The following is a 144179-nucleotide window of genomic DNA, read 5'->3' on the forward strand; positions in this document are numbered from 1 at the left end:
TGTGCTCTTTCTCTGCGGCGGGTGGTGTATGGGTGCTCATGCACACAGCCTGTATGGCTCTTTGTTCATGCAACTTGTTTGAAGACTGGGTCTTTCACTGGGCGGCAGGATGTAGAGCTCTGGACCCTTGGCAACACAGCCGCTCCATCTGAGCCTGGCCGAAACAAGATGGCTTTGTATGAGCACGATCACCATCCTGCCCCTCCCTTCCTTCCCCTAACCCCTACCTATAGGGCCGTAGCCTGAAGCACTGCGCACCAGGTGCTCCCCCTCGTTAGCCTCACAGCAGCTACATGTCCTGCTGCTTTCAGGGAGCAGAAGTTACCTCAGAGCAACCTGACCTTCACTGGGACCAACCCAGTCTTTAATCAAGAGTGCTCTGACATCAGCCGGGAGCCAGCGAGAGGCAGGCCAGCTGACAGGGAGCAGCATGTGATACCACAAGTTAGACGTGCCTTATATAATAAGTCTTTTCCCTTTTGTGAAAGAGTACTAAAAAGGCAGTTCAAAGCTCAACAGACAATCATTGTTTGCTTGTTGAATGCCTCATTTTGTTGGTCATAAATGAGGCCAGCCTCAGGGCATTCTGACACATGTCCTGATCTCTATCTGAACCCACAAACGAATACAAAAAAAATCTGATTTTAGGTCCACGCACTGCCTCTGAATTACTGACTCATATGAGATTAATAAAAAACAGAGTTTTGTAAGACGGGAACATTCTCAGCCATTTTGTGAGATTTTCCTGGCTATGTGGCTTTCACACCCCCACCCCCCTTGTGTAATTTTTTAAAGAGAGAGCTGAGTCCTCTCCATAACATGAACACATGCTGTGCTCCGCCAACTGCCTCAGGCTCACAAGAGACAGGCACTGGACGGTCTTTTACCCCCCTCCTCCTCTTCCACCCCCCACATCAACCTGTCATCTACCCCTCCACCCTCGCTACATGTCCCACTCATCCTCTTCGATCCTCCTCCTTCTCCGGCCGTGCCTTGCCGTCAGTCGGCTGTTATTGAGCAGGCATTTCACAGACACTCCCACTGAGACCAGTGACCTCATCAGCGGGCAGGAAGTCAGAGGGTTCAAGTTCCTCCTGTGAGAGTAATCCCACACATCTCTGCACATTTGATTCAAGAGAGGGGAGAGCGCCGAGGGGCCATGGGGGTGTGGAGTCCCCATACTTACTGGCTTCTCACTCCCAGACCACACCACATCATCATTGTCGTCACATGACCACTCTGGAAGGAGAACAATATCAGTGGAAAAGTAGCAAGATCCAGGTGTCTCTACTTCCCCAGCTCGAAACGGCTGCAACGTGGCAGTGGAACAATGTGGAGGAAGAGATCAGATTAGAAAAGAAAGGAGCAAAGAGGAAGGAGCTTTGAACAAATGACGAAAGACGTTTGTATATTTAACCATTAATGGACAAAGATGTGGCGTGTACATGTCCAATAATAGACAAAGACTGCTCTGTCCCTCCTTACATCAGGGAATAATCATTAATTTGAAACGTCAGGGACACGCAAACTGATTGGTGGCTTTTTCCCTGAAGTGGGTCAATGACCTCGACTGTTTGTCAGTCCCTTCCTGCCAAAGTTCTGTTGCCTCAACAAATGACAGTGGGAATATAAACCAACTCTGATGCGACTCGTGGCTCGACACACCCACCTGGTATGAAGGATAGCGTGTTATTTCTTTGTGATTATATTGCAAGATTTAAGTAGCCTACGTTTCAATGTTGATACAGGGAAAGCCACAGATGAACTGTAACTAAGTACATCTAGTCCCAAGTACTGTACTTAAAGGGTAATTTCACCAATTTAAGGTCGTTGGGAGAACTACTGCAAATGTGAAAAAAGCAGTATAAAGCCTTTTGCAGCTCCAGAGAAAGCTGCATATAATCTGTTAAATTACAGTGATGTCACTCAGTAGCTAAGTTGCATTGTGGGTAATGTAGGCACCAGGATTTGAAAAGGAAGAAGAATGCATGAAAAAATGCAATATATCTTGTTCTGCTGTATTGATTTTGATCATTAGATTTTAACTTGTCCATAATGAGTCAAACAAAACCTGGCGCCTACATTACCCACAATGCATTATTATCCATCTGAGACAATTTATCAGATTCAAGTGTTCATCTCTCTGGATTTGAACATTGCTGGAAAAATGTGGGTACCCAGTTCAACAGAATATATAAGAAAGGTCTAGTTGTATTTACATATTATGACTTTAAGTACTTTTATTGCCAGAAAAATGAATGAATTATTATTATCAGATACTGTAAGACTTTTCGTATTGCTGACTTTCACTTTTACCAAAGTAACATCTTAACATAATAGCTTTACTTTCACTCTCAAGTAGGAAATTTAGGTACTTTTTACAAAAGTGCAAAACAACTCTTTTATTACAATAGGCCTATGACATATGAAGAAATACCCACTCCAAACACTGTAATGTTAGCTGCTGGATGTTTTGTTAAGAGAGTTTTTTGGGCTACAATATTGATCCATTTCCATTTCCATCCATCAAAACTGTGGCATGTTTACTGCAGATCAATAATTCACCAATTAAATGTATCCCGGAGCTATATCATGCAAACACAGAGGCCTACAAGAGCACGCTCTCCAAAAGCTCAAGCAGATTATTAGTCCACACATCATATGTGGCCGAGCACTCAATGTTGTAAACAACACTTTCTTTTTTTTTCACTTTTTGTGCACACCTCCCACTCTTTCTGGGAGCCAAAAGTGAGTGAGTTGCAACACGTTTGTTACCGGCAGGTCTCGTTTTGAGCTGAGTCTGCAGATTTTCACTTCAGCTCCAAAGGGCTGAGTCTGGGCTTGGCCACTCCTGGCATGCACGGCACAAAGACGTGAGCACTGCCAGAAAAGCCCATAGCAGTTCCACAGAGCAAGAGAAATGCAGAAAACCCAGGGGGAGCACACAAGACCAGGCAGAAATCAAATTGAGGGTGTGTGTGTGTGTGTGTGTGTCTGTGTGTGTGTGTCTGTGTGTACAGGGAGGGGGGGTTAATGTGAAATGACTTTGAGCTGGGCAACAGCTCAGCTCATCACAGATCTTTGCCGAAGGGAACATTGACGGGTTTGTGCCCAGATGTGTGGGAGGGAGACAGAGCTGAACAGTCATATCCAGTGTTTGTGAATTTGTTCCAACTCTTCAGACACGGTCCATTCTCCACCATAAATCTGCCGTACTTCCAGTCACTTGGCGTCACTTACTCGCTCACAGATTCTAGCACGCACAAATAATGAGCTTTTATGGCTTTGAAAGCTGTATTCATTTGCACACGCACTTCCGCACGCCAGCATTGGACAGCTAAAAAAAAAGAAAGGAGTAACAGAAGGAAGCGTTAACATGTATTTTTTATCTCGTTCAGGAAAAAGAATGCACTGATAAAGTGATGCAATTTAAACAGCACCACATGTCTGTGAGGCCCGCTGTCACCAGGCTGTATCACAATCAGTCCTCTCTGCAGCAGACGCGTAGTCAATGTGGAGGCTCTATGTGTTTTTAAGAGCCTTTTCTCCCCTCCGTCTGACTCAGGGCCAATATTCATACTTTAGTGAAACAGAACATTCAGATAGAGACAGCAGTGAGACTGGGAGGACATTCACTGATAAACTCTGAACCCTCACAATGAAAACATTCAGACTTTGTAGCCAGGGATGAGCGGCTCTTAGCACGCAGCCGATCGCCACAGTGCTCCAACTCTGGACCACAGGTTAGGAAGCAGTCTAGCCGCCAGAGTAAAACGTTAGCATTGTAGATTTCTTCATATGTATTCGACAATACATGTCATATCATGCTTCAGTTACATGTGTATGTGCTGACTTGCATGTTCGGAGAGGGGTGGTGACATGACAGCGATGTGAGACCACTGTTGGTGTTTCAAAATTTGTAAGTACGAAACTCCTGGATATTTTTAACGAGACATCTGGACATTTTCCAGCTGTGTAAGTGGTAAGACAAGAAGTCGAGACAACTTGCAGCCAAAAAAGAAGAATTTTTAACGAGAAGTCTGGGTAATTTCCAGAGACAAAACCAGATAAGCCAAAACATGATCTTTTCCTAACTTTAGCCAAGTGTATTTTGTGGCTAAACCTGACCAGACCATAAGCACATTGTTGTCACAAGATAAAATTGAAAACGTAGCCGAAAGAATTGAAAGTTGCAACGTACAGTATCCATGGTTTGCAGAAACAAACACTGTCAACATCTCTTCTGGCATCAGTGTTGTTGGCTGTCACTTGCGGGGAAAATGTACCTTACTGTCATATGAAACTGGGTCAAAAGAAATATTTCTTGGATCAGTAAACAGGTCAGCAGTATCGACATGAGTCAATGGAAAGCTTTGCGTGCACATGTCTGATATATAGATGGAGGATAAGAGTGGAGTGGGAGAGAGGAGGAGTGATAGAGAAAGCATGTGAAAGTGAGAGAAAGTGTGTCTGTGGAGATAAGTGCGGGTCGCTGGAGTCCGGCTGCTCCAGGGTCAAGAAGGTCAGTGCTGATGGAGAGACAAGGAACGTCATGAACCATTGCTGTGTGGGAAAACTCGGTAGAGGAACGGGGAATATTTTCAGGTCTGTTTGGGATAATTGAAGTGCGTCCTTCAGCTGGAGTGTGTGTCGGCGGAGCTTTGGTCATACAGAGGGCGGGAGAAGAAGAGGAGGGAAGGAGAAAGAGGGGATTTGGTCCTTGAGCAGGTCTGGTTCCCATTAGACCGGAGGCCCGGGGTCGGTTTGTTTGTACAGGCAGAGCGTCCCAAAGGAGAACAGAGGCAGCCTGATGTTGCTCCTCCCAACCCGGCCGCCATGGAGGGAGTATCAGCTGCAGTGCTTCACTTTCTTGCCCCTCCTGTCCTCGTCCTCTTTCTGCATCCCTCCATTCCACCCACCCTTATGGAACAAAGTCCAAACGGGTCTTCTAAACTGTTTACGGATGTTCTCTGTTTATGTGCTATTCATGAGAGCCGTGCTGAGAGTTCCTGTCAGTGCCCTCGGCCCTACTGTCCTAGAAACCGAGCCATGTGATTGACATGTCATTTATATGTGAACCTAACCCTGTGTATTCATCAGCTCGCCTTGTCTAATGGGCAAGCAGAGACAGGTCTATCACTCACATGGGTTGGGCTACAGCCCTGTAGTCGCACGCTCTTTTTTAGGCATAAACACAGGCCAATCAATAAAAAAAACCCTTTCCACTTGTACTGTAGAACAATGCTTGTGTAACACTTTTTTTTTTTCCATTAGAGTGTGTTGTGTCATGGAACATTTTCCCAGCATAAATTTTGCAGGTCTGTCCTCATCAGTTATTTGTATAATCCTCCAGTAACATGGGCTTCCCTCCAGCAGCCCCCCAGCAGGAGGATTTGGTCAAGTTTTTTGTTGTTTGCCGCTGTACTAGCTATAAAAACACCGTCAGTCAGACTTGACTGGCACCGTTGTTGTGGATTGCAGGCAATAAACGCCTAACGACACCATGACCACATGCAGAAACACTAACAGGTAAATAAAGCAGGGAGACTGATTGAAGCAGCATGACTTTGACGCCACTGTGGTGTGACAGACGGGGCCATAAAGATCAGAGTGCACAGTGAGTGAGTCAAAGTGAGAACTACAGAGGTTGTGATAAAATGGAGAGGAAGTTCTCATCCGCCTCTCTGTGCTGCATTAAAACAGTCAGAGGAGCGGGGTGTAGCTGGAGGGGGTCAGGGAAAGGGAAGGGGATGATGTTTCTCCCTCGGTGCTCTGCAGGGAGCGGCTGGGGAGTGCAACTGTGATTTATGGAAGCCAGGACTTCGCTGTAACTTTTTTCCTGGAATTCGGGGCTGCTCTGAGGGGGTGGAGGGTCGGCTGAGGAAGGGGTTAGGGGGCAAGAGTGGTCTGAGGCCAGGATAAGAGCAATATTTCACAGGGGCCGTTAAATCAATTCACCTCTAGAAGGAGCCGAACTGGAGAGCTAATGAACGATCTGTCTTTTCCTTCTGCAAGTTTCTTTGACTTTAAGCCTCCAGGTCCCCTGAGGTTAAAGGGCTGTTTCTCCATGTTGGAGACCTACAATTTTGCAGTGTTATTGGAACTTGTTGAGGTAAATGGTGCGAATCATTAGGTAAGAGCATTCACAAGAAGTACAAAGTTGGAGAAGAAGAAAGCTGGAGCTGGAGGAGCTATTCAAAACAGTCATCAAAGTCCCACAGTTAGTACAGGGGGACCCTCTTGCTCTTTTTTCACAGGGAGCAGTGTGAATTTATTTGAGCAGCATCAACGAGAAATGAGATAATCATCATTTAAAAGGTGACACCTTTACTGGCTAAATATTTAGAACCGCAAAATGAAACCCTACTTTAGTATTTTTAAGGGATTACAAATAACTGAAAGAAATGATTACAAAAAGATACACTCATGCGCTGAATTAGTATTCCAGAAATATGACCGACACTGATTTTGTGTGTGTTTGTGTGGCTACAACATCAGAAAGCAATCTTGGGTCTGGATTAGCGACATCATTCAAGTTCAGTAAAAACTGTGGTCCTGTTTCAGCTTCACTAAAAGGAAGAATGTCTAATTCAATCTGTTTTAGTTTAGTGAGATTACTGCCAGTCATAGAAGAATTCGTGTGAGCTGTTAATTAAAGCCACATTTCTCTTTTTGTTATCCAGCAGCGATATTCGTCAGTTTTATGGAGCATTCTCTGTGGCAGCTGCCTTGGTGCCAAATTCTGCATTTTACCGTCAAACACTTGAACATGGACACTCAAGTCTTTCCCATCATCCACCCCAACTGCCTGAAGGAAGGACTCTTTATGTGTTTTTTCACAGCAGACACAACCCCATCAAACCTGCAGTGTGATGATGATGCTGCAGTCTCTGAATACCACTGTGATACTACTGAAGTTAGCATGCTAACCAGCTAGCTCTGGCCTGCACTGTCTCGTAATACCATTTTTTACCTCAAAAGGAAATAATCTGATAGTATAGCTCAGGCCTCCAGATTTGGGCGCTGATTTAAGTCGACCTTCTTGCTTCTCGCCCTCTTCAGGCCTCTCCTAAACCCACCAAGTCATGGTTGTATCTGCTGTAAACCCCCTTGACACTGTATCCCTGCCGTCAAACTGGCTCTACATCGCTCTTGGAGGATGTGCTCAGTCGTACACCAACACTCCACTGATGTTCCAAGTGCCCAGACTAAACAGAGTCAGCTAACAGGACCCATGGATGTAATGAGAACTGGATACCGAGCACTGTTCATTTCTATAAAAGTTGTTGGGTGGAGCATGACACCAACACAGTTCAGCTTTCCCAGGTACAAAATAACCTGAATCTTCCGCATTTTGGGGCCCATAAAACGTCGACCAAGCCGGCTAACTTTCGGTGTAGCGCCCGGCTAATTTGAATTGGATAAATGATTTCATCATGAAGCTCTTCCTGACTTTCCAAAGGTTATCAGACCGAATGAATCAAATCATGATTATGATGGGGTAGTGATGCTCAAAAAATGTATCCTTCTTTCACAATGTAAGGTTATTTGAAAAAGTATTCTGGGCCAGTGTCTTACTGTCTGCTCCAACAGACATTTAACCCAGGGCTAGAAGAAGTGCAGTGTGAATCGTATAGCCCTGGTTAACCCTGGGTTAACAATCTGTGTGTGAGAAGTTATCTCAAGGTCAGCTCTAAGCCTCGGGCTAAGATAGCCCTAGGTTAAGAATATGCTGCTCGAAAAGAGTCAGCAGCAGTTAGAGGTTACTCTGGTAATATGCTGCCCCCTACTTGTTTGGAGTATCTATTTGACAGCTGGCCAGTTCAAAGTCAACTTAATTGTCAATTCTGCGATTTGTACAGAGGAAATGCCTTTCCCTCAGACCCACAGTGTGAAAAGAAAAGATAAAAAATAAATGTAAAAATATGAAGTGTAAAGAAGGTAAGGCACAGGCAAGAACTTAAATATATATACATCAAAGAATAAATATATGTACATGATGAGTATGAGTTCAAGTATTGAACAGCAGCAGGATGTTCCTTTTTCGTAAAAAAAAAAGTAAAGTGCTGTTGCGTGCCAGCGTGTGTGTGTTTACAGTTTTTACATATTGCACCTTTCAGCTGTCATGGCATGACTCACAGATCTCCAAGCGGTACCAGCCCAGCTGGCAAGCAGCAGCATGAGCTAACAGTCATCATCACATGAAAACCTCACTCACAGATGTGTTGTATCCAGGGCTGACAGATCCACTGACGTTAGCGCTCCTTAAAATGTGTTCAGTGAGAAATCTAATAGAGGGCGGCGCGCTTTAGTCATCATGGCTCATCATGGACTTCAGCAGGGAAAAAGTGACGGCTGGATGTCATTACCAAGCAGTGATTATTTAGTGATGGGATATTGTGGGATGGGGTGCCAGTTCTTGAGCAAGTCTGTGGAATCTGGAGCTGCAGTTAATTATCTTTTTAAGTATTGTTTATATTGTGCCACCACAGTGGTGCTTTTAATCTGTGTGAAAGTATTTGGATTCCTTCTTCATGCTATCTGGTAACTTTCTTTTAATTGCAGAAGTTATTACAGATTTTGCTGTGGGTGTAAAGTAATTTTGCACTTGATTGGATGTGACCAGTGAGGTCATCATGCAATTAGAGTACAGCTGTATCAATATCACCAATTTTCTAGGCCAGAGTTTTCCGTCTCCACCTTCTACCCTGATCCCCCCTTACTGAAAGCATTTGGAGAGTTGCACTTTTGAAACCAACTTTACTTTGTGACATGCCCTTTCAAATTAAACCCACCAACACAGTGCAAACAACTGTCATCAGAAATAATGTGACATGTCAAGATGTGAGAAATGAATGCCAGAAATGTTGTGTATTGCATTGTATAGTTTGTCTTACCAGTTTCTATTTGGAGATTAAAACCCTGAACCTTTACGGTAATGTTCAAACCTGACTTTTAATTTGATTGTGCGGTGCTGTAACATGGGATTACCAATAGCTAAATAAAGCTCAAGGTCTCCTGGCAACAATTACATGCATTATATAAATGTATACCTGTTTGCGAACCTTTTATGTAATATTGTTTCTGCAAATAACCTGTAATACTGATTGGTTCAATGATGCATAAACAACGTTTATTTCCTGCGTGTTCATTGACTAAATTAATGTCACATGCTTGATTTCTCATAACAGAGAAGTGATGCTTCTCAGTTTGACTGTAATCTTCTACATACAGGTGTCAGAGGTCATGGAAAACAGAACATCCAGGGAAAAAGGGAAGAAATCATCTCCCATGACATGCAATGTATTCACAATAAAAATTCAACCGAGTCAAAACAACAACTCACGCATGTAATGACACATTTGATATGGAACTTTTCTTCTTGCCGCTAAGACAGCAGATGCTAACTTGTGTTAAAGTCACGGCTGTTCCCGCTTTGTGGAGCCGGATTTAGTCTGCACGACCTTGGTGGAGTGAGGTCTGAGCGACTGGAGGTGTTCCAGCTGCAGTCAATAACAAACACTGGGGAGGGAAGTGAGATGATGATGGGAAGAATGTGTGCAGTGAGCTGATCAAAGCATCACCTCCCGGGTGGCGTGTGGAGCTTGACCACAGGGGAGGCAACAGTGTGCAGCCAATAAACCTCGGAGGGTTTCAGTCTGGTTCAAAGGTGACTTCAAATGACACAATAAAACACACTATAAAACACAATCAAAACATGATTGCACTTATTCTTATTAATGATTTACATAAATAACCTACCCCATCAACCTGTTAGAGAGAAAATCATCTCATAAAGCATGCATTATGCTATTAATAAGTTGTTTTCTAGGACCATTTGATTTTATTATCCCTGATATTACCCGGAGGAGTCGTACGTGTAAAGGCAAATGTCCGTATCAGTTGGCCTGGACATTAAATAGACTTTACCCTGCCAAGTCTGCATAATTGCCGATTGAGCTCATGTGGGATAGAGCAGAATTCACAAAAAGCTTGTGGGCGACGTTGATGACGTTGCATGGGGCGTAGTTGTTTCGTAGTCTTTTCTGCTTGCCTGTATATTGCTTTCCATTCTTTACTTGATCTTGTGGATAGGTTCAAATACATTTAGTATTGAAATCAATGCAAAAACAGTCATGCGACTGACACAGACGATATCCTGTTATGTATTGAATGTGTGAAAGAGCAACTTCAGACAATGTCAGCTTCCTTCTTTAAAGATATAATATGTAACATTTCTGCATTAAAATGTCCCAGAACAGCTCGACCTTTGTCTATATATTTGGTTGAGTTGTGTTGGAAAAGTTTCTAACAGTGTTCAAACCCACAGAAAAATGTGTTCACGGTAATGACGCGTTTCCTTTGGTCGCCAGTCGCTTTAACCCGTTCTCGAACATTTTGAGTCACGTAGACAGATTTTCATTGGCAATGGTGGTTGTTTAACAATGACGACAACATCTAGCAGGGTCCCACACTACTTACAGAAAATTACAATCTGTGCGTTTAAGTCTTTCTGTGTCAGTGATACTGGCAACAAATAAAACAAAAATGTGCAAATTTGTCATGGTCCTTGCAGAAAATTTGGTCTCCTATTCCATGTCCATGATTGTCTGGGCCACATCCAGGCCGGGTCTGGGTCATGCTCAGTGTGTGTGTGTGTGTGTGTGTGTTTGTGTGTGTGTTTGTCTGTGTGTGAACTTTAAAGATAGAAGTGCTTCAGGCTGTATCAGGACAGTGTGACATTTAATCCCCCACTGCCCTCCTGCTATCCCTCCTTACACTCTTTTTCTTTTCTTGTATACATTTTACCACTTTGACGACATAACTTGGTTCAGTGAACAATGACATTTAACTGATGGCAAGGAGAGGAGTGCAGGTCATGAGAGGTGCTGATACGAACCGCTGGATTAACGTAATGGCCTGGCCCTGATCCTTCTTATCTGATGACCCCCAACATTGACCCCGGCAATCAAGTGCCAGGAAACAGACGATAAGTCCTGCTCCGGGAGAGAAATGTGCACCTTTTGACGAATGTGTTTGCACAAACACTCTATTGTAAACACACTTTTACAAACAAATACTGAGCGTTCAGCCTCAAGCAAAAGAAGACAGGGATCAATGCGCTGAGTCTGGCCCCCTGTTTCAGTAGAACAACATGCAAGCTTCTCCAGGCAAGATTCCAATAGGTGCACGCTTGACCTGGTTACTGAAAGCTTATTTTACCCTCTATTGACCAACCTCACTTCACTTCCTTCCCTCCTCTGCTTACACGCATCCATCTATTTTCTATTTCCTTTTCCAGCTCCCTTACCATACCGCTCCATCGGCTCCTTCTTCCCCTTTTGCCCGTAAAATCTTCAGAAATGTTCTGCATGAGTGCACAAATAAAGGACAGGCTTGGGTTTTTTTTTCCTGTTGTGCTGAGTGATTGCGGTGCGACATCTGTGCTCCAAGTCTCACACTCTTACCTCGACAAGCACGTAGCACGCTTTGAAGCTTCACAGCCCTGAGGCAAGAGAATGAGCACAGATGTTGTATGACTATCACAGATGTGACAACACAGCAAAGCATATCTGTGGCAGTGTGAAGCACACAGCAATGTAAACTAAGAAAACATGACTGATTCTTGGTAATGAGTTACGTTTCTGTTCCTGGTCTTGAACTGCATGAACACTCACACACAGATGCACACACACACACACACACACATACACATGCACATGCAAATCTATGACTAACCTTTTGAACTTGCTTTCTGGTCAAAGAATTAGAAAGAAATGTCAGGGTTGGGTTTCTTTGCCAGTGCACGAGGAGCCACTGATGGCTGCCATATGGTTTCAGGTCAAAACAACAGATTTTTAGCCGTGCCCTTTGTGATGCCTTTAAAGATTAAATGACAAGGATCTGATCTGCTGCTCCGCTAAACGCTAAACTGAAACCTTCATCCTGGTTTTGCTCCTCAGAAAAGACACCTCTCCAGCCACAAAATGACTGTTTGACCACAGTGCTGACAGGAGTTGCATCACTTCTCCTATGACTTCTCCAGCTGAAAACATGCACTCTCAGTTATAATGTTAATGGAAAAGACTCTAATAATGGGTGTGAGGATTTTAATGTGTTTTTTTAAGGGTACTTCAGCAAGGCTCTATAAACACCGTACTAATCTGCAGGAAGCCACAAAAATCATGACTCCCCCCCCCAACCCCCTCACTTTACTATCCACTAACACTCTCCTCCTCAGTGGACCAGAGGACAGTGAACACAACAGACACCCAATACTAATACTCAAGCATGGTAACCAGTACACAGGCAGTTGCAGAAGTGGACCATGGGAACAGTCTCTATTCAAGCCTGACTGTAAAAATAAGGGAACTCTATACTCCTGTGAGACTTGCCTCAGCAGGGGGGTGGACATAAACAATTGTAAAAGCACCAGAGAGACAAATATATACATAAATGTTAATGACAGGATAAAATGCAACACAGAAAGACCAATGAAAAACAATGGAAGTTAAATCACAAATCATAACATACGAACAAATATGTTGAATCCATCACTTGACACACGGGGTCTACAGTTCCTTTGCGTGAGTATACAGTATAAAGTGACCTGAAGGCGAACAGTGATTCAGACTTTATCCCTGCATAGAAAACAGATCAAATGTAAAAAGAATTTGAGTTCTTTTGTCCAGGAAGAAAAAAAGCAGCTAGATGCTCTGGAGATAAGCGGTAAGCCAACACTGCAGGTCTCGCAGGAGTGAATGCAGGGTGGACGGATTTCTTCTAAACCTGTGAACAGCAGGGACATGTGGCACAGCCAGCACTTAAGCCCACTGTTTGGAGCACAGAGAGAGATAAGCCACCCTGACTCCAGGCAACACTTGTGCTGTTTGTGGTTGAGAGGGGAAATAAAACCTCTGCGGCCAAACGGACTGTCTGTGTCAATTAACTGTACGCACAGTGCCCTAGATTACACATTTTAAGATTCACAATTCAGCAATTTTCATAACAGGTCCTGTTTTTTAAATAAAGAAGCAGTTTGCCACTACTGATTCACCCTTTCATGCATGGTTACTGCAGTAGACAGATATCTGGGGGCCATTTTAAACCATTTAAGCTGGAGTACAATGTCCTAATGACCAGAAGAACCTTGTCCACAATTGCACATTATCTTGATTTTTATTTGTTTGTCATTTTGAGATATGGCATTATGAATTCAAAATGGTGGCGGGGAGATGAGTTACACCAAGTCCCTCTGGAATAACCATTAAATCCTTTTATTCACAGAAATCCAAGCAGGTAAAAACAATATTTTTCAACTAAATTAGGTGTTAGAAATACTTGCCAACATTTCTCTTCGGCCATGTCTGCTTGGGGAACATGCAAAGAGCAGGATTCTTTAGGGAAAGCTACCAATTCCAGTGCTCTTTGTGATGACTTATACTACTGAACAGGCCAAGTAATGAAAAACGCTTGAAGAAAAGAAAGAGACAAAGAAAGCTGCCTCAAAAAATAGAAAGGAGTCGTGCAAGTGTGGTGATGTAGAAAGGAGGGAGGAGATTGCTTACTGCAAAGTACAAGAAAAATAATATAAAATCTGGTTAAAAGTATTTCTGACATCTCTTATTTAGTTGATATTTTTTGTTTTTACCTGTCTAGTTTTCTGAGAACAAAAAGGTTCCAGATATTGCAGAATCACTTTTGTTTTATCATTGATGCATGGCGTCCACTGCAGTGAACATTTATGTAACTCCTTCGAATTAACATATATTGAAAAATGATTTTTCACTTGTTTCAGAGTAAAAGCAAACATTAGGAAATGTCACATTGTTATTTGATAATTTGTGCATGTGTAGATTCAGGAGAGGCCACAAACCCATGACACAGGAAGCAAAAATAGTTTGCCGTCTAGTTTAATTTAAAATGCAAAGAAGATCTGTCGCCATCGTGCATGTGATCACGTTGCACAGAAAAGTGGCGACCACGGCTTCTCAGATGCAAACTGAGCACATTTCCTTCTCCTTTGATGTGAGCTGCAATCCTCTGAGAGTCATGTCATCCGTCTCACATCAGCGCTGACTGACTTTAACAACTCTAATGCACATGACCTGAAGAACGTTTACAGCACTAAAAATACACATCTCGGCTAACATCTGTTTGGAAAAAGAGGAAGGTTTTCACAGACTTTTTTCATGCCTGGGAGGCTTTTTTCTTTAGATAGGGAAGTGAAGGGGCATCTTTCCCATTACAACTCGCTTTCTATGTGCATTTTCTGTTTGACATCAAAACAGTTGTTATCTTGAGATGTGTTTTGTCTGGATAGATAAGTACACATAAGAAACACGCCAGTGACTCATTACATGAAAACAATGAGCACACAATGATTCGTTGGCCCTCTTCTATAGTCACATATTACATATTGACAGCTGCATTGGCTTGTAACTTTTTGTATAGAAATGCACACAATATGGAAAGTCCCTGTGTCACACAACACAGAGCCTGAGAACAGTTCAAGTTATTGTTAATGACATCCCCTGTGTACTCTGCATCTAAAAGTAGGAACTAGAATATTCAGCCACTTTGCCTTTTTTGGGTCTTGAGATCATCTACAGAGATGACTGATACAACAATACGGTGTCTTATTTGTGTAGGTCTGATGCACTGTCTACTTTCTGTCGCTGCACTGTCTACTTTCTGTCGCTGTACTCATCTCAGTCTCTGATTTCAACTGCTTACTGTTCCACTTCTGGTGGGTTCAAACTTGGGTCGGGTGACCACAGCCACTGAGAATGCTTCTAGTTTTGTCTTCTGTGATGTGTGAACGAGATGATAATACCTTTGAGGGAAAAGTTAAACTCCTGAAACTTCGGTTCTTCTTCTTGCCGAGAATTAGATGAGAAGATTGACGCCACTGTCATGTTTGTATAAATATGATGTCACCTGCAGCCTGGCGGTAACGGTAACAAAATCCACCAACCAGAACATCAATAACTCGTGTTTTTGTTTAAAAAGAATAATTCACCGCTCTACGTGGTGACTATTTCTGGGTAAGGAGCAGTCGCAGGTGATACAGTTGAGTATCGTTCATATCAAAACCACTTCCTGTACGATACCTGAAATCCTATACCGATGCCCAACAGTACCTTTTTTCATTACTTTCCTCTTTCTGTTATAAAAACAAATGTAATTTCAGTTGAAAAAAATAAATCAAAACAGTGAGTGTTGGTTAATGCTACTAAAAATATTAAGTTAAAAAGTAACAACAACATCTTATTCATCTAGTGAATTAATTAGATGTGTAAAAGTTAGCTGCGGCTGACTTGGCTGATGTGGTTCTCAGGCTATCAAGCATACTACACCCTATAGCTTTTGGACGTATTTTGTGTTTGACCTGGTATATATAGCTATAGAAGCGAGTGTTTTGCCAGTGTAAAATTTTGTTTGTGTGTAACCAAACTTTCCACCGCATTGCCCTGAATAAACTGCAGGGCTGATGTAATCTCACTCTCTCTCTTTCTCTCTATGCTCTAATTTACCCTCTTACGAAGATACACTTTCAGGTACCAAAATGTGGAACAGATTGATTTCACGTGAAAAGGTACCTGGCAATGCCGATGTAATTCAATTGGTGCCCTTAAAAGTACTGAGTTTGGCACCGAACTGTACCAGGCAGGGTGAAGTTAGGAAGAAATGGTTATACCCTAAAAATGGCTGATTTGATTTTACACTTCAGTTTTTGCACAAAATAAAAAAGGGAGATATAAAGTGTTAAATAGCAAGCTGGCAGATGGATAGTTTCAGTGTTGTGAGTCAGGATAACTGTGTCTGTTCATAGTCTTTGTGCTGAACCAGTGGTTCTCAAACTGGGGGGGTGGACCCCCTGGGGGGGGGCACAGATCCAATGCAGGGCCCCCCTGCAGTGGGGTGGTGGATGACCAGCGAAAAAAATGTGGAGTGAAACTAAGTTAAATGGATGTGACACAACATCGCTGTTGCTATCATGCTGACCTTTATTTCATTAAAATTCAACTTTGATCCTTTTTAACAGTCACATCCTCCATCATTGTTAATGATTGATAGAAATTGTGGGATGGGGGACGTAAACATTTTTCTGTTTCTGAAGGGGGGTTTGCCCAATAAAGCTGGTTGTCAGACATGAGGGAGGTATTTATTATCTAACTCTCCGCAAGACAGCAAATTAGCATATTTCCCCAAATGTCTATTTATTGCTTTAACATCGTTCCTTATGATTGGAGAGACGTTCTTCTACAGTGTCATTTTAAGGCCCGTCCGTGAGATAAAATTGCAAATCACTCAACTCAATAATAAAGCCCAACCTTCTGTTCAAGTTGTGACAACACAGCAGTGGCTCATGAAACAATACGATCCCAGAGAGTTTATTTTGAGGTGCACATCCACCACCACATGTAGTAATCTTCCTTCGAAGGGGGGGGGGTGCAGGCGGTTGCTAATAACAGCTGCCAGATGTGCAGCGTCCCCTGAGCCCATGCGCATTCTCACAGACAATGGAATGCTTGTGAGGAGCCCCAACAGGAAGTGAGGTCAGGGCTCTTGCCCCCTCCCCTAAAAGCTTAGTGAGAGACACAGCAGTGGGGCAGCTTCGGTGGAGCAGCTCCTGAAAGAGTCCCATCATTAACCCACTGACAGTGAGAAGTCAGTTCGTAAAGCTTGTCTACTACACATCCATTTCACACTGATCATTCAGCCTGCCAGCACTTTAGCTGAGAACACAGAAGGTGAAACACAAAGACGAGCAGTTAAACCGTTAAAACTGTCTCCATCTCCTGAGATTGCAGGTTAAAAGATTTTGACAACACGAATAGAAGTATTGCAAAGTTGACAAATTTGTTTTCACAACTTGTTCTTCTCTTTTTCTTTAGAGTGAGCACTTTCCACATACCAGCTGCTGCTGCTGCTGCGGGGGCGGCAGGGATGAGTGCGGTAAGAGTGGTTGCACAATCTTGATCCTTTCTCCACCAGTGAAGCATCAGCAGACACGACATGAGTCAAAGTTGTTGAAACTGTTTGATGGAGACCAGACGCACCTTAGACTCATTGAGGAACTGCTAATGTATAAGGATGTTTCATTTCCCCCCCATAGGTAGACTTATGATGAGCAGTCAGGTGTTTTCCCTGTCTAGTGGGCTCTGATGTCATTCATACGATTAAGACCACACGCATACCACTGGAGGGGTGCCACCTGCTTCCTGAAACTTTGGTCATTTCATCAGGAAATACGTATTCGTGTCAAACTCTGAATCATCGCTGCTCAACCGTTTTGTTTTGTCACATGTGACGCATGTCGCACTGAATGTCAGAAAACATGATTTTGGAACATTTCAGCAGCCTTCATGGAGCACCCACAATTCCTGAAAGGTCCAGTTTGTAAGACAGGTGATTGTTGAGTCTCTTTCCCAACACTTTGGTATGGTGGCCAGCCCAACCTACCAAATTTATTTTTCCTCCTATCTGTATTGCATTATATTATTATGAAAGCTTAATTTCTTGGCTGTAAAATTACCTGAATCTTCCGCGTACCTTCCGTATTGTACAGCCCGTAGAGTGACTTTTACAGGTCGAGCAGTTACCTTCCAGTTTAGCCCTCCGCTAACTTGAAATGGAATAAAAGAAATGTAATGGTGCAGCTATTCTAGACTGTCCACATGTTATCAGACCTAAAATCTATAATTTTGAGTTGTCAACCTCTAAAACATGTATCCAACGTTTTACAGCCGCCTCTTTCACAATGTAATCTGTGAAAAAGTGTTAAATGCGTCACGTGACGTTGTAATGACATGGTTTGGCCACTATGTTAAATCGCCTTCCAAGCCCAGCGCACTTCCTGGGAGCTTTGGATCACCGCACAGAAAGAAGCTTACATCCACACATGGACGATGAGCTTGTACTGGAAACAGCACAGGTGGTAAACATTGGTTGAGCTCTAATTTTGGCTAGCTTAGGCCGCTTGATTGTCGTAGATGTAGGCTACACTTCCTCCTGTGCGGTGAGACAGTCAGAAAATACTTCCTACATGCAACTGCTCACAATAAATAGCTGGATCATCTTGAGAGACTGTGTCATGATCTGGATGAAGAAACACTGCTGTTGAGTCTTTCGAAAGCATTTCTTCGGCGCTTTGGGAACCACAAGCCGAGAGCCGTCTAGTTCCATTTTATTTGAGAGAAGGCAGACATCTCTACGGCTGAAATCTCATATCAAAACACTGTCCCTTTAAGCAAATCCAAATTTCTTTCAGAAGCTGGAGAGCTCTGAGATGCTTTTAGAGATAACCAATTAATACTCTAACACCATTACAGCTCCTTCTTCTTATCACAGACACATGACATCATAGCCACTTGGGATGACTCCTGCTTTCAGGGTAATGACTGCAAAGACATTATTACCTCCTTTGGGGTTGGCAAGAGACTCTTTCACTGGAAGTAGCACCTGCAACACTGTGTGTCTGTCTAGGCACAGCCCAGGTGACTAACAAGTCCTGACTTAGCTTCACCTCACCCTCCCTATTACACCTTTAGAGTCCCGAGGGAGAAAATAAAAGAAAAAAACTAGCAATGAGTCATCAGAGGCAACAAATAAAGCAGTTTAGTTTAGAGCAGGTCAGATGGTTATGTTTACTTTTCACTAGAGAATGTATTAATTTAAAACACAGAGCTGTAGATATGCATTTGCAGCTGGCCACTGCTCTCAAGGGAAACTGAGCCAGGACAGGATGAGTTTAAGTGTGGACTCCTGCTTCATGCTGGGATCTGCTAGGAGAGAGGAAGTGAAGAGGTGGAACATCTGGACTTCATTTGTGTGCTGAGCGCGTAAAGGGTCCAGAAATAGTCTTAAAAAGTATTTTCCATATTAATTGCTGCTTCTTTTGCTATTTCGATACTGAGCCTCCAGACTCTTTATGGGCATATGACGTTTCCATACACTCTCTCTCTCTCTCTCTCTCTCTCTCGTGTGTGTGGGTGTGTGTTTGTGTGTGTGTGTGTGTTTGACGCGTATTGTGCGCGCGCCTCCCTGACGCTCCACAGCCCCGTGGAGCTGTTGTTTTCAGAGAGCAGGAGGACAATCAGACGGTCCGCTGGATCAGAGCGACAAAAGAGAAAGTGCGGTCGCTGTTTTGTTTTTAGTAAAAAGTCTTCATCGCTCCTCATTTTATTGGAAATCTCCGCGCTTTCTGGTGATCGTTGTTCAGTTTCCGCGGTGGCGCACAGACCGGTATGGATCTACCAGTGACCAGACAAGACACGCCGTCTAGTCCTCCGCCAAAGTTTTGATTGTCATCGCTGCCTCTCGACCCCCGGAGCACAGGGAAGAGCTGAACTTTTAACGCAGCCCTTTGTGGGGGACTGGTGGCCACATGTGAGGACATTCTGGAGACAAATATTTGTCGGAGCGTCTTCTCGCTGCTCTCCACTCAATCTCTCATGGGGTAAGCAGTGGCACCTTCTCAAAATACTGTGTAGTCTGACAGTCTGCATGTGCTGCAGCAACCTAACAAAAGAGCCTGATGTTTCTCTCCTCTACTGTAGGCTACAGTGCTGCACCCATACAGTTTTAACATTATTAGTTCACTTCTTGAGTTTTAAAAATGAAAAAAAAAAAAAAAAAAAAAAACTTCCACGCGTAAACTCTTCTCTTCATTACGTCAGCGATCACTCATTCGTGTTAATGATGAACTGAAAGTCTCCACTGACGATAAACTGTTGTAACATGTTGACTCATGACAGCAGTGACACCACCTCTGTACTTTTGCTCCACCAGCAAGAACTCCGTTGCAGCCCGCAGCCTCGGTGAATATTTGGAGACCGTGTGACAGCTGCGTTTGTTAAACACCGTGTGTGTTTAATGAATAACATAGTGTGGTGTTAGATATTAACACGCAGGGCTTCAGCTGTCGATCATACAGGGGGGGCTGGGGGGGGTCAGTGCAGTGTCCTGCATCATACTGTCTGTATATCTGTTGTTGGAGGCTGAGATGAGCTGCGTGCACCCCGGGCGCGTCCTCTCAGGGGCCTCCACACACACATTAACACACACACACAGCTCCTCGGAGCCGTTGCGCGGCCTGCTGTGCCCCCCGCCTCCTTCCTCTCCCGCTCTGACCCCTCCGATGTTGTTGAGGCTTGTTCATCCGTCACTCTAAAGAAGGCATTGTATTGAAAGGATGTATTAATAAGACAAAAGCCCCCATTATCCCCATATACTGGAGTTAATCTCATGGGGTTGGTGATGTGATCCCCAGAGGAAGCAGCACAGAGCTTTAACGAGCAAAGTCTTAACAGAGTACAGTATGTTGTTGTCACACATGAAAATGAGTGGAGGTTGCATTATAGACACGTGGATTTTAAGTGTAAACTGGTGGTTTTGGATTTGCTATCTTTCCCTATCACTAATACAAGGCTGTATTGACCAAACAGCGGTGTTGTTTCTTTGTGTTTAAAAGAGTAAAGCCTGCAGAGGGTGATACATGGGTGTCAGCAGTCAAGTCTTGAGGCATCCTGTTGTGGGAGAATCCTCAAATCTCCGTGAGATAAGATGATAAGGTGGAGGAACTAATGTTTATTGCCCAGATAAAAGCCCCCATCCATCATCCTCCATCCTGTGGTTGGTCTGCTTCAGTCTGCACGGTGTTGTGCTCATTAGCAGGCTGTCTGACACTGCAGATGCTTATTTCAGCACTGTCTCAGGCCCCAGCTGAGGTTTCAGGGCGAGAAACCTCAGCTCGAATGCACGCGTATGCTACAAAGCCTGTTGTTGAATTAAGCAAACGTCTTACTGTGATAACATCAGGAGTAGGGGGTAAAGAGGAAGCACGCTCAGCAGCATTAGAGGACTATCAAGTGTTGAAGGCCCTGTCAGCAGGTTCATTGACGCTGGTGTTGTGCGAGAGCAGCTTGGTTTGTTTGGACTCAGGTCTCAGGTTCTTCTCCCAGCATGCCTTGGACTGGCTGAAGACGCGGGCATGATACAGCCGGCCGGCCGTCTGCGTTTGGCCCATGTGGCCACATGGCTCAGTGCACCAGAACAACACCTGCAACCCCACCAGCCTGCTGCCAGGCTTCTTCACACCCTTCACCATCCTTGGCCTGGGTGAGAATAACCCCAGGGTGCTGTGAACAACTTATTGGCCAGACACTTCACAGCTCCAGGCGCATGCAGCCTTCCACAGCACACATGGTATTAGTCTCACCAGTCTGTATGGAGGGACTTTAAAATCTTTTATGTTCGAGCGCAGGCAGACTGGCTCAGTCCAGCAGCCCATGACATCATGAGTTCAGGATCTGTATGTTGCTGACCCAGCTCACTGTGCTCCCTGCTTTCCTCCACAAGACGACTGCTGTAATTGGACCCTTCTCAATGGGGACTGCCGGGGATAGCGTGAGAAATGAAGACAAATAGATGAGCTGAATAAATAAATAGATGTATAAGTGCATGGCTGGATAAATAAATTAATGGTAATTCAGCGGTGGGAACTGGATTTGCGGGACTTTTTTTAATGGAGCAGGTCACTAGGGGGTTGAAGGAGGGGATGGGCGGTGGGTGGGTGTTGTCGGTCCCTGACGTACGCTCGGGTTTCAGCTCAGGCCTGAGAGCGCTCTGTTTTTAGGAAACAGCGAGAAGGTTTTCCTTTGGGAGAGTGACTTCTCTTTTGTTGTCTACACTCATCACTTTATTCAGCCAGATTGGGCGGGTAACAACAATGAAAGATCAGAGGAGCGACCTGCCAGAGGCACCCTGGCTTCTACCTGGTTAAATAAAACCAGTCAGAGTTCAAGACGTAACTTTCAAAAGAGAATAGGAACCGCGATAGATCATAGGAGACAGTGCATGTGCTTACACATTGCTTGTCTCTGTGATATTAATAGTGTTCTGCAGACAGTGCGCTGGGTTCCACAGGCTCCGAGTTCTAGCTGGTACTCCTTATGTGCCTGAAAAACACTTTCCTTGGGTGTGGCAGCTGGAGCAAAATAAACGCCTTCTGTTCGCAGGCTGCCGAAGCGCAAGTCACAACACACAGCTGACAGCATGTAGCTTTATGATTCACAGCCAAGAGCTGGGAGTGTCTGAGATCTGAGAAATGAATATGGCGTCCACTGCTTTTTTACCTATTTTACAAACAGAACTGAGAGTATGATGTCAGTTAGGATTGTGTTTGCTCTTTGTTGGCAGGTAGAAGAATGCACACGCACACTTACTCGCTCCATCCGTCTCTCCTTTTCTAAACAACCTCTCCGAGTTGCGAGAAGATGCTGTCAGTGCTGTTCTGATTATTAAATAAACATTTACATAAGCTGATATTTGCTGGAGAAAAAATGGCTATTTTAGGAAGTCGTTTTAACCAACGAAAGACTCCGTTAGCTTTAAAGTCTCCTGTTACATTCCTTTTCCACTTGAGGGACTAAGACAAACTATAAGACCCCCCATGACCAGGCGCTGATGCTTGTAGCAGCATGCCAGGATTTCCTGATGCTTTCAGTGGTTGGGATAAGTCTGTTCTTCTTCTGTCACGTTTCAAGCTTGGACCAGCCCTCGTTTCACAACGCTGCCAGTTGGAAATAATGCAGCAAATGGTTTTTAGTGCGCTGACAGGCATTTTTTTATGCCTTAGCATTGCTCCGCTGACAGGAACATCACACATCTTTCAGAGACAATGACAAGTAGATTGAATGCAAGGTTTCTGGTTACTGCTGTGGCTTTGGATGAGATCAGCAGCACTTTGCATGCTCCTTTTATACAGTGTGATTTATGAACTGGAGGGGAACAGCCTCACACTGTCAGTTGTAGCTTAATCAGTGTGGTCATGTCGTGGTTTCCTGATTTCTGGTCATTCTCAGAGCTCACTCTTGAGCGATCTTAGGACAGGTACACATGAAGATGCTGTGGTTTTGGAGACCTCCTCCTCCTCCTCCTCTCTCTTCTTCCCTCTTGGAAGCCTTTGTTATCCAGTCAGCTTTGTTTGTGCAGCTGGAAAACTCCACAGGATTACTTCACGCCAACCCCACCTCCCCAGATCCAGAAGTATGCTGGAGACAGTTTTCTTGGATTTTGAATTGCCTCCATGCAGCCAGTTGAGAGTCTGTCGAAGCCGTTCATTTTGTTTGGAACTGAATGTTAACTTTGTCTCTCCTCCTAATGAGCCCTTTCTGACTTTAAAAATACGGCAAAATAGCCAACTGTGACGGTCTGTTTTGTTAGAAAGAGCTATTAAGATTGTTTATCCTGTAAAGGCCTCAGCTTCAGTCTTTCCAGGCTGTAAGACATGCAGGAATTAACCTCCAGCCAAACACAAGCTGGGTCATGACAGAGGCCAGACTGCTCCATTGCAGTGGACAGATTGTGTGGAAGTGGATTCTGTTTACTTCAAATTAAAGTGACAACCGCTCAAATATCTCCATCTCAGATGAGCCTCGCCTTGGTCGAAGTCAAGTAGCTGTTGTCTTATATCTTCTGAAAAGCTGACCCACAGAAACACTCACTTTCCGACCTGTTTGTTACAAAATATCCTTTGGCAAGTCACTCTACTCAAACCTTGCTTAAGACTCACTGAAGCAGCATAAAAAGAGAAGTTGTTTAAAGTGGGGCCTTTTCTTTTTTAAAAATTGTCATGTTGCCAGGAGGTAAAACAGACATAGTATCCGTCCAAAACGTAAAACACCCTTGGGTCTCTTTACATGCACACATTCATTTCTCTTTTAAAAGCAGGTTGTAACTGTACTGGCCCTGCACATATTTTTCACAGTTAAAAATACAGTTTCCTCATGCCAGAAAGGAGTGGAGAGGAGTTTTTCAAGAAATAAATTTGCTCTCCAAAGCAAGAAATACTCAAATTGTATAAAATACCGAGAAAGAACTGTAGACTGTGTGGACACAACAATGTTCCCTCTCCAGGCAACCATGTTTTTCTCCAACAACAGTGTGTGTTTAATGGATCTGTGTTTGCCAGAGGAGTCTGGAGTTGTTTTCCTATGCAGGACCATGAGGAGAGATGGAGGGCCTCCATCAATTCATCATCTTATCAGTGGCCAGAAGAAATCAGGGCGGCTTTGTGCCCCTGTGTGTCAGCCTGTGTAGATACTATCGTTTTCCACTGTGCAGTGCTTTGCTTTGTCGCCAGCACCTCGCCTTCTCTCCTCCACTGTGTCTTTGATTTTGACTGTCTGTGATGATGTTCACACTACCAACCTACACAACTGCGTGGATATAGTATGTTGTAATGTCTCGTGTTCACTGGCATGCCATGCACCAAATAATCACAAGCTCTCTCACGGCAACTTCACACTTTCCCAACGACGCAACAGAACCTGAGAAGGGGTGGAGTTCAAGTTCTAGCAACAGAGTAGAATAGGAGCAGGCAGCCAGGACAAAAGAGACCTAAAAGAGGGTTCAAAGCCATTCATTAGGGGAGACCTCATTGTAAAGACAAGAACATGGGAAGGTGTGAGAGGTGCAGAGTGGTTGAAACTTGAATCAAGCATTCAGACCTGAGGTTTCTGATAAAGGCAAGCCAGATCTGATCTAACTTCCTTAGCAGAGCAAAGCAGCCAGCATGCACGTGTCCTGTGTCTGCATTAACAACACCATGTCACCATGTGGTTAACACTAGCCTTCTGATACACAAACAAACCTGACATATTTATAGGGTAGCAATTTTAACACGTTTACCGCTGTTCTCCGTTTGCACATGCATGTTGTAGAAACAATGGAAAGTAATATCGATACTATTATTCATTAGCAAATCAACATGAAACATCTCACATTTCAGCACTGACGGAAGGATTTAAGTTGCATACACAGTTCTGAGAAAGTAGTTTCTGGGTGCAGAGTTTCCTGAATTGAGAGCTGATTGCACAGTATGTGCAGTAATGAAGTCTTTAATAGGGGACTATAAGAACATGTCTGCCCCAGATGTGTGCTAAATAAATCCTTCTTGATGTGCATTTAATCACCTCTTTGTGGCCTTGTCTTTTGATGTCTGCGGTGAAGTTTAAAATATACGAGGGGAGGAGGGGGCGTTAGAGTGAGAATGTTGGCTCTCCAAATCGGGGAGCAGCATGAAAGGAAAATATGCAAAATAGTATGATATTTAAAAAAATGAATAAATTGGAAGATAGTGACTTAAGTTGACAGGAATGGTTCGAGGGTGAAGGTATTACGGTAATTGCCTCTGAGGCGCCACCCTTGGAGATCCCCCACCCCCCATTGGGGCAGACTGGGGGGGGTAGGGTGTCTGCCGGTCATGCGGGTTATGGCTCCTGAGGCTCTATGATGCCCTTCTTTACACAGCTCTTTGTCTCCAGCTCCTCTCACTGCCACTCTAAGAGCCACAGCACATGAACAGCTGCTATAAATAAAGCTTGCAAAGTGGCAGAGATGAACTAACTGAGGAGAGGAACAGAAAACAAGACAAGTCACTGTGAAACACAGAGAGAAAAAAAACAAAGCTTTTTGTTCCTGACTGAACTGTGTTGACAGACCGGACCCCTCAGAAGAGGCTGTACCCAAACTGTCAAACTGTTTGACGAGCGAAAGGGCAATCCCTAATTAAATGATGAAACCCCATGTATTGAGGACACACACTCCCCTTATATCTAGCAGCTTATAGAGCGTTTTAATGAAGCATGATTACGTTAGCATAATAACGGACAAAGAGAGAAGTTGGTTTGTTTTTGGAGCTAAAATTAAACCTCAAACATGGAGTGAAAATCAAGAGGGAACCGTTTAATCTGTTGATAAAAAGGAACTGTTTTGTTCTTTCATCATGCAGGTATCGTGACACCGATGCAAATTAGTGATGAATGTTTCTGTATTTCTTTTATTCACGAACAAGGATGTGATTTGTGTACGTCTGCGACGCTGTTTGGCAAGTTACAGACATTTCGTTGCCAGGTTTTCTTCTGTTTTTTTCTTGTTCCTCTCTAAGATAGAAACTGTGAGATATTGCAGACCTCCATCTCATATCTCTGTCTGCTCTGCTCTCGACCGTGCAAGAGACAGTGCGGCACTGAAACACTCTCTGCTTTCTTGTTTGCTTGCTTACTTCCCCTTAATTCCCCTTGTTTTCGTTTGACTGGTGATTTTATGGGCCGCTGGCGTTTCAGAACAACAGATCCTGTCAACTCATTTGCGTGTAGTTGTCTTTCATCAGCTCAGCCAACACTTTTTTCTCTACAAGACTGCAGCGTATGTGTCAGAGTTTCAGTTTTACTACCTTGATCGCCGTGTTTAAGAAATATCTGTAAACATCTGTAAATATCTAGTCAAATAAATAAGAAAAAACACGATGATGATGATTTCATGTTTAGCTCTCTTAGCTTCTATGTTGACTGTTGATTTGCTAAAGAGACCTTTCACAATCTACTGAAGTGGGGTGTGAATATGGAGTAGTAGGTGGAGTCCTAGGATCTTGAAGTAAATCCGTTTCTATTTTGGGTAACAGAACTGTTGCTTTGTACAACAGTAGGAAGCAGGGCTGCACAGTTAATTGAGATATTATTGGAATCGCAATGTGGTGAGTAAAGAAGTTTTAAGTGTTTGATAAAGGTATGATTTCTGGCAAACAGCATTATAATGAGGTACTGTAGTGTTGAAGAGCTTTATACATATTATTTTATGTTTAGTATAGACCCAAATGAAAGTCACATCATCATGATTTAAATAGTTTGTTCAGTGCTAATGGAAATTGTGATGCAATGATCACTCCCACTCATGGTATATCATATCACAATCACAATAACTGTCACAATGATTTTTTTTTCATATCCTGCAGGCCTAGTAGAAAGCTGAGGTTGCTGATGCTTTGGGGCTTACTTTGACCTTATCTTCATGTCAGCTGCGCACCTTCATCGTCACTGTTTTGAGCATCAGTTTTATCAGCGAGCTTGTCTGCTGCGTGTCTTGTAACAGAGATAACGCGACGGCTTAAGATAAGCTCAGGCAGTCATAACTGTTGTGCGTTTATTTTGACCTTATAGGAGAGACTCTGCTAAATAAGTCACTGTGCATGACTATTTAGTCTGTGCCGCGATGAAGGTCGTTTGAACAGTAGCAACATGGATCCTCTTCATTCCAGTTACAGTGATACTGGAAACATTAACGCTTTTTCCTGGCAATTGACTGTGAAAAATCAATAGTGTTGCGGAGCTGATGTGAAAAGATTTTACTCACCCTGGGGCTCAGTGATGGATAGAGCAGCAGACTGAAGCTGCAGCCACCTGCCAGTATCAGATACGGTCGTTCCCTGTGTTTTCTGTGGTTGCACAGCATGACTGCATGGAGCTGCTTAATGCAATAAAAGCCTGCCTTAACGGGCCCATGTGTGCAGTGACTTGTGACGGCTTAAAGGAGCACTGAGCAGTCACTGTAAAGATGTATAATACGTCAGCACTGATAAAGTTTAAGCAATGGAAAAACGTAGAACAAGACTGGGTGTTTTTTCAGTAGGCAATCTTTCGGTTTAGTCATTTCCTTAGAGTTGAAGATCCTGTGGTAGCAGTGGTGAAACTTTGTGGTGGTAATAGTTGTGTTTTCTCCTGTGTCTGACATGTCAACACTTGACTGGGGAAATCTTCTGACTGTACTGTTGTACTTGGGACATGGAATTTTCCTCAGAGGAACCACAGCTCTGCTGTGCCTACTGTTTTTTCTTTTAGGTCACATTCACACCTTTTATATTACGTATGCTGAAATACCCCCAAACCTGTGTTTGTGATTACATCCTGTTTAAGCTCAGAGGTTTTACCTTGAAACATAATTTTTGCGGTTCAGCTCCTTCCGTGCGACACACACACCTCCTAGTGTGACACACACACAGCTGATAATTCCCTGAAATGCTTTTATATCTCTCTCATATGAGTGCTGGTTATTATAGTTGCACCACCGTAAGACTGTCCTTTGGTTTGTAGGTCAGTCAGAGCAGCAGAAGGGAGAAGAAAGCTGTAGACCAATTCCACTTACAGTTATAGCAAGGCACTCTTAGGGCCCTGACACACCCAATGTCTGGGCCGTTGGCTCTAGTTTTTGCAGTGTGTTCTGTACTGTTGTTACTAGTTGGCTCTTTCGGTGGCTTTTCAGTCGACTGAATAAGTGGAATCGGCGGCGAGCCCATCAGGTAAGGTAAAGCCCTTGAGCCTGTCTTCCGTAATTTTTTCGCCAGTGCCATCTGCAACTTTTTATTAGACATATTCTCAATTAGAAATGGCTATATTCAAGAGAATGGTGTGGAGACTTATGTCCTCTCACGCAGGCGCAAAATGTATGAGCTAGTTGGCTGTAGTGTTTGTGGTGTGTTGAATTGCAGCTAAGAGACAAAGGCAAGGTAAGGCAACCCAACAGTCAGCTTTCATTGTGGTGTAGTTCTTTGTTCTTGATTTGCTGTGTCTGGACCCCGAGAGATAGGCTACACACTAACATCAGCATTAAAGGCTGTGTAACTGAACAGGAAACAACAAATCACAGCAGCAGATCCTCTCCATGTATCCATGATGGATTACCTTGTGACGGTTCTTAAAAATGAGAGGAGATTAAGTCTGTACCAGAAGAAAAGGCTGCTGTTGCGCCAAGAGCCCAGGAAGTCATTAAATCTCCTTAAAATGGAAAATATACATGATTCACTTTTTCATATCGTTGTCCTAACAAAGACGACATTTCAGAGGCAAATGCTGCTGGCTTTTTAGAGCAGATTCTGTAGGGAAACACTTGACCAAGCTGTGAAAAAAGTGGCTTTATTGGTGCCATGTTGTCACTACAACGGCCTGTGAACCAAAGTGTGAAAAGCAGATGGAGAAAGATGTGTTACCGGATGTTTCAGACCATGCACTGCTCAACAGTGAAATGTGCCGAGTAATTCTTTGAGGTAAACATACAGTTTACACGACTAGATGCAAACAAGATAGCCTGCAAATGTAAACTGTCCAAACACGGGGCTAGTTGCCGCTCTTATCTAGGCTGAAGTGTTTATGGGAGATTGTACATGTGAGTGAAAGTGTGCGCGCAAATGTGGGCATGCATGCTGTGCCACAGTTAGGTGCTCTGTTTTTGTTTGGAGCTCTTTCCCCTGGAGAAAGTGGAGGCAGGTTTAAATGGGGTGTTACAGGTAGCAGGTGGTGTAATGGGGCGGCGTTGCCTTGGTTTTTGGTGAGCAGATGCTCTGCTAATTGGGGCTTATCAGGTTTTTCAAGGAAAAACACCTGAGGCTTTTGTGCTGCCATCAGTCCCATGATGGAGAGGGGGAACTCTGCCTCTTGTTAGGATTAGGAGACAACAAGAATCAGCTTTCAAGAACAACCATCATCGTTTGGATGCTAGAAAAAAAATGCATGCTCAAGTCTGAAGCTGTTTGCAACTGTGGTTCCATGGTTTTCATATGTGTGTGTGATGGTGTGAAAAGTAGGCATTGGTGTTAAAGTTGTATATACACGTTAAACCACAAGTGAATCTCTTCATCATTTCTCAAATGATGTGAAACAGTTTTATAGTTGATGCAGCTCAGATGAGTTTTTTGATAGGATATCCTGTATCAGGTGTCTGCCTCTTGTTTGACTTCCTTTGTCTCTTAAGCATTCGTTTCTACTCTCCTGTCCTCATTTGTTTCTTTCATCACCTTTTCTAACCGTTGTCTGCGCTTCGCTGTGAAATCCAGACAGGATATTATGTTATTTGTCTTTCTGTAAGCTCTCTATACCATCGCCTACATCAGCCTGAGGGACTTTGACATTCGTTTATTAAACCATGGAAACTTCCATCGTCTGTCATCATGAAATCCCCCAATAAAAGCATTTTTAATACATGTATTTCCAAAATCTAAATACTTAATGTATAAGCATTACTTTTAGAACAAATTAATACAACTATAGTGTATGCATATAATGTTAAAATCATTATGGAAAAACTTGTCTTAAATTATTTCAACTCAGACCAATTTAAGTTGTTCTTGAATATGTTGTCCCAAAGTGAAGCTTTTTAAATTACCCTTAGACCTACTTTTAACAACAAATAATGCTACTAAAATTTTGACATATTATATTTATATTAGTGTATACTGATATGCACAAAAATTACTATTTAAATATACTTTTGAGCAATAGTTGAAAACGATTTGTCCTGCCTCTGGTTGCATCATTAAAATTCTTAAGGTTTTGTACATGTTTAAGAATTGTTTTAAAATACTAATTAGTTCTTAGAGTACTACGTATACATTAAGTATTTTATAAACACTTTACTAGTAATATTGTACATGATATTACTTTCTACTTACACTCTCCTGTTGATATACCAAAGGAAAGTTTATTATGTTTGTGCCGCTGTTGCTATCCCATTGTGTTAGTAAGGAAAGGACTCATCAGGCCACATGGCGTAACAACATTTTTGACAATGTGTTGTGTCTGTTGTGGAAGAGTGACAGTGATGTCTGGGTCGAACACAGGGCACAGCTTTGACGACGGGTCGGTGGGGAGGGAGGCGTTGCACAGCAGGAAGCCTGGACTCCTGTCGACCAATCACCGTGGAAACATCTGAATGGCACACGGCAGGTAGAGGGGGCAGGGCTGCGGCGAGACAGTGCTGTCGGAAAACCAGCACGTCAGGTTTCCCACACACAGTGAAATCCCTTGATGACAGACGCCAAGGACTGCAGGTGACAGGAGGACCTTGAGCTGTGTACACAACACATGAGAGAACTATCCAGGGAAAACCTGGCAGAGCTGAGCGACAAGCAAAGATGAAGCCAAGCAAAAGCAGCATTTTCTCTTAGCAGACAGGAGAGGTACAGAGTTGGACTATGTCTGCTTACTTCTCCAATAATAAAATCATTATAGGCTGCAGTAATGCAACGTAATGTAATTACAATGGTGCAGCTGGCACATGTGCTCAGCCTCAAGCTTCCTATTGGAGTCTATTAATGGAGCTAAAAGGGATGAGGAGGAGACGAGCCATCCTGATATGGTGGTTCTGATAAGAGTGCTCAACTGTAAATAAATTTCTGCTATGATACAGTTGCAGCAGCCAAATGGACGTGTGCTGTCCTCTTTATTGAGGCTGAAGGGCAATGCTCTCTACACTGAAGGAGACTATTGTTCTTTGTTCCTGCTCAAGGAAACAGCGTGCTGGTTATTACAGGCAACCAATAGCGGCTGTGTGTCGAAGCTGCACTGCTACACTACTTTGTCTGTCACAATTGGCCATGTGTGTTAGATTTCATGCAGGGTAAATGTCTGTGTGGTGCAACACGTCACATTGGATGAATCTGTGTGTGTGGACGTCACAGTGATGTCTCAGATTCCTGCCTTTGTGTCCAGATGCCGTTCCACATGCATGCTCTCTCTTCTGGCTTTGTCTCGTTCCCTCTCCATCTTTCAGTCTCTCAGGTTTTGAGTCCAAGCCTGGCAGAACAGAGAGGAGGTTCAGCCCCAGTTTCCACTTGAGAGCTGCTGCAGCCGTTCAGGCTTGTAGGGCAGACAGGCAGTGGAAGCATCAGTGTTCAATTACCTCTGGAGCTGGTCTGCAGAGGGATCCTGTTACTTTTGACAGGTTTAAGACACCAGCTCCACCTCTAATTAGATTTCCAGAGCCTCCAACTTTCCTTTGTTTTGTGCCCTTTAGCTGGAGTCCGTTTATTTTGTTTGGTTTGTTTATAGGTTTCTCCTTGAAAAGACTTCTCTGAGTAACTTGAAGCCACATTATTGGTTCAGAGTTTTGGTTAATTGGTTTGGGTGCGTCATTATAAAACTTAACACCATATTAGGTCAAAGGTTTTCCACACTGGTTTCATACTTCTAAGCTTTTTTATGTATTCAGTCATTGATACGTCAGACAATAACAACATATGTCCATAAAGCACCATCAAACATGATGTCATTGTGTGTGTAGCCTCAGAATAACACACTCAATGTGGAAAAACTTTAGTTTAATTACTACTTAAATATATAATATGCAGCATTTCTGTTGTCTAAAAACTACCTGACCTTTGTTGTATATTTTATTGAGTTATGCTCTTACATTGTCCTAAATGTTGCCAACAATGTTCAAACCCTTAGAAATCTGTGATTTTATTCAATGAATGACTGAAGACAGCAACTCCCATGATCCCAAGCTACTTATGTCTTTTGTTTTGATTTAGTGACTGCTAGCAACAGAAATTACACACTTGGCCATTAAAATTGCAACATGTCATATTCAAAGGGTTTATGATTTGTTTTTGATGCAAAACAATCAAGCCTTAGTGAGCGTTTTCTCATGTCATCAGTGTAGCTGCCCCTTTTCTTCCCCAGTATCTATTTGATTTGCTGTTGACATTTGTGAGCTGGTTGAAAGGGGGCAGGTCAGGATGAAGAAGTCAGGCTGAAGCTATTCTGAAGTTTCAAGAGGTAGCTCACTGGAGTGGAATGGTTCGCTCCCCACAACAATGCCGTGTGTTGACAGCCGAGTGCTCGGACAGGGTTAGTGGAATGTCCCCATCAGACAGTGAGAGCAGCCCTTTGTCTGCGCACCAGCACTCTGCCTCACAAACTATTTATTCTTCTACCTGAAGATGATTCCTGCACAGGTTCACCATCCAAAACAAGGAAAGACCCTTATAAAAATGTCCTACTGGATTATTACTTTCCATTCCTTTTAGGCCGCAACAAGCTGCAACTGTTGCCTGCGTGGGTGTTTAGTTTGGGATGTGACAAATGGACACAGAGAGTGCACTGTGTTCACTCACTACAAGGCCATTGCATTTGTGCCATGTGATTGATGCAAACTTTTGAATCTGTTTATCTGTTAGATCACCTCAAGGACATTTGATAATAAGGGGCATCCATTTTAAAGACTCAAAAAACTCAACTCTTTGACTTCGGGTCATAACAATAGTTTTATTTTCAGTCAATTTAAAAAATGTTTCCACTGTACAGAGAAAGAGGTTGTCGCCCAAATACTATGTTTTTGCTCAAGGACTTAAAGGAACAGTTCACCCCAAAAATCAAAAAGACATGTTTTCCCTTTTACCTGTGGAGCTTATTATCCACCTAGATTGTTTTGGTGCGAACACTGAGTTTTCCAGATTTCTACCTTCTCACGAATATAATGAACCAGGATGGCACTTTCGTCCATGAGTAGATGCATATTTCCTTCTGCGTGGTGTACAAAGAAACTACATACATGAAACTGCTCATAACTCTGTCTGTGTATTATCTCAAGTAACCCGGTCATTCCTTCTAGATAAACACATTGCTATTGAGTTCTTCAATTGTATTTGTTTGCCACTTTGAGCACCACTACTGCCATCTCATTCCATTATATTAGAGAGAAGGCAGACATCTCTATGGCTGATATCTTCAAAACTTGGCCACTCACACCAAAACAATCTACATGGATAAAAAGCACGACAAATAACAGGAAAAATGTGTTTTTGATTTTGAGGCTAACTGCCCCTTTAAATTTGAAAATGTATGTTTGCCTTGTCACAGTTTATTTAATTAACACAATAAGTAACCCAGTTCTTCTCTTCCTTTCTGTGTGTCTGCAGGTGACCCACATTAAACTCCTCAGACGTGACTGTGGGACAGGCAGTCTCCCTCCCAGCCTGGCCCCTCTTCCTGTCCTTTCCTTAAAGGCAATGATTATCAGCTGAGACTCCACTGTGTGAATGAATCTGTGCCGTAAAGCCGCTGTGCTCTGCCACCCTGTCACCATGAAGAGCAGGTATTCCCAGTACTACAATAAGAGCCTGATCCACTCCTACTATGCCTTTGCTAAGAACATGACCACCCAGGATCTGGATAAATATATAGAGAAAAAAAAAATCACTCAGCTCACCACTCTCAACATCGTCATCGTGGTGCTCTGCACCATCATCATCCTGGAGAATCTGCTGGTCCTGATTGCTGTCTGCCGCAACAAGAAGTTCCACTCTGCCATGTTTTTCTTTATTGGCAACCTGGCATTCTCGGACTTGCTGGCAGGCTCGGCTTACATAGCCAACATTTTTCTATCAGGGTCAAGGACCTTTGACCTGATGCCTATACAGTGGTTCATCCGGGAGGGTACAGCTTTCATTGCTCTGGCAGCTTCAGTCTTTAGCTTGCTGGCGATAGCTATGGAACGCTATCTAGCTATCACCAAGGTCAAGGTGTATGGCTCCACCAAAACGTGCCGCATGTTTCTTTTGATAGGAGCTTGTTGGGTCACCGCCATCCTGCTCGGAGGACTTCCGATCATCGGCTGGAACTGCATCAACGACCTCAATGAATGTTCAGCTGTTTTGCCTCTCTATGCAAAGAAGTACATCCTCTTTGTTGTGACCATTTTGGGCATCATACTGCTCTCTATTGTCATCCTCTATGTGAAAATCTATTTGATTGTACGCCACAGCCACCAGGAAGCGACCAACACAGCAGCCTATGCCCTTTTGAAAACTGTCACGATCGTACTGGGTGTTTTCATCATGTGCTGGCTGCCAGCTTTTACCATCCTCCTCCTAGATTCATTCTGCGGGATACAATTCTGCCCTATCCTCTACAATGCAGACATATTTTTTGGCTTTGCCACTCTGAACTCAGCGCTTAACCCAGTAATTTACACACTGCGCAGCAAGGACATGAGAAAGGAGTTTCTGCGTGTGTTGTGCTGCTGGGGGGTGCTGCAAAGCGGGCGGCCTTCTGAGCGTTGTCTGGTCCCTCTAAAGAGCTCCAGCTCTCTCGAACACTGCACCCACAAACACGAACACCAGACCACACCCATCATGCAAGACTGTACCACCTGTGTCTGATAGGGCGCAAACACATCAGAGTGTGTGTGGTTGTGTGTATGTGTGTATGAGATCAAGTAAAGCTTGTGATGAGACGGAGAGACATTAAAAAACAAACAAGCACACCCTGGACTGACCTGCCAGGCACGGCTGAGACACAGCCATCTGCAATGTAAACTGTCTTTCTTATTACAATCAAAATTGTGTGAATTCACAATCAGCTTTCAATCGATTCACCCATGCAGCAGGTGTAAAAACAAAGATTTCGTAGGTGAGAACTTTCAGAAATGTGAAAAAAGCTTTTTCATGGGTACTCTCAGTAATTATTATGGAGTTTCATGTACTGTTTATGCTGTCATCTTGTTTTTGTTTCTAAACATGTAAACCCCTATTAAAAGCCAAAAATAGAAACATAACATGCATGATATCATAGTTATGGTGAGTTGTTTTGGCCTTTCAAGAACTGCATCAATGCAAACTTGCAAAGTTGCACTTTGTAGATTACTTCAGAGATTGTTGTCCTTTGTAAGGTTGAACCACATTACTCCCTGTTATTGATAGATATGTATATATTAGGCCTACAGACTCATCACTCACTTTTAAAGAGCTGGAGGCAGTGATCAATCTCACTCAGCACTCCGCTCCACAGAAGCCAAATTACCACTAGTGATCCCTCAACAAAACCAGGGCTATATATTCCCTATATAACCTTGCTTAAACCATTTGATTAACTACAACAAACTTACATAATCTGCATACATTTAATGCATGAAATTCTAACTTATTTGTAAGCGCTGATGTGTATGATATATTCCAGCTCCAGCTTCCATCACTAACACCTCTTCCCCCATCTGTCCTAATAATCTGTCCCTCTTGCTTTCACTGCTGTCTTTTGTATCTTAACAGTTTCCGTCGAGGAAGGCCTAATCAGAAAGCACATTTCCTTCAGTGAACTGGCACTGATGAATCTTACTCGAAGACAGCTGTCCAGCAGCTTTGACTAATGGGACCGACGTCCTGACAGTGTTGTAGCAACGCAGCAGCAATGTGCTGTCTCTGTTTGTGCCTTCCTCAAGGGGAAATTAGGCTGAATGTATGTATGAAGTGTTTGGGGCAGGAGCTCCACTGTTGACAGTATTATTAATTATCATTTTGAATTACCAAGTCATTGACGAGCAGAGAGTGGGATGAACAGGTTAGGTCACTCTCACTGTGAAATCTGAAACAGCACCATGAACAAATATTTCTTATGAACATTCTGGTCTAATTTGCTAGCCATATGTCTTGTGCAACTAAAGATGCACGCACGTCTCATCTTTCCAAAGATCCACACCTCCCCTATAAAATAGGAGAAGATCCGGTTTCCAGCACACAGGGGAGATCTGCCCTCTTGGGAGGTCAGCTTCATCCTAATTCTCTGACATCCTACAACGTGTAACTTCCTTCAGCCATAGGAAGTCCTGTTTTTCATTGTCCGGTTCCTGTTGTTCAGGGTTAGACTAACCTTCTTCCTGTAGACACATTTAAAACTCTTCTCTCTCCCTGTGTTTTTTTTAAATTGACCTTTACATTTAGATGGCCAAGCAGAAATGGTGAAAAGCACTTTGGCAGCTTCAGTGATGTTTGCTTTCCCCCAGTTTTTTTTTTTCCAGATGGAGAGGTGTTTAAATCTGTGTACCAATCACTTCATTGTGTTGCCTCACTATGATGACTTTTTTATGATAAAATACATGACTAACTATGTATGTTTGTATGTATGTATGTATGTATGTATCTTTGTACAGTATGTATGATTTGTGTTGTATGAAATGTCTCGTGTGCAATAGCCTTGTGTGTCCAGTAGCACGCTGCCTGTGTTAAATTGGTACAATCTGAAACACTAATGTAGGTACATAAACATTTTGTTAACTGCATTCCTTTTTTTATAAAATAAATCAAATACTGAAAGAATCCATTTTGTGTGTTCAAGTTTAATTCTGAGCTGAAATTTAATTGCAGTGGTAGATCTCCTGCAGGTCCAGAGACGCCTTCCCATTGTGCCTACTTCTGAGAAGTATTCAATATGCTGCATTTAATCCAAACATGCTCTGACAAGGTCAGGAAAACACTAGCTTCAACATGAAAGCATGAAGTTGTACATGCAAATACTGCTTGGCTATTAATCATGGCTCTCTTAGCTAATAAAATTGCTCAGTTGCTTGAAGGCTAAAGCAAGACAGGGCTATGATGGGAAACTGGGTAGAGGGCAGAGAGGGTGAAAATGGGGTGTGGTGAAGAAGAATGTCTATTTGTAAGATAGTTTGTCTGAGAGAAACATAAAGAAAGGTCCCGGGAGAGGTTTTTGGGTAAGGGGGAGACATGGGGTTGAGGGGAGAGGCTGACTTATAGTGGCCTTGGGAGAGTTGGGCCTGTTTCCTGTCAGACGTCCAGGATTCCTGGGTGGGAACATTGGCTGAATCAGCCCCAGGAGGCTGCACTGCTGGGAAGTCTGCCAAGTCTTTCCAGTGCCCTGCAGGATATGACATCAGACTGAGAAACCTGTAGGTGAAGTTGTGTACACAAAAACATGTAAGTCTGCACACAAGACTGAAGTGGGGTTGTCCCAGCAAATAGTTTGTAGCAGTTTACAGTTCATACTAAGAAACAAAACGTGTACAAAAAATCCTTAACGCACTTGTGAATCATTTCCAGTAGATTACGTAAATATAGTACACATACAGAACTGCCTAGTCCATATATATGTGGCCTAAGATGACTTGTATGAAAAAATGGATCACTGCTCAATATATGTAGGTCTGTAGGTTTAACTTAGGTCAGGTAACTGTTGATTTGACAGCCACAAAACCACAGACTCCTACGTTGTAAAAGAAACCATCTGCAATGACACAGTGCCACCTTGTGGTAAAATTGGCATATAGCAAACAACACTTGAAAGATGTTTTCTCCATGCTCTTTTTTTTTTAAACTGCAAATCTGCCAAATAAAATAGAAGTCGCTCAAATGTATGTCTGGCGTTATATTTACTTATAACAGAGAGAGACGAGGAGAAGCCCAGTCCGGATCGAAAGCATAATCACAAGGTTACATTACAGTAAAAGAGGAAATTCTTCTACAGCTTTTACCCTGCACTAATGCAACTACTACAATTATTCACTACAAGCACGGTGTTATCTAATAAATGCGTTCATTCAAAACTATAGATACATACCATCTCAAGATTTATTGCTATTATTGCTCATTAATAAACAACGTTCAGATTGCTTCCGCTTGGTCAGTTGTCCACACCATCAGGCAAACAGTAGGGGAAGGTCGAGTTGGTTGTTGATGTCAAGAAAACGACTTCTTTGACAAACACAACCACGTGACAATCACGATTGTGTTGCATATCGTATGTGTCGTAAGAAAATGTGTTTTGCGCCCAAAAGATTCATACAGCGAGTAAATATCACGTCCCTCGCTCAAGCGATTTACCCGTAGATCACTGCAGTGGTACAGTCCACAACACCCGGGTTTCCGCGCGAAAAGACGGCCCGCGCGCCCGAATTGCTTATAGCATCCATTGCAAGAATCAGCTCACAACAGGCAGTCACTGTGGAGCCGCACTGTGGTCGCCGACGGCGGGTTTGAACATTGTTTTAACGGATTTTAAAGCGATTTTATCTCTTTTGTCTTTTACGTTTAGCTAGCTGTATACCATGCCATCCAGGACTTCACTGTCTCTGCCAGAGGATGTCAGGAAAAGGTACGGTAACATTAGTAAACGTGAATGCTAATAATGCCCTGGTGATGTAGCATGCATGTAGCTTGTTGTCTTGGTTCAAAAGCCACAACAACAACAACAACAGTGAAAACCACATAACTATCTGCTTTAGGCGTGCCTTGGTTGTCGTGACCGGGGCCACTACTTTACCTTTTTGTTTGTAGTAGCAGCCGCAGCTAGCGTTAGCTTGTTGCCACTTGACAGTCGGGGTTGATGCCGCATACTGAGTTAACATTAGCCCCCTGTTAACGTCAGCCAGTTAGCATCATAGCCTGTCAATGGATGGAGCAGCGTGAGGGATTTGGCGCCACTCAGGAAGTTTTGCTATGTATGTTTCTGCTAGCTCCCCGTCACTCCGGTTTTATTGCTAAAAGCTTGGTGGGAAATGTGGTCGCAGACGATTTGCACATTGTCGCACTGATAATTAACATAGCAGTCGCCGTAGCGATGTTTTGACATGTTCGTTGTGTCTCGTTCAGGCTGGAGGTGCTGGATGAGGATGGATCTTCAGACGAGGTGGGTTATGTGTCTCCCTGCTATCAGTAAAAGCCTGCAAGTAATCTCAACAAGTGTGACTCCAGCTGGTCACTATTTGGTGCTGATGATGAGTGCTCAGTTTGTAGCAACATGATTTTAGGTTAACGGTATAGTTTCACATTAATGGGAAGCATTACCCTCAGTAGGATTTCACTTATCTAAGTCTTTAATAATGTCTCGTTCAATTATAATTAATGACTTTTGAAGGAGTCCCTCAATACGATTTTAAAGCAGAAAGGTGAACTTTACGGATGATGGCATATAGAAGCAAATCCCGGGGCTGCTCCTCAGTTGCCCTGCATGTTAGAAAATTAATTTGGATTTAATATCTTGAACACTATCACTCCCCAAAGTGTGATGAAGAGATAATCAGTACCAGGCTTGATGATGTCATCTTCAAGTTAAGGATTTTTTTTATGTAAAGCATTTGCAGTTCAGACGGTTATCTCAGACTTTAACACTTTAAATAGCACAATTATGAATTAGTTTATCATTAAGGATTAACTAGGTAATCTAGTATCAGTATCATTTCGTTCAGTTTACCTGCTGCATGTAGCCTTTCTTATTCTGTTATGATAGTATTCTTAAAAATGCATCATAACTTTACTGTTCATTTGTTTTGTATCCTCAAGTTCAACTTGGCTTTTCTGACGTGATACTTTTTATAAAAATGCCCTTCCAGGATCATGTGAAAGAGAAACTCAAGTTGGTGCAGGACTTCCTGCATGTTGATGCTCAGGACCAGCTTACCAGCCTGGAGGAAAAGATGAAAAGTTCAGAGATCTCAATGGTTAGTGACTCTAAGTTATAGGAATCGTTACTGCTTGTTGAAATTTACTGCTCGTTATTGTCCTGTGATGTGTAATGTATTCCATGCACTTTCCACAGGAGGTGTACATCTCTAAAGTAAAGACTTTGCTGGGGAAAGAGCTTCATCTTGAAAATGGCTCACATGCTGATGGCACGGAGCAGAATGGAAAGACAAATGGCTTCACAAATGGCTCCCACAAAGATGAGGACAGTGAAGATGTTACCATGGATGTACAGGAGGAAGAGGAGGCTGTCAAGTCACCTACTGCTCCCAAAGGAAAGGGTGGACGCAGGAGCAAGGCAAATTCTGACCCCAAAAGCAAGTTTGAAACTTCTTGTTGATATTTATGATGAAATAGGTGCATTTAAAGGTGGTGATGACCCCCAAATCAAATAGTTTGAAACAATGGTATATAAAAAATGCAATCTTGTTTTTCTTCTTTGTAGAGTCTCCAGCCAGTACCAGAGTTACAAGAAACAGTGGGAAACAGCCAACCATCTTGTCAATGTTCTCCAAAGTGTGCGTATATTAGTTTTGTATTGTGCCCTATACTTTGTCATTCACTCCACTCATTTTCAGCAAAAAAAACCTGAAGTTTTGTCATGCCTTGTTCAAGTATTCAAGTATTTTTTCCCCCCCTTTTTTTATATAAATATGTTTTACAGTCAAAAGCGTAAGTCTGAAGACTTGAATGGAGAAGCCACTAATGGACAAACTGAAGTGAAGAAAGAGGAAGATACCGTAGAAGAGGTGAAGCATTTTTAAATGCATGTCAGTGATATTTAAATATCAAGAGTAAGTGACCATCTCAAAGTTTGGTATCTAACATTGCCCATACTTTAAAATCTATTGTAGACTCGGGAGGAGAAGCGTCTCAAAGTTGACTCGGATGAAAGGTATGTCTTTTACACTCCAAACGTTAATTATGGTGATGGAGCTCACACAATAGTGAACGTACTAATACTTTTCGTTATGCAGTGCTGCTCCAGAGGAGTCGAAGAGCGAGATGATTAAGCCTGTTTCTGCTGCAAAGGTAATGAATTGGGTCTTTCACCTCAGTGTCATAGCTGGAAACCTTTTTTAAACATTAATGCTTAGTACTGTACTAAATGTTTTTTGTTTTTGTTTTTAGACACCACCTCCCAAATGTCCAGACTGCAGACAGTATTTGGATGACACAGACCTCAAGTTCTTTCAGGGGGATCCTGATAATGCGGTAAGAGTTTGTCATTCAAGTAGTGGCTTTATCATGTGTGTTGTTTGTAAAGCTCCTATGTTTTGAATGCGCTACATTTTTCATGTACATTTTCACACTAATAATTAAGTAGAGTTTATCACATGAAACCCGTCATTTATTTTTTTTCAGTTTTTTTAGGTTGTTGTAATGGTGTATGTGTAATGTTTTTATTTTGAATGTCATCACTTATGTGGACTGGAAGTACTATGAAGCTGAAACAATTCTGTGCTTTCCATCTTCAGCTGGATGAACCAGAAATGTTAACAGATGAGCGCCTCTCCCTGTTTGACTCAAATGAGGATGGATTTGAGAGCTATGAGGATCTCCCACAACACAAGATTACAAACTTCAGGTAAGTGATTCTCCAACCGTCTTCAGTGTTTTAGGTGATACTTGGCCAGTTTATCCAGTGAAGGGAGAGAAAAAAATACTTGAATTGATGGAAGCTTTTGTATTGCAGCGAGTGAGGTTTTGTTTGTGATCGCGTTGACGCTTATGTCTTGCAGTGTATATGACAAGCGTGGCCATCTTTGTCCATTTGACTCTGGACTGATTGAGAAGAATGTTGAGCTCTACTTCAGCTGTGTTGTTAAACCCATCTATGATGACAACCCTTGCTTGGATGGTATGAAAACTCACATTTTAAAAATGAAAACTTAATGTGGGTTGTAAATGTATTTTTTTTCCCCTTCTTATCCATTACAACCAAGCAGATTCACCTTAGTTTATGTGTCTGGTGTTTATTTATTCATTTTTTTTCTTTTCAGGTGGTGTTCCTGCCAAGAAGCTTGGACCCATCAATGCCTGGTGGATCACTGGTTTTGATGGTGGAGAAAAAGCTCTTATTGGTTTCACTACAGGTAGACATTTAAAAAAATAAGAATAATTTTTTTTAAGCTTTCTGCTCCAGATTTGTATGTATTATACCCTGTATGATGCACTAATGGTTGCTCTATCTTTATTATCCAGCTTTTGCTGATTACATCCTGATGCAGTCAAGTGAGGAGTACGCACCCATCTTTGCAGTGATGCAGGAGAAAATCTATATGAGCAAGATTGTGGTGGAATTTCTCCAGAAGAATCGTGATGCTACTTATGAGGACCTTCTCAACAAGATTGAGGTGAGGACTTGTGTTGACCACAACATCTTTGTCTTTTTCGATCTTTTGGGAATTAAATAATGTTGTCTATATTCAACATGGTTCTGTTTTTCAAGGGGTCATCAGTGGTCGCTGCTACAGAAGAGATAGTGTTTTATATCACATTGATGGCAAGATGGTAGTGGCATGTTCCAGAAGTGCTGAACTCAATATATAAACCGAAACAAAGAGATGAGACAATCACTCACAGAAAAGTTGTTGTAGACAAGTAATCATGTTTCAGTTGATTGTCAGAAAGTCTACCATTAACTATTTGTCCAGTCCATTTTTTTTAAGTTAATGTCAGCGGTAAATTGTTAAAGCCTCTGGCATGAGAGGATGAACAATTTTGACAAAATTTGCAATGTGAAGAGACTTTGCTGTCTTGTGACGGCAGCAGATCTGAGCTGTTGACCAAAAGCGTCAGTATTTGACTATATGAGACTCGACAATCTACCATCTTTCTCCAGGAAGTTACATTTTGCTGCTTTAAGTGGGTGCTGTGTGAACCTTAGCCCAGTCACACCCATACATTTGACATTTTGTGAGTGTAACATTTCTGAGATAAAGAGAAATTTGACCCCCGACCAACTTCTTTTTCTTCGGCCCTCAGACAACTGTGCCTCCTGCAGGACTGAACTTCAACTGCTTCACTGAAGACACACTGCTGCGCCATGCCCAGTTTGTGGTGGAGCAGGTGGAGAGCTATGATGAGGCCGGTGACTCGGACGAGCAGCCCATCATTGTCACTCCCTGCATGAGAGACCTGATCAAGCTTGCCGGAGTCACTCTGGGGAAAAGGTACAGCTGAAAGATGATTATGATTTGGTTCCTTCTTACCATAAAGAATTGGCTTTGATTCCCGAGCCTTTTTAAAGGGATAGTATGCAGGTTTATACTTAATTTAAACATCAATCGAAAGGGGGAGGAGGGGTGTCATGCTTTTTTTTTTTTCTTTTTTTTTTTTAAATGTTAAGCTGCAGATTCTTGGCCCCTCGGTGCATGCAATCACCGCTTTAAGTGAAACATGGGCAGTGTACATGCTATGTATAATACTTAAATGAAGACTCCCCATTTCAAGCTTCACCCAGGTTTATTAGCAGCAGCTCCTTTGCAACCCACATGCTTCAAGATGTGAAGTTAATTTTATTTATTTGCTTGTATTCCTGTATTTCTGCTCCTCCCTCCTTGTTCTCCCTGATGTCTAACATTCCTTTGACATTTCCTAATGCAGCATGCTGCTGTACTGGTAGGTAGGCCTTGTTGTGAATGCATCCTTAGCTTGTACGGTGGTGTGTTTTAGTGTGAAGCATTTAGAGGCTATATGGACAAAAACGGCATTATTCCAGAGTTCATGCTATAATTTTTTAATTTATAATTTTATTTTGTATTTTGCTTTTACATTGTTGTTTATTTTATCTGGCATATTTGAATTCTGGCCAAGAAGTATCTTGGCCAGTCACAATCAATACAAATTAATTATAAACAATATATAATGTCTGGTAGTATATTATGTACAAAATGGACTCAAGTAAGTTTTTAAGTGTAAGAAACTTTATTTAACAATCATGAAATTTTGTAATTGTTCAAATATGCAAATTTGCTTTCCTTTTCGTTCTACGTTGCAGTCATGCAAACTCTCTTCTGGTACTTTTGACATCTATTAATTAAAGGAGCATGTATGTCAAATTGGCTGGAATTATCCCTAAAAGTAATTGGTAGACAAGGGAAGCAGTTTTCCAGTTTAAACTTTATTTCCATTTCTTTCTTTTTTTTTCTTTTTTTTTTTTTTTTCTCAAAAGGAAAAGCAGTTGAAGCCTCTAATGTAAGCCACGTCTCCTGGAGAGTTTTCTCATGGCACTTAATCCATGCTACAATAAGCTGACGGTTGTGTAACGATTAAGAGTTAGAACATGGGATATCCCCAATGTTGTGATTTCTGATGTGAACCATCAGGGTTTTATAAACTGTTCACAAGTTAAGTTACACCTGGGCTACCTTTTTAGGCTGCGTTTCTTGTCTGTGTCATTTAGGGAGACAAACTACATTAACTCTTTTTGGAACACAGAGGTGTGGCCTTGGTCAACCCTGTGTTGAAACATTTTATCTTTAATTGAGAGGGAAAATAATCTTCAGAGAAGTTGAGGGGGAAAATAACACTGGTTGCCACATGAGAGCAAAGTCGTAACTCTCTGCAGGCCTGAATGTTTGTGACAGCCTTAATCGGCCATTTGCATCCAACAGGAACTCTGCATTGTACATCTTTACTGTGTCTGTTTGGTTTTGTTTGCTCGTTTCTCATGTTGCATGGCCTGATGCTGTGGTGTGTTGACGGCCAGGGGCTTCATAATGCCATCGCTCCACATATCATCAGGTGTTTGTGCAAAACCAAGTAGATCTCTCCTCTGAACATGAGCTTTATTCTATTGACAGGAGAGCTGCCAGAAGACAGGCCATTCGTCACCCAACTAAGATTGAGAAGGACAGCAAGGGTCCGACTAAAGCCACCACTACCACGCTGGTGTACCAGATCTTTGATACCTTCTTCTCTGATCAAATAGAACAGAATGATAAAGAGAGTACTGGGGCCAAAAGACAGCGCTGTGGTGTCTGTGAGGTGAGTGGTTATGAAAGTGAGACCCCACTATTTCAGCAGTATGTGGTGTGCTTTTAGCATTTTGCATGTCCTCTGTAATTCCTAACAGTTGAAATCCATATATATTTTTTTTCCCCCTTGTTTTCAGGTTTGCCAATCCCCTGATTGCGGCAAGTGTACAGCTTGCAAGGACATGATCAAATTTGGAGGAAGTGGCAAAAGCAAGCAGGCTTGTAAGCAAAGAAGGTTAGTGTATCTCTGAGTCGTTCAATCTGCAGCCTTATGAATGTATGCTGGTGAAGGTTTAGTTTCTTATTGTGTAATTACTTTGTCACAAACATTTTTCCTAGGCTTCTTCTACATCAAAAACAAACTTTCAAAAATGATGCTTTTATGTGCTGTAACAAGGTCATGGTACATGAAGGTCTATAGTCTTTAATTCCTTTTTTCAACACAACTTTTATTTAGATGCCCAAACCTGGCAGTTAAGGAGGCTGAAGATGATGAGAACATTGAAGAGGAAGATGTTCCAGTTGAAAAGGCCAAAAAGGTTTCTCAAGCTAAGAGGAAGAAGCAAACCCTGTGCAGCCTGACGTGGATCGGAGAGCCTATTCAGGTATTTGTTTTCCTCGTCCTTGGTGGTTATGATGAAGTTTTCTCGTCATGCCTTGGTACCCAGCCGCGCGCGTGTGTGTATATATACATAATGTATGTTTTGTCTCCACTCCCTTCAGACTGAGGGGAAGAGGCAGTACTACAGCAAGGTCTGTCTGAATGATGAAGTACTGGAGGTGGGAGACTGTGTCTCAGTCTCATCAGAGGATCCATCCATTCCTCTGTATCTGGCAAGGTGAGTCTGTTTAGACGCTTTAATAACATTTTGGTAACACTGGTTTGCATGATTCTAATGACTTAATCCCTCTCAGGATCACGTCACTGTGGGAGGACACCCACGGAAAGATGTTCCATGCCCACTGGTTCCTTCGTGGGATCCACACAGTGCTGGGAGAGTGTTCTGATCCACTCGAGCTTGTCCTTGTTGATGAGTGTGAAGACATGCAGCTCAATTATGTGCAAGGCAAAGTTAACGTCACATATAAAGCCCCATCTAACAACTGGTTTATGGAGGTGAGTTTACTTGACAGAAGGTGAATTTGCATTTTCTCACACATTTTTCTTGATGCTGTGGTTATTTTTGTTTTATAGGGCGGCATGGACAATGAAATCAAAGTGATTGATGATGATGGGAAGAGTTTCTTCTATCAGTTCTGGTACGACACAGAGTTCGCCCGCTTTGTGATGCCTCCCAAGACCACTCCATCTGAAGACTGCAAGTTCAAGTAAGCACCATCCACACATGTATTTGAACTGCACTCTATATCTGTTCTTGTTTTTTGTTTTTTTTTAACCATGTGTATTTATGTGCTTCCAGGTACTGTAGCAGCTGTGTGAGGACTAATGAAAGGAAGGAACAGGAAATGCCTCGTGCATCTGAACCCCTGCTGGACAAAGACCACGACTCCAAGGCTCTGTATAATCTGGCCTGCTTTAAGGGGTTGCAGTTTAAGGTGGGAGACGGTGTCTACCTGCCTCCTGATGCATTTAATTTCGGGTGAGGAACTTGATTCAAAATTTGGAACTTCTTCAAACTTGTATAATAAGGAATATGTCTGAGACTCATTGCATTGTTTTCCTGCTCTCAGTGTGAAGCCAGCTAGTCCAGTGAAGCGCTCCCATAGGAAGGAAGATGTGGATGAGGAGCTGTATCCAGAATATTACAGGAAGTCCTCAGACTACATCAAGGGATCAAACCTGGATGCTCCCGAGCCTTTCCGCATTGGGCGCATCAAGGAGATCTTCTGTCACAGGCGTAGCAATGGGAAGCCTGACACCTCAGAGGTCAAACTGCGACTCTACAAGTTCTACAGGTAAAAATACATTAAAATTATTGGTTACAGACTAAACCCTGAATGACAACAATTTATTTTTAAAGAGTTAACTGGCTTTTGTCTAATCTACCAGGCCTGAGAACACTCACAAAGGTGTCAAAGCCAGTTACCACACAGACATCAACCAGCTCTACTGGAGTGATGAAGAAGTGACCGTCGACATGGCCGAGGTGCTTGGCCGCTGTCAAGTAGAATATGGAGAAGACTTGAATGAATCAGTCCAGGACTATTCCAGTGGTGGACCTGACCGCTTCTATTTCCTGGAGGTACAGTTGGTATACTTTCTGGAATTTCAGATTAGATCACTTGTCAGTTGATTAGCATACTGGCATTTTTTTTAAGAGTGCATCAAAAGATCAAATGTTGAGCTAAATTGGGAAAACTTATATTATGCCTAAACTTGAAATCTTCAATATTGTGTAAATGTTTGTTCTTTTGACCTTCCTCTCACAGGCCTATAGTGCAAAGTCAAAAAGCTTTGAAGACCCTCCAAATCATGCTCGCTCAGTTGTTCATAAAGGCAAAGGAAAGGGCAAAGGGAAAGGTAAAAATGCAGGCATAAGAAAATTACATTTTCTTGATCTAAGTCTGGTTTTAGGCTTACTGAAATCTTAATCTAATTATCATTTTATTCTCTTCAAGGTAAAGGCAAAGGAAAGGCTTCTGCTGCACAGGAACCACAGGACTCTCAGACTGAACCACAGACACTTAAAGTGCCCAAATATCGCACACTGGATGTGTTCTCTGGCTGCGGTGGACTTTCTGAAGGCTTCCACCAGGCTGGTAAATCCTTTTTCAGTGCCACTCATGAAATGTGTTCTCGGCTCCACAAATGTTTACATACATATGTCTGGGCACTACGTTTTATTTTTCAGTGCTGAACATATGAGTCATTGCTTTCTTTAGGTGTCTCTGAGACTCTGTGGGCCATAGAGATGTGGGAGCCTGCAGCACAGGCCTTCAGGCTCAACAACCCTGGCACCACAGTCTTCACTGAGGACTGCAACGTTTTGCTGAAGTTGGTCATGTCTGGAGAGAAGACAAATTCTCTTGGCCAGAAGCTGCCTCAGAAAGGTGATGTTGAGATGTTGTGTGGAGGACCTCCTTGCCAAGGGTTCAGTGGGATGAACCGCTTCAACTCCCGCACTTATTCTGCATTCAAGAACTCCCTCGTGGTCTCCTATCTCAGGTCAGTGTCTGTAAAGAGCAGATTGTCATCATGAACCTCTAGAGATTTAGTGACCGTACACTGACATTTACAATATGTTTTTCCTCTCTCGCAGTTACTGTGATTACTACAGACCCAAATTCTTCCTGCTTGAGAACGTGAGGAACTTTGTGTCATTCAAAAGCTCCATGGTCCTGAAGTTGACTCTACGCTGTCTTGTGCGCATGGGCTACCAGTGCACTTTTGGTGTCCTGCAGGTAGGTCTGACTAATGTGACTTTTGTCTGTCGTGTCTGGCCAGTTTTGTGCTTTGGCTGGTGATCTGGAGGAATAGCATTAACTTTGGCATGTGTGAAACTCGCCCGGTAAAGCTCCTTATCTTTATGATTGTATGTGCCCTCCCCAGATCCACCAATAGCGGTTGGCAGTGTCGGACACGGCAGCGTGAAATTGAATTGGCTATCTCAAATTTGGAGGGAGGGGATATAAACCTCCATATTTTTTATTTTAATTAATGTCATTTAAATTTGAATTCTGACACAACCTGCCCCCTTTTCACTGTCGCACATGCAAGGAGTATTTTATGGTGATCACCTTTACTGCACCACTAACATGCTGAATGCTGCCCTCCTCATCAGGCCGGTCAGTACGGTGTTGCCCAGACCCGCCGCAGGGCAATCATCCTGGCTGCTGCTCCGGGTGAGGAGCTGCCTCGTTATCCTGAGCCTCTGCATGTGTTTGCCCCCAGAGCTTGCTCTCTGAGCGTGGTAGTGGACGAAAAGAAATACGTCAGTAATGTCACACGGTAATATAAACATTTCCTATTATACTATTTATTGATCCATCATTCTGGATCACAAACCTGTATAGCTCAGTGTGTACACAAGACTAAATTTTCTGTCTTCAACAGAGGCAATGGAGGAATCTACCGAACCATCACTGTCAGAGACACCATGTCTGACCTGCCAGAGATCCGCAATGGTGCAGCTGCGTTGGAGATTTCCTACAACGGGGAGCCTCAGTCTTGGTTCCAGAGGCAGATCAGAGGCACACAATACCAGCCAATCCTCAGAGATCATATCTGCAAGGTGAGCTGTCTCACTTGGACTTTTTTGTCTTGGTAGTAACATTAACATAATGTAGCTGTACTGTGTTAATGTGCTCACCTATGTAATTGATGGTAAAAGTTAAGTTTCTAACAACAAAATATATCTATTGTGTTTTTAGGACATGAGTGCTCTGGTTGAAGGTCGGATGCGTCACATCCCCCTCGCTCCAGGCTCTGACTGGAGGGATCTGCCCAACCTTGAGGTCCGGCTGAGAGATGGCACTATGACCAAGAAACTGCGTTACACACACCCTGACAAAAAGAATGGACGCAGCAGCACTGGTGCACTCCGAGGTGTTTGCACTTGTGCAGGAGGTATGTCAGTGTATACTGAAATAATAGAAACTAAGAGAGCTTATAGTTCTAGTGTGGAGGCATCTCTGATTTATGTTTGTGGTTTTAGGGAAGCCATGCGACCCCGCAGACAGGCAGTTCAATACCCTGATCCCTTGGTGTCTGCCCCATACTGGCAACCGCCACAATCACTGGGCCGGACTCTATGGCAGATTGGAGTGGGACGGCTTCTTCAGTACAACGGTCACTAACCCTGAACCCATGGGCAAGCAGGTACATCAGCTTTCTATAAATATGCATTTTAAATCAAAAACACTTCAAATGTTTCAAAATGAACACAAAATTGCTTGACCTTATTATTATCCTTATTATATCCTGTAACAGATAACTTCACTTTTGAGTCTTAATCCAAGCATTTTAATTTCAGGGCCGTGTTCTGCATCCTGAGCAGCACAGAGTGGTCAGTGTGAGGGAGTGTGCACGCTCTCAGGGATTCCCTGACACCTACCGCTTCTTTGGAAACATCCTGGACAAACACAGACAGGTAGAATCTTTTAAATCTTTTGGTTCCAAAATATGGTGTGTGACAACGGCAGATTTTGGGCTCTGTCACTGTTTGGGTCACAGGACAAATTGCCAAATATTTATCCATGAGCTCATTGTTTTGCTTTTTCGTGTGCAACTTGGTTCAAACTCATCATTTTCATAGTGATTAAGGCCACAGCAGGCAGCTGTTTTCAGGGAAAGAGCCACTGACTAGCTGCATAGTACCAAACTTCAGAGACAAAATTTGGTGACTATCTTTTTGAATATAGTGGATCATCTAACAGCTCAAAATTCAAATATTTTCAAAAAACAGACTTAAAGTGAATATTAGACTTTGCTTGAAACACCCCTTCACATGAATGCTAATATTGCTGTGTGTGTGATTAGGCAACTGTTCCCTAACAAATTTGCCATATCAACTTAGAAACTGATGTTTTAACACGTGCTTCTGCTGCCCTCAAGTGGCCAAAAAACAACTGTTATTTCAAGTTTTGAATAAAGTACATTAATACTGAAGTTACAAACGATATCAACATGGCTGCTCTGCGAAGTCTGAAGTACATCACAGTTCAAATGACACACTCACAGATTATGTAATTGTTTCTTCCTGTTTCTGCCAGGTTGGAAATGCTGTGCCCCCTCCACTCTCCAGGGCCATAGGCATGGAGATTAAGAAGTGTGTCATGGAGAGAATGAAGGGAGAAAAAGCATCAGGTGACTAATCTCTCTGAATTATGCTCTTCTGCGTTACATTTTATACTTAAATATGCATAAAGCCTTACACATGTTGTATTTTTCCCCTCCAGAGAACATCAAACAAGAGAAGATGGAGGTCACCGATTAGTCCCCTGGTTACCTTCCCAACAAGACTTGGTTCCACAGATCCTGACGTTTCAGGCAATCATTCCTTTTTGAATAAGCTGGCTTTCAACTGTGTCACTAAGTGACAGCCATGGACATTCAGTGCAGTGCCATTCCATGTTTTCAGTTTTTAAATGTGCTTTTAATCATGTTGTTGGGAAATGTTCACCCAATGTGGGTTAAATTGTATGTAGTTTTTATATGTGTAATGTTTCAAATAAAGCTCTTATGAAATTGATCATTTGTAAATTTTAATGTATTGAAACTGTCATACATGTGTGTATATATAATTTGCATATATAATAACTGAAATTATGCTGGTAAAGCTGTTTAATTTAGCAGGTAAAGTGTGTTCTCACCTAGTATCTCATCCAGATTGTTTAACTACAGTTGTAACAAATGGCAGTTTACATCTGTCTGGAGTGACTCTGGTTGAGGTTTCCACAAACCACACTTGATTTTAATGTGGAGGAAAAAGAAACTGCTGTGGCAGACAAACATTTTAACCAGAAGAGATTTTGCTGTCCCTACCAATGTGACCATTTCTTTAATCTCTCTGGTTGTATTGTCATTGTGGTGATGTTGCAATTCAGCAGAACTTGTGTATATTGGATTTTAGTAATTTCTTGTATTAGTCATTGGTTTAGTCAAACATGCTTTTAGTCCAGAAAAATAACTTTTAGAAGATATTGCAATATTAAAATGTAAAAACAAGAGGGTGGGTTAGCCTTACCTAATCATTTATTATCACTGGGCCTCACAACTGAGACTTGTCACAGGCTGGGTAAAAGTCAGTTTTCCTTTACAGATCTGGGAAATATAGGTCTAGATAATGAATCGATGTCAGACCGTCCTTTTGTATGTTCCAGGAAGTTACAAATCAAGATGAAGGATAATTTTATAGCTACAAATAAATGCAAGTCTTTGAATAGCATATGTAAACATTTTGGAGCACCTATTGCTTATAACCCTGACTTTGAATATACTTGTGTAGATGTGGGGTTTAGAGATTGGAAAGCTGCTGGTATCACAAAAATTGATTATATGTATCTGGGTGATGCACTTAAGTCTTTTCAGCAACTACAGGAAGAGTTCAATCTCTCTCAAACACACTTTTATCATTACTTACAAATCAGGAGTTATTTAAACTCAACTCCATATTACAAAAGTGGCAGAAAGCTGAATATTCTTGATAGTCTTATCACGAAAGCAGCAACAATTAATAAGAAAGTCATGACATATATAAGACCAGTTGCTTATGAATGATAAGAATACAATGAACATTAAAAATAGCTGGGAAATAGACCTGGTGCAAGGTTTTGTATAATGCCAAGAAAATTACTAGATCAGACAAATCACACGAAACACAATAAAAATATAATTAATAAACTGCATGTGACTCCTGAAATACATAGTAAATATGATGACTCGTGTTCTGCAGCATGCAGGAAGTGTCAAAAACAACTAGGCACTTATTTTCATTTAATATGGTCATGTCCATTGATTAAAATATTCTGGCCTACTGTTCAAACAGATAGAGAACTTCCTTGGCATTAAAATAGTAATGGATCCTAAACAGTGTATTTTGGGTATCAGCCCCATGTCCTTGTCTGGGCACGCCTTTCGATCCTGAAGGTTTGGCTTGATGTACATCCTCCTACAATATCAATGTGGTACGCTAAACTACTATCAATTCTTTCTTATGACTTTTGACTTTTTATCTCACACTTTTGACTTTTTATGTCACACTTCTGACTTTTTATTTCACACTTTTGACTTTTTATGTCACACTTCTGACTTTTTATGTCACACGACTTTTTATCTCACACTTTTGACTTTTTATGTCACACTTTTGACTTTTTATTTCACACTTTTGACTTTTCATCTCACACTTTTGACTTTTTATTTCACACTTTTGACTTTTTATCTCACACTTCTGACTTTTTATGTCACACTTTTGACTTTTTATGTCACACTTTTGACTTTTTATTTCACACTTTTGACTTTTTATGTCACACTTTTGACTTTTTATCTCACACTTTTGACTTTTTATGTCACACTTTTGACTTTTTATTTCACACTTTTGACTTTTTATGTCACACTTTTGACTTTTTATGTCACACTTCTGACTTTTTATTTCACACTTTTGACTTTTCATCTCACACTTTTGACTTTTTATCTCACACTTGACTTTTTATTTCACACTTTTGACTTTTTATTTCACACTTCTGACTTTTTATTTCACACTTTTGACTTTTTATCTCACACTTGACTTTTCATCTCACACTTTTGACTTTTTATGTCACTTTTGACTTTTTATTTCACACTTTTGACTTTTTATTTCACACTTCTGACTTTTTATTTCACACTTTTGACTTTTCATCTCACACTTTTGACTTTTTATGTCACTTTTGACTTTTTATTTCACACTTTTGACTTATCTCACACTTTTGACTTTTTATTTCACACTTTTGACTTTTTATTTCACACTTTTGACTTTTTATGTCACACTTTTGACTTTTTATCTCACACTTTTGACTTTTCATCTCACACTTTTGACTTTTTATGTCACACTTCTGACTTTTTATTTCACACTTTTGACTTTTTATTTCACACTTTTGACTTTTTATTTCACACTTTTGACTTTTTATCACAATTTTGACTTTTTATGTCACACTTTTGACTTTTTATTTCACACTTTTGACTTTTTATCTCATACTTCTGACTTTTTATTTCACACTTTTGACTTTTCATCTCACACTTTTGACTTTTTATGTCACACTTTTGACTTTTTATTTCACACTTTTGACTTTTTATGTCACACTTTTGACTTTTTATGTCACACTTTTGACTTTTTAGTTCACACTTTTGACTTTTTATCTCACACTTTTGACTTTTTATCTCACACTTTTGACTTTTTAGTTCACACTTTTGACTTTTTATTTCACACGTTTGACTTTTTATCTCACACTTTTGTTTGTGGGACATAAACAAGCACCATTATATAGACTCTCAAGAACAGAGTCAATACAATGAAATAAATCCACTGTTGAATCTGATTATCATGTGTTATCAGTGTCAAAGTTTCCTGGACATTGCTGAAAATTTTTATTTCACAGATGTATGTAGACCAGCTCTATCAAAAATTAACAAGTTTCCTGAATTTCCGGAAAAATCACAGAATTTTTAATGAAAATTCCTGGATTCTTCCTGAAAAAATCCTGAAATTTCCCGGAATTGACCCGGAAAATTAACGGAAAATTAACAATCCCAGAATTTTTTCAGAACATTCCTGCACTTATTTTCAGATTTCTTTTCTGAATAATGTTTACATGTGAAAGAAAAGAAAAGAAAAGAAAAGAAAAGAAAAGAAAAGAAAAGAAAAGAAAATCCAGATTTGATTTATGAAAGCCTGTAAATAAAGTCAGTAACAGCTCTCACAGAATCATTACACTCCATATCCTACAAAAAATTCCCGGAATTTTCTAACTTTTTCAGTTTCAAACATGAAATTTAATTTTTTTTTCCTCCTCAAAAAGTTTTTTTCACCTGGTTTCAGACACCTAAAAAAAAATTTATTTTCATGGAAAATTTCCGGAATTTTTCTTTACAAAATCCTGCCATTCCCCGGGATATTCCCAGAAAATTCCAGGAATATTGTCCCGATTTCTGGGAATTTTCCGGGATAATTCTGACAATTTTTACATGTGAAAGAAAAGAAAATCCAAATTCGATTAATGAGGATTCATCTTTAACTACATTTAAAGCCTGTCAATAAGGTCAGTAACAGCTCTCACAGAATCATTACACTCCATATCCTCATTGTGAGTCCTAATCATGATGCCGGCCGAGTTCACCGTAACTACACTTCAATGAATAAATAGTGTTCACCTATCAAACTTCCATTTTCAAATGATATCCCAGGCTCTAGGGATACCACTGACTGTCGCGCATAATTTGGGCACGTGAAGCAGTCAGTCTGATCGCTGTAAACAAATGAATATTGCACTGACACTCGTGCATAATGCTGATGGACGCATGGACTTTCACAGTCCTCGCACTGCTAAAGGACAACGTGAATTGCAGAATTAATAAAGAATGTTTTCCAACCTCCATCTCAGACACATACAACTTGTTTTCTGTCATTTCTTGCCAGAATTATGCACTTTCTCCCTTTTCCTCTCGGTTGTGGCCGTGATTCACTATTCGCTGTAGACACCCATTGATGAGAAGGCTGATAATACACAGTCTTCCACCCGTGACACTAAGGGCAGCTTAGCACCACGTATGACACATTTCTCACCGAAAGAAACATGACAGTCATGTTACATAACCTGTTACCATATAATAGATGCATGTTGTGTTTAGAGTGCAGCATCAATGTTCATCCAGAGGAGTTTTCATTAAAACTCCCCTGGACGAACATTGATGCTTTTCATCTTATTTAATAACAGAATACAATTTTTTTTTTTTTTTTTTTTTTTAGGTGTCTGAAACCAGGTGAAAAAAACTTTTGGAGGATGAAATAAAATATAAATAAGTGAAAAATACATTTTTCAGGAGATGTTTATGTCTGTGAAGCAGAGAAAATAACAGAATAATTAAAAAAAAAATTCTTTTTAGGAGTCTGAAAGCAAGAATTATTTTTACCATCTGTGAACTGAGTGACTAGGACTCACAATGAGGACATAGAGTGTAATGATTCTGTGAGAGCTGTCACTGACTTTATTTACAGGCTTTCATTAATCAAATCTGAATTTTTTTCTTTCACATGTAGAAATTGTCAGAAAAGAAATCCGGTAATTTTCCGGAAATTTTCCGGGAAAAGTCCCGTAATTTTCTGGGAAATTTCAGGTTTTTTTTGGTTTTTTTTTAGGTGTCTGAAACCAGGCGAAAAAAAACTTAAGAATAATTTTTTTTACCATCTGTGAACTGAGTGACTTGGACTCAAAATGAGGATAGAGTGTAATGATTCTGTGAGAGCTGTCACTGACTTTATTTACAGGCTTTCATAAATCCAATCTGGATTTTTTTTTTCTTTCACATGTGGAAATTGTCAGAAGACTTTTTATCTCACACTTTTGACTTCTTATCTCACACTTTTGACTTTTTATCTCACATTTTTGACTTATTTCACACTTTTGACTTTTTATCTCACATTTTTGACTTATTTCACTTTTGACTTTTTATCTCACATTTTAAATTTCACACTTGACTTTTTATCTCACACTTTTGACTTTTAATCTCATACTTTTGACTTTTTATTTCACACTTTTAACTTTTTATCTCACATTTCTGACTTTTTATTTCACACTTTGGATAATACCAAGAAAATTACTAGTTCAGACAAATCACATGAAACACAATATAAGATAATTAATAAACTGCATGTGACTCCTGAAATACATAGTAAATATGATGACTCATGTTCTGCAGCATGCAGGAAGTGTCAATAACAACTAGGCACTTATTTTCATTTAATATGGTCATGTCCATTGATTAAAATATTCTGGTCTACTGTTCAAACAGAGATAGAGAACTTTCTTGGCATTAAAATAGTAATGGATCCTAAACAGTGTATTTTGGGTATCAGCCCCATGTCCTTGTCTGGGCACGCCTTTCGATCCTGAAGGTTTGGCTTGATGTACATCCTCCTACAATATCAATGTGGTACGATAAACTACTATCAATTCTTTCTTATGACTTTTGACTTTTTATCTCACACTTTTGACTTTTTATCTCATACTTTTGACTTTTTATTTCACACTTTTGACTTTTTATCTCACACTTTTGACTTTTTGTCACACTTTTGACTTTTTATCTCATACTTTTGACTTTTTATCTCACACTTTTGACTTTTTATCTCACACTTGACTTTTTATTTCACACTTGACTTTTTATTTCACACTTTTGACTTTTTGTCACACTTTTGACTTTTTATCTCATACTTTTGACTTTTTATGTCACACTTTTGACTTTTTATTTCACACTTTTGACTTTTTATTTCACACTTTTGACTTTTTATCTCACACTTTTGACTTTTTGTCACACTTTTGACTTTTTATCTCACACTTTTGACTTTTTTTCACACTTTTGACTTTTTATGTCACACTTTTGACTTTTTATGTCACACTTTTGACTTTTTATCTCACACTTTTGACTTTTTGTCACACTTTTGACTTTTTATCTCACACTTTTGACTTTTTGTCACACTTTTGACTTTTTATGTCACACTTTTGACTTTTTATCTCATACTTTTGACTTTTTATCTCACACTTTTGACTTTTTATTTCACACTTTTGACTTTTTATTTCACACTTTTGACTTTTTATGTCACACTTTTGACTTTTTATGTGACACTTTTGACTTTTTATTTCACACTTTTGACTTTTTGTCACACTTTTGACTTTTTATCTCACACTTTTGACTTTTTATCTCACACTTTTGACTTTTTGTCACACTTTTGACTTTTTATCTCACACTTTTGACTTTTTGTCACACTTTTGACTTTTTATCTCATACTTTTGACTTTTTATCTCACACTTTTGACTTTTTATTTCACACTTTTGACTTTTTATTTCACACTTTTGACTTTTTATGTCACACTTTTGACTTTTTATGTGACACTTTTGACTTTTTATTTCACACTTTTGACTTTTTGTCACACTTTTGACTTTTAATGTCATACTTTTGACTTTTTATCTCACACTTTTGACTTTTTATTTCACACTTTTGACTTTTTATCTCATACTTTTGACTTTTTGTCACACTTTTGACTTTTTATCTCACACTTTTGTTTGTGTGACATAAACAAGCACCATTATATTGACTCTCAAGAACAGAGTCAATACAATGAAATAAATCCACTGTTGAATCTGATTATCATGTGATATCAGTGTCAAAGTTTCCTGGACATTGCTGAAAAATTTTATTTCACAGATGTATGTAGACCAGCTCTACCAAAAATTAACAAGTTTCCTGAATTTCCGGAAAAATCACAGAATTTTTTCCCAGAATTGACCCGGAAAATTAACGGAAAATGAACAATCCCAGAATTTTTCGGAACATTCCTGCACTTATTTTCAGATTTCTTTTCTGAAAAATGTTTACATGTGAAAGAAAAGAAAAGAAAAGAAAAGAAAAGAAAAGAAAAGAAAAGAAAATCCAGATTTGATTTATGAAAGCCTGTAAATAAGGTCAGTAACAGCTCTCACAGAATCATTACACTCCATATCCTACAAAAAATTCCCGGAATTTTCTAACTTTTTCAGTTTCAAACATGAAATTTAATTTTTTTTTCCTCCTAAAAAGTTTTTTTCACCTGGTTTCAGACACCTAAAATTTTTTTTTATTTTCACGGAAAATTCCCAGAATTTTTCCTGGAAAATTTCCGGAATTTTTCTTTACAAAATCCTGCCATTCCCCGGGATATTCCCGGAAAATTCCAGGAATATGTCCCGGAAAATTCCCGGAATTTTTCGGGACAATTCTGACAATTTTTACGTGTGAAAGAAAAGAAAATCCAAATTCAATTAATGAAGATTAATCTAATTAAATTTAAAGCCTGTAAATAAGGTCAGTAACAGCTCTCACAGAATCATTGCACTCCATATCCTCATTGTGAGTCCTAATCATGATGCCAGCCGAGTTCACCATAACTACACTTCAATGAATAAATAGTGTTCACCTATCAAACTTCCATTTTCAAATGATATCCCAGGCTCTAGGGATACCACTGACTGTCGCGCATAATTTGGGCACGTGAAGCAGTCAGTCTGATCGCTGTAAACAAATGAATATTGCACTGACACTCTGATGGATGCATGGACTTTCACAGTCCTCGCACTGCTAAAGGACAACGTGAAGTGCAGAATTAATAAAGAATGTTTTCCAACCTCCATCTCAGACACATACAACTCGTTTTCTGTCATTTCTTGCCAGAATTATGCACTTTCTCCCTCTTCCTCTCGGTTTTGGCCGTGATTCACTATTCACTGTAGACACCCATTGATGAGAAGGCTGATAATACACAGTCTTCCACCCGTGACACTAAGGGCAGCTTAGCACCACGTATGACACATTTCTCACCGAAAGAAACATGACAGTCATGTTACATAACCTGTTACCATATAACAGATGCATGTTGTGTTTAGAGTGCAGCATCAATGTTCGTCCTGTCCTGGTCGAACATTAATGCTTTTCATCTTATTTAATAACAGAATACATTTTTTTTTATTTTTTTTTAGGTGTCTGAAACCAGGTGAAAAAAACTTTTGGAGGATGAAAAAAGATATATATATAAGTGAAAAATACATTTTTCTGGAGATTTTTATGTCTGTGTAGCAGAGAAAATAACAGAATAAAAAAAAATATATTCTTTTTTTAGGAGTCTGAAAGCAAGAATTATTTTTACCATCTGTGAATTGAGTGACTAGGACTCACGATGAGGACATAGAGTGTAATGATTCTGTGAGAGCTGTCACTGACTTTATTTACAGGCTTTCATTAATCAAATCTGAATTTTTTTCTTTCACATGTAGAAGTTGTCAGAAAAGAAAACTGGTAGTTTTCCGGAAATTTTCCGGGAAAAGTCCCGTAATTTTCTGGGAAATTTCAGTTTTTTTTTTTTTTTAGGTGTCTGAAACCAGGTGAAAAAAACTTAAGAATAATTATTTTTACCATCTGTGAACTGAGTGACTTGGACTCAAAATGAGGATAGAGTGTAATGATTCTGTGAGAGCTGTCACTGACTTTATTTACAGGCTTTCATAAATCCAATCTGGATTTTTTTCTTTTTCTTTCACATGTAGAAATTGTCAGACTTTTTTTTCACACTTTTGATTTTGAATTTGGTACGATAAACTACTATCAATTCTTCCTTTTGACTTTTTATTTCACACTTTACGTACGATAAACTGTCAATTCTTCCTTATGAATGGTTATCTAATGTACTGCAAGCAACCCTAGAGGATTTTGTTAAAGAGGGGTCCCCCCTTAGTATTTATTTTGGCTGAGTGGCCAGCAATAATAAGTATTGGAGTAAATTAAGACTAAACATAAGCATTCACTGATATTATGAACCCCTCCACAATTTTTCTTTTCATCTATTTATTCAGTTTTTTGTTTGTTTTGTGTTTGATTGTGTGTATGGTCTTGTATTGTTATCATTTTGTGACAGCAGAAAGCTGTGGTCATATGTTGCTCCCCTGATGGGTATTTGTTTTGCCGTCTCAAAATAAAAATTAAAAGAAAGTTTAAAAAAAAAAAAAATGTAAAAACTCACCCACTGAACCGTTTAAGGTTTAGTACATGGAAACAACGCAGATGACCAAGTGGTTCTTCAATGCATTGAACAAATTTCATGATAGCTAGCACATACAGCACAGATTTTCCTCAAGTGTGGTTTTAGTTGTGAGAATTCAATGTGCACTTCCTGCATGTGCAACTGTATATGAAGCACTGCACTTCTGATGCATACTAAGTTGGTTCTTAGATCTTGGACTTTACAAGCATCACAGCTTAAATAAAAGAACTGAAGGATAAGTCTGAATATAAGCTGCCAGGAAATGTAACCGCTACACAAACGAGAATGAAAACCATGACAAAGAGATTGTGACAACATGGATTTTATTTAGGCAACAGCCATATTTTACCACAATGATAAAATCTGGCATCATCCTCGAATATATTCTGATTGAATCCTCAGTTGTTTGACGGTCTGCAAAGAGTAAAATAAAGATTAGGAGCAAGATTAAATAACACGCTTTAACACTTAATTGACAACACTGTTGATCACTTACTTGGCCCATTCAACATTGAGAATAAGATGATCATATCCAAATCCTGACACTCCTGCAATGGCTCTGGCTGCATCCTCCCGACGGTGGAAACTGATGAAGGCAAATCCCTGCAGGAAACAAAGCAGTCGATTAATAAGCAACTGGACCATTCTGTGCTTCTCATAATTGTCAGTCTTAATGTGAATGTCATCAATGACCACACCAGCTAATCACTTAAAAAGCTAAGGAAAGCAGCAAAAAAATTAAATAAAATCAATATCTACACCGTGTGCAAAAATTAGGTTTTGGAATTTCAATGCCGTCAATATTAAAGGATGCATGTCTTTCTATTCTTAAGATGAGCACTGACCTTTGATTGCCCAGTGTTCTTGTCCTTGGCCAGGTAGATCCTTGAGATGGAGCCAAATGGTCTGAATAGCTCCTGCAAGTCGGTCTCACGGGTGTCCTCAGACAGATTGGTCACACGAATAGTGGCATTGTCATCAGCTGTAAAATGAAAAACATACTCTATTGGTGCCGAGCAATGCTCTTATAGCTGTACAAAAATTTAAATCATGAAAGGATGTAGAGTAAAAAAAAGATGAAACCACTTACACCCACCTCTGCGGTTGGGCTGCATGGACTCGCCCCTCCGCGTCCCTCCATCCCTCAGGCTCGGTGGCACATACTTCCCAGTCTTGCTCTGCGCAGGCGCTGCAGGCTCTGGTTCAGCTGGAGAAAGAGAAGAACAACAAACCATTTAATCTAACAGTGGATCATGAAAAACAAATCAAAATCTGATGATGTGATTGGAGTGCGGATGGTACCAGAGCCAGCAGGCTTTTCCTTGTCTGCGGTGGAAAGTCCAAGCTGTTCAGCCAGCTCCTTCTGCATGGGGCCCAGGGTGTCCTTGTACGGACAGCGGGTGGTCCAATGGTCGCCTTTGCAAATACGACAAGACACAATCTTCTGTCCTTTCAGTTTGTTCATGGGATCTTCATCCTGGTCTTGGGCGTTCAAGTCCTGCAAGAGGTAAGATGAGGGGCTGAGTCACAAGCTAAACCGTGTAAATTACAAACCACTACCACAGTTAAAATGTGTTTTCATGCATCACTTGGACTACTTCACATAAACAAGCATCAGTGCACACATCTCAAAGCCCACAATGGATGCTCACCTCTTTGCTGGAAATGAAAGTCATGAAGACATCATCACTGACTGTGGTGGTGGCAACATTAGGACCTGGTGCATCAAACTCAGAGTTGCCAAATTTCTTCCAGTTCTGGAATAAAACAACAATATACGATAAACACCTGACCTGACCCCAAATCTTGTTCATTTTAAAGCAAATGCATCTTCAATACATTCAATTTAAATACAGACCTTTCTCCTGGCAACAGCTTTGGAGGCTTTTCTTGTCTCGATCTTGAAGGTCCGCACAATCTAGAGGACAAAAAATAAAGGCAGTAATTGCATAATTCACTTTTTTTTTTTAGAGAAGCATCTTACTTAACTGTAGTCAAATTTGTGGCACTTAGCAACTACTATACTGCTACATTGTTATGTAGAAATGCAATGAAGCATGCAGTCTATTCAAAGGTCTAGAGAGTGTTGGTGCCACAACATCTATTGCTTTAGTGGTTTTACAAGCCAAATGGCAAAATGTTTGTAGTTTATCAGGATACTCTTATTGAGTCCTGGTGTTTGAAATATGCATTAATAAAATACACTTAAATTACCTTGAACTTCTTTCCATCATCATCTATTTTATATTCCGTGATAGTTTTTATATTTCCTTTGATGGTTTCCTTGGGGGATGGTAGCGTGCCTGACAGACATAACAAGACAATGTAAGACAAACAAGCCACAAAGGAAAAGAAACAACTCTTCGAGCTTCACATATGTTGGGCCGATATAAGATCAGCTCTCAAGTGACCATTAAAAGATTGCCGGCTGAGTAAACACTGCAAAGAAACTTTTGCACTTGGGATATCAGTCAATCTGACCATCAACACTTCACTCTTCTCTGCTGTCAAAGTCAATGAAGCAGCCCCAGAACATCTCATCTCTTGGTTACATCTCCGTCTTTCAATTGTACAAATACTCACCTGACACCTAAATGAAAATGTATTACTGGTAAAGACAGATGTATGTCAGTCTCCGACACAAAGCTTCCTTGCATCAATAGCCATATTTTACGTTTAGCCAGTAGCATCTCTTGTGAACTTGCTAACGCTACGCTTGCTAACTTTTAGCCATCTCTGCCTACGTCATGAGACTGGGACCGCAGCGTGTCGATATTTCGTCTGTAAACCGTCGATTTATGTCAGTCTCTCCTAAACCTATGACCGCTTAAAGATTAGATATCCAAATTATCTAATATACATATATCTTAAACTCCAGTATTACGCCCAACAACCACGTGGAAGTGGAAGCCGCCTAGCCGGCCTCCTGCTCGGGGTACCAGACTACCAGAGCCATGCTAGCGTTAGCTAACACAAGCAGCTGCTATTTACCTTCATCTCCTTCTTCCTCGACTTGGTCCGCCCAGCTGGGCTTGGAGCTGGAAAGGGGAGAGATTTATATGCGATATTAGATCGATACGAGACACAAAACACGAGCAGAAACTATGAAATATCAATAATATAACTCACTCGTCGTATTCAATCGACGGCATCCTCTCAGCTAGCTTAGCTTCAGGACAGCAAAGAGCGGTGCACCGCGAGCCGAGCCGCCACCACACACACTTCCGGGAGAAAAACTTCACAATAACAGCATCACTTTTCATGAACGCTTAGCTTCAAAATAAGAGTCATACTGCGTCGTATTTTTTTTTTTTCATGCTGAAGGGCAAAAATAATGTGATCATATATGCTGTTTCACTTTATATTATGATAAAAATGTACGACATGCTGAAGTCTTTAATGTTTGACATAGGAACAAACTGAGGTTAAAGGCTAACTCAACTTTACACATTAAAGTGTGTTTACAGGTCATGGGGAGTATTTCTGCCCTTGTGGCTCCAGAGGAAGCTGCATGTAATCTGATAAATTGGCTGCAGAGATGAGGCTCAGTAGCTCAGTTGCATTGTGGGTAATTTGGGCACCAGGTTTTCGATACATCAGAAATGGAGATATTGCCTTTTTTATTCCACATATTCTTCTTCATTTTCAAAACCTGGTGCCTACATTATCCACAATGCAGCTTAGCGATATGAGTGACATCACTGGAGGCAATTTATCAGATTACATGCAGCTTTCTCTGGAGTCACAAAAGGCTTTGTAGTTTATACTACTTTTTACATACGCAGGAGGGTTAGGGTAAGAGTTATTTACACTTTAATGTGTAAAATTGGTGGAGTTACCCTTTAAGTGACAGATAAGATAAGATAAGATAAGACAATTGCTAGAGCACTATTTCTGCTGCAAAAATGTTTTTTCCCCCGATTATCAAAATACTTTTAAAATTTTCCACCTCTCAAAATGTTTCGAATAACATTTGAACGAATCTCTGACCAGCTACGTCCACACGTGACCTGTGATTAGGAAATCGCTGATAAATATTGCTTCATGAAGAAGTTGGTAGCCACTTCCTCAAACAAAACATGCCTTTTGATTAAACTGATTGTTTTGGTGATGCCATTATGATTTTATTTGATTGTTTTAAAATATGATATGTTTGTGCTGTTACAGACAAAATCTTCATTGTTACAACAGTGTAACAAAATGCCTGTGCTTATACACCAACTACTATGGTGTGGAACATAATCACAGCTTGGTCAGACAGGAAGTTAAAATAAGGCACATTACGTCAGCAAATAAATGTTTATTACAGATGGTTAAAGTTAGCAGAGCAATAACTGTCAGCAATAACAACAATAAGAAATAAGGGCAAAATCACTTGTGTAAAAAAATACAGTATAAAATTTGCTTATTTTTTACAGCATGAAATAATAATGTACTTCACAGAAAAGTTGTCAAGGTGCATCTCTACCTTCTCATCTCTGTACTGTTTGTGTCCTCCAGGCTCTTCCCACAACAAGCCAGTCTTATACTGTCGAACACGGCCATGTAAAGGATTGGATGGATGCACATGTTCAGAGCTGCCAGTCCCTTGGACACCTGGTACATGTCGTAGACCCAACAAACATTTTGGTTGCCGTTAAGTTTCAGATACAGGTGATGAATCTGAAAGACGTGGTAAGGCACAAAGGAAATGGCATACAGCACAAGCACTGATGCAACCAACAGGGCTACCTTGCGTTTTTCCAGTGTGGTTATACTGACATTTTTCCACACCACCTGAATCACCACACAGTAGGAAGTGAAAGTAACCAGGAAGGGAACCAGACACCCAAACACAGCAAGAAACATTTTGTAGGTCAGATGCGGTCTCTCATCCCCCAGAGTCTTATCACAGAAGGACACACACTGCGTCTTGTTGTTGCGGTCACAAATGGTGGAAAATGTCAACACAGGGCAGGAAATGACTCCAACAATGATCCAGATGATGACACTGACGGCCTTGGCGTGGGCAGGCTTCACATGGGATCGGGTAAAGAAGGGCCACTTGAGGGCCACACATCGGTTCACACTTATCGCCATAATGAAATAGATGCTCACATATAAGTTGCAGGTGAAAAGGAACCTCTCGATTTTACACACACCGTTACCAAATATCCAGTGTTTCTCCTGGGAGTAGTAGACAATCAGCAAAGGCAGGGTAAGGACGTAAAGCGAGTCACTGATTGCCAGATTACACGACAGGACGACACCGGTGTGCCAGTTCCTCCTCTCTCTGACCACCAGCAGCCACAGGGCGAAGATATTCCCTGCCAGGGCCAGAATGAACTCAATCCCATACACTGAGGGCAGCAGGGCCATTTGAAACCACTCACATTTGGAGAAATTGTGCACCATGTTGATTTCTGTCATTTTGTCTTCGTGCTGCTTTCACACAATTTGTACAGTCCAAAATCTGCAAAAGAGAAGTTTAATGTAATTCCATCATTTCAGTACAAGTCTAATTCATTTTTGATCTAATCATATGTTGTTTTCTGTTACTCAGTATGGGAAGTTTGGAAACATTCATTACATTTACATTAGCAGACGCTTTTGTCCAAAGCGACTTACAATAAGTACATTTGTCACAAGAAAGAAACCACAGCATATCACCGTCGATAAAGTAAGAATGAAAAAATAGAGACAATTTTCAAGCCCTCATCTGAGCATAGTAGCTGCTTTTTATCAAGGATACCTTAAGTACACGAGTGCTATGATTTAAGTGCTAAGAACATACAAGAGCATGTACGGTTTTTTTTCTTTTCAGAGAGAGCATCAATTAAACAAGAACAAAAGGCATTAATGTTCAATGTTAGAAAATGTTTTGTTTTTATATTTAATGTGGAAAGTAAGGAAACATCAGATAGAGCATTATTTTTTAACTAACCATTAAAGTATACAATGATAAATGCAGATAAAAGCAGAGAGTAAGTTAACTGTCACCTACCAGACCCCCGGCCTGAGATGATGTTCATTTCCTGTGTGGTGTATGAGAAGACTGTAACTCAAAGTGAGAAATGTTTGCGATTCAAACATGACTTGTTAAACCTAAAAATGTCACTTCCTCTCTTAGGCTGCCCTCTGCATACATTTCACAATTTGAAGAAGCAAAACTGTGATGAAACCCACACTTTGGGGTTTGGTGATAAAAAGCCTGTAGGTCTTGTGTGAATCAGATGTTAACTTTCTAAGTGCGTCACCAGATGCCTTTTTTCGTAATTTACAGATCAGGGCAGTGTTGCGAGAGCATAAAGTACAATCGGTCATCTCAGAGCATGCAGGAAACCAGCGTAAACGTCTTTATCTGATTTGTTTGAGGAATGAAATAGCATCAGAACAGTGGACTGAATGCTGCAGCAGAGCCAGAGCAGCACACTTTTAATCAAATGTTTTTAATCAGCAATCCCACGCTATACACACAGGGAACTATGTTTACTTTACTTGTATTTTCTATACAGAGGTACATTTATTGCCAGAAAAGTACTTTTGATACTGAAGTATCTGATATTATTTATTACATTTTTACACGATATCTTTACTTTTACTTAAGTATAACTTTAAGGTACTTTTTACAACAATGTAAAGTAAAATCAACATATAATAATGCTCCACATCAGCCATTTTATTTCCTCACACATCATTTACTTAGAAACTAAACTTTATCAGAGTGTTTTAAGTTAGACACCAGGTGTCCATGTTGGCGGGCTATTAATCCAATTTGTCATATTCTGTAATAACAGTAGTAAGAAAAACCCCCCACAGATTTGAGATTACATTTTTTGCTACTTACATCGCTGTTGTTCGATGAAGATATTGGTGAGTAACTGTTCAGGAGCTTCAGCAAGCGAGAGTCAAAGTCTAAGATGGGTGGTTTCAGTTGAATTCCTCTTTCGGGCTCAGAATGTCTAAGTAGTAATAGATAAAGTGAGAATCGTACCTGTGGGGCACATTCTTAAAATTCCAAGAGAAAACTACCTAAATTCTTCCTTTTTTGGCTTCATGAGCCGGGGAAACGAACCATTACAGGACATCCCATTAATTATCAATCACATGCATTTTAAATACAAAGATTTTCTGTTCGTCAGTAACCTTGAATAAGAAGTTTTAGAGCTGCATTTCAAAAAAGACATCACACCTATTTGTGCTCCTGTTCAGTTACAAACATTTGTATCAATGAATATTTCCTCTGACTTTGTAAATGTATGACATCTTTCCCCTGGCATGTTGTTTTGTTTTATCCTGTTATTCAATTGATGTCAATGTTCCCTTTATACTCTTTTTCTGTGAGCTAAAGAATGTGAAACAAGTTAATTTACAGTCTTGCAGAAAGAGAAGTTGCTCAAAAGAGGATCAAAGACCCTGAAACTATCCAACAAATGCCAAGAAACATAGCTGCCCTGATGAAAAAAATCTTTGAATTGACACTTTTTTAAACAATTTATTGAACAAGTACATATCAATATTAATTCAAACAGTGTGAAAAATATAGCACTTTTGTTCTCCTTTGTCCCTCTGCTGATTTTCAGCAATAATCAGTCTCTGCAGCAGCCATCACTCATTGATGGCAAATGGCTGCTTGCTGCCATCTGGTGCTCAGCATAATAACACATTCACTGTCCAAGTCCAGAAAGAGGAATTAAGATTTCAGCCTTTTCCTTTCCTCTGTTTGAAGCCTTGCTTCGCTCCTGCAACTCTCTTCTTAAAGCCCGGCTTGGCTTTCTGACCTTTAGATCTGAATGACCCGTCCTTGTTTTTATTCCCACCAAATGTTTTGTTCCCTTCAAATCTCTTCTTTCCACCAAATTTCTTGTCCCTATCACCAGCGTTCTTCCCTCCAAATGTCTTTCCTCCAGGCCTCGTTTTCTTTCCAAATGGTTTCTCCCCGTCTCTGGACTGCTTCCATCCTTTCCCTCCTGGACCGTTTCTCTTTGGTGATCTGGCATCTCTGTCTTTTCTTGGAGGTTTACCAGAGGACATCTTCCTCCTCTTGGCAGCAGGGAACATGTCTGCACAAAAAAAAAGGTGTTTGTCAATAATTAAATTCAAAACAAGAACCTAGAGCTATTAGTTTATAACACATAAATTATATTCACCTTCATCTGGCTCCTGTCCTACAGCCTGTCTGTAGTACTCCACCTCATCGTCAGATTCAACAGCAGCTGGCTGATTGTTCTGAGTCCCCGGATCCTCCACCTCGCTGTCCTCTTCAGCCTCGGCAAGTTTCCTCTTAATGCCTTCCAGGCTCTTTTTCCTGTTACGAGTAAAGACATTTTATTTTTTTACACTTAAACCAAATGAAGAATGTAGATGGCAGAGGGGTCGAATAATATACAAGGTCAAATTACTTGTTCTCTTCTTGTTTCTCTTTCTTCTTAGCAACGTTCTGCTCCTGCTTTTTCCGACGACCCTCTTTGTCTTTAAGCTGGGCCTCCTTTCTGTTCAGGATCTCCTGTATTTCCTCCTCCGTCTTGGAGACTGGAAAACATAGTACATAACAATCGGCATTAAAAAACAATCTGTAACAGATCTAAATAAGCAGCTGTGTTATATTCAGATGTATCAGTAAGCGTTTACTTTTAGAGAGTATTCATAGAGTTCATACAGATTTTGTCATCATGTACACCAGAACACATCAAGCAGAGAGATAAATGAAGTAGTGGACTCACTCATGGCGTGATAAAGGATGCTCCCCTCTCCCATGCCTTCTTGTATCTTCGTCAGCTGCAGCGTCATGCGAGGACCAATCTGAGGTCAACACAGAAACTTCAACCAGGCATCTTTGTCATATTGTTTTCAAAAGTTGTGCTTTAGGCCTGGAAGTCCTCAATATCAAAGTGCAACATCACCCTCTTGTGGCAATTTTTGGGATACCAGCTGAACATGTTGAAAATCCTCCAGGCCTGAAAATCTGCTCCACCATTTTATTTACTTTACCTCCTGGCGAAAAAATGTGGAGATGCAACCACTGCAAGCTTCGTAGCCAATTCGTTTTTTTAAAATTATTTTTATTTTTAACATTGACTTTAAATAACTCCTGCATTTTCTCCCAAACTGCACAAGATGTGGTAAAAACTCCCACTAAGCTGAAATGAAAAAAGTGCACATAAATTGGGTAAAAATTAAATATTTTCTGGCTTCAGTCATGCAGAAACTTGGCTGATTCTCAAAAGATTTACTGAGTCTTGGGAAATTTAAGACACTAAGAGGCTCTAACGAGCACTTAACCTTCAAATGGCAACCTTTTATTTCATATCGTAACGACTCGCCTGTGCCATCACCTGAATGACAAAACTGTTTTTGCCCTTATATGCAGTGTCTTTGTTTGATTTAGGTTTTTCAGTTTATTCCCGTCTGCTGACTGTTTGGACAGCAGATTTTATCCCCCTTGTTTTGTCTTTTTTAATTGAATTATAAATTTGTACCATATATACTCACTACAAGCAAACGTAAAGGCTAACTGTGTTGACTTTGGGCAGATGGGTGTTTAGGACTTTTTCTGTTGGCACTTGTTTGTGGAAAAAGGACATTTTGAGTTGGACTGAGTATCTTAATTCACCACCAATAAAAAAGTTCAAATAAAATGTCGCACTTCCTCGGCACACTCACCTCTGTCAGACGGACGGCGCTCTGCTGGGACGCCATGTTGCCTCGGCCAGAGTAGACCTGTGGCAGTTCAGTGATGTTGTGCTCCCCGTCTTGTTCTGCTTCACTTTCTGAAAGGTTCGCCCCCCTGAAGAAAGAGCACAAAACAGCTCATCAGATACTTCAGCTGCAGACTGCCTACAGACTCAGCGCCCTTTCACCTCAGGACCAAGAATTACACCTTAACCAGAACCTTACTTCATCAGCAGCTCACTGATGTCCTCAAACTTGTTCATGTTGGGGAACCTCTCCTGCATCAGCTTCTTGACTCCTCGGCTCATTCCAACAGGGACGACCTTCAGGCTGCTGCGGGTTGTTAACACGATCACATCGGTCAGTGACGCATTTAAATCAATACATAGAAATCTGATCATTGTGTGGAGGCTCATCAGTGCGTTTACTTTGAACATACATCACTGAACAGTCATGTTACGCTATATGTCATCATCTGAGCCCAACCTTCACTGAAAATTAAATCTATGCATGCATGGTGATGGTCTGAAAGGCAACTCTTTTTTGTTGTTGCTTATTTTTATTTACAAACTAAGAAACATTGACAGTTTGAAGGCAATAAATCAACAAGAAGTGATGTTTTCAGGGCTGCATTATAAGAAATCTTAGTTGTTCAACGTGCACATTTCAAACATCTATCGACAGATAAATCAACAGTAAAAATAACCTTTCGTTGCAGCCCTGTCACTTACACTATCATTTAAGTTCAGCTTCAAACTGAAACTATCTGCTAATTACCTAAAACATACTAGCAAAACTGAGAAAACAATAACTGACTGTTTACGACTAAATATGTTTTACTTACTAGTGTCGAAATTCAATTTCCTGGGACTCTGGGTCGTAATTTATCAGCACACATCTCTTGATATTGTTGAGGTTTACCTGGAAAACAAAAATACACTCATTTGTTTTTGCTAGAACTCTGTGTTAAACTTCTAAAATGCAAAATGACTCCAGGATTCAAAAATCAGAAAGCGTTTACTTTTCAGAAATCTTCAAAGGTAATCTCAGAAGACTATACTGTCATCATGCCAACAAGGCTTTAAATCTTGAGTCAAGGCAACAACAATACAGCAGTTTTGCTGAAAAAAAGTACCTTGTGCACATTAATGGAAGGAAACATGTTTTGAAACATGGAGGCCATGAGTTTGACATGCATGCCCTCAGATGAAAAGTTGTTGAGGATGAGCAGCGGGTGGTGTGTGAACTGCTGCTCGTGCATCCTGTGCTTCTTCAGAGTGGAGACGACGTCTTTGATGAGACAGTACTGAAAGAAAAGGAAGAGTCTTTATAAAAATGGAGACAAATTCAGAGTTGTAAATGACTTTTGCAGTTTGGGCACATCAGTGCGTTTACTTTGAAAACATCACTAACAGTCAAGTATTAAAAGCCGTCATCATCTGAGCCCATTTGTTTATTGTTCTAGTGTTTTCTTTAGGAGCTCATATATTTACCTTGAGCACTTTGAAGTGAAGCATGGGACCTTTGGGAAGTCGAGCAAGTCTCTGAAAAGCACAAGAAATGTGTTGTTGGATGGACGGTGTTACAGGACCAACATAGCAAAACTGTGAATCCCCCAGTACCAGTGGCTTACCATGTTGACACTGGTGGGCGTCTTGCTGAAGACGATGAAGTGTGTCACTCCCAGTGGTCCTGCGATGGCCACAAAGTCTTTCAGCACGTTCTTCTTCTTAATCTGGTACCAAGACAAACAGTTTCAGACATAATGAGTGTCACACAGCACAGGGGAAAGACTTTGTCATCTTTAAAGAACTCATGATGCAATTTAAAGCAACCAAAGGAGTTGACATTTCACTTTTTATTTAAATTAAGCATTATGGCCCTGCTGCAGCAGCTACACAGACGCATGCACAGTCACATCTCTGCTGCTACAGACCTTCAGAGACTCTGCAGTGTACGGCTCCATGACTCTGCGCACGTCCAGGACGAGCTGACCCACGTTTTTCCCGATCTGACCCCGGTGAAACACGAAGGAGTGGGGGACGGCTCCGTAGACCTCCTCGGCCACATGGTTGGCTGTTGACCGGGCTTTCTTCTGGTTCTTGGTCTGAAATCACGAAGGCCACATATTTATTATCATGAGAGGAATTTTAAAGTGACGTTTGACAGACAGCTTGCTTCGAAGAGGACGATTAAAGCTCACATGTAACTTAGCTAGCACACCAGCTAACACTTAAACATCTTGTCACGTTTACATTACTATATCATCTTTGCTACACATTCACCCCGACTGCGGCTAAACTATAGGTTTCTCATTCAATATAAGTAACATTAACAGAAAACGAAAAATGATTTGCCTCTCGTGCTAAGTTTTGATCATGCTAACCACCAGTTGAGGCTAGTCTGTTAGCACAGGCCGTTACATACCTTGGATTTCCCCATTATTCAGCGAGATGTACAGCAGCTGAACGTGGTTCACAAAGCGACACTCACTGTTACTACACTGTATTTATGCTGTCAAGAAAAAATCCACTCATTATGCCTGAAAATTCAGTCTACAGCCGCTGGAACAACTCAACTACGAAGTCGACACGACGCCTTCCACATGGTTCTACCACCGCGTGTCACACACTAATGTGTCCGTGTTGCTCACGTCTGATATTGGTTCCTAGCAAGAGCGAGCCGCGTGTACAGGAGGAGAGTTTTTCTGGAGATCTCATTGCTAAATGTACATATATTTATATGTCTTGTACCTTTTGTAAACAAAGTATAGAAACAATCTTTTTTGACTTAAATAAAAAACATAATTATAACCCACTAACTTTGCCTACTCGATTGTTACTTCAATAATCCAGATAATAGCAAGCTTGAGTATGTGATCAATAATGTAATTTTATAATTCAACTTATTGTTACAAAAAACAGTAACATTATTTCTTACAACTGTATTGATATCGATTTGTTGCTAAATAGTCCAGTTTGTGTGACAGTTGACCTGCATTTAGAAGTATGAGTGTTCACTGCCCTCCAGTGGCCACATGTATGAACTGCAACACCAGCAGTGAGAATTATAATAACAAGTTAATATGGATTATTATTAATATTCTTAGTGTCTTTGATATTAATGTGAACAGTGTGTACATTAATAGGCAGTAAGGGTTTAAATCGACTCGGTCACGGCAATACGTGTAATTAGAATCACGAGTCTTTGCTGCCCTCTAGTGGCCACATCGAGAAACTGCAGCGATAAATTCATTAAGCTAGCGTCAATGCAGAAATTAGACTTCCGGTAAATACCTTCAAAATAAGTGACCAAAGCGAAGCAATCAGAAAGGAAGTGATCCGAAAGAATCAGGGGAAATTATTTATATTAATATTGATATAAACAGAGTAATTTATTGGCCTCCTCCCAGTGTTCTTCACTTTGTTTGTCCTCCATTTCGTCACTTCATTATTAACCACACATGTATGACTTAAGTCATTTGGTCCAAGTCTCAAACAAGTCCCAAGTCCCATTTTTTAGGGTTTGGATTTTTGTATTATAGCTATTATTGATATTCATTTAAATAAATTTGGCCTGTAATCTTGCTGTCATGTAAGCTTATTTATTACTATTACTATTGCCTTAGCGTGCTGCATAGAACAAAAGTATATACAACACTGAATATAATAAAAAAAAGACAACAGTAGCCTACATATTATTATACTATACAAAAAAAGAACAAAAGGATCAGTGATAATGAACTTACCTTACTGAACCTAACTGATGTTTTAATAGCTGTAATTTTCCAGCTGAAGAATGTGGAGCTGTAGATTTAAGCTGTCACCACCAGAGAACAATGAGCATTATCATTTCGTCATTTGCTCTGCAGCGATTGCTTCAGTGTGGCCACTTTATTTTGAAATCACTTAGAGGAAGTGTTCTCAGGATTTTATGTTTGCATGACGACGGCCACAAGTGGGCACCAAACACGCGCGATTGTGTTTAATATTTACACCCTGGTGCATCCTCATCAACTTGAGTCGAGGAAGGCACAAAATCCCACTGACACACACCGACACTGACAAGTAAAACTTACTGATGGTCAAAAAATAGAATAGTAACAAACTGCTATCATGTTTATTTCACAATGGGGAAAAGAGAGAGAAAACCACACTGTTGCATCCTGTCACTGTTCCCCTTTATGGTGAAACATCTGTTAGTTAGTCAGTGTTTAAGCTTACCAGTTCACTTTTCAGTCATTTATTTAGCTATTTATTCTTTTATGGCCAAAAAAACACATCTAAACATGTTTATTGTTATTTTTGTGTGCGGATTCACATTTATTATCGTTCACAAACCAACATAAAACAGGACCGAGAGCATGCCTAAAATGGAGATCCTTATTTGAGATCCTACACAGTCAGAATAAGACAAAACTAAATTTTATCCTGCAAGATAAACGCTAAGCTAAATGAAGTTTCAATGATTCAGTTTTAAAAAAGCTGTCACGATCACAATGTTCAGTTGATGAGAGGGAAAAGGGTTTTGTGAAGTGAATTGAAAAGTGGCAGCAGAAAGTTGTTTTATTTAAGAGATCAAGAGGAAGTTTACAAGCTCCAGTGAAACCACAAAGAAGAACAGAAGTTAGGCTGTGGTATGAACACTTCCCTGAAGTTTGAACTTCATTGAAGAATGTAACACACTCACTGATGCTGTTTGGGAACTGTAACTTTCAAAAGTCCAAACCTGAGCCCACAGTCCAGCAGCTAGTGGTTTGACCTGTTACACCGAACTCATTGACCTGTGTGACTCTGTGATTTTGGAGGGCCAGCTGTGAAAAAAATGGGTTAATAAAGACATTTTAAGTATTAAGGCTCTGCAGAAGTGCAGAAGTGCAGGCGTTACTCCAGACCTACATGACATCACTCAACAGTTGTGAGATCATTTCACAGTTTTAAAAAAACTAATGCTGATGGAGTGTTTTTGTTTTTTTTCCTTTTTTGCAATCTGACCACACAATCTGTCTCCACCTTAAACCTGATGCTCTCTGATATCACAGAGTGGGTGCAACATCCGTGCAATAGAAGTTAATCATCCAGCTCACAACGTTTGATGGTATCGTATTGATAACATATAACGCAGAAAAAAAGTTACTTTTCTTTAAAAACAGGAAACTGCACGCAACAATTTTTTTTTATTTGTTTAATTGCAAAGATACTATGATTTCTAGAGCCTGACTGATACTGCATTTGTGGGGGTGATGGTGCAAAATACAGAATATATGCATAAACACATATTTTTTGCAATGATCCTTCAAATGTATTTATACAAAGATACATACATAATGGAGGAAGGATTATTTACCTTTTAACTTTAAACTTATTGATCCAAAGTAACATCTGTGCACTGAAACAGTAAACTTCACTGGGAATTAAACAATTATAAAGCATTTGTTTCTGCAGAATGTCCTGTAGAATAATAAATCAATAAATATATAGTACAAAATGTAGGCCGATACAGACATATCTGTGATACACCAATATCTATAATAATGGTCGACATATTAGTCGGGCTGTTATCATATCCAGTAGAAAGTCCCTGCAGTGCTGCTGCAGTCTACTCTGTGGGTGCAAAGCTGCTCACATTTAGAGCCGTGGATCTCTATACACCAGTACATTAGTCTGAAAAATGAAAGTTGAAACAGAATTTGTAACATTTTTCAGACTCGTCTGATCCTCCATTAAAGATAAAAGTGTCAAAACTTGCTGGCTCCACTGAAGCTGCTGCATTTATGATGAAAACATTTGAATTCTAACTACCTTCGCCCAGCGGCGGACAGTGAGGTGAGGTACACAAACTTTACTTGAGTATTTCCATTTTATCATGTCTTGTACTTCTACTTCACTACATTACAGATCCAAATATTCAACTTTTTAATCTGTTACAAAACCAATCTTCAGCCGTCTTCTCTAGCGAGAAGAAGTTTGTTTTTATCTTCTCAAATGTGACTCTTTGATGGGTTGATGCACATGTATGCATTTTTCATTATTTGCTGATAGTTTTTAGACAAAATGATTCATCAGTAAATTGAGGAAACAATCAACATATTCATGGTTAATGAAATAATCACTGGTTGCAGCCCTCGTGTAAAACTCTGCATTTGAATACCACACTAGCTCAGCTCCTGATGGGATAGAGTCTGTGGCAGGACAGCAGGTTGTCGGCCGAGGGAGGAGACATCCCGGGATTCCTGCACTGAGCTCCAGTTAAACAACAAGTGGGAGGCGGCGTCATTGGGATAGTTTGTAATTATTTGTCTCTTCCTCAGAGATCCTGAGGCAGATCCTCGGGAGAAGAAGAGGAGGTCGTCTAGCTGCTGACAGGACTTTTTCTGATTCAGGTTTTTTGTTGAGCCACATTCTCTGCCTTCATCTTCACCTTAACAGACACCTTCCAGTCTTAAAGATGTGACTTTTCAAAATGCGTTAGTCTTTATTTTACCTGTTTTACACTTTTGCTTCCTGGGAGCTGCAGCGACACTCTGGAACGGAACAAAGACATCCCCAACACTTTTCAGCTGCTACGGTAAGTTCCTGTCAGTATAATCCACTTTAATGTGGGCTGAAATGCACCGGTTAAGGAATCTGAGGTTGCACTTGAGCCGGTTAAAGACATGTTAATCAGCTCAGACTCTGTGGTTCCATTCAGAAAAAAAGATCTTTGTTTGAGGTGATGTGTCTCTATGCAGAGAGAGTTTAGTGTCAGATGTCAGTAATGACCTGTTTGTATTCATGTGTTTATGGTGTTGACTGTGGTTGTTGTGGTTGGATGTGGAGCTGACTCTTCTGTTGACACTGAGGTGGAGGTGTGTTGATTCTGGCTGGCTGATGTTGACTGTTGTCCCTTCAGTGTTGACCTGCTAATAAATTCCAGCTGGGGGGAAAAGTGTGTACTTTGCAAAGAAACATCTGGTCCTGCGACAAACAGTTTCACTGAATACTAAGTTGAGTTTGGATCGATCCGTTCTAGTTTAGATGTCAGATTTATAGGCAAGGGGCTGATGTCACCGATCCATAGTCTTGTTGATTGATCGTCACTTTCCCACTTTAAAGGAGCTACCAGCAGTTTGCTCTCCTCCACCTGTTTAGAAATTAAGTCAACTTTTAAGCTACAGTTTTTGACTCCTTTATTTTGCACATTGCTGTGTGTTTACAGGTCTTGGGGAGTGCTGCTGCAGTGAAAAAACAAGTAGCATGAAGCCTTTTGTGGCTGCAGAGGAAGCTGCATGTAATCTGATAAATTGCCTCCAGTGATGACGCTCAGTGGCTAAGTTGAATTGTGGGTAATGTAAGGAGGGCTGCAACAAATGATTCCTTTCATTGTCGATTTATTGAGTGGTCTATAAAAATGTCAGAAAATGATGAAAAATGTCAATCAGTGTTTCCCAAAGTCCAAGATGACGTCCTCAAATGTCTCATTTCTTCCATGACCCAAAGATATTCAGGAATAATCAGAAAATATTCACATCAAGAAGCTGGTGTGGAAGAAATGAGACTTTTTATATATCTCTGTTCTGCTGTAACAAGTTTGATCATTTGTTTTCAAACTGTCTATAATGAGTTGAATAGTGTTGGAGGAGTGGAATTCAGTTTTGGTTTGAATAATTTTTTAAGGAACAAAATGCAAATTTCTCATTTAGCAGCTTCTTAAATGTGGATATGTTCTGGCGTCTTTCCTCCTCTCTGACAGTAAAGTAAATATCTTTGGATTGTGGACAGTTGACAACGTCATCTTGGACCTTTGGAAAACACTGATTTGACATTTTTGACAGTTTTCTGACATTTTATAGACCAAACAATTCATCAACCAATCCAGAAAATAATAAACACATTCATCAAAAATGAAAATAATGGTTAGTTGCAGCCCTCCCTACATAACCAAGAATGCAACACCAACAAGAACAATGTAATAATAAACTGAGAAAAAAAAGTGGATCGGTGCATCTCTAATACAAACCTTTTATCATTGCATTTCTGAATGATTCATGTTCAGTCAAAGATGACCAGGTGTTATAGCTGTGGTAATTCTCCTTGTTCTCTCCTCCTCTTCCAGGGTGACCTCAGAAGCTGAACACCTTCATGGAGAAGACACTGACATTAGGTCTGACTCTTTTCTTGACTCTTTGTCTGGACGTAGCTGCAGCTGGAGGACGGAAGGATGGGGAGAACAGTCAGAAACGTTCATCACGATCTTCGGATACTAAAGGAGGCCGCTGCTCTTACACCTTCATTGTTCCGCAGCAAAAACTGACAGGAGCGCTGTGTTTGAACACGCAGCCTGCTGCCACCAACCACTCGGAGGTGGCAGCGCTGCGGGTGGAGCTCGTACGGCAGCAGGAACAGCTGGAGAAGCTCCGTGGCCAACTGGAGCAGGAGGGGTCCCTCGCCATGGAGGTCAGAGCCCTGCGCAAAGAGAGCAGCAGCATGAATTCTCGTATCGCCCAGCTCTACGCCCAGCTGCTGCATGAAGTCATACACAAGAAAGACCAGGCTGTGGAGCAGCGAAGGGTGGAGAACCTCCTGCTGAATGCCACGACACAGGTGAGCAGAGAACCACAGTGCTTGTTGATGTGTAAATCTGTTGATGTTTAAAGCTTCATCTAATCCTCAACTGTGGTGGAACATCTCAGGCACTGCAGGTGTCCAGTAACTACAGGGAGCTGGAGAAGAAATATGGAGCCCTCACCTCCATGATGAGCTCCCAGAACCAGTTTATTGCTCGTCTGGAAAAGCAGTGCCAGTGCAGGGACTCCACCCAGTCCACCCTGGTAGGAAATAATCTGCAGTCTGCAAGTTGCAAATTTATGCAGAGTGATTTTTACACAGTAACTGAGAATGATGTGTTGGTTTTGTGTTGGTCTGGACAGGTGACGACTGAACCTCCAAAGAGCCAGTCTAATGTGCATCCTAATTACAGCTCCGAAGCCAACGAAATGACCAATGACGTTCAAAGGGACCAAAGTGCTCCATCACCACCACAGCAGCAAGAAAAAACAGCTCTTCCTCTCCCCACCACTACAGCCTACACCCCTACAGACCCTCCTTTCATTAGCTTCCCCGTCACAAAGACTCCAGGTACGTCAATGTCAAGCACATTCTCTAGTAAAAGTACTTGATTAGACCTAAAAGGACAGTTCAGCCCAAAATCACCAAATATATTATTCTTCTTACCTGTAGTGCTATTTCTTCATTTGAATTGTTTTGGTGTGAGTTATAATTTGATATAATGGACCATTATAACATTGTGCGGCTCATAGAGTGAGACTTCTGCCTGCAAATCAGCTAACTTTTCGTTGATATCGGACCAAATGGCTCAAATGCTGATAATAGAGCGAGTCATTTCGCAGGGATTGTGATGCTCAAAAAAGAGATCTTGGTTTTTATAGCTGCTTTTTCACAATGTAAGCTTATGGGAAAGTTTTTATGGGCCCCTGTGCATCATGTGATGTTGTAATTACACAGTTCGGCCACAATGTCAAATTTAAATTTAAAGCCTGGCGCTCGTCCTCGGGGTTATGTTGTATGCATTTTAACTTAGAAACTACTTGTTTTCTAGCCAACTATACTGTATCACTATGCAGAAGGAAGTGTCAAACTGCTTACTGAAGAGAGACTATCGTTTATGAGCAGATCCGCACTTCCTCAGCATGGTGATACTGTATGGTTTGTGGGTGTGGTTCAGTCAAAAGAAAGTAGTTCCTTTAAGAAACTGCTCACATCAAGATCTGGGGATTTGAACACCATCTACAGCTCGACAGCCAATACCTCCAAAACTTTGTATCTCACACCAGAACAGTGTAGGTAGATAAATAGAGCTACAGGTGAGAAGAAATATACATATTTTTGATTTAGGGTCGAACTGTCCCTTTAAAGCTGTGTGTATAAGTATATCAGTCTTCTGTCCGAGTTATTTAGCTGCTTAGATAAGCAGAAGCTGAAAGAGTCAGTGACCTGCTGGTAGGAGGCCTATCTCTCTGGGAATGCCTAAACAATGTCAGACAGCTCGCAGCTCTTATCAGAACGGAGAGGATTTTATAATGAAGACACACTCATGGGCACACAAATGAAACCCAGCATTTGTTGGAGCTTTAAATTACACTGTGACTGTTCGCTTGCACAACAGGAATGCTTGAAATGACAAAGGAGAGGAGTCCTTTCAACATGTCAGCAGAACCAATAGTGACCACACCGTCTGAGTGACTCACCACTTCCTAAAAGGCCTGATGAAAGACCATGCATTGCCAAACTGTCTTGTTCTTGAGTCAGGGAAGACCATTAAACATTATCACTTTGTTTAGGAGACTTCCTCCATGTGTGCATTTTCTCAGTGCAAATATGTTCGTCTTATCAGTGTGACATGAGACACTGAACATGTGTTGGGGAAAAATTCCTCAGCTCTAAATGGAGAAGCTGAAGTTGTTACGTATCTCTGATCTTTCTGACGGAAACAGAATTTCAAAAATTCTCTGCAACCAGCACTAGGTTTTTTAAAGCAACGAGTTTGACAAAAAAAATAAACCCTCAGAAGCCAATAACCCATCTTTACTTTACTATGAAACTATGAAAGTGAAAAATTAGAGGTTGATAAAATTTATTCTGTCTCGATTCTGACTCGTTCTTGCTAATTGAGCATCTCAAAGCAATTTAACATCAGCAACAACAACTAATGAATACTAAATTTTTAAAACCTTAACCTTAAAAAGTAAAGAATTTCAAAATGTTATAATGCTAAATAGATTTGCATATTGCCTTTCTTATTATGGCTCCTCCACCCTCACTTGGTTGCATATACTTCTTTTCCATCTCAGGGCCGTGGCGGGACTGCCAGCATGTTCTGGAATCAGGTGAGACCACCAGCGGGATCTACCTGCTCCGCCCTCAGAATGCCAACCGCCTCCTGCAGGCCTGGTGTGAGCAGAGTCGGGCTCAGGGAGGCTGGACGGTCATCCAGAGGAGGCAGGATGGGTCGGTCAACTTCTTCAGGACTTGGGAGCAGTACAAGGTGAATCCACAAACCTGCGAGTCTCCAAAACACACTGGGGTTAACAAGGCCAAGAGTCTACAGCCATTCTAACAAGGTTTTGAGCTAAATCCTACCATCAGCGTGCTAACATGTGCACAATGACAATGCTAACATACTTATGTTTAGCAGGTATAATAATAATAATAATAATTTTTACTGTATATATGCGCATAGAGCATTATCTCGACAAAAACAGGACCAGTAATGCAGGGTGACAAGGAGTGGGGAGGTTAGCCTGCCACTTCCAGGTTTGTGAAATATTTTCTTAAATGACGTATGAACTGCTAACGTTATGCATGCGTTATGTTACACAGTTAGCATGCTACCAATGTTAGCTAAATATGCTAAATATCAAACTCTTTACCACTAAAAATGTATAAATAGAGCTGTATTCATTCATGGACCAGTAAACTTGTTTGTTTATGCTAACTTCCAGTGGTACGTTCTGTCCAAAATCACCAACAAAAGTTGTAATCGAGGCATAATCAGGACTAAAAAACCTGCAAGGAATGAATCAACTTCGGCTTGACTAAACAGAGCTATGTGGAACCAGATGTTCAACCATCTACATTTTCTGTATCCGTATTTGGGAGGGGCTTAATTCACAACTGGAAATGGGCAGGATTTACCGAAAATGTGTTAAATTTGGCGTAAAATGTCTATGGATCGATCATAAGTTGCTATATTTATTATTTGGTAGAAAATTATTTACAGAACAGCCTCAGAATTGAGCTTCAGATCAATGTTTTTGATCACAAGAGCAAGAGAACCATTGACAAAGCAAGTTTTTTACATAACTGAATCATTAAACTTGACACATTTTATCCGGATTATAATGAATTATCGTCACTCATTACATGTTTCGATCAACCCTAATAAATGTGTTTTCGTGATTTCCTTCCATCCATCCAGTATTTGTTGAGTTGATTCTTATAGAGGCCAAATACGGAGAGGAGGAACCAGAGGATCACCAAAGTCGGTAGAATGCATCATCTGGAGAACGTTAATGTATTTACAAATTACATGGCAATCCATCTAATAGTTAAAATATTTCAGTGTGGACCCAAGTGGTGGGCCAAACAACAGACTGACATTGTTCCATGATGATTGTTCCATGCAGCTATCATGGCTCAAAATAAAGGAATTCATCACAATGAACATTACAGAGTTACAGTTTAAGATTTAGGATTAAGTCTTTATCGTCAACATGGAAACAGCAAAGCATTTTCCTGAGCTACACTGTGCAGAATACACATAAAAATAGTCGAGTCACTAAGAATAAAATAGGCATTAAAAGCATTGTCAACAAAAAGTTCACACCATTTATCTGTAATTGTTAAAAAATGAATACTTTTCCTCAGATTAAACCAGTGTGTTTGTGTGTTGCAGCAAGGCTTTGGGAACCTAGATGGAGAGTACTGGCTCGGCCTGGAACACCTCTACTGGATGACTAAACAGGCCACGTATAAGCTACGGGTGGCTCTGGAGGACTGGCAGGGCCGGCAGGTGTTCGCTGAGTATGACAGCTTCTTCCTGGAACCGGAGAGCGACTGGTACCGACTGCGGTTGGGACAGTACCACGGCAACGCAGGAGACTCCCTGTCTTGGCACAACAACAAGGCCTTCACCACTCTGGACCGAGACAAGGACAGCTACACAGGTCTGCTCTCCCTCTGTCACTGTTTGTCAGCTCTCTGTTTCACTTTCTCTGTTAATATCCCCTCTTCTGTTGTGTCAACAGGTAACTGTGCTCATTTCCAAAAAGGAGGCTGGTGGTACCACATGTGTGCCCACTCCAATCTGAACGGGGTGTGGTATCGGGGTGGACACTATCGTAGCCGCTACCAGGACGGGGTCTACTGGGCAGAGTTCCACGGAGGATCCTACTCCCTCAAACGAGTGACCATGATGATCAAACCCACATAACACAGTTGCATTATGGACATAAGTGAGAAATGTAAAGATGAACTAAGGTAGACATATGTCGAGGGCCTTATATAATATGTTAACCTCGTACAGTGTTGAGCCAGTTACATAAAAAATGTCACCACATGTTGATTAGAGGCCTGTCAATGACTTGTTAGTGAATCATTAAATAGAGTTGTCTTTCCTCTGTGATGCAATTTCCTGACAAAATTTGATATTTTCCAATTTGCAATGTACTTTTCAATAAAATTATGCCACAATAGCTCCTGTATGACATTTTTAAAATACTGGAGAAACAATACTATGAAAGGTTGCACAAAATATGGGAGGGGATGAACATTTCATCTACAGTTACTCCACAGAGAAACTGACTGTGGTTGTGGTGTCATATTTCCGTTCTACAGGCAGTTTCCTGTGCACCGGGGCGTTGAGTTTTCCGTTGTGTACTTTACTTTTTTTCTCCTTCAGCTCTTGTAACTGTCAACAGCAGGGCATCATCATCAGGGCTCTGAGCCTGGACTCATCTTATTCAGGTACTGAAGCTGGACATCCGCTGGACAATCCTGAAACACACCTCATCTCCTCCATCCACCTCCCTCCTCCCGCATGCTGATCGAGCATGCTGCCTCTCAGGATGTTGGGCCTTCTCATGCTCATGATTTTACTGTGTGGTGAGTGATGATGATGCTATACAGTAGCTGTATGTGGGTCTTAAATGTTACGCATTACTTTATGACGCAGCCAGTGATTAAACATTAAAATACTGGCTCAATTAGTTGCTTGACTCCAATTTAAGTAGCTGTAGTGTACTAGATCGTTGTTTCTGTTTTAAACTAACTGATTTGTTTTTAGTAATAAAGATAGAGAAAGACAAGAAAGATGTAAATTATCATGTATGTAGCCTCTGACTCTAACAGGATAAAGTGAAACAGTCAATTCTTTAAATGTGAATAAGACTTGAATAGATTTTGTGGGAGCGGTCGGTGTTAGAAATTTCTTTCCGCCCTGCTATCTGTGACAGATGTGTAAACCGCGCTAACAGCATCAAGTGGGTTTGTGCAGAGTGGGCAGAGTGGGTGTGGTGGATGCAGTCCATGATTTAAGATAAAAGTATTAATCACCTATACTAACATATCATAACATGGTTTAGGTAGAAAACAGATTAGATGATATAATTAGGGTTACATAATCAGATTACAAAAAAGACTATAATCAACCCAAATTACACACATTTGTAAAAGTGTGTAATTAGATTATAGTTACATTGTCAAGGTACTTGATCTGATGTTTATGTTTTCAAAAAATGGCATATATCATTATAACCATCGTTCTATTAAACCATGCATAGTGCGCCGTGACATATTGTGACACACAAGGTCTCTTAGACAACAGCAAAGTCCTCCATGTAGCCTTTGATTACAAAACTGCTGCAACAACAACTAACACAAAAGAAACAGCATCCCACAGGTTGTAGATTACACACAGTACAACTGTAGTTTGTGCATAAGGGTAGTTTTATTAGACCAACTGTAAATGTTGAATATGCATTTTATTTGCATTGAAAATGTTCTGAGACAAAATATTAGAACAGAAAACAGAATTATTTGCAGAGCTCAAATTGTTGTGTCCATATTCAGTGCAATATTTTTTTGTTTTTGAAGTAATCCAAAAGAATTCAGATTAGATTAGTTAGTTTTTTTGTAATTCAATATTACGTTACTAATTACAAAAATTGCCATGTGAATTTGGTATATATATAAAAGGTTCAGTACACTTGTAATTTTTGAGATCCTAAAATGAGTTGTCTATTAGATTAATAAAAGAAATGTAAAAATGCTGATATTATCTGATGCAATAAGTGGCCAGGCTGATAATCAGGCAATTCATAGTATACAGTATGTACTGTACATACTTGTAAATATATATATATAATTAACTTTTACTTGTATTTTTGATACTTTAGTACAATTGATATCATATATCTTAAGACTTGCATGATGTACTATTCATATGGGTGACTTTCACTTTTGCCAAAGTAATATTTTAACACAATATCTTTACTCAAGTATGACTTTAGGGTTCTTTTTTTAAAACTATAACTGCCATGCATTAAATATCTGCGTCAAGAGAGTGCAGTAACGTTCACTCCAACTCCAACAATTAAAAATAAAATGTGTTTATCAACAGATGCAGACGGTTCGTGCCCCAATGACATCAACCCTGTCAACCTGCATCCTCCTGAGGTTATAGGAGAATATAATGGCACAGTCTTTTTAAACTGCTCAAGTTCAGAAGAGTATCATGACGGGTTGTACTTGGAACTTGGAAACACAACCCACCATGTTGGCGATGATAAGGGTTTTGTCTCTGGGTTATTGTCACTGTCAGACTGGAATGCAACGGCTAAGTGCAGAGTAAAGCTGAATAAGACTCTGGAATGCAGCAAAGACTTTGGAATCACCATATACAGTAAGTGTATCTTCAGATTAATAAAATGTCATGTAACAAAACACCTTAAACAAAACAAAGGCCATCATCTAATTTAGCTTTTTACCACATCAAAAGCAAAGTAAATATGGGAGATATGAAAGTGTAAAACAGCCTTGTTTGGAAATGAAATGGACTCAGGTCAGACATGTGGACTTGAGTCACTGATGTTTGTTTTGATGACTTGACAGAAAATGAATGACTTGAGACTGGACTTGGACTTGGAAGTTAAAGACTTGAGACTCGACTTGTGAGGACCATGATGACTCAAATAACTTATGTGTTTATTTTAGTTCTTGTAGCTTGTTTGTCAGTATACACTCTTTAAAAGTGATTGGGAGGGAATCATTTTTATTGAGAAGAAAACAAGAGAGCTTGAGCTTCTGGCTCCTTACATTTATTTTCTTAATCTCAATAAAAAAAATTTAATTTCTTTGTCATACTTTTTGAACAGGTTAAATAAACTTGATGATAATATCATTATTTGACAAGTACCAATACCTTACATTTCTCTTTACAATAGACTGGATACTGCAGGTATGACTGAAGTTTCTTCGGTGTGGAAAACGGGACTTGATTTGCCCAAAAAATAATATTTGGGACTGACTTGAGTCACATGTCTGGCTTTGGTATTTAGCAAAATTTTAAAGCAAAAAAAAAAAATTAATTAAATTAAAAAAAATAAAGCAAAAAATACTACATTTGTTTATGCATATATTTATTTATTTATTTATTTATTTTTTTACAATTGTTACAGTTTTAGGAATATCATTACATTTGTTTTTATCCCCTACTATTTATATTCCCCTGCTTTATTCACAGAGACTCCAGATAGAGTGTCACTCTCTGTCGTGGGTGATGGCCCGATGGTGGAGGGCACAAAGCGCCTGCTGGGTTGTGACATCATCAATGTGGCTCACGTGCAGAACCTCACAGTGATTTGGTACCGAGACAATGAAACAATTCACACAGAAACGTTTACGGAAACCAGTGTGACCCCGATCAATGTGACATCTATTTTCACAATCAATGTTAAGAGACATCACAACGGAGCAGTTTTCAGATGCAAGGCTGAGCTGCATCTTGGACCAGAAGTCCCACAGCAAGTCTATGAGTCACCACCATATCCTGCTGAAGTTCACTGTGAGTTTTTCCACTCATCTATTATTGCTCTATTATTTAAGTTGCTAAAAACCCCAGCACTAGTATAAATGTCTGATTAATGTATGGAATGTGAGTGCAGACTTGCTTGAGTTTATATTTCATTATGATATAATAAGTTTTATTGTTTAGAATTACAAAAATATTTTTGTATGTTTCTTTGTTGAAAGTGAATATGAAGGTTATGTATAGTTGTACTTTTTCAGATCCTAAAACAAGATCTCAAGAGAATATCCCACCACATTTAACGTACTACAAGGAACTTTTAGCTGGTTATGAAACAGTCTCAGTTTAATAATTCTGCCTTTATATGAATTACATAAGCTAATGAGACAATTAGTGAGAAGCTTGGCTATTTCTCAACAGTTATTAAAGTTTCTCTTTATGCCTGACACCGAGTCGGATTGAAACTTATGCAGGTTAGATAAGTCATAAGATTAAAACTATTTTTAATGGCGTAGTGCCCAGGATGAATTGAGGGGTCTCACAGCCTTAGGAAAGAAGCTGCTCTATAGTCTGGTGGTACAGCACTGATACAAAGTTTACTTTGCTTCAACCTCATCATCTTTTGTCCAAAGGGGCCCCGAAGAATCAACTAAAAGTCAAAGTTCCATGTAGTAGCTTTAAATGAAGAATATTGATGATAATTTGTAGTACAGCAAAATTATATTTATTTTACTGAAGACATGACAGCATACCATGAACTACAAATCAGGCTTACACAGTTGAAACTAAGTGACATGCCTTAATAATCTGAGTCACCAGAGTGCAGTAAAGTCTATAACCTCTATATAAAAACCCCATATTTGCCTCATCAGATGCTCCTGAGTTCGTCTTCAAACCAGCTTATGCCCTAGTGGAAGAGGGTGGAAATGTCACCCTGACCTGTGAAGCTAGGGGGAACCCTCCTCCTGTCTTTACCTGGACCAGTAATGGGGTGAATATCATGGCAAGCACGAGAGATCTGACCATCACTCAAGTAACAATCAGCACAACCTACAGATGCACAGCTGCCAATCACTTGGGAAAAAAAACTAAGCAAATCTACGTTCGTGTGATACCGAGGATAAACCCACCCACGAATAAACCTGAGGCACCAGCAGAAAGAGGTATAAATCCTTTACATGAGTTTACAGAAAACAGAATTATTTGCAGAGCTCAAACTGTTGTGTCCATATTCAGCGCAATATTTTTTTGTTTTTGAAGTAATCCAAAAGAATTTAGATTAGATTAGTTAGTTGTTTTTTTTAATTCAATGGATTACGTTACTAATTACAAAAATTGCCATGTGAATTTTGTATATATAAAAGGTTCAGTACACTTGTAATTTTTGAGATCCTAAAATGAGTTGTCTATTAGATTAATAAAAGAAATATAAAAATGCTGATTATCTGATCCAGAGCTGATCCAATAAGTGGCCAGGCTGATAATCAGGCAATTCATAGTATACAGTATGTACTGTATATACGTGTAAATATATATATAATTAACTTTTACTTGTATTTTTGATACTTAAGTACAATTGATATCATATATCTTAAGACTTGTACTGATGTACTATTCATATGGGTGACTTCCACTTTTGCCAAAGTAATATTTTAACACAATATCTTTACTCAAGTATGACTTTAGGGTTCTTTTTTTAAAACTATAATTGCCATGCATTAAATATCTGCGTCAAGAGAGAGTGCAGTAACGTTCACTCCAACTCCAACAATTAAAAATAAAATGTGTTTATCAACAGATGCAGACGCTTCGTGCCCCGATGACATCAACCCTGTCACCCTGCATCCTCCTGAGGTTATTGGAGAATATAATGGCACAGTCTTTTTAAACTGCTCAAGTTCAGAAGAGCATCATGACAGGTTGTACTTGGAACTTGGAAACACAATCCACCATGTTGGCGATAATGAGAGTTTTGTCTCTGGGTTATTGTCACTGTCAGACTGGAATGTAACGGCTAAGTGCAGAGTAAAGCTGAATGAGACTCTGGAATGCAGCAAAGACTTTGGAATCACCATATACAGTAAGTGTATCTTCAGATTAATAAAATGTCATGTAACAAAACACCTTAAACAAAACAAAGTCCATCATCTAATTTAGCTTTTTGCCACATCAAAAGCAAAGTAAATATGGGAGATATGAAAGTATAAAACAGCCTTGTTTGGAAATGAAATGGACTCAGGTCAGACATGTGGACTTGAGTCACTGATGTTTGTTTTGATGACTTGACAGAAAATGAATGACTTGAGACTCGACTTGGACTTGGAAGTTAAAGACTTGAGACTCAACTTGTGAGGACCATGATGACTCAAATAACTTCTGTGTTTATTTTAGTTCTTGTAGCTTGTTTGTCAGTATACACTCTTTAAAAGTGATTGGAAGGGAATAGTTTTTATTGAGAAGAAAACAAGAGAGCTTGAGCTTCTGGCTCCTTACATTTATTTTCCTAATCTCAATAAAAAAAAATTTAATTTCTTTGTCATACTTTTTGAACAGGTTAAATACATTTGACAATAATATCGTTATTTGACAAGTACCAATACCTTACCTTTCTCTTTACAATAGACTGGATACTGCAGGTATGACTGAAGTTTCTTCGGTGTGGAAAACGGGACTTGTTTGCCCAAAAAATAATATTTGGGACTGACTTGAGTCACATGTCTGGCTTTGGTATTTGGCAAAATTTTAAAGCAAAAAATAAATAAATAAATAAATAAAGCAAAAAAATACTACATTTGTTTACACACACACACACACACACACACACACATATATATATATATTTATATATATATATTTTTTTACAAATGTTACAGTTTTAGGAATATCATTATTTAATTTAATTTAATTAATTAATTAATTTATTTGATTAGGACAATGCACATTAATCAACATATCAGCGAAAAGCATCAATGTAAATATGCCAGAGTTAGCACAGCTGCTGAATTTCATCCGTTGTCCTAAGGCAGGTATCATAGAAAAAACATACAGACATTACACAATTAGATAAAACATGCAGAAATCTTACAAAAAAAATTACATTTGTTTTTATCCCCTACTAGTTATGTTCCCTTGCTTTATTCACAGAGACTCCAGATAGAGTGTCACTCTCTGTCGTGGGTGATGGCCCAATGGTGGAGGGCACAGAGCGCCTGCTGGGTTGTGACATCATCAATGTGGCTCCCGTGCAGAACCTCACAGTGATTTGGTACCGAGACAATGAAACAATTCACACAGAAACGTTTACGGAAACCAGTGTGACCCCGATCAGTGTGACCTCTATTTTCACAATCAATGTTGAGAGACATCACAATGGAGCAGTTTTCAGATGCGAGGCTGAGCTGCATCTTGGACCAGAAGTCCCACAGCAAGTCGATAAGTCACCACCATATCCTGCTGAAGTTCACTGTGAGTTTTTCCACTCATCTATTATTGCTCTATTATTTAAGTTGCTAAAAACCCCAGCACTAGTATAAATGTCTGATTAATGTATGGAATGTGAGTGCAGACTTGCTTGAGTTTATATTTCATTATGATATAATAAGTTTTATTGTTTAGAATTACAAAAATATTTTTGTATGTTTCTTTGTTGAAAGTGAATATGAAGGTTATGTATAGTTGTACTTTTTCAGATCCTAAAACAAGATCTCAAGAGAATATCCCATCACATTTAACGTACTACAAGGAACTTTTAGCTGGTTATGAAACAGTCTCAGTTTAATAATTCTGCCTTTATATGAATTACATAAGCTAATGAGACAATTAGTGAGAAGCTTGGCTATTTCTCAACAGTTATTAAAGTTTCTCTTTATGACTGACACCGAGTTGGATTGAAACTTATGCAGGTTAGATAAGTCATAAGATTAAAACTATTTTTAATGGCGTAGTGCCCAGGATGAATTGAGAGGTCTCACAGCCTTAGGAAAGAAGCTGCTCTATAGTCTGGTGGTACAGCACTGATACAAAGTTTACTTTGCTTCAACCTCGTCATCTTTTGTCCAAAGGGGCCCCGAAGAATCAACTAAAAGTCAAAGTTCCATGTAGTAGCTTTAAATGAAGAATCTTGATGATAATTTGTAGCATGACTTTTCTACAGGAAAATTATATTTATTTTACTGAAGACATGACAGCATACCATGAACTACAAATCAGGCTTACACAGTTGAAACTCTAAGTGACATGCCTTAGTAATCTGAGTCACCAGAGTGCAGTAAAGTCTATAACCTCTATATAAAAACCCCATATTTGCCTCATCAGATGCTCCTGAGTTCTTCCTCAAACCAGTTGTTGTCACTGTGGAAGAGGGTGGAAATGTCACCCTGACCTGTGAAGCTAGGGGGAACCCTCCTCCTGTCTTTACCTGGACCAGTACTGGAGTGAATATCAGGACAAACACGAGAGATCTGACCATCACTCAAGTAACAACCAACACAACCTACAGATGCACAGCTGCCAATCACTTGGGAGCAACAACTCAGAACTTCGATGTTCGCGTGACGTCAAGGATAAACAGTGCACCCATGAATAGCCCTGAGGCACCAGCAGAAAGAGGTATACATCCTTTACATTAGTATACAGTCATTTCAATCATGCACCAAAATGAAGCTCTGATTTAATATGCATGTTTTCACTTGACAGGTTGCCCCCTGATATTGATGCCTGCTGAAGTCGTGGTGAGATTTGGAGATCCAGTTTCAGTTAACTGCAGCATAGCATCAAACACAGATTTTTCGGGAATGGGCTGGGAGGCTGCATTTGGAGGCACAGGGTATGAAAAAAAGTCTTCTCTCACATGGACAGTTAAGAAACTGGAAGCGTGGGACATTAAGCCTCAGTGCTACATGACTCCGAAGAATGGCACGCAGTGCTTTATGACACCAGACGTCACTGTTTATAGTGAGTACTATCTTCTGTGTTCATGTTAAGGGGATTATCCTATAAAATGTTTGACACGATGATGTAAAGTAATGTTTACTGATAACAGAAACACTTTATAGTTCTTTAACAGTGCCATATTACAAGCAAAGTAAATTATGGAAGATATGATAGTGTAAATCACTTTTTGTGGGCCATATGTGAGGGGATTGTAACGTAAATGAGAAGACTCTCTCGGTTGCCGATACAAGCCTGTGGATGATATGTTTAAATTGTTTGATGCTGCCGCTAACAGAGAAGCAGTAGTTAACGTTAATCTTGAAATTAAGTCCTCTAACATAAACTAATAACCGTCTTCCAGCACAACACAGCAGTTCCACAGAGCCCCTTTAATGCTACATTTGTGTATGCATGTTCCTTGTACAACTGTGGTTACAGTTGCAGGGATATCGTTACATTTGTTTTATCCTAAAATTATTTTCCCTTGCTTTATTCACAGAGACTCCAGACAACGTATCAGTCTCTGCCATGAATGATGGCCAGATGGTGGAGGGAAAAGAGTACCTGTTGGTTTGCAACATCATCAATGTGGCTCCCGTGCAGAACCTCAAAGTGATTTGGTACCGAGACAATGAAAACATTCACACAGAAACGTTTAATAAAACCACTGTGACCCCGGTCAACGAGTCCTCTTCCTTGAGAGTCACTGTTGACAGACATCACAACGGAGCAGTTTTCAAATGTAAAGCTGAGCTGCATCTTGGACCACATGGACCAGAGCCCATCCCTACTACAACTTCACTGCCTTATACTGCTGTTGTGTACTGTGAGTTTTCCACTTATCTATTTATTATTGTATTATTGTACTTGTTAAACACCCCATCACTAAGATACACTTTTGATTAATGTATGCTGATGTTTAATTGTAGATAAGCCACTGATCGAAGGTTGTCCAAGCACTTACACTGCTGTAGAGGGTAAGTTCAGTCTGGACACGTTGCCCTGTCAAGCTGATGGGAACCCTCGACCCACGACTCAGTGGTCCTATCAGGGAGAAAAGATCAAAGCAGATGAGCTGCTCAACCGGAAACACTCAGGAGAGTACACAGCTGTAGCTGAAAGTAGCTCTGGGAGCAGCAGCATTTCTATCAACATCACAATCGAATGTGAGTGCAGACTTGCTTGAGGTTTCATTATGATATAAACATTTTCCATGATTTCGACATGAACTGCACCAAAGTGTTGATACGTTTTTTTTTTAGCCTATATCATTTTCCATTATTAATTCTGAAAAGTGCTTTTGATACAATGTTCACAGACAGCCCTTCATTCGCCTGCAATGATCGCTATGAGGTTAAAGAGGGTGTTAACTCCCAAACTCCGTGTGAACCAGAGGGACTGCCACGACCTGTCATCACCTGGTTGAAAGATGGAAAAGAAATACCAACCCCACAGCACTGGACAAAGCATGATAGTGGAAATTACTCACTTAAAGCAACTAACGAACATGGAACAGCCACACACACATTATATCTGGATGTTTTGTGTAAGTTTTATTGTTTAGAATTACATTCTTTTTTGTTTTCATTATCTTTTGCTGATGGTGAATACAGGTTTGCAGTTTCTTCATCTCAGATCTCATCCTCTTCTTTTCAGACGCCCCTGTGTTCAAGGAGGGAGATCACCTTCGGGAGGTTAAGGAGGTGATCTCGGGTGAGAATGTGACTTTATCCTGCAGTGCTGAGGGAAAGCCTGCCCCTGATATCCGGTGGATTTACGACCCTATGCCGAATGTGGACCAGACAGAGACCACTGGGCGGCGCCAGAGGAACGTCACTATCACAGGAGCCACGTCTACCAATGCTGGTGTTTACCACTGTGTTGCCACGAATGATGTTGGGACGGTGACAAGAGATGTCACACTAGTAGTGAAAGGTACCAGTATTGACTATGTGCAGAGCACTTTTTGAAGTGGTAATGGATGTTGATGTTTCTATAGATATGTTGCAGAAAAAAACAAACATTTATGGCATCAATAAGTGAGAGGTACACTTTAATTTTCTGTTGTTTTATCTTGTTTTTCTCATAGATAAATCAAGAGGAATCCCCCAAGTGGTCATTTGGGTGTTGTTAATTCTCCTGTTCATCAGCATCATCGTCATCATCATCCTTGTTGTTCACTCCCGCCAGAAAAAACATGGACAATATAATTTTATTCCCAGCAGAGCCACGGATGGATCAGATATCCCTATGACTCCTAAGTCTAATGGGGTGAAAGCGTAGGATAGTTATTTCATGCTGAGCAGATTCAACCAGCCTGGGGACTGAAAAAATAATCAAATATGCCATTTTTGTTGCATAGCAAGAATGGCCTGTATAAATTGTATGGACCCTGGTATGGCCTAAAAAATGCCTCATTTTTTGTTGTTTTTAAAACTTGTTATGAAGGGGAGGCAATTAGGAGCACTTGTCTGATGAAGCATGTATATTTTATGTTGTCACCTAGCTTTTATCTTTAAAGAAAAAAAAAAGTAGATTTTTAAAGTTGCACAATAGCTTGTTTTAATAAGTCACATTCATCACTCATTGTATGATTATCTATTCAAGGTTTCACATTTTTTACTCGCACAATATACTCTTGATTATTTTTCAGAGCCTAATTTTGCATTGTAATCCTCTTGAAATAAGGCAAAAAATAAAAGAAATATTAAATGGTTTAGGCCTTTTATGACATTATTGTACAGATACATAATACACTGGAAAAACACAGGACAGGGGTGACTGCCATGTCTGATTAATAATTGTATAATTTCAAATAAATAATCCAGGATTAAAGAAATCACTTAAAATTGCTTGTCAGTAAACTCTTCATTGAATCACTGTGTTTGCGTCCCAGCATCAGTCAGCGTGTCACAGCATCAGTTTGTAAAGTGTGATAATTGACGGTGAAGTGCATTAAAAGCCTCACTCATGCATGGACACTTATAAGAAGAGCAATCATCTGACAGAGCCCTGGCTGTGAGGATGCAGCTCGGTCCTGTGGTCAGTCCTCTGTGGTTCAGTGCACGGCCCCTTTAAGATTTAGGATTTGGGAGTGACGCGGATATGAAAGCTAGTTTATCCCTCTTTCCTTCGCTATGAAAAATATTTGGACAAACTAGCGACTGCCAGCCCGAGTTAATTAGCCAATTATGATACTAGTTTACATTATTTGTTAAAGGAACCAAACCCCCGGAGCGCGTCGTGGTTACGACTGATTTATCACCTCGGGATTAGAGCTACTTGCTGGGGCCGTCCTCCCTCCGAGCCGCTGGGATAACTTTGGAGAAGTTCTTTGTATTCGGGATAGTCACACAGCTTGGCCAGCAAGCTGAACATGGACTGGGGCACAGAGCTTTGGGTGAGTCCTCCACAGTAGCAACAGCTTAAAAATCAGGATGGCTGTAATGCGATTTCTTAGATAGTGTTCGCTGAGACGAGTCGGGTAACGCTGATTATTACATGTCTGAAGATGAAGAAGCGGCGGTGAAGCGTTGCCGCTGTAGCTGCAGCCTTGTGTGGTGCATTCACGAACATGTTTCCATTTTCGGACGGTGCTCTTTTTTGCGTTGGTTAGTTGCAGCAAAAAGTGGGCTAGCTGGAGCTCACTGCCAACATGTTGCTCTCGTGTTAAGTGACGCGCGTATACAGTTAATTTTCGACGATTTGACGTTTGGCTTTTGTTGTGATCGTATATATAACGTTGTGTAGTGAAGCATCTACAATACACGAGGCTGTAAAATACATCAAAATTAGTTCCCCTGGTTTCAGACAGAAATCACACACTCTTATAATAATCTAATCAATCATATTAAAAAGTGCTCGACAACTTGGATGACTGGAAAGCTTAATACCACCTTCTCTGAACAATAACAGCTGATATCAGGCTGTAAATAGTGTCAGAATATAATTTATTCTGCATAAACAGAGGTGTTGTAAGTGTGCTGAGGTGGGTTGTGCCAGTGGGATGTATCACTGTTTACAGTCTGGCACTCCTTGCTTCCATAGAGATGAAATAAAATGCTGTCATCCGCCTTGACAACAAGCTTCATCACTGATGAGCAAACAGTGTACTGATTTCAAGAGATCTTGATTTCCCAATTACATTTGGCAGGGTTAACTGTTGGATTGATTGCTTGTATAAATTGAAATACTGCAGTCGATCAATTCCTTGATTAATTGATTAATCAATTAGTTATTTGGTCTATTAAATGTCAGAAAAAGTTGAAGACGTTCGATCAGTTTCGTTTCGAGGTTACTCGTTTTGTCCACAGCTCAAAGATATTTAGTTTGCTGTCATAGAGGAGAAGAGAAACCAGAAAATATTCACACTTAAGAAGCTAGAATCAGAGAATTTTGACTTTTATTTCTTAAAAATTACTCAAACTGATTAATCGATTATCAAAATAGTTAATTGATTTGATTGTCGACGACCAATCGATGAATCGTTGCAGCTCTCTTCAGACATTATTTTTTTATTAGACTCAGTTGACCAATGTAGTCTTTAAAATGAGCTGTTTTCTAGGTCACAACAAATAAAGATGCTACAGTCTTTTAACTGTAAGCTACTTCCTGGAGGTAATGTTAACAGTGGTGACACAATCCAGACTCTAAACAAACCCTATTGAAAAAAATCCCACCATGTAACAACAACATGTTACCTTGGTGACTGCCACAGTTTGAGCGATGAAGCCACACATTTGCAAACACCCACTCATGCACATTCTCGGGGAACCTGAATATGTAAAATGGAGCACCGCAAGGATGAGGATAGGGAGGTTGTGACCTCATTACAGAGTCTCCCCCTAGGCCTCTTCCCCGGTCCCTTTTCCATCCTACGTGCTGGTGCAACAGCCTAATTAGTTTTGCCCTACTTTGATTGAGTCAGAGAAACATCCGCACCCCAGTATTAATCAGAGGCTCTATCGCTGCAGAGGAGTCTTTCCTGAAGTTGATTCACTGGTTGTAGAGGAAACTCTCCACACAAAGCCAGTATTCTTTCTTTTGTCAACATGAAATACCAATCATTTCATTCAAAGTTAAAAAAGTTTTTGAACAGTGTTTATTTGGCCTCACCTGTCTGACTAAACAAAGCCCTGCAGGCATAATTGGTTGTGTTAATGTTTGGTTGGAGAGTCATCCCCTGGGCCAAGTCAGCTCTATGGCATCTGTCCCCTGATTGTCGTTAATCCAATGGCTATTTTAAGGCACAAGTTTGCAGTGTGCAAGATCAGTGTGTCTAGGCATTAGCAGTGATAGTGAGTGCTACCAGGCCAACCCCTTAGAACTACAGTGTGGCAGGTCTGGCTGTGCCAGGGCCCTAATTTTCTACAAGACAGGCTGACTCAAGGCTGAAACATCCACCCAAGCCTTGTAGGTTGGTGACTCTCAGTGTGACTCCTTTTAGAAATTATGTGGTATTCACTTATTGCCAGTTTTCTCTGTGGTATTACTGGAAGTATTGGAAGATAAAGTGTAACAAACACACAAAGGATGCTCGCTAGGGTAGGGTTAGATAAGACCTTTTTTAGACTTCAGTTTTGAAACATGACGCAGCCTGTCAGTGTTTTATTGCACCTCCTAGCCTAAATCTGTGCCGTTAAAATGGGTTATGGCTGTCCTTGTTTGGAAGTTCTATAATTACCAGGGCAGATCTACAATATCTAGTTTACCAATCAAAATAGTGAAATGAGTGGAGTAGAGAGAGAGATGCCACTGAATGTTCCGCAGGAATGTGTTACAATACATAAAAGTGGCTCAAAATATCTAAACTATATGTGAAGGCATAGAAGGAGGGCTGGGGACGTAATAATAGTCAGGATTTGATCCAGAAACATTTGCCGATCAATTAGAAGCACAACTATATAAAGGTTGTCAGGAGCTGTTTCATATCCAAACACACTATGATTTATGAAAATCAGTTCAGAACAAACCCAGTCTACAGGGGCCTATAAAGATAATTTTGACTGTGGCTGTGGATGGTTATAAATTGCAGTAGCTTGACAGTCGCTGGTGTTTGACGAGACAATGATTATGGCCTTGCAGGCTAGTTTGATGCATTTTAAGACAGTTTTTAATGAGTTTAGCTTTTCATCTAATCGCGGCACTTATGTTTTGAATCAAGCAGTCACAGTTAATTAACAGAGATGATCAGATGCTATTTTTCTGCCATTTGTAAAATGACACATAGTTTAGAGTGCATTCAAGGCTCATTTACAGCAATGCTACACTCACTGAACCTGATGATCATGATAGGAAAATGTCAACATACAACAAACATATAAGAAAACGCTCAGAAAACAGTGAAAGTTGATGACAATTTAATCTATTGTCCAAATATTAAATATTGAAAGTATTTGTGTCTCACTTTTCACTGTGCATTATGAACTCTGCACATTATCTTACAAACATGACAACAACTCACTAACCAATTATTCAAAACAAAATTCAACGTAACAAAAAATTCTGATTATTATTTGGTGAACACAAATGCATAGCAAATCTGTAAAAACTGCTTAGACGCAACAGTTAACCAGCGCTAGCAATGGATGCTGTTTTTTATAAAACCACCATTGATGAGAAAGACGTGGCATTTCAGTGCAAAATAAGTCAATTTGTAATTTAAAAGTGGACATCTAAAAGATAATACAATAAATACAATAAGTTTAACCAACTAGTTGACTAATCATGCGCGTCATCATGCAAGTGTGTGTTTTCACACACAGTGAGTGAAGAGCTGTGCTGAAGTCCCTTCGGCTGTGTTGTTAGTTGCTGCTCAGGTCAGTTTCTCAAAACAAATTGATGCTGATTGTTTTGAAGTTAGTGTTCCCTTTTCCCCGAGACTACTGTAGGAGTGATGCATTTGATAAGTGACAGATACACCATGTGTAGCCTGATAACATTCTTGTAAAGTCAATATACTCCCAACAGTTTCACAATTTGTCATAAAACCGCAAACAAAACAAAATATTTTATTCTGGGGAAAATAGTCAGGCTCCATTCACTTGGCTAATTCAGTCATTCATAATCCTGTGAAAGGTTTTTAAAAATGTTATTATTCGATTAGAGCAAGAAACTGCGGGAAAACAGTTCAGTAAATGTGTTCTCTTTTCCCTGCTGCGAAGCTGTAGACTCAACAACGGGTGAAAAACAGTTGTTTTGGCACCACACTGGGGCACAACATTACTGACAGCATAAGTGCTTGGACATGGTATAAATATAAAGACTTTAGAGTTAAATCATGCTATTATAGATATGACTGTTACAATTCTAGAGAAAAGGTGTCAGGACATTGACTGACAGTCCCAAAAACATCTGTTTATTATAGCTACGATGATTCGACTTTGACATTAAGGACAGCTGTGATGCAGTGCATTTCTTACATTAATGCAGAAGTGTTCAATTGTCTTGCACATCTTACCTGACTAAGTCTAGTTGACATCATTAGTTATGCATTCTGTGGGTGTCTTGTATATGGAAGTGTCAGTATCGGTTGATAGTTTTCTTGCGATCACTTAGTGTGCCAGTCAAAATACCAGTTTGGGGACGTCCCCAATATCTAACCTACAAAGATTCTACACCCACAACAGCTTGCCCAACAATTTTGTGATCCCGCGATTAATCTCCACAGTGGTTGTTGACCTATTTTTTCATACACTGCCTCAGAGTGATCAGCGGTCCAGAAAGTGAATATGCAAATAATAGACTCATCTATGCAAAACACCTGTATCAATAGATGTGTGTGATATAAAACTTTCCCTGTCTGCTATCAAAACCTTTCCATAATATAATGCATAAACCCATCTCAGTCATGCAATTGGCAATCTATAATTAAGACCTCAAAAATCAGAGGTTTCAGCCTCCCCAGGTACCCTGATGCAAAGTTTGACCATTAATCTGTAACTGCACTTCCACATGGTATAACTTTAGTCTCCAGTTGTTCAGGCTTGGCCAGTACATTATAGATAATTTCAGGCTTAGTCTTCTGTTGATGTGGTGATGTTTTACTGGATGCAGACAACTACTGCTCATCTGTAAATGATTCATAAATGAATAAACTCACTTTTCACACTTTGAGAAGGCTACATTCAAGCCACTTGGTTGTGTTACCACTATTACACTATACACTTCTCTATGATTTCCACTTGTAAGTCAAACACAGGGCAATTATTTTCCACGACTGAGAAGAAAATCCGTTGTTAACACAAGCAACTTAGGAAATTGGAAAATCTGTAGTTGCAATTTGTCTGTATTGACCATCATTACTTTTGCTCTGTAATTAATGATGCTTAATTAAACCCCTAACACCGTCTATTGGCTAGATGTTGTTGCGGTGATGGATTACAGGCCTCCGTCTTTAACCGTGTTCTGTGATTAGGCTTAACGTGGTCTCATTCATTTGGGGGTCTGTCTCTTTTGTTTTACCTGAGGGGCAGGAAGGGTACAGAAGAACGTGGCCCAACTCGTCAGGAATCCTCTTGCAACGCGCCCCCTCCTCAATACTAAAGTCAGCAGCAAAGAAAAAGCTTGGGGGAATTGTTTTGATTGTAGAGTGAGAGAGGAGAAGATTGGCTTGGATATCATCTCTCTTTTAACAGACTTGTCTGAGCTTGAAGGTGTCAAGAAGTATTCTGCCAAATAAGGAACAAAAGAGGAACATGACACACCTCCTTCATACTCTAGAATATCAAAAGGAAAAGTCAGCAAATTTAGTTGTGCTGTGCCAGGGGATTTCAACTTTGAAACTAGGAATGAAATGGGTCAAAGAGCTTCATTAATAAGGACTCTGTGAAGCTCATTTAATAGAATTCATTGCTCTCAAGATTACTATTCTGAAACATTTCACTCCACACAGGATATGCATCAGAAGAGCACCTCCTTTTCCTGCCTGCGACCCCTGTTATGACCCTGTGTCCCTTAAACAACATGGGTGCCCTGTGATTAAAAGCTAGCCGGAAGTGTAGAGACCATTGCCAGGATTTCACACACATGTGGAGAGCATTCGTGGAATCCAACGTGCAGGAACAAAAGTCGATGTGCTTAGTTTATTACCTTCAGTTCAAGATTAATTCAGATGACCTCCGATTCAACCAGAGGAGAATCCGAGTTATTACCCAGGAGTTAACACGTGTTCCATTTCCTGCAGAGTGTTGGCTTAATATCTTTTCCTTATTTGTCTCTCATGCTCCTTTCTCCAGGACCAGTATGACACAATCGAGAAGCACACACAGTCTGGCCTGGAGCTGGTGGAGAAGTATGTGAAATTTGTGAAGGAGAGGACAGAGATTGAGCAAAACTATGCCAAACAACTGAGGTAGGCCTCGCTTTTTTGCCATTGTTCTCCAGCACTGTCTGCCTGAAATGCCCAACGCAGCTTGTGTCAGCTTGTGTGTGTGTGTTTGCTTGTGTTTGCATGTTGAAAGAGTGTTTGTGGGGTCTTATGACTACTTTGGGACAGAATCTAACTTGTTTCTGAAACACTGGCCTCATTCTCCAGCTGCAGTGTGCTCGCTCTCTCCCTCTTTCTCTCTTCATCCATGGTGCTCCCTCTCCCAGTTGTGTCCCACTCTGCAGGCCCCACATCTGGTGGAGTGCTGAGCTTTGCTACAGAGGAGAGGAAGTGGGAGCAGACTGGCACATGATAGACAGGATGTGGTCAGAAGGAGAGTAAAAGGAGGAAGAATGGCTATTTACATAAGTTCATAGTGGACTGATGTTTTTAATACAATTGAATAAAACAGTCAGTGGTTGCATCAGAATAGTTTTTAATTTAGCAAGCTTTTTTAAACTCCATTTTTTTCTTTGTCTAACCATTTGTTTTGATGCACTTTCACTGTCCACAGGAACCTTTCCAAGAAATATAACCTAAAACGAAGCAGCAAAGATGAACCAGAGTGCAGGTGAGCTATTGTGGATTTTGTTGAAAAGCCTTTCTTCAAAGAGAACTTGTAGGTTATTGAATTTTCCATCTGAATTCAGTCTTTTACTGAACTAAGACAAGCTTAATTGCCTCATTAACTCATCGTAAAAACACACTTCACTTAAACTCGACGTAAAAAAAATAAAGTCACCAAAACAGTCTTGTTTTGTCTTTCAACGATTGCCTCTGGTTTGGTCAAAATAAATCCTCAATTCACTGAATAAAATGTGGAAATATTACGGCTTTACACGCCGTTTTCGCCCGCTGCTGTTGCCTGACTCCCTCTTGCTCCTCTCCCACCCTGTCTTCCCGTGCCCGAGTTCATAGTCCTTGTCAGGGTCTACTGAATCCCTAACATCAAACTAACATCTGCTGGTCTCAGATGCCATGTCTGTTCCCAGTAAGCTACGTTTACTGGGAGGCAGCAGTTAAACTGAACTGGCTGTGGTGACTTCCCCCCGTGATTCGAGGTTGTGGTCTAGGCAGACTCCTGTTAGTGATTGGGGCCAGTTAGCTGCACAGCTAATAGAGCTACTTGCTAATGGCAGCTAGCCACAGCAATGAGTATAGTGGTCAGCAGTTAGAGGTTATGCAGCCCCTTATATTTCTTTTAAATTACAGCTTTTAAAGAATGACATTTTAGCTGCAATACAGTGTCAGCTAAAATTGTGCTTACTGGATCACAAATAAAACTGCCCTTTGAATAATATCCTGTTTCAAACTAACAGGAATTATTTGTCATTAGTGTCAGTCGTGTTGTAGTGTGGGGCCGCGGTTGAAACCATGTAAATGCCCCAAGAAGGAAGCAGGAATAAGGAAGTCATGAGCTTCTCATTATGACTTGGCCCGCTGCTGCCTGCTCTTTGAGCCTGTGTATGTATCATCTTATCAGTGGGTCCCATCACTGTGTTCTCATCTCTCCACCCTTTCCTTTCTCCACCTCTTAAATGGTAGGTTGTCCAGCTACCAGTCTTTTTTGGAAATCCTAAATGAGATGAACGACTACGCTGGGCAGAGGGAGCTAATTGCAGAGAACATGATGATGAGCATTTGCATCGACCTCACCAAGTACCTGCAAGAAATCAAGCAGGAACGAAAGACGGTGAGCTTGACATGGAACGGATCAGTGGTACATTGTGTCATACTGGTTGTAGTCCATCTTTGGACCAAAATAAACTGAATTTGGCATGTTTCCACAGGTAAAATGGTATGTTTGAGACAAGTCGTTTTGCTTCAAACACAGTGTTCAGGCTCCTTAAAAGGCAACTTGTTAAAATTTTCCCACAGCCTACTTGTCTGCCCTTTAATACACCTTCATCTGTAGCTTGTTAACTATGTTGTAATGGGGTTTTGGGCCATTTCTGCTTTAATTTGCTACAGTGTAAGTAGTTTAACTGTTTACTTGATCCCACTGCAAGCTCCCTAAAACGTAGAACATTGGAAAACAGTGAGAAAGAATGACAATCCCAATATCCTTTTGCCTAAAGTGACTTCATCAAATCCGAATAAGAATCAGCTTTATTGGAAAGGTATGTAGAGACATACAAGGAATTTGACTCTGGTTTAAACATAACAGCTAAAAACAAGAAATAAAGGTAAAGAAAAGGGAGAACTTTTATGTAGATAAATGCATGGTTTAAGAAAAGCAACATTCTCTCCGTTTTAGAACCTGGATCCATCAAATGTCTTGCATTTTGCTTGAAAATTGACTTAAATGATTGGTCACCTATCATAGTCCAATAATCAACTAACTGTTGCAACTCTAGCATGTATATACTCGTATTTGCCTGCAAGGTGGGAGGAGAACAGAGGGAGATTTAAAGGAGGAGTGGAGATCTCACTGTTTGGGCAGGAAGGAAGCCTTACTTAGTGTCTCCAGGGGGAGGTACGGTCTGAGCGGTGGTTTGCTATTTCTCAATGAGGAATGCATTGGCTATGTCCCACTGGATTGCAGAACACTGCAGCCGTGTACAGGCTCTCACTGCAGACGTGATGTCTCATACAAGACACACTGGTATTTGTTTTCTTGTCTGTTATGTTTTGTGGCTTTTGGAGGTCATTGTTTATTCCGTGTCTGCCCCTGCACATGGCTGTCTCTGTCTGTGTCATCTGACCCGCCTGCCCTCCTCTCACTCCGTCTATTTTTATGAATGTCTGCAGTATCTGATGGAGGCCAAGAAGGCCCAGCAGAGTTTGGAGAGCACCTACAAGCAGCTTGACAGTGTAAGTCTAAAGGAGGTGTCTGTCATTCTTGATGTTTCAGGATTACATTATGTATTGTGCCAGTCAAAGCTGTTAGATGTGAATGAGATTGTCTTGTGTTGGGTTCGTTATGAGAGAAGGGGGATAAATTCCCTGTAAGGAAATGGATGCACATTGAGTGTGGCTGGTCAGGTGTATATATTTGTCTAAAAACAGAGTGTTGACAGCAGTTCCCCATTTTAGACTCCCATCATCAATCCAAGACCTTTTTAGTTATGATTGGAGATGATTTGGTCCCAATGCCCCCAGCCTCTTGTATCCATCTTTTTCAGAAAGACATTGAAAAATGCTCTGCTCAAAATAGTAGAACCTCCTCATATTTCATTCAGGCAATGGCCTCACTGAGCTGAACTGAAAACGGTCTTTTTCTCTTCGTCTTTCTTTTCGTTTTGCACACCAGAGTAAAAAGCGCTTTGAGAGGGAATGGAGAGAAGTGGAGCGTGCAGCACAGTATGCAGAGAAGACTGATCAAGACATCAATGCCACAAAGGCGGACGTTGAAAAAGTAACAAGGGGGGGAAAAAAATCTACATTTTAAGGACCATTGACCATGATCGATGATACATTATGAAAAGTAGAATCGGATGCACTTGGTTAACCTGTTTGCACTGTGTGTGGTTTTAGGCCAAACAGCAAGCTCATATGAGAGCGCACGTAGCGGAGGAGTGTAAGAACGACTACGCTGCTCAGCTTCAGAAGTACAACAAGGAGCAGAACCAGTTCTATTTTAATGATATGCCGCTCATTTTCAATGTAAGTGAAGTACCTATAGCAACATGACATCAGTGTGTATTTGAGCTTTTGACATATAGTATGGTACAGAGAGAACTGGTATTAGTTTGGCAAAATATTGTAATATTGTTAGACTGTTGTAAGACTTTTAAAATAATAGATGATTTTTGTGGTATATTGTAATGCTAAATAATCATGTTAGTTAGTTAGAGATTAAACTTCAGGTCATATGTAGCCCTTTTATCTTACATGCACCATGGAAAATTTGTATGTAGCTAATTAACACTGACATTTTTGATTTTTACAAAATTCATGCATTGTTCTTGTTCCAGAAACAAAATCACACTCCTATTGTGTCAAAAGCTGGGGAGGAACTCTTCAAGTTCACCTGTTCACGTTTTGAAACTTTCATCAGAGCATTAAAGAGCCCCTTCACACACATTAAGTCATACATAAAACAAATTCTAATTAGTGAGACTGACATTGTTGTTAAGAAAAAGTCCCTCTCCCTCATTAAAATTTCCAAATAATATGAATATGTGAATATTTTTCATTAAACAAGTTCAACTGCTGGACACAAGACGTCTCCTACTTCACTGTACATTCTATTCTTAGCGTATGTGCACTGGAGGTTTCAGGTTTCCACATCTCACTTACTGTACGTGTGCTGAATATTTGACCAGGATCAGCTTCCAAACTATTTGTGACAAATCATGCTCGTAGGGCCGTCTCTTAAAATCAGATTATCAGTGAGCACATTGAAAATTTACGCTTTGACCAATCAATGTGAAAACAGCCTTCCAGTGTCAAACTCTGCACGTACATCATTCTACACAGTGAAGCTCCAAACAATCAACTGTAGGAACGAGAACATGTTTTTGACTGGAGGGGGACTTTAATAGCCTATATTTTAAAATCATAAATAACTAAATGTCTTGCTTGATCCAGACATACAAACTATTTTGGGCTATGTATTATTATGTATCTCTGAGCAGATTTACTTATTTATTTTGTGTTTGAGCAACTGTTGTATTTTTTATTAGAAATTGCAGGATCTGGATGAGAGGCGAGTACGGAAGTTGGCGCAAGGATACGTCTTGTTCTCAGACACAGAGAAGCATGTGATGCCTATCATTGGCAAGTGCCTGGAAGGCATTACTAAAGCCGGCACTAATGTTAATGAGAGGAATGTGAGTTGGTCGCAAAAATGCTAAATGGATTTTGATATGCAGCTCGCTTGATTTAACTGTACATCTGTTTGAAAACAACTATTGATTGCTCTTATCTATAATTTTATCTAATGTAGGACTCCATGGTTGTAATAGAGCAGAGCAAGTCAGGCTTTGAACGACCCGGGGATTTGGAGTTTGAGGACTACAGTCAGGGCATCAACAGAGCCTCATCCGACAGCAGCCTGGGCACGCCTAAAGGCCCCATGGACCTACTGGGAAAGAACAGGAGCAAAAACTTTTGGCTTTTCAGCAAAAGGAGTAAGGTAGGAAATGCCACACTCGCAGAGCAAATTAGGCTAATTTAGCCTACTAACATGACCTCACACTAAAAGAGCAATGAACACACTAGCACCACCTCCATGATCAACCGCAGCAGAGATGAAAATACGCAGGTGGGCAGTGTGTGGTTCCTTGTGCAGAAATGTTAGTGTTAGAGCCGCAGAGTCAGCAGTCAGAGCCAGGAAATCCCCTCTACAGAGAGCACTCATGACGGACCTGTGGTTGTTGCTACATACACACACTCACACACACGTATACACACCCTTCTCATCTATGGTAACGCATGAACCTCTTTCGTTGTATTATACATGAACTCACACACACCCCAACACTTCTAGAACAGGTCCTTTGCATGAATCTGTCCCTGGCTGTGAGTGAATAAACCTTGCCCCCTCCCATCCTCCTGCCCACACCACCTCCCTCTCTCAGCAGCGTGGTTTCCAATAGGTCAACTGGCAGTCAGCATTCTGCTGTGCTTGTGCTTTCATCAGCACGGGGCCCAAACAACATTGAATTTTCCTCTACAGGCATCCACAAACACACTGCTTCCATTATACTGGCCAGAACATAGCATTATGTCTCTCATCACAATAAAATCTTTGTGCTAACAATCGGGATGACACCAGGTTTGCCAGGTCAGAAAAATTGGGTCACGTCCAACCTCATATTTATGCTTTGGATGTTAACATTATTGTATTTGGTCTTGAGAATCTCATGGATCTCAAAGGAACACTCTTTGCTGAGGTCCAAAATTGAACTGGTGATATGAGTAGCTGACCACTAACCAGCTAACGGTCCCCCTCCTCCTGCCTCAGCACTAAATGGTCCCTTCTCTCCTCCTTGCAGTGTTTGCTTGTTCAGCGCCTCTCTTCTCTCTGCATGTCTTACTGGCTGTGCTCTGCTGTGCACTCCTCCTGCTCTGTGTATGTGTGTGGCACACTGCTCTGTGTCATCAGTCATGCTCTCCCAATTACAACTGTAGCAGTATGAATAGGAGGCTGACTATACTGGCCTGACTGAGCTTTTGGTTTATGTCTGGCCCTGTAGCATTCCCATTCTTAACTGCTCTCCTGTACTTAGACTCCCATAACTCTCGAGAAAAGTAGCACCTACCCAGTAGATGTTCACATAATAACAGTGCTGTACTTCCAGCTCTCAGTATTCACACCAGGGACCTTGTTGTAGGGCTTTTTAGACTGTTGAAGACTAGAAGACATCCTCCTCCTGTGTAATTTAGCTAATAGATCCCACCCCTGCCTTCCCACAGTTACTGCAGTTCACTTCAGGCATGTTTTCAAGATACCCTCTTTCTAAGAGGTCAGACAGGGCATTCATGAAGCCTCCACACATCTAGGCTATATGCACAACTGTGGTAATGAAGTAGGCTATTTATAACAACTGCACTGATATATGAATTGGTATTTTATCTATGTAGGTCAGACTCAGATAGCACTGGTTGAACTGTGAACATGAGTTTTCGCACAGAATCCTAACGATTGGGTTGGCATATTTGTCTCAAGGAAAGCCTTTTTTTCACAGTTTGTCATTTATGAACTGACCATGTTCACTGTAGACACACAGGATTGATGCGACCAAACTAGATAGCTTTAGACCTTAGAACTGTACTTTAGAAGGAAAGCTGAATATTGTTTTATCATAAACTAGCCCGCTACAGCATCACACAGTCAGTGTTGAATGAGCCAAATGTTACTTTTTTTAACATAGAAATCCAGATGAATTAACCCAACCATCAATTATATTGTTGAACTGTGATGTTAGTGGCTGGTCTACCAACAGTAGCTCTTCAATACAGTTAAGTTTTACAGAAAAAACAATTTGGGTAATAAGTTCAACTTTTATCATTTCCATTTCCAAGTAAGTAATTTAGATAAGTGGGTCGTGATGGGATGCCCCATTGAATCAGCTGTTTACTTGTGCATTTGCAGTGTCATGGTATCTCAACAATGAGGCTGAAGTAAAATATCAAAAAGAAAGGGTGGGCAACCTGACAATTTTAGATCTAGGTCAATCTGGAAGGTGTCCACAATCTACTTTTCAGGTGAATCATAGAGATTGTAGTATTTAAGTGTCCCACAATGAGTTTTTAAGTGGTTATAAAACACCGTGTGACCTGCATAAGCAAATGAGACCAACATTGAGAAGATTGGCTATTTCAGTTGAGTTATTCGTAATGGTTGTCACTGGGCTGGATTCTTAAAATGAAAAACTAGTTTTATGATGGAGTGCTGAGGATTAATTTATGGCACAGCAGTAAATACTTCTGTAATGCTAGAAGACAGCAGAACAGCTGGCTTGTAATGTGATTTTTTTAATGTTGACCTTGCTACCGACCTATATTTAGCTGTTTGTTTATTATTATGAAGATACAAGATTGCAAGACAATATTGACAACTTTAGCTTTACTCAACAAAATTACTTCTATAGAACAGCTGAATCTGTTAGCTGTAGTATTACATGTAATATATTACGTAGGTGTATGAAGGGTAATGTTACCAAAAGAAAGTTGAGTTCGTTTCAGCACAGTCATATTACAGTTATTAATCTTACTTTATTCTGCAGCCTTTCTTTCACTTGCTTCCAAAACAAATGGAGACACCAGCCAGATCAATATCTTAGGCGGTGATGGTGCTTTTGTCCACAGGGGCCACAAAATGTAATGTTCATTGTAGCTGCTTTAAAGATTAAGGCGATTAAGATTGTGGAATGTGATTGTGATGAAATAGGCCAGGATATTATTTATGATTTATTTACTAGATTGCCCACCCCTTTTCATAACCTATGATGGGTAAATAGAAATAAGAGCCAGGGTATTAAAAAATAAAAATAATCTTCAGATTTGGTTTAGTCCCTCTGGTCTGCCCCAGTTCCACACTGAGGCGCACTCTACCCTTCAACATGGCTTGAGTTCGTCAGCAGGTGTTGGGCTGCCGTGGCACTGGTGTGGGAACGAGTTTCTCGCTGTCTTATTTTTGTATCTTTATTTTTTATGTTTGTGTTGATGCGAGCCAAAAAGTCCGATGTGTGTTTGTGCTTTCATGCTGTCTGGGCTCGTGTGCTGGGTTTGCTCCAGTGTTGTCTTCCTGGCTTTGTGGTGTGCTGATGGTGTCTTTTTCTTTCCCTTTTCACCTTGTTGTTTTTGTCTTCCCTCCTCTCCCCCCATCCTGTACACCATACTCTGCCTGCATACCTCATGCTCGGGTGCTGGTACTTTGGTCTCGCCCCACCCCAGCTCTCTCCCTCCACGCTCCCACCTTTCTCCACACCCCCTGCCCCCTCGCCCGCTAACGGACCCCCTTCCCCCAAGTTTGGCCGGGACCCTCTGTCGTACTGTTTGAAGGAGATCAATAAGACAGTCAAACCCAGAATATCTTCCTTCCGGACGCTCAGGAGATCGGTGAGTCACCAGAGGAAAAGGTTTGGGTGGCAGGAGACCTCCTCTCATCAGGGCTTGCACATCATCCTGTCCCTGCTTCAGAAAGACTGACTGAATTCCTCAGATAAATAACATTTTCAGTACTTAAACATGCAGCATAGATCTTACTGCTCACGGTGGCTTTCTTGCTATTTTTAATATTTATACATGTAAGAAAAATCTTTTTAAGTGTTAAAAGCAAGAACCACTTTTAAGGATATTATGAGATGTGTCTGCAAACACGCTGTTTCTTCTTCCCTCAGAAGTTTACTCCAGAGAGGATCATGGTAATATGGACAACAAAGCTGGTGTGGGGTCTCAATTGTGTGACACAAAAGTGGCCACCTCTCCATTACAAAATCTCATTATAAAAATAATTTTCCCTTCACATAACTCTGCTGGAGTTTCTGTGCTCAGCCAACTGAACACAGATCATATTATGTGGCAAAAGCTTTGTCCTCTTGAGTTTGTATTGGAGAGGTGGCCACCTGGTGGTGGAACAGGGGAGAAATGCTTGGTAGCACAAGAGAAATCTGAGCAAGTCCGAACCCAATTTTGAAATGGCTTTAATCATCTCAGCACTTTCCTGGGTAACCTTTTCCATCCAAGATTTTATTTATTGAACTTGTAGTTCAAGAAAACTGTACTCAATATAAAGTAATTAGAGTGTGCTTCATTTTATTTGTTGGTCCGTGGGTGGTGGCTTTGGGTTCAGCTCACTGTGTTACATTAGCTGGCATTACATTACTTTCAAGCCCAATAAATGTTTATTTACAATGTTTAAGTTTGTCCAACCTTCATTACAAACACGTTGGCGCTGTCTACATCCTCTCATCCAATTAGATGACTGCAGAGATTAATTAGACTAATGATCACCTCAAATGTATATCAGTCAAAAAATAGTTTTAAGGAGATTATAAAGATACAAAAAGACTGACTATAATAATACTAATAAATCTTAAGTAACATCAATGTCATCTTAAGGCTCTCCAACAGTCAAACAGTAGAAAAAATTAGAAGAAATAAATTCCTCAGTAAAAAGATGACTTGGTACTTGCTTGAGACTTGGACCAAATGACTTGAATCACATGTCTGTCTCACAGTGTTATCATCCATTCAATGAAAAATTCAACACAGATGCTAAATTGGGACCAATTTGTCAAAGAGCATACATAAAATCAATCTACCCCCAAATGGCACTGAATAGTGGCAGGTGAAGGATGTGTATTGTATAAATAAACAGAATAACTAATAATCCATCAGTTGATTTCTTCAGTGACATCCATATAATTAAAGTAGTCAAGAAAAATTCCATAGGCTAGAAATGAAATGGTGTATAAGACCAATAGACTTAATCAATGCATACATTCAAACCAACACTGTAGGGGATATAAGAAAAAGTGAATCGATGAACATATTAATACAAGCAACAAGTAAACTAGGAGTAACAGAAGATTTAAAAGTAATGTTTTGTCAGTTAAAAATGGTCACTTAAGCTGAACTCAACCACAGGTTTGGTGTTCCTCCTGAGGCGTTTCTCGCACCAAGGTTACTGTGGTTATGAAACTGTTCAGTGTGAGACAAAGTTCAGTGTTAACCCGCCCTTCCTCTAAAATCCTGCAGCCTGCGGTGACAGAGGACTTCGCTCATCTTCCACCAGAGCAGCGCAGGAAGAGGTTACAACAGAAACTAGAGGAAATTTGCAAAGAATTGCAAAAAGAAGTGGATCAGAGGTGTGTGTTTGTGTGTCTATGTGGGTATCGTTCTGCGTATTAATAACTTACTCTGTCAGAAGTGGGTGTGCTGATATAATATTCATGCAGTGCACATGAGTGTGTAGAGCTCTGTGGTGTCTGTGTAAGTGTTTGTATTGTTTACTCAGCCCTAAGCTCTGCAGGGAACCAATTTCTACTGAAAGTCACTTTCCCCTTTCCTCCCTTGTTCCTCTCCTGCTCTCTCTTCTCTCCTCAGTGAGGCCCTGGGGAAGATGAAAGATGTTTATGAGAAAAATCCTCAAATGGGAGACCCTGCTAGTCTGGCATCCCAAATCAGCCAGACAACCCAGAATATAGAACGGCTCAGAGGAGAGCTCAACAAGTATGAGGTAATCCCGACCCCCTGTTGTTTATATGAGGTTACCATTGAACATTATAAGGTGATCCAGGCCCTTAGAAGTTAATTCAAACATACTATGAAGTAAGACAATCCTCTAACGATACACCGCGATGTCTGTCTAACTGAAGAATACAAATACTCCGAAAAAGGCAAAGTGTGTCTACTTTACATGCATCATCTCATCATAAACTCTAACCTGTTTTCTCTACTTTTCTTTTTGACCCTCTTATGTAGACTTGGTTGGCTGAGGCAGGGGGTCGAGGGGACACATTGCGCTACAAAACTCACACATTTAACAACAATGGAGCTCATGATGTACACAGGTAAATTCTAGCAATAGACGGTGTGTTTTTGTGCGCAGTGATGTGTTGTCTGCTCTGCTCAGGAAACCTTTGTTTTTCTCTCGCAGCCCCGACGGAGCTCACTCCGATGAAAGCACTCCTGATCCCTCCCAGGCCATCTACGCTGAGTTTGATGATGACTTTGAGGACGAGGAACTAACTGTTCCTATTGGGAAATGCACAGCCATGTACAACTTCCCTGGTATGTCACAGGCTGTTTTAGCTGACTGCATTACTCCCCATTCCTGAAGAGCACAGTGTGTATAATGAGGCGTGTAGCGAGTCAATCTGTTGGCTAGGACGTGTGAAGAATTGTCCTTGATCAAATGTCATGATGAAAGGAGATCAGTTTTCTCTCAACTTCAGCGATCCCCCTGGAAATCAGTGACCTTCCTATAATGTGACTTGTGAAGTATCTTTAGTACTGCTGGTATATTGATGATGTTATCAAGGTCAGGAACTTATGGCTGGAGGAGCGTTTTTTGTTTTTTTTCACAACTTCTGTGAATACTTGTAAGCTACGTAGAATGCTAGAGATTATTGGGTGACATTCAGCAGTAACAGATGCAGGGAGTGTATTTTTTAAGTTTCTGTCATTTTGATGAACATATTTTTCAAAATTCAAGTAGCTTGCCTTTTAATCAGCAATTACTACATGTAGCGTCTGGCAATATAACTTTGTAGAAACTATTCAGCAGTGTCTGAGTGATGCTTAAGGAAGAAAATATTTCTCCGACATGTAAAAGGAGCAGGGCACAGATGCTTTGTGGCTTTACTTGAATATAACAACCTTTTTTTTCCTCCAAACTTTCTCTGTAATGACTCATTTTAAACATCACTACAGCTGTTAAGCTTATTATGAGCCATCATCAAGTTTCATGGAAATCCATTCAGTGTTTTTTGTGTAATCCTGCTGACAAACCAACAGACAAACAGTCAAACAGACACAAGTAAACATAACCTCCTTGGCAGAGGTAATTATGGACAAGGCAGATTTGCATGGGATTAAGATCACAGACAAGCTCTGTAATTATTCCAAATTAATAGAGGTCCCCAGGTAACACTAGTCCAGTGCGAATATGGCTATATAGGAGCAAAGAAACCAGAAAGTATTCACATGTAAGAAGCTGGAATCAGCTTTTTCTTCCCCTTAAAACAACTAATCAGTTAATTGTCGGAGCTCTGTGTTCTGACTCAATGTCAAAGTAGTGATGCTCTCTAACATAAACATTGTGTCTCTTTCAGGTGCTAGTGAAGGTACCATCGCTATGCAGGAGGGGGAGGTGCTGGCCGTGGTAGAGGAGGACAAAGGTGACGGCTGGACCCGTGTCCGTAGGAGCAACGGGGATGAAGGATACATACCTACATCTTATGTCACCATCTCCTTAAACGAATGACAGACGAGAGGAAAAAGAGAAGAAGAAATGATCACTTCACCAAACTGTATACAGTTCTTCCAATGGGACCAATCAAAAAGGAGCCACAGCACTATCGGCAGGACAACTGGTGTATCCAGAAGGGGATCCAAATAAGTTGCTTTGATTTCTTGAGAGAGGTGCCCGAAATGGGCAGAGGAATGGTGCTAACAGTATGTTCCTCATGGCTTACATTACATTATTGTAATCCCAGTAACCCAAGCCACCTGAACCACAAGGTTATTCTACTTTTTGATATCATGTTAAGATGATTTTTTGGTTTCGGTTAAAAAGTGTTGCATGGGTCATCATGGTACGAGCGCTTGCCTTGTTCCACTGCCTAATAAGGAATTACCTTCTGAATGTGAGAGGAAGAAGAAGAGACGGACGAGGAAGATGAGTGCTGCTGCCATCTTTACACTGAGTGTTAATACCAGTAATTCTTGTTTACCTTTTTTGAAAACTGACCCACGGCAGTCCACTCCACTGCGCAACCTACAACATATGACCTATTGCAGTCCTCATTTACTAGCACTTGTGAAGATGTATGGCACCGTCACTTTGCTCATGGTTGGACTTGATGTCTTGAATGTCCCTAGGGGATGAGTGAGGTTTGGGGGAGATTGCTTCACTTTCAGCTCTCTCGTCATGCACACAACCATACAAACACTTCAATGTTCAGACAATCACATCCATATCACCATTTCTTTCAGACTATAAGCAATAACAAGGATATAGCTGTTGTTTTCTAATAGTTACAACCTGAGAATTGTACTAAAAATAATTTATTACGAATGTGTATGTTCTATAAATAAACTTTTTAAGTTTGACAGAAGTTGTACGTTGTATTCAGGATGTTCTCACGTTGTTCTTTTCCCCTTGCACACTAGTGGACAGTCTGTAGCCACAAAAGGGAGTAAATAATGCACACAGAGCGTGCTACATTAAGACTATTGTATTTATGTAATAAATAATATATATTTTAGCTATCACAACACCACTATTGTCTTATTGGCTTTTTAACCATTCAAATAAAGATTGTAAGAGAGAACTAAAGTCTCTAATTATGTTGCTAATAATGTTTGGATTTACTTCACATTTTCTCAAGTTGATCCACATTGTGTGATTTTATTTTATTATTTTTTTTTAAGTTGTCATGGAGCCAGCAGGAAGCAGTAACTGCTCATGTGTCTTTGGTGCCTTTCTGGTTAAAAGCATTGTGTATATACCATTTTTTTTTGCATGTAAGACATTTGTTTTTTTTCCAAGACTTAATAAATGTAAAACACATTTCAAAGTTAGAAGTGGTTTTGTCATTTCTGGACAAATAAATATTTGAAACAAAAATGGTGTCTGTTCGTCCAGTAAAACTTCTTGATGTATTTTGTGGATTTAAGGCCTTTAAAGTTATTCAAGTTAGACGTTAGAGAGCTTTGACAGCCATCAAGAGATTTGTCCCAATAATGACCCAATAAATCTTCTGCTCCTCATGACAGATTTGTAAATACTTGTCAGTCTCTCAGCTGAAGCTGGAAACTGGGGAACTCTAATCTTTGGTTTCACAGGGATAGAAATGGGACAGTGGGTAGATGGAAGATTCTAGGTTTTGCAGATAAAGACAGTTTACATTCTAATGAAGTATGACTCGTATTTAAAATCTTCATTTTCCAAATCCTCTATCTGTGACTTCACATATGTGAAGGATTTCTAGCTTCACAAATGCTGACTGAGCTGGTGTGTGCACACAAATAACATGGATTCTTAAGGGCATTTCTGACATTTAGCAGACAAAATCAACTATTGTATCTTTAAAACATCCTCCCAAAAACGTGAATGTTGCTTTAGAATCCATAATGAGACTTTGTAAACATAAAACTCTTGTATTCTCATTAATCAGTGTGCTGCATTGTTTCAGGGGAGAAAGTTTGTGATAATTTTGTGTCTGAAGACAAAATTTCAGTATACATTTATTTAATAAAAAGAGGAACAGAGCACAATTCTTCCAGGGGGCCCAGAATTTATTGAGCACTTGCAGCTCATTCTCAGTAGGTGGCACTGTTGCATCATTTCTTAGGCGAGTGGCACAAATCTGCCAAATACCCTCTCTGCATAATTATGTTTTCAATATAGGCCAGGCATTTGCATACGTGATTAAATTGCGCTGGCTTCAAAACCATACTGTTTATAATGACTAATTAAATAACCCCAAATTAGCATCCGCCCCACTTTCATAGTCACCTTATTCACAGCAGCAGACAAGTGAAGAGGAAGACAATGAAAGAGAACTTGGTCAAACACAAGGTTGAAACTGAATTATTCCGTCACATTTCTCATGAAAATTAAAAACCACAAGAGAGAAATGGTGGAGCTCTGCACAGCTACGGGAGCATCCAACAGGGGCGTGCTGTGGCACTGACTGACTGTTCAGATGACTGAGGAAATAGATCATCATTTGTATGCAAAGCCTTTAGTCTCAAGATGCGTTAAAGGTCAGCTTTTCAATAAGGCTGCTGGACCCGGCCAATCCTGCGCCTGGGAGACAAGACTGCATCCTGGCACCTTAGCTCAGCCATTTAAAGGGAAATCCACACTGAATATCATACAACAGAGGCTACTGGCCACACTCCAATCGGCTGCGACAACACCTGTTGTAACATCATGACTGGGATGTAGACAGAAAAGCAACATGTTTGATGGTTTAAACACACACAGAGAGGAACCAATGCTATTTGACAGTCATGGAAGATTGGAAGAGATGGGGTAATTTCACTTTGGCTGTCACAGTCTACCTGTTATCAACATGTTTTTTTTCTCAACTAACAGCAGGGATTAGACTGGAGATGCAGTGGTTTGGAGCTACTGAAGTATAGGTACCATTGTTGTACAAGATAGAATTTACAAGATCACATCTTTATCTTTTCTCCGGCTCTTACATGGGATTAAGATGTTTCATATGGTCAGAGTGTCACTCTAAATTACCTTTGCTTCACTAAACTATTTGAGTAGTCCATCAAGCTAAAATAAAATAATAATGACTTTCTTCTCTTGTGTGAGAAAAAGATAAAGAACACACATTAACTTAGGCACTTATGGCTTTTTGTGAATTAGCATGAATACTCATTATGAGAACAGTGGGATGAAATAAGCCACTTTACCTTTTAGTCAAAGAGCCCAAATGAAAGCATAATTCAAACAGTAATGGATATGCTTAGTTTTTCTATGCAAATAAAAACATGTTCTGTAACCTTGAATATAAAGTTACATTACGTACCACTTTAGGGTCAGAGGTTGAGCATGGTTTAACTGTAGAAATGTGAGGCTGGAATTAATGACTCTTCCATGAAAGCATGCGATGATTCATCGCTGGTGGATTAACTGTGACTGACATGTCTCCAACAACAGATATAAACCTGGATGTTGGACATCAGGGGGTGTTGATGTCGAGTAGAGTAAAACTTTAATGTCCCAGATGGGCAATTTGCTTACAGACTGTCCAACACAAATACAATACATCATACACAAACACAGCAGAGGACCCATCGATCATAGAAGTTTATGGTTTGTTTAAAAGCCAATAACAAATAGAACAATGGACCATCTATATCTATTAGTGCTGCCTTTGGGGAGACTAAACCTCAGCCCTGTAAAGCATCTTAAACTCTGTTGTTGTGTTGTTGAAGGTCCAGACCTGAAGTCTCACCTCATTCAGGTACTGCAGGCCATTAAGGGTCGCACCAGTAATTTTACTTGATGAATCTTGATGATTTTTACCTTTTCCTATTTTTCAGACTAAGACTGCCAGCCAGAATATCATAGAATAGAAAAGGACAGACTCAATAATAGAAGAATAAAACATTTTCATCAGATACATTGGCACTGAGGCTGTTAAATGCCCCTGCGGAGGAGGTGACATTGAACTGTTTAGGATCCATTCACAGGGTACTCTTGCACCAAGAGGTCTGGATGAGGACTTTTAATATCAGACCAACAAAAATGACTATGTATGCTGATCATCTGTGGTCATTATGGTGCTGTTGGTGGATTTTGATGCTGTCCATAATGTTTCCGGCTGCTCTTTGTGATTTATATTCCTTTGTCTATCCATGACATTTTTGCCATTTACTTTAAGTTCCTGATGTACTGTAAATGCATGTTGCTCCTCTTTGAGGGCTGGATATTTTCAATTCTTTTTCCTTTTTAATTTTTTTTAGGGACATCCTATTTAGAATTAAGAAGGGCCCATACTGAAGTTATGACGACTACTAGCCTGATGTTATTCTTGTGTGCTGTGAGGAGCTTATATATATTCTTGTATATTATGTTTATATTACAACTACATCTCAAGAAGAGTATTAGCTCGCTAAGAAAATGCATTTAAGGGAGCCATTGTGTGCAGACCAAAACTTCCAACAACAAAATCCTTATAAAGAACAACTGTGGGTTTGCCTATCTGCATATAGCATCTGTATTTGCTCCCCTAATCAAACACGGTGCAGGGGCAGAGAGAGGGGTCCTCCTCTGCAAATCAATAAACATTTCTTTGGTCTCAGCCATGTTTATTTGGAGTAAACACTCATGGACTGGGCCATGATCTTGCTTCTAACTCAAGACTCACGCTCACCCAAGAATAAATCTTGATCCATGATTGCCCCTTGCACTCACTTGTATATAAAATGACTAAAAGAGGTGAAAACACATGAGCACAAATGTGCATGGTGCCATAGTTTCAGGAAATCGCATTAATGGTGCTCACCTTCTCTGACCTAATTTCAAGGCTCTTCGAATTGTCACTATGGCTGATCTGCTAATGAGCAACAACCAGATGATCATTAGCAATCCTTCTAGGTCAGTTGAATATTATGATAATCTTGACATAAAAACTGTTCTGTAAACAACCATCCTCTGGCAAGGATTCTGTGTCTTTATCTGTAAGTGATGTATCATGCCCGTTTTACCATGGCGGCTGCTGCTATTACAAAATAAGCAATTATTTCTCTGCCTACTGCACCACAGGTGATTAAAGATTTAAGAACTTGATCTTTCAGCAGTTGCTGCGGGAAAAAGACAGAGATGGAGGGAAACCTTTAAGCTTTTCATCAGCTCTGTGTGGTCTAACAGCATACAAGATCACTTTGCCATTAAACCACTTGAAAAGACAATTCACAAGATTATTAGGACAATCACTGAATAATTAATAATTCAGGTGCAGAGCTTGTGTAACACAAAGGCTGTGTGAATTCATGAATAAACAACTAACTTTTGCAACTGCTTTGGAAAGTCTTTTCATGCAACTTTATTGTAGATTTATAAATAAAAGTCCCTCAGATTAATCACTGCCTCATGTTCATTCCTGCAGCACAGCTTGAGGCCAGTTTTATGTCTGTTAGTACTTCTGTCTTCTCACTGCCATTCTGCTGCAGCCTGTTCCCGCCACATTGGTGGCATTCTGCAAATGTGAATCCAACGAGCCCGTTATCAGCTTCACAAATCAAAAGTATTTTTATTACCACCACCAAACCTGCAACAGTAATGCAACGCTACCAAAGGCTGTAACATCATCACTCAGACATGAATGATTAAAATGAGAGATAATCCCTTAAATAATGATCAGTGTAATATTGAGTCGTCTAATTATCTGACTGAGACTACACAAAATCCCAAATTGATTTAAATGTTCATATTATAGTCAAATTTAACAAATCCCAACAGAGGCGATTAGCTCCGTCTTTTTAAGCATTAAATTTGCATCAGTGTGCTGTGGTCCTTCACAGAAACAATCCCCAGTCTCTTGGTTGATATTTGGCTTCACATGCAAGACAGGCAGATGTAAAATTGAAAAATGCCCCATTCATTTCCAACCCAATTGCCAGAATAATTGTTGGCATTGTATGTTTGTGTAAACCATGGAAACTTGATTTGGAGATCATCTTCTCCTGGGTACCAGCAAGACTATCGCAGCCCTGCTTACCATCATTCCGTTCTACTTGTTAGTATAAAACAGACATTCACAGTGTCCTTGGTTTACAGAAACATATGTGCCAACATTTTATCCAGGCGACTGGGCTGTAATTTCACCTTTCTCCTTGGCGAAACAGAAAATGGCAAGAACACAGAAGGAAAGGCATCTGTTTTTGTTTTCACATCAGTGTTTTTGACAAGAACTGAACACAGGAAGGTTGGACTCAAGCACACAACACAGACACAGGCCAGTAAATTAAAAAAATCAGGTGGGTACACAGAGAGGCAGGCAGTCAGGCAGGCAAACAATTCAAAAGGGCTAGGCAAAGGCAGGCTCAAAAAACATGTGCAAGGATTTAAAAACCAGGATCACTAACACCAGGAAAAAGCTGACACAAGGAACAAAGACAGACTGGCACAGAGGACTGGGAGCGCACAGACTAAATACACACAGGAGGCAGGGATAATTGGACACAGGTGAAACACATCAGGGCGGGCCAGACGATCACAAAGGTGGGAAACATCTAGGGGCAGGAAGTGTGTATCTGAAACAAGAGGAGAGAAATACAAAATACAACAGGAAGTAAAGCAATAAAAAAAAAAAAAATGAAACAAAGAACACATGACCTAAGATGCAGGAGAAGACATGACAGTTTTCAGAATTTCTTTGGAAACTGGATGTTGTCAAAAGGCCCACCCAAAAAATCTGTTTTATTTACAGCAACAATCCTCTTATTGGTTGATGACTGAAAAATGCCTTTATTAAAATTTTCTCCTGTATGAAACAGAAAAACTTGCAAGTAAACAAATGAAAATGCATGTTTTTGTTTTCAGCTCTGTGTTTTCTGATCTTCTTTGGAAAGCAGATGTTGACAAAAGGCCAAAAGATCTGTTTAAGGTAAGGCAAGAGTGTCATTAAAAAGAGAAGCTCATTTGAAACTGGTCATTTTTATTTATTGAGTTAAAATTGTGAAGGTTAAGGTAAGTGCTCGGGGTAGGGTTAGGGTTTTTGTGATTAAGGTTAAGGAAAGAATCTCGGAAATTTCTTTCCATGAGAATCAAAAATGTTTTTGGTCTTCTCGATGCAGAAAATAGACCAAATCATAAAACATTTTGTTATTTAAAAGACTGCAGTTATAGATTATATTGTTATCTTGCTTGATAAAAAGGAATATCGCACTGCTCTCCTTGTTAATCTGTTTGGAAACTTTTTTTTCATGTGAATTTATTAGTCTGGTTGAACTAACGTCTTTATTTAAATAAATCCCCTAAAATATGCAGTTATCTCAAGATCACAATTTAATTATTGTGTCATCTCGAGGTAACAAAGCTTGCTTTCTTGTGAAGTTCATTTATCTCATTATCTCAGTTAAACAGGTTTTGTAATCTTGAGATTAACGTGTGATCTTGAGCTAATGGCATTAAAAAAACAATGGCACCTGCAGCCATTCTTGGCTTCCTTACTTAAAGCAACATAATGTAACATTTTTACCTTAAAATAAGAGCTTCAAAAACATTTTGGTGGTACAGTGTCTTGTAATAGGGTGAGTGGTGTCACGGTCTCAGCCACTCTGCCCCCCTATCACTTGTTTCTGCACTATCTTACTTCAGTGAGAGGGCAGGATCACAGCGTTACATACATGTTTACTTCAACATACAAGTTTTCAAGACATAATGTTGTTATGAAGTAATGAGTTTTGTATGTCTGACAAATTGTTACAGACCTCGGATTTGTATGCCCAGCACCGGTGTTGCATTCAATATGCCAAAGCACATCTTTTTCCACTCTCTAACTCACAAGATAGCTTTTAAAATCACCAGTGAGATGAAAAATGTAAAAGTCAGATGATAATTTCGAAGATCAGAAGGCACCAGCATACCTGTGTTTTCATTTAACTATTTGCTATTCACTGCAATAATATTTAACAACTGTAGCAACAGATCACAGCCTGCATTAAAAAGTGATTTATCTCATGTGAAGATTTCTGAGTAAATAGATTTGAACAGATGTTATCCAAATATTAAAGCTTTTGAAAGAGTGTTGAGGTTATGCCCTTTTGAGGTTATGCGCTTCATATTATTCTGAGAACATTTCATTTAAACTTAAACAGAAAACCTGAATTGCAAACAACTAAATAAAGTTTAGCTTTTCAAAATCCATATTTGCACTCCAACAGTAATTTACATGTTTCACAAATTTACAAATTCAAATCATACTTTGAATTCAACTGTTTGGTGGAAAACAAGACCTTGCTCATTTTTGAGTGCTCTTTTAAAAGAATAAAAGTGCCTGTCCTCCTCAGAAAAACATCCATATAGGTTGAAAAAATGAAAGCAGTGTATTACAACTCATATTAACATTTGTTGTAAGGGTGATCCCTTTCAGCTCGAGTAGTAATATGGCTCCAAAGATGAGGAGGAGTGAGGAGAAGTAGTCTGTATAGGGAGGAGGCAAGCACAGGACTTTTATTCAGGAGGCCACTGTTGGTGTCCAGTGTGAAACCAGAAGTCATCAGTGAGTTGTTTTAACTTAACACAGGGAAGTAATGCCATGTACATAAAATAGCATACAGTAAGTGACTTACATAGGTATGTGTGTAACGGAAGTAACACAAGTAATGTATTGAATTAAACCCAAACCGTGATCTATTTCTGACCCTAACCAAGTAGTTTTCTTGCCCAAACCTAAACAAACTGCAACCGTACGATGAAGGTCTGGCATTTGTGACAATCGACCTATTCAGTCGTTCAGGTATGAGGATGTGTTGGAATAAAGAATAAACCTGTGTTGAAGACAGACCCTGCCAGACTCACATGCATTTCATAAAAAAAAAAAAAAACATTAAACATCTCTGTCAATATTTTCTAATTATTTGGCAATGGTAGAATCCGATGGGAATCAAATTAAAGGAAAAACCTGAATTAATTAATGGAGAAACATAATTAATGCAAATGCTTCCACACAGGTGCACTGCATAGCACAATTAAGCTATTAAAATCCAATCATGCTCTGTGGTATGAAAATGCTGAGCAGGCCCAGTTGGTTCTGACTTTGTGTCAAGGTGGCAAGAAGAAAAGATGTAAGTGACTTTGAAAGAGTGTTCATTCTTGGGGCACAATGAAACAAGACTGCGCAACTGGCTTGTTTGAATAGAAACAGTGACTAAAGTGACACCTGTATGATCTATGAGAAAGATGTCATTAAATAGGGTTGGAAATTGATGAGTGTGAAGCGCTTGCATTAATGCGATATGTAGCCTAAGGAAAAACAGAGGAGCAGCTCTACCTCAGGTGACTGAGAATGTCAATGCAGGACATGATCACACTGTGTCAGCAAGAACGGTCCGTCGACAATTACACAGAGAGGGATATTATAATAGGGCCGCAGTGCATAAACCCCTCATTACAAAGATGAATGCACATTTAGAGTTTAGTGGTGCAAAAAACCATAGGGATCCACAGAGATGTGGAAAAAGGTGATGCTGTCAAATGAGTCATCCTTCGCCTTATTCTCCACAAGTGGGCGAGAGCACGAGTGGTGTACACGCAAGAGAATGGTACAAGCCTGAATGCTTGACCCCTACAGTGAGGGGATCCACCGGCTCTGTTATGCTGTGAGGAGCATGTAACTGGCATGGTTTGGGTACATTTTCCCACTTACAGGGTAGGGCCACTGCAGATCAATACGAAGTTGTTCTGAGCTATCACCTCTCTGCTGTGATGAAACATTTCTATCTGGATGGGAGTGCTCTCTCTGACAATGCCCCCATCCATAGAGCACAAGGGGTCACTGAATGGGTTGATGAGTATGAGAACGATGTGAATCATATGCCATGGCCTTCACAGACACCCAGGGCCCCCAGTTTAGGATGACATTTAGGATTTTTGGTATTACTGGTATTATTTTCCCCCAAGAAACAAGTGTCTTAGCTGAAAACCGAAAGAATTTTGGAATCCTAAGATAGCAGACGCGTGATCTGATATCTGCTGTGTTGGTGTTGCTCCTGGAACATCATAATCAATGTTGCTCCAGGACCATCATTACAGCTCACCAAGTGTGCTTTTGTAATGGCATGGCTTTGCAACCTGGGAAAAAAACAACCAGAAAAATACACACATGGGAGAAGTTATCCCTTCAAACATGTATTTAATGTTGAAAAGCGTATATTTGAACCCAAACCGTGTTTAAACCTAACCAAGTATTTTTGTTGCCGCAAGCTAAGGACAACAAAACACACCCAACACTGATGTTAGCCTGTTGAGAATGTAACACTGACGTTACCCTGATATGCTTATGCTTGTAGTTAGGATTTCATTGAATTAAAATTAAGGTAGTCCTAAGGTACTAGGGTCTGAGATCAGATAGGACACAGCCAAGAGTTTAGGAACTGATTCTGCATAGAAGGTTAGGATTTTTTCTGTCTTGAAACTTAAGACAGGATTTTTTTCTGTAATGAGGCCCCAAATCTTCAGCCTGTTGAAGACATATGTCAGATTTTGGAATGATGTGCAAAACACCAAATGAGGGAATATCTTTTGGAAGAATGCTGTTTCATCGCACCACTAGACTTCAGAGACCTGTACAATTATAGCTAACCTGCATTACAGCTGTTCTGATGGCATGTGGTTGCCTCACACCTCACTGAGATACTTTGTGTTGGTTTTACTTTTGATACGCCTCTCGTCTGAATAAAGGCAAGAGGCAAAGCAAGACTCCACGGTCCTCAATCTGTATAAAAGTATATTCCAAAGTGTGTCTGAGGTTAACATGAGGTTTCAGCAGCCTAGCATAGCCAAATCAAGTGGATATTTAACAATGTTCTGTATCTGTATTTTTAGAACAAAATGTCTGTCTCTCCACTGCAGCTGAACATGGAAACCCACAGTGATACCACATAGAGGGAATTTTACACTAAAAAGAACATAACCCTGGACTATATCCACTTGATTTCACTGAGACAGCTGCAGCCTTATATAAGCTTCAGATAAACTTTTAAATGGATTTTTGCACAGAACGAGGACTGTGGATTTTGTCTCCCATCATTTACATTGAAAGCACATCAGGAAAGGATCTCTTAATGCAGTTTGAAGAGCAAGCAAGCAAAACCTATTTCAGTGTACATCTGTGCACTGTGGACTATAGTTTTAAGAGTTTTAAGAGAACTTATCCTATAAATGGGGTCTTGTGGTGACAGCACGGGTTACAGTCGTTTGTTTAAAGATATAAAATGTAACATTTCTGCATTTAAATGAATAAATACTACTAAAATGTTTTGTATATTTTGTTGAATTGGGTGTTCACGTTATCCTAAACATTTCTAACAATGATTAAACCCAGAAATCCTAAAATAAATAATTTTTTTCAAAGTACCAGTGAGTTTCATTTGGTCACCTATTGCTTTAACTTTTCGGAGAGATTCAGAGAGTGTGGACAGAATTGCTGAAGGAGACTAAATGTAACATGATTAAAACTTTAAAACTCTACCTCGTCTGTGAACATTTCTGCCTGTGTTGCAAAGCTACGGTAGATTTCTACAATGGTGTTTATTTAATAATGAAGACAACATCTCCCATGATCCCACATTAATTACATCTCTTGTTTCGTTTTGATTGAGAGATGCTTCGTTAAGGTTTGCAAAATGGTGAGGACCCAAATGCAGACACAGAGGCGGACTGAAAGATGTAACAAAAAGCAAGCTTTAATGAACTTAAGCTGTATTTAAAATAATGAAGGTAGGAAAAGAAAGAGCAGGGAACAAACAGTGAGAACAAAACTAAACAAAGTACACAGGCAATATGCAGGTAAAATATGAGGAGAACACAGGACCGGGGAACTGAAGTGGAAACACAGGGATAAAGGAAAAACAAAGGCTTAAATAAACAAGGGCTAATGAACAAGTGACACACAGGTGTATGAAGAAAAAAGGGTGGGAAAAAGACAAAGACAGGAAGAGGAAAGTCACAACAAACCACATATGGATATAATCTAAAAAATAAAACCGGAAATGACAAACTAAAAACCTAAACCATGACACCCTTAGGGCAGAAACGACATACTGTGCATTTAAAAAAGGAATATGAATCTGCCTCAACATGAGTTGTTAGAAATGATCTGCTTTTGTGGTAATCACCCAAGGTAAAAAGATGCTCTCTTGTTGACTTTGTACAAAGGAGCACTGAACAATGAAAAAAATTAATTATTTGCTGATAAGCACTACTTGGTACCTACTTACTATGGTACTCGACATCAGAAAATGAAGGCCCTTTAGTTGTTGCTACTACAATTTCTTAAAAATGGCGTTGAGCATCTCTTCAGATTCAAGAAGCTCTCAAGTTGTATACATGCCAAGTCGTGTCGCTTGCTGTTGTTTCTTAATTGAGTTACAGGACACACAAAAGCGGTCATCCCAACTCACATATTTGTGTAATGGAGGAGATTCAGTTTAATAGCTCCTCAGTCAAATTGCCAGGTACTTAATGGATGAGAGTGTACAGAGTTCAGATTTTACATGCAAATAGGAGCGATTAACTGAGAGAGGCACTTTGGCTGCCAAGACATTCGTATAAAGACGAGAGAGATTTGTACTTCCTTTAGAACTGAATGGACCAACTTTAGAAAAGTGAAGGGCCAGATGAGTTTAAAAGCATAATTTCAGTCATTTTCAATTTGGTCTTGTTTACCTACGTCTTTTCATGATAAAAACAGGCCGTTCTCTGAGTGGTCTGTAAAATGTCAGACCACTCAACTTTAAAACACCAAAATTCAGTGTAAGCAATAACACTATAGTGGGTTAGCCCTAAAACCTTTCTCTGAGCTTCCCTGAGCTTGCCTCTTGTTTTTTGTAAGCAGACTATATTGAAGTCTGGAGCAGCAGGACCTTTGTGATATTGTACTGAATATGTTTGGATGATATCAAGCTTTTTACCCCAAGATAAAGAAAAGAACATTTTCATTTACAGACAATGTTTCCATTCTGAATTGATCTGCTCAGGTAGCATCCCTCCCGGCCATGCAGGGACCCCCAAAAGCTCAACTAATTAAGTGGTTTTATTTGATTCAGGTTTGAGATGGTCAGGATTGTGGCCATGCTTAGTGTTTGGGTGTCCCAATCCTGGTGAAGGAGATGGGATTTGGATTCAGCATTGAGAAGAAGCTCTGTCTCGGAAACTCAACTAAGGGCAAGAGAAGCTAATGAACTCTTTTCACAGAAAGAAAACGCAGGCTGCCAAAATGTTTTCCCTCCCTCTTTATTCCAGAAGACTTGGAATGTGATAAAATGCTTTTGAGGGCTCAGGGAAATTCTGACATATACAGATACAATATTTTGCTTGACACCAGCCAGTTCTGTATGTGTTGGGGTCATCACATCTTGGGATCTCTTCTCAGTTGTTGCTTTACTTTAGTGCTGGTTATTTTATCTTCTTCCTTCCCTTCATTCACCACTTCATAAGCATATGCTGATCTTTTTCTCGTCAGGAGAATAATGAAATTGATGCAAAACCACATGAGACTCAACCTAACAAGTAAACAATATGGAAGTATAGGAATTTTGAGTTGGGAATTCATAAACAGTATTAAGAAATAAATAAGAAAGTGCAAATTTGCAATAGCTAGGCATCCAACACTTGACCTCCAAGGAAAATTTCAGCCTCTTAGATAGAAAGTTGCAGTTGCGATCGAATAGATGCAGCTTTGTGGACAAATTGGACTGATGGATCAGCTCTCAAGGAGATAGAGCAATGAAAAAGGAGTCCAATGATGCCTCCCACAAGCGTATACGACAAACAGAGATATGAAAGGAGACGTGGGAAAATGGTGTGTGTGTCTGTGTGTGTGTTTGTGTGTGTTCGTGTGTGTGTCTTCCTACAACGTTTGATCATGCTGCATGAAATCTGTTTAGAAGTTATGCCCCTTTCTGTTATAGGCCACTCCCACTTCCTCCTCTATGCCAAATTTCAGTCTCCTGGATAGAAAACTGTTGCACCCAAAAGGTGGCGAAATTTTTGTTTTTCTTGCACCCTCTGTGGGCAAAAGCGTTATGAGCACCACACCTCCCGTGGTAAAGATCCTAATCTGGCTAACGCCTGCATTTGTTTTGGTAACGAGTGAAACAAGTATTCTTTATAAACACAGCTGTCAGCAGGATGCATAGCAACCAGGTAATGTATCCATTTGTGCCGTAAGATTAATAACTGTATCATGACGATGGTGAAACAAGGAAAACACATTCAGTTGCTTGGTAGTTGGAATTTTGCTGAGCTAAAGTTATCAAAATCCCCCAGTAAAGTTATGCCTTCATAATAAGCCAACAGCAAGATATAGCTTGGTAGCAAGAAAGCAACATAAAATGTTATGTTATTAGCCAGTTGTTCTGCTGCCATCTGGCAAATACGTAAGTATCCCCTGCCTACAGACTGAAGAGCAGCTTCTGTCCTCAGGCTGTGAGACTTGTCAATTCATCCTTAGCGTAATACTAATCCTCTAACATAGCTAAAATAGCTTTGATTTTTGGAATCTGATCCAGTGACAGGCACTGCAAACAGATATTTTATTTGCTGATGGTCTTATTTGCTTATGTAGGTCATATTCAGGCATCAGTAATAAACTAAAACTGTTACATAACCACTTGAAAGTTCCTTGTAGTACATTTAAGTGAGTCAACAGTATATGTCAGACGCAGAACATAAATAATTTACTTTAGTTGCATTGTTTGATCTTAATGTGCAGGCTAGGTAAGCTCTTCTACGAGCATCCAGAATATCCATATCCATTTATTTGTGTCATGAAACATGAGTCCATAATAACTGTGTGTGTCATCTATAAGAAAAAATAAACATAAGAATATATATCATATACGTATTCTTTGTCAGGCTGATGCAGTTATTCTTTATGTTATAACTGTGACAGCTGCAGAACATAGTCGTGGAAAGAAAGCAGCAATGCCAAAGGGCAGCCTAGAGAAAAGGTAAATCAGAGCAAAGATGTGCAGTTTATTCTTTCTCTCGTCAGCGTGCTTCCCGCCATCGGGGATGAATGGGCTTCTTTAAATAGCTCTGATTAATTAGAGGTTTTAATTGGAAGGGTGGTGGTGGCAGCCGCTCTCTCCCGCCTCTCAACCAGTCATTAAGGGGAGTGGTGCCCATGTCAAAAGGACACCTGGCACTGTCTGACTCAACTCCACCAGCCACTGTGCTCAGCCTCTGCTACATCGACATGACAAAAGCCTTAACCACCACTGTGTCCTCTTTGTGTAGGTGTCAGTGACATGCAACACTGTTTGCTGTAGGTGCCTGCCCCCATCTCTCGAACACTAGCTTTGCTTTTCTTCCCCTTTCTCCCCTTTTTCTTTGCTCTTTCTACTCTGTTGCATCACTTTTTTCCTCTGTAGTGTGAGTGATCAACGCCCCTACTCTCAACTCTCTTGGGTCTCTCTCATTGTTCCTTGCATTGTTTTGCGTCACTGTGGGCCCTGCTTACAGTACCTCCATTCACAAAAGTTATCAACAATTTCCACCTTAAAAATATCATCGAGTTCACAAACTACTTGTATATTTGAATGACTTCCTAGTGAACTCTAAGAGATGACAATTTGCCTTTGGGAGAGCAAACTATTGTTTCAGCCAAGACTCAGAGAAAAACAAACAACTGTGCATCACTACCTGAACCAACACACACTTCATCACAACCCGTCTGTGAGTCATGATTGCTCTCTTGCTGCTCCTGCTCATTACTGATACAAAAGACCAAGATTAAACATGAACATTTCATCATTAACCATGGTTTGTTTCTGAACACACTTGAGAAGACACTACAAAATCTCTGTGAATTTTCCACTAATTCAAGTGTTTTGGCTGAGTCCCATAGAACAAATGACAATGTTTTTTTTCCCAAAGCTTAGAAAGAGGGGTAGAAAATCCCTCCGTCACGTAGCTCACATTCAATTATATTTTCCTTTTTTCATAATTTTATCTCACAGTATATACATCTAAATGATCTAAAATGGATGTTTGATGCTTTTATATAATAACAGCACCTTTACTAACGTCAGGTTAGACCACAGAATAAAGAAAATTACAGCTGTCTACCCAAAAATAGCAGTTTGTCTATAATGTTAGCACATAACACGTCCAAGGTTGACATCTGTACTGAACATGGCATATCATGTTCACATTACATTATTAGTCACCCTTCACACGAGGAGGTAGAAGGGACGACGGTGTTACAAGGCAACAATGCTGCCATATGGCTGAATCATCCGAGTCACACCACAGGATATTTTTAAGGACACCTGGGGACATTTCCAGCCCTTTTATGTGACAACTAAAACCGGCTATTTTTCACGGAAAGTCAGACCGTCTCCATCCGTGATTGTTGTGGCCAAAACATGTATTTTAATCCAATTTAATGATTTTTTCCTAACTCTAACCTAGAGTTAGGAAAAATATATTTGCGTGTGTAAACCTAAGCAGAGCATAAACACAGCATTGCGACAAGAGAAATAGAAAATTCAACCTACACAAAAGTAAAGTTGTAACATAAAGAAATGTTCAGTTTTAGTTTTTTAATCAGTGGTTTTTACAGCAATGTACTGAACTAACATTAATTCTAGAGATGGGGTTAAGATGTGGTTTATGGAAGGTGCAAGTAAAGCAAGACAGTACATGAAATAAGCACAGCAGAAATGTCAGATCAGAGCACTGTCTGTGTTAAACAAAATATATATGTTAAATATATAAGGTAAAAGTTACGGCTGAAAATGACAACAGAAATAAACAAGTTTGCTGATTTCACATATCTCCACAATGCAAATCAACCACCAGTTGTCTACCCATGATATTGTCATTTCCATGACTTATTTAAAGTAGACATTCTTTTCATTTTAGCCATTCTGCAAGTGCTACTTGGCCTCGTGAGTGACACTGCTTGGCCTTTCCCACCTTCTGCAGCCTGCTTGGGTATGCACAGAAGCCCCCCCGGTGATTGATGAGTGGGCAAGGGGAGTAGAAATCTATCCCCTGGTTACAGCGTGGCCCCGGTGATGGATGGCCCCTTAGAGGTCTTAGCAGAACTGATGGGTCATGGGCCTCTGAGAGCCCAGAGCTGGGAGTAAGAAGACAGGTCAGGGAGAGAAGGATAATGGCACTGAGACAGAGGTGGGAGACTGGGAAAAACAAAATATGTATTACATATGGATGTATATATCTGTTTATTTTTGTCTGTGGAATACAGTGAAAAAAAATGCTTTCTCCTCTCCTCAAGAGGAGCTGTATGAGTATCACTGTGAACTTATCAGGTTTATGGTTTGCTCCACATACAGCTCATGCCAGAAATAGCTGTTTCTTATGCTCAGGTAACTCAATTTCACAGAGTTCTTCTTGTCTTCCAGGCAATACTTCTTCTCAAGCTACAAATATTCCACTTTTACAAGCATTAGCTGAAGTGAAGCCTGAACCAAAGCCCTAACTTTAACCATCTATTTCCTTGATTGATGGAGATTAGTGGGCACAGTGCACAGATTGAGACGAGGGATACCTGGGAGGCTACACTCAGGGCTCAAATATTATGTGAAATACTGTATGTAACATAAAAATATTGCAACAGAACTTGACATTCTCTTCCACACAGGGTGAAGAGGGAATTCTGCTCAATTGCTGGTCGTCTTCTCATTGTTTTGCATTCTCTCCAGGTATCCTCACGTCATTGAAAACAAAGTCACTGTGCCTTTTCAGTGCAGTGACAGCTTGAGTGTCGACATCATGCCAAACAAGGTTTTGTATGGGAGGCAGACTGCAGCTCTTGTAATCTGCCGGTGTACCACCTTTCGACGACACATATTTGATCATCCTTCTGCAGTGAATTAACTGAAAATCAATCACGTTGATGCACAGGGAGCGTGGAGAAACTGACTGAAAATAATATAATCTGTGTTTTTATTATCACAGGAGGTGCAGGAGACGCTCCTGAGGGCTGCCACTGATTTTGGGAAAATATCACGTTGACAGGTTTAGCCCTGTGAACATAGACAAGTCCTATTAGGCTCAGCTCCTTGATGTGAGCGTCTTTCATAAACAAGTAATGAATACCTCTACATTGGCCTTACACACTTAAAGCTAAAGTGATCATCAACTATTCTCTCAATGCAGCAAATATGGTAATGAATCTCTGAAGAAACTTTGTAATGCTCCCCTCCTCCCTAGGCTATTGAAAAGATTCATGACTAGATCTCTGCACAACAGCAAACTTGGCCCGTTTTCAGCCACATGCAGCCATAAAAGGTGCAAACAATGGCTATCTTTATGACCATCCTCTATTTTTTATTAAAATATGAATAAAAAATAAACACCTCCATCTCACATCCCTATGCAACACATGCAGTCCCCCATGCAGACGCACAAAAAGAAATAAAAGGAAGAACACCTGTCGTTTATTTTAGTCCACTCTGAGGCAATATACCACCCAGTAGTATCCACTGGGTGGGCTGCTGCAGTGATAAATTGGCATGGATTTAATGTCAACCCTGGAGCAGATCCACCCTCACTGAAGCTACAGTGAATCTTTTCATATGAGAGCAGGTCAGATAAATTAGTGCAAGCTCCATCCTCAGCACATAATCTTTAGATCTGGGAAAGACAATTAAACAGACAGGCACAAGTCAGTCAGATAAGAAGGTAAATGCTGTTAAGACCATGCCTGCTGTTGAGGTTTTCCACCTTCTCATGCAGCCTCGGTGGGACCTGAGATCTGACTGTCTAATGAGATCCTTAAAATAGACGCATCGCTATCTTTAAGGTGGTGCTAAACTTGCTGTTTACTAACACAACCTCAGTTGGGAATTTAGAAGAGACATGAAGCTCCAGAGAGAATAACAGCAGCCTATGTTTAAGCACAACAATGCGGTAAATACAGTTTAGACCACCACTGTCAGCTCCCTGCTTTTACTCAATCTAGACTTGCTCTCAGAATTCATTCTGCAGATTCAGCTGGGATCTTCCCCTTTGACTAAATGTCTTTGTCACATCATGCCCAACATAGCCAGTCTCATAATATCTCAATCATGTCCTTACACAACAGGAACTGCAGTGAAATGGTGGCATTCAGAAAATAAAGGACAATTAGATTAAACACTGTTTGGATTACAGGAACTCATTTCCTCTCAGGCTATGTTTCAACCAAATCAGAAAGCAGAATGAGCGCTGGATAGATCACCAGTTTTAGAGCGTGAGGGTGTGAATTTGTCTGTGCTCGTGTGTGTGTCTGCAGAATTTTGGAGCACTGTTCCTGCCTCATTCGCCCAAGGGCTGAGTGATTTCCCATGCGAACGGCAATTAAACAAAAGTCTCTAGTGAAGGAATCAGATCAAACCCCACTACGTGAGAACTAAATTGTGCCATGCTTTTATAACCCTAGGCAAGCATTAAGGTGCCTCTTGAGGAAGACTTGGTCTTCCCTTTCTTTTACAAAAACTTTTTAATGCTTCTTTTCACCTTTTTCTTGTGTCTGATTGCTTAAAGTGGCTGCGATGTGATTTACAAGCACTCTGGCCCCCCTTTTGGCAAGTTCGCATTTGTATTTTAATTTAACAGAGACCTCTGCTTCGTGCCGGTTCAATAAGCAACTGCTGAAATTGCTAATTGGCTTCTCTATGCTATGCTCTCCAACCTCTGGTCAGACCCCCAGACATGCTGCTACTCCATTATCATGCTCATGCATTATATGCAGGGACGCTTGATACATACAGAAAGCACATGATGTGTGGTTGCCCAGAGGTCCAAAGAACCATTACTTCTCTGTTCAAAAAAACATTGAAACCAACTTAGCATGAATGTGTGAGCAGTGAGACATCAATCATTTACCTCCCTACACTGGTACCAGCTGCCTCATACATTACAGATTTTTGATATCTTCTTCCTCTCTTGTTTGCCCAGATTGGACTTCATCAAAGCTTGTGGCAGAGATAAAACTGTTCTAATGCAGATATAACTTGCAGTTGTGATGAAATGGGAAACAGGGCACACTCACCACACTTTTAAATAGCTGAAGAGGACAGACCAGCACGTGTCTTGGGATTGCTGGTTTGCCTGGCAGGCTACCAATGCAAGAGATGAGTGCTTGGGATGTAGCAAGCTGGACAAAATGGCTGTACTTGTGCCCCCCGTCCCTCCTCTCCCTCACTCTGTACTTGGACTCTGTACTTGGACTCTGATGGACCACTGCCCAGAACTAAGTTGTTTCAGGGAATGGGGGGGTTTGGAGTAAGAGCACAATGCCTGGTCAAACCAAGGGAGCCGGTGAGGCTGTTCTTTTCTCTTTCTATGATGAACACAGAGAGCAATCATAAAACACAAACTGCTTGGTGAGCTGGGTGTTCAAAATGCCTCAAAACCTAATCATTACTGTTAGAAGGCAGAATGTGAAATCACTGAGCTGGTTCGCAGATCTCTGTCAGCTTTCTCTCTCACTGCTTGAGATGCCACCGGCGCCTGTCAGCAGCTACTTAGTTCCTTTGGATGGGCAGCAGATTTATAATACACCTGTCTTCTCAGTATTGCCTGCTTGACTTCTATGATGTGAAGTACTCGCAGCACTCATTTGGCAGTAAACCAGAAAAGGTACTGCAGTGGCAGAGATGTTCCATTGAGGTAGCTGGTAATTGATGTATGGCTTCAGCCATGTTAGGGCTGCGTAGTGGAGAGGAGGGAAGCAATTTGTGGCTCGGCTAGGGGCCCTCTCACCAGCTTCAGTAAGCACTCCAATTTCCCTTTCATTCTGCCCAGCGCTTTTGTCTGAGGATAAACGGCAAGCTGTGAATTTCCACGGATCACATGGCCTCTCTGTTACTCGCACACACACTCAGGGATGGATTGGGCTTTTTGGCCTCTTCAAAGAATGTTTTCAAGGCAGACTGAATATGAGCGGATTCCTTACTTCTCATGCGTGAGAGGGACGCACGACGTGCTCACAGCGGAGGAAGAAGCGGGTGTGTTTGGGTTTTTAGCAGAGAATTGATTGAGGGGCTGTTTGGGCTGACAGAAGAAGGGAGGAGAATGAGCTGGTTGCATTTTTGGCTTTCAGCTGCATAGTGAAGTGCTCCCATGTGTGCCTCTGTATAAATATTCATCTTCCTCAGTGTTCTGCATCAACAGCTGAAACACTTTCATCTATCTACATTTGCACTTTCAGAAAATAGATCACTTCTGCGTTGTGAACAGAATAACAGAGAACAGAAGGATTAACTTCTACCTGAAGAATTTATTATTTCTAGAATAGTTAAAACACATTAATATATTAATTGAAAGAAAATCCAAGGATGTATGCAAAATAGATGGCAACTTTTATCAAGCGATGTCTTTATGACATTATTACAAGCTATAAAGATGCTTCGATGCCATTTACCGAGATATGCTCCGGGAAGTTAAAGATTACATTTTTCAAGTTATACTGCAAATTTTGTTTGCCATATGTGGACATAATGTAAGACAGCATTAAAATCAAGATTTAATGGTTTAATTTTCATTTTCATTAATAAGCAAAAGTACAACCAATTACAGCCTAAATTAAAAAAGGAAACTGCTTATGCTCTCTGTACTTATGCTCTCAGCTTACATAACTTTGAAATAAATTTTAAAATGCAAAGTTTTACACATACACTAGTAATTGCGAATTGAAGCTAAAATTTCAAGTGATTCACATTTGAGTTAACAATTGTATTTGTCATGTCTGCTTTTGTACATCCATACAATCTGATGTAATAAAATTCAACTCAATCACCAAAAAAACCCACAGATAAGTTAAAACCTAATGTGTCTTAATATTGCGACTTTACCTTTGTTTACCTGTTTCTATCTTATCACAACTCTGTGCTTATGGTCTACTTAGTTACTAAAATCACTTGGTTAGGTTTAGGAAAACATCATGGTTGGCTTGGTTCTGTTCTGTTTTGGTTGCCAAAAACAGCTGGAAATATCCTGAGGTCTCCTTAAAAAAACATCAGCTTTTGTCGCTACAAAAACGACTGGAAATCTCCCCACAAAGTCGAACTCGCCCACTTGGCAGCCTCGTGGCTTGTAATAAGGCCTCCACCTTCCAAAGTGAAAGTCAGCTAATAAGCATGTGAACGTGATACGTCATGTTTGATACAAATGTCAACCTTGGACATACAGTATCTGTGGTTTGCAGATCAATATTTCTATTGTAGGCTTAGTCATTGAATAAACCTTCATTTCGTCCTGCGCTGTTATTATTTGTGAGTCTGCCGATAACAGACACGATCCAGATATCTTTGCAACAGCGGTGGCAACAACGCTATGTGCGAAGAGTTCTGTCCACTTTAAGAACATATAGCTGACACACAAGTTTTTTCTCTATTGCGCACAGTATAGACTAATGTTTTTGCTGTATCTGACAGTTCATCATAAGCACTTACTGTTGATGAAAAGCCCTGTCGGTGTTTATCCACTATGTTCATTTTTATGTTATTGCAAGGAAATTAAACACGCCTGTCAGTTTGTGTTTCCAGTGAGGTCCATCATGTTATGACAAACAGGGCGGGACATTTTTCTCTCCCGTGCTCTGTATTTGTCTCTCTCTCGCACACAAACACGCACAGTTACACACACACACACACACACACACACACACATTCCAGTTTCTGCCTTGCCGCAATTATTATTTGTCTTCCTCATACATACATCATTTTTTCCAAGCTATTCTTTTGCCTGGATGTCAACAAGGAATAATAACAATGATAGTAATAATAATAGTAGCAGTGATAAAAGAAAAAAAAATCTTAACAATGCCTAAAATACTCATAAACATGCCCAGAACCTGGATCTCATCAAAGCTTTACTTTATGTAATTTCTTATATATTTAGTCGACTGCTGTTTTGCATAATAATTTGGTTTTCAGTTCCCATGGTAATACTTTCCCCTCCCAGCTTACTGTGGTTTCTGTGGTGATGCTGCTCTTGTGTGTGCTCACTCAGACATATACAAGCTAATGCTGAGTTTAGTAAGAAGAGTGTGGGGGAGGCCTGGGGGGTCTGTCTAAATGGTCAAACTGAAATGATGTGAATTATTGTAGTTCATCTATAAAAACCTCTTGACATTAATTAAACAAGCCTCTGCTGAAAGTAACTCCTGATTATCACATAAATTAATCCATAAAACCCAAATGCAAATTCCTCCCTTCATGCCTTCGGTTTCTTAACTGCCTTTTGCAGATGGTTTGGAGAGCCAGTTGCCCTCCTCTACATCATTCATAATGCATGAGCCAGATCCTATCGGTTGGTGATCAAAATTCCTGTTTTTCTGCTCTCTTTCTTCAAGGTTCATACTTTTCTTCTATTATCCTCATCTATTCTCCAAATGGACACTGGACACAAACGCACACACACGCCTTTTTCTGACAGACAGAACAAATATAGCATGTGCTAAGTCAGTGATTCCCAAAGTGTGGGCCGTGGCCCCCTGGTGGGCCGCGAAGGTACTGCAGGTAGGCCGCGAGAGGTCATTTTCTATTTTGTAATTAAGTTTTAAGTTACCATTAAATATTTATGGTTAAATATTTTAATTTAAAAAAGTAATCACAACTAATAAAACAAAAACATGTGATTTAAATTACGTGTTATTCTTCATTTATCTGACCTATTTATGAGCCGGAACGTATCTTACATTTCATTATTGACGGGGGAATTGTAATTGAATTTGTGTGTTGATCAGAGTTGTTGGGTGGGCCACAAGAGATTTTCAGATTTTAAAGTGGGCCACGGCACTCTGAAGTTTGGGAACCCCTGTGCTAAGTTATTAGTAATTTTCCGAATGTGCTTGCCCTTTTCATCCTCTGTTATTGTGCCAGTTTCCCATTAAATAGGACATGCACTGACAGGCTATGCATTCAAGAAAGACTGCAAAAAGCATGCAGTTGTAGTTTAATTATAGAAACCGTAGAAACCTTTTTCTTTAAAATGATTTAAGGTTGTTGCTTTCTGAACCTGAGATTGGTTTATGGTTTAGAAATAGGTTTATTCAGGTCAGTGATGAGTGATGTGCAGGTAATATAATGGGTCTGCGATCTTATCGGTGAAACGATGTGTACTAGTTTTAAATATCATTGAAAGAAACTCTTTTGTCTAACTGTAATTTAGTCAATTTGTGGAATAAAATAAAACGTAACATAAGAAACTGATGAGTTGAGGATAAAATATGTAACATTTCTGCATCAAATGACTGAAAACAATTACACCTTATTTATATTTGCCTTTATCTATTTAAACTCGGAAAACATTGAGGGCTGGCCCTCATTTACAATGATGTCAAACTCAACAATATCTATTGTTGAGTTGTGTCCTCACATTATCCCGAGTGTTTCCAGCATGGTTCAAACCCAGACAAAGCTTTTATTTTACTTTACTTTAAGTTACTCATTTGGTCACCTGATGAGATAACTTCTGGGAAAACATCAGGTGATATGTCAGAGAGTGGGGAAGGAAGTCGAATGTGACCAGACATGATGTGAATAAAACTTCAGAACATTACCTCGTCTGTTGCTGCATTTCCCGAGTTTCCTTTGTTTTGAATGTGGGAGTAACATGGACGCCAAAAAGATGTTGTTTAGTATTTTATTGCTCAGAACGTTTGAACAACATGCTGACAGCTGTTTCCATTATTTGATTGGCAAGGAAGCTGCATTTCATTTTGACATCACAACTAAATCAATGGAATGGTTTCCTGGAAGGAAGATGAAACATACAGAGAAACCTAAAAAACTCTGATGTGCTGGTCCTTTTTTTTAAAGAATGTGACTCACCTAACAGACAGTCTGAACAGCAGGTTTTGTGCCCCTCTGATCACACGCTTTCAACTACAGGACCTAATTTGCATCTCCTTTTTCTGTTGGTTTTCCCCCATGTCTGGAGTTCAGGAGTCACTGAGTAGGGAGGAGGTGTTGATGTCAAGTTTGCCCACCCACTGTTTGACTGCTCTTGCCCCTTCTTTTATTATGGGTCTTCTGAATATGCAGGGGCTGTTAAGCAGACTTGTACCTCTTGTAACCACACAGCCCAAGAGCTGCTCAGGGAGTCATAAAGGACCAAGCAGGAGGAGACAGTGAATAGCAATGTATAAGAAAGTGCAGCACAGGGACCTCTGAGCGTGTGCATGTGTGTATCTGTGTGTATGTGTGTGAGTTTGTGTGGACCATTGTGATGTGAATAATAACTCCTTTCGCTCACCAGTGGCCCTGAGTGTCTGAGAAGTCACTGCAAATCCTCATTTTTGCAGACAAAGCACAATGCCAAGGCGGAAGAAATGAGTTTTATTTTAAAGATTTGTCTCATTCAACAGATTACATTCCTCTCCATCTTAGGTGACTGCACTCAGCTCGGTTATCTGGCCGCATTGACAATATGTGGAGACTGTCGCACGGTTTTACAGCCTGACTTATAATGCAGTGTGGTTACGGTGGCAATTTACTCCAAGTCAGAGTTTGCGCTTGGGGTTATTGTGGATATATCGCTTGGACAAAAGTGGTTCCACATTATATCCATATTTTTAACCAGTCAACCCTAAACTTTGAAATAGGATTGCTGTTTCATAATACAACCTATTATTTTGAGAACACTTAATCCCACTATTTTCACTTCATGCTCTCTTCCAAAAGCCACTTGTGTGTTGCTTGGAGCTGTTGCTGATTGAGATTTTTTTATGTGTTATTTTTTTAATTTCAAACATGGCAGCAGTTTATATATTTATTTACATTCATGCACAGTCCCCCTGCAGTTATAGTTCCATTACGGAAGTGAACCAGAAATGCATGCATTCCCTCAGGGCGGAGCAATAATTTCTGCTGCTGTTTGAATTTTCTCCAGAGAATATCTCAAGCCTTTCTTTTCTGTCAAATTTCAGCAGTGGTCTCTAAATTAATAGCTTTTTACAGGAGGCGAGGAGGTCTTCGTGAGACTTGCTATATTAGATGAGAACCGCTAGAAACATTTTGGAAATGAGTGCAAAAACAGAAGAAAATATCCAGGTTAAACATTACGGGTGAGTGTGAAAAATGACTTTGTTTGAAATTGTAAAAATTACAATTTACTGGGCAATATTCTGCCGCCTCTGTACCTGCACTTGCTGCTTTAGGAATGAGAACATTAGAAATCCTCAAAATAACAAATTGCTGTGAAAAGCCCAAACAGCAGCTCAATCACAATGGGGTTGCCAGGCATTCCTGGGGTGTAATTGGGTGGCCTACATGAGTCAGCAATTTAGCAGGCTCTCGATGTTAACAATTTACAGCCATTCTTTTCGGTTGGCTCTCCCTCTCCTCTCAGCACTCTCCCTTCTCATTCATGCACGCACAAGCACACCTTGCCTACTAACAAAAGCATACTGACACCCACGCACATATACTTATAATTCACAAACACACACACAAACACAGACACACACACAAACTCACCTCTCTCACACATCCAACACCCATTAAAAACTGCATATTTTCATTGTTCTTTCTGTCGCCAGCATCCATTATGGCATGAATCACTTCTGTGGAGAAATAAATAAACCCTCCCTTTTCTCCTCATCCTCTAGGACAAACCGTGTTGCAGCACAGCTTTGCCAGCTCCAGGGAGCCCAAATCCTTTTTGTTGCCTTTTCATCCTGTGTTTACCTGATATTTGTTCACATTATGCTCACTACAGACTGAAAGGACAGAAGCTGATTTCTCAGGCTTTGAATAACTTTGATGGCTCCTGTGTAAAATCCAAAATGGCTTGGTTGGTGCCTTTTCAATGTGACCAGTTAGAGCATCCAGTCATTTAAGTGTGACAGGGTTAGTGATGCAATCTCAACTCTCTTGACATGGTATGAAGTGCATTAGGCTTTGATAAAATGTCCTTCTTGGTTGCTTTTGTAATAAATCAGGAGATTTTATCCAACCCATATGCCAGAATAAATGTTAGCAATTTATGCTTCTGGAAACCACAGATATCGTGAAACTATATGTTTCTTTATGTTGCAACTTTATGTTAATTACCAGCTGTTACAGCAGTAACTGGCATTGTTTTCACCTTGTGAGTCAGTCTGTCATCATGGAAAAACACTTTTTGGAACTGGAAGTAACACAGAAATGGATTTGAGTACTTTGCCAGGTGTTTATATGTCTGTTTGTCTGTGGACAGATTTTTGTCAGTATGGGAGCATCACAACCGTGTAAGATACAGTCACAAAACTTCACAGTTGTTGCAAAATTCGAAGATGGGTGTGGTCGGACCCATGATTACTGAGTACTGATGGGAATGTGAACATGTTGACGAGTCTGGTGGCTGGAGTGATCCCATCGCAAGATGGTCTCGAGGGTATGTTCAGTTTTTTAGATTTATGTTGTGACAACACTGTGATTACAGTCTGGTTAGGTTTAGACATAAAAACACAAAGTTAGGAAAAGTCACAACAAACATGGCTTGAAATTGTCCAGATGTCCTGTCAAACATATACAGTTTCATTGCCTCTAACACGGAAAACATATTAATGTCTCATTAAAAATATCCAGTGGTTTGATGCTTACAAATGTTAAAACACTGTCTTGAACAGTGGTCTGTTGCTGGTCAGCCGTCTTGCCTCGCTGTCACACCACCACATTCCCCTTCTCTTGCTGACATGAAGGTCAACTCCTTTTAACATAAAATGACACATTTAAAAATGATGATAAGACAAGTGTGAAACAAACACATTTTACATTTTGGCAGGTTTAGGAAACCTTCAATGCCAACATTTTAATCTGATGGTTAGAATAAATTTATTTTGACTTTCAGCCACAAAATTTAGCAGTTGTGACAGAGTGCATGTGAGATGCTACGCCATTAGTTTTTTCGTCTTGTGTAAGGATTGGTACTGGCCTTTTGGGGTAACATTTTATTCATCGTCCCAGTCTGCTTTCTTGATGTGGTGTAAAGAAAAATGAATCGATATTTTGCTCTGCTTCAAACACATAGAGAATAATTGAATGAGTGCCCCTCAGACTGAGACAAATGACTCTCATCTATGAGTGATTGGACTTGTTGCTGCCTTGCCCTTCGCTACCTTACATGTCTCCCTCTCTCCTTCCCTCTTATTGCCTTCCTCTACGCCAAATTGAATTTCAAATGAGCCTCAGTGGCTCAACAACAAACAAATATGTAACTGCCAAATCATCTTGTAGACACTTTTGAAACAAACATTACAAAAGTTAAGATGAGGTAAAAAGAAAGTTTAGCATCACATATCCGCATTATTTATATATTTATGTTTGAACATTCAGGTTTATTTCCTCTATTATCTTCCTATTCCCTGTTGACATCACAGCTGATGCTGGCACAAATTGCTTCAGAGAGAGTCTGGCAGTCCGGTACTTTAGAAGTGAGAGAGGAAAGATATAGAGCCCAATTATAGATATAGATGTCTGCTTTTATTTTTAACAATATACCTTGAAAACTGGATAAGTGGTCTTTGCTCTGCTTCATCGCCAATGATATCCCACTTTGAACTTGCACAGACAGGAAGCCTTTGTTTCTATTTTATCCTTGCGTGGTCTGGTTTCATGGCCAAAGAGTGGAGAGCCTTTGTATTCATTTCAATTGGGTTAAGACTCACAAAAGTAGAATTTCAGTGTTCCATCTCATCTTTAATTCATGTCTGCATTCTCAATCAAAATTCACCTGGTTGTTTTTGTAATAACCTTGTACTCCTTGTTTGTAATTACTGGCAACTCTTTTGTCCTTTTGATCCGTTATTCTTTCTAATCATTGCAGTTGCAGACTCTTTCAGATTAACGCCAGGGTAAAACAAATATGGAAAGCTGCATGAAAAAAATAAGTGAGATACCAACAATGTCATATAATGTCTCATCCTTGCACAACATTTGGACTAACCTGATGTGCACAAGGGAAGCAGAACAGCTGGGAGGTTAATTAAATCTGTGGAGTCCTGTGAAGCACATATGCAGTGATAACATCTACAGTAGCACCTGCTATCTATTTTCTCTGTGACTCCAGACCCTCCTGCTTAATCTAGGATGTGTGTGTGTGTCTGTGTGTGTTTATTGCTGCATGCTTATATAAGAAACACTTTATTATATGTACAGAAAGTGGGACAAAACCTATTTAAAGAGGCCATGTTAATCAAAAGCCTAGTCTATAATTAGAGATCTCAGTTTGCAGCGGTGCACTCATGTGTCTTTTGGATGGTGTGGTGAGTTTCTCTTATGTGAGTGGTGAAGTGCAGCTTTCAGCCCTGTGCAGGAAACATTAAATAATTACAGCCCAAAATCAAATAGAACATATTCACTTCAACCTCTTTGCTGTCCTTCTGGCACAAAATGGGTTCTTAGCTGTGACTCTAAGAAGTAATTCACTGCCACACCCACGGCCTGGTCCATGTGCTGCTGAGTTATGGAAACAGGGTTTAAATTGTAACAGCATGCAATCTGTTTGCAATTCTCCACCATTAATGATGAATGTTGACATCCAGAGATCAAAACCGATTGTTGTTTTTTCCGCCTCATTGTTCTCTATGGGATTATCTAAGTAGGTCTTTGTTTTCAATGATGTCTGTCCCAATAATGTCACCTCTTTTTAAATGTGTGGGAGATTGAGTGGTGATTAAATAGCTTGCTTCACTTTATGAAGCGGCAGCCTTCAGAAAGACCTCCTCCATCTGTAACAAAGATCACGATGCAGGATGACCTCAATCTCTCACTCATCATGAGAGCTCTTCGTTCACATTTCACTTTCCACATCACTCAAATGTATGCTTCCATTTCCACTCCCATATGGATTAGGTACTGTATATACTACCCCCTGCCCCCATATGCATAAAGGGCACGTTTAAAAGTTTCATAGTCCTCATGCCTCTCGTGATTTTCTTAACATGCACACACACAAACAAGCAGTCACAGCTTGAAATAGCGTGTCAGTTTAACAAAACTTAATGCAAATTATGTCTTAATGACAGCAGCATTTTAATTATACATCACATTTGCAGACTGCTTCAGTCACATCAGCAGCTGTAAACTATTTCATGCATGGATGTGCACGTGCAAGACATATGCATAGAAAACATGTGCTGTGTGCTTCCCTGCACAATCTCCTGCCGAGGAACCCGTCAGCTGCTGTCAGGTACGGCGTTATGGTGCAATGGAGGGTTGCAAAAGAGTGGGGAACCCGCTGTGGTTGTGCATGACTATTCTCCTCCTGGCTGTCTTTCTTCCTTCTTTGTGAAGACCTCAGAATGGCAAGTCTTCTATGAGACTCCTGCAGACTTCTCACCCCCTTCTCCTCCCCCTGTGTTCCCTCTGTCTATCTATCCTGCCCTCCTGTTGGGCATGAAAGAGCCATATTTCTTTCTCTGCTTCACATTTTGGCCTTCCTGTCAGGCAGTGAGGTGTACATTCAGCCTCAAAGCAGTGACCCAGAGAGGGGTTGCTGCATTTCCGACAACATTAGAGAGCAAATAAGGCAGTCGTACAGAGGGCTGGCCAAGCAGGGGTGAAGTAAAGTGTTGGGAGTCACATATATGGGAGTGAAGATTACAAGGAGAGCAGGGAGGAGGAGTGAAGGGGAGACACATGAGAAAAAAAACGGTGCAGCATGTTTGCCTCTACATGGTTGAGTTGTTGCTGTTGAAGTCTGTTAATAAAGCTCCAGAGATTCTCTCCAGAGTGACGCTGTTAGAGTTTGTTGGCTGTCTCACATCTTCCTCGTCTCTCTTTCTCACTCTCTATATATTTTTTCCTCTTGCTAGAACCAGGAACAAATGGAGATGAGATAATCACAATCATGTGGTGTCTTACAGACTACAGAGCTGCGTTATTGGTGAGTGGGATGAACTGTAGTCCTATGGGAAATGTAAAGCTTGTCTTTGACCCTTGTGTGTCGGCGCCTGCCATCTTTCCCACATTATCTTTATAGCATCTCTGCAGAAACTGCGGGCCTTGAGCTTCCCTCTACTCTTGCCCTGACATTGGTGTGAGATGATACATAAACACTGACCAGAAAGAAGTGTGTTTGAGAGAGAGCAAATAAGACCACTGATGGATGGAGACATAGTTCTGATAAATGTCCTTGAAGATCTCTACCACTAAAAGCTGAATTTTTAATCAAGTTAAACAAGCAGACATACTGTGTGATTGCATTCGGTTCCATGGCCTTTGATTATGAGCCCATATCTTGCCTTTCTATACTTCTAGAC

General features: G+C 40.4%; 8 protein-coding genes across 12 annotated transcripts; 5 read left to right on the forward strand and 3 right to left on the reverse strand.

Moving 5' to 3' along the window:
- The first annotated feature begins 19078 nt into the window (after positions 1-19078).
- s1pr2 (sphingosine-1-phosphate receptor 2) lies at positions 19079-36709 on the forward strand. The gene is made up of 2 exons (XM_073495302.1): positions 19079-19465; positions 33539-36709. Exon 2 carries the CDS (start codon positions 33659-33661, stop codon positions 34778-34780), a length of 1122 nt encoding a protein of 373 aa, XP_073351403.1. The 5' UTR covers positions 19079-19465; positions 33539-33658; the 3' UTR covers positions 34781-36709.
- Positions 36710-38328: 1619 nt separating this feature from the next.
- Positions 38329-51002, forward strand: dnmt1 (DNA (cytosine-5-)-methyltransferase 1). Its single transcript, XM_073494786.1, has 34 exons — positions 38329-38501; positions 38999-39035; positions 39739-39846; positions 39945-40185; positions 40314-40386; positions 40533-40617; positions 40723-40763; positions 40846-40900; positions 41000-41083; positions 41347-41456; positions 41611-41729; positions 41872-41964; positions 42074-42225; positions 42857-43044; positions 44677-44860; positions 44988-45085; positions 45308-45455; positions 45574-45689; positions 45766-45967; positions 46046-46179; positions 46272-46451; positions 46543-46767; positions 46862-47054; positions 47242-47332; positions 47431-47571; positions 47695-47977; positions 48072-48213; positions 48594-48760; positions 48866-49043; positions 49183-49378; positions 49467-49630; positions 49785-49901; positions 50524-50617; positions 50710-51002. Exons 1-34 carry the CDS (start codon positions 38455-38457, stop codon positions 50745-50747), a joined length of 4524 nt encoding a protein of 1507 aa, XP_073350887.1. The 5' UTR covers positions 38329-38454; the 3' UTR covers positions 50748-51002.
- A 9372-nt stretch (positions 51003-60374) lies between these two features.
- eif3g (eukaryotic translation initiation factor 3, subunit G) lies at positions 60375-63299 on the reverse strand. Of its 2 annotated transcripts, none has more exons than XM_073495094.1 (10): positions 63198-63299; positions 63060-63106; positions 62283-62371; positions 61927-61986; positions 61721-61825; positions 61371-61566; positions 61159-61275; positions 60914-61050; positions 60565-60671; positions 60375-60482 (listed from the first exon to the last, which is right to left on the reverse strand). In XM_073495094.1, the coding sequence occupies exons 1-10, from the start codon at positions 63218-63220 to the stop codon at positions 60467-60469; spliced, it is 897 nt and encodes a 298-aa protein (XP_073351195.1). In that variant the 5' UTR covers positions 63221-63299; the 3' UTR covers positions 60375-60466. The 2 variants fall into 2 exon arrangements, with proteins under 2 accessions (XP_073351195.1, XP_073351196.1); XM_073495095.1 differs by having other exon boundaries at positions 61165-61275; positions 63198-63293.
- A 1140-nt stretch (positions 63300-64439) lies between these two features.
- On the reverse strand, positions 64440-66095 carry p2ry11 (purinergic receptor P2Y11). The gene is made up of 2 exons (XM_073495137.1): positions 66052-66095; positions 64440-65520 (listed from the first exon to the last, which is right to left on the reverse strand). Exon 2 carries the CDS (start codon positions 65475-65477, stop codon positions 64533-64535), a length of 945 nt encoding a protein of 314 aa, XP_073351238.1. The 5' UTR covers positions 65478-65520; positions 66052-66095; the 3' UTR covers positions 64440-64532.
- Positions 66096-67522: 1427 nt separating this feature from the next.
- Positions 67523-72320, reverse strand: ppan (peter pan homolog). Its single transcript, XM_073495136.1, has 12 exons — positions 72147-72320; positions 71656-71826; positions 71353-71454; positions 71213-71263; positions 70855-71025; positions 70564-70640; positions 69945-70052; positions 69711-69834; positions 68771-68849; positions 68450-68579; positions 68198-68355; positions 67523-68110 (listed from the first exon to the last, which is right to left on the reverse strand). Exons 1-12 carry the CDS (start codon positions 72159-72161, stop codon positions 67749-67751), a joined length of 1548 nt encoding a protein of 515 aa, XP_073351237.1. The 5' UTR covers positions 72162-72320; the 3' UTR covers positions 67523-67748.
- Positions 72321-76049: 3729 nt separating this feature from the next.
- On the forward strand, positions 76050-82971 carry angptl6 (angiopoietin-like 6). Its single transcript, XM_073494264.1, has 7 exons — positions 76050-76286; positions 77814-78301; positions 78391-78528; positions 78628-78835; positions 80569-80762; positions 82173-82443; positions 82525-82971. Exons 2-7 carry the CDS (start codon positions 77840-77842, stop codon positions 82707-82709), a joined length of 1458 nt encoding a protein of 485 aa, XP_073350365.1. The 5' UTR covers positions 76050-76286; positions 77814-77839; the 3' UTR covers positions 82710-82971.
- Positions 82972-83031: 60 nt separating this feature from the next.
- On the forward strand, positions 83032-94084 carry LOC141019363 (vascular cell adhesion protein 1). Its single transcript, XM_073494263.1, has 13 exons — positions 83032-83380; positions 84897-85178; positions 86019-86339; positions 87176-87466; positions 88102-88383; positions 89448-89768; positions 90618-90911; positions 90999-91256; positions 91735-92061; positions 92165-92401; positions 92554-92781; positions 92892-93170; positions 93325-94084. The coding sequence occupies exons 1-13, from the start codon at positions 83329-83331 to the stop codon at positions 93516-93518; spliced, it is 3366 nt and encodes a 1121-aa protein (XP_073350364.1). The 5' UTR covers positions 83032-83328; the 3' UTR covers positions 93519-94084.
- A 272-nt stretch (positions 94085-94356) lies between these two features.
- trip10a (thyroid hormone receptor interactor 10a) lies at positions 94357-114299 on the forward strand. 4 transcript variants are annotated; one of them, XM_073495110.1, is made up of 16 exons: positions 94403-94635; positions 100472-100587; positions 101117-101173; positions 102148-102295; positions 103354-103416; positions 103856-103960; positions 104080-104208; positions 105231-105377; positions 105494-105682; positions 108949-109113; positions 109395-109418; positions 110755-110864; positions 111103-111235; positions 111481-111569; positions 111656-111789; positions 112833-114299. In XM_073495110.1, the coding sequence occupies exons 1-16, from the start codon at positions 94612-94614 to the stop codon at positions 112982-112984; spliced, it is 1785 nt and encodes a 594-aa protein (XP_073351211.1). In that variant the 5' UTR covers positions 94403-94611; the 3' UTR covers positions 112985-114299. The 4 variants fall into 4 exon arrangements, with proteins under 4 accessions (XP_073351214.1, XP_073351213.1, XP_073351211.1 ...); XM_073495111.1 differs by having other exon boundaries at positions 109398-109418; XM_073495112.1 differs by lacking the exon at positions 108949-109113 and having other exon boundaries at positions 94365-94635.
- Positions 114300-144179: the final 29880 nt, after the last annotated feature.

This window comes from Pagrus major, chromosome 23 (assembly GCF_040436345.1).
Source record: "Pagrus major chromosome 23, Pma_NU_1.0".
In the NCBI taxonomy this organism is placed as follows: Eukaryota; Metazoa; Chordata; class Actinopteri; order Spariformes; family Sparidae; genus Pagrus; species Pagrus major.

Coding starts and splice junctions, on each gene's coding strand:
- s1pr2 (XM_073495302.1), top strand. CDS start 33,659: ATGAATCTGTGCCGTAAAGCCGCTGTGCTCTGCCACCCTGTCACCATG.
- dnmt1 (XM_073494786.1), top strand. CDS start 38,455: ATGCCATCCAGGACTTCACTGTCTCTGCCAGAGGATGTCAGGAAAAG. Junction 43,045..44,676: donor GGAGTCACTCTGGGGAAAAG/GTACAGCTGAAA, acceptor TTCTATTGACAG/GAGAGCTGCCAGAAGACAGG. Junction 46,452..46,542: donor CCTGATGCATTTAATTTCGG/GTGAGGAACTTG, acceptor TCCTGCTCTCAG/TGTGAAGCCAGCTAGTCCAG.
- eif3g (XM_073495094.1), bottom strand. CDS start 63,220: ATGCCGTCGATTGAATACGACGA. Junction 62,372..63,059: donor CGAGGAAGAAGGAGATGAAG/GTAAATAGCAGC, acceptor TATGTCTGTCAG/GCACGCTACCATCCCCCAAG. Junction 61,051..61,158: donor GCCCAACCGCAGAGGTGGGT/GTAAGTGGTTTC, acceptor TTCATTTTACAG/CTGATGACAATGCCACTATT.
- p2ry11 (XM_073495137.1), bottom strand. CDS start 65,477: ATGACAGAAATCAACATGGTGCACAATTTCTCCAAATGTGAGTGGTTT.
- ppan (XM_073495136.1), bottom strand. Junction 71,455..71,655: donor ACACTGCAGAGTCTCTGAAG/GTCTGTAGCAGC, acceptor TCTTGGTACCAG/ATTAAGAAGAAGAACGTGCT. Junction 71,264..71,352: donor CGCCCACCAGTGTCAACATG/GTAAGCCACTGG, acceptor TGTGCTTTTCAG/AGACTTGCTCGACTTCCCAA.
- angptl6 (XM_073494264.1), top strand. CDS start 77,840: ATGGAGAAGACACTGACATTAGGTCTGACTCTTTTCTTGACTCTTTGT. Junction 78,302..78,390: donor TGCTGAATGCCACGACACAG/GTGAGCAGAGAA, acceptor GGAACATCTCAG/GCACTGCAGGTGTCCAGTAA. Junction 78,529..78,627: donor ACTCCACCCAGTCCACCCTG/GTAGGAAATAAT, acceptor TGGTCTGGACAG/GTGACGACTGAACCTCCAAA.
- LOC141019363 (XM_073494263.1), top strand. CDS start 83,329: ATGCTGCCTCTCAGGATGTTGGGCCTTCTCATGCTCATGATTTTACTG. Junction 90,912..90,998: donor TGAGGCACCAGCAGAAAGAG/GTATACATCCTT, acceptor TTCACTTGACAG/GTTGCCCCCTGATATTGATG. Junction 92,402..92,553: donor TATCAACATCACAATCGAAT/GTGAGTGCAGAC, acceptor CAATGTTCACAG/ACAGCCCTTCATTCGCCTGC.
- trip10a (XM_073495110.1), top strand. CDS start 94,612: ATGGACTGGGGCACAGAGCTTTGG. Junction 105,683..108,948: donor TTTTCAGCAAAAGGAGTAAG/GTAGGAAATGCC, acceptor GCCCCACCCCAG/CTCTCTCCCTCCACGCTCCC. Junction 111,570..111,655: donor GGAGCTCATGATGTACACAG/GTAAATTCTAGC, acceptor TTTCTCTCGCAG/CCCCGACGGAGCTCACTCCG.